We start from the raw sequence: 144,179 nt of genomic DNA, 5'->3' as shown, positions 1-144,179 counted from the left end.
GAGGTTTAGATATTCTGCCAATGTACATTTTAGATTTAGAGACAGATAACAATCAAGTCTAGTTTGTAATTTAATTTTGTTTGTTTGGGAGAAATGGTTACTCAGAAATTATTTGTATTTAATGGAGCTCTGGTATGCTTTATTTAAATGCTGCCAGAATTGAAATGCTCTATTCTGCACTTGAATGTGTAGAGGGAAAAGTCCCAGTTCTGCCCTGCAGGCGTTGTTCAGAGTATTTCGGTGGACACTGAAAATACTTTAGATAAATTCGAACAAAAATGTCTCAATGAAGCCTTTTTCCATTTGCTGAAGTTAGGATCAAAGACGGGTCCCCATATTTCGCTACCATACAGTAGTATTGGGGTCTGAATAAGGTAGAATTTTCTTTTTCTTTAAACATATCGGGATATTTTGATTGCTGAATTTGGATTTGATAGCATAAAATGCTCTTCTGTTTTTTTTCTCACTCAGTGCCCTTGTAGCCAGGCTGAAACTCTCTGATGAGCTCATCTCCAGGCCCAGGTAATTACAGCTGGTACTGTGCTTTAGTGTCGGTAAGCTGGTAGTGGTTTCCCTAGGATGTGGCTTTCTTTTTTTTTTTCGAAGTTTACTGTTAGTGCCCATATTTGGCAGTACTGCTCTTCAAGGGATAGGCTCTGTTGTAATCCTGGTTCTGTGGGTGACAACAATACTCAGTCGGCAGCGTACAACAGGCACTTAATCTGTGTGTTATGTAGGGTGAGGCCTGGGGCTGCAGATTGCTCCAACATTGTTGCTAATTCATTTATATAAATATTAAAACAGTGTTGGACTCAGGCTGCATACCTGCCTAACTCCACGTCCTTGGGTAAAAAAAGTCTGTAATTTTGCTTTGATTTATTATTCATATATAATGATTTCAAAATGTAATACTTTTTCCCCCCTATACCAATTTGGAGGAGTTTGTATAATAGTCCTATTATAATCAACAAAAATATCTGCAAAATATATTTTCCCAGATTATTGCACACACAGATAGATGCCTCTGTCGTTATTGGGGTTGGATTTGTCTCCTTTTTTGTAGTTGGGCATTATTAGACCTTCATTCCAGATTCCAGGGAAACATCCAGTTTCCAGTATTAAGGTACATTTTTTAAGCAATGCATCCACCAGTTTAGGGCAGCTCACTTTCAGCATTTCATTACTGATGTTGTCTGGTCCGCATGACTACTTTAATGAAGCCCGATATCACATGTATGTAACATTGTCTTTAAACACATGCTAAAGTGTCTGTACACAATCAATACTTAAAAGGAAGGCACTATCTTACATTTACATTTTTGCCATTTAGCACCAACCTTTGTAATTACACTATTGGAGATAGGTGTTGAAAATCTAAAATCAAAATAAAATAGAACGTAAATTCTGCTCCCCTGAATGGTCTCGTACGTTGTCAAAAAGGTAAGTTTCTAAAATGCCTAAGTATTTTTGTTGTTGTTGATGTATTCAATTTTGGCGAAGTATAGTCACTTAAAAGTTTGTTACGTATTTGTAACATTGGGCATTAAGTGATGCATACCAAACATTTGCATAGATTTTTTGTATACCAACATTTTTGTATATCTTTTTTTCTTCAGAAATATGTTATTTGGGGTCTCCTTGAGCAATCCCATCAATCCATATTTTTTTATGCAAGGAAAATTGTGTCTGGGTTTCTAATGGTTCATTTTAATGTTTTGATTTGATCATTTGTGATGGGGAAGTCTAGAGGATTCTGGTTGGGCTTAATTGTTCTTTCTAAGTCCTCTAGTTTCTGTTTGTGTTAATCTGGGAGTATCAGGAATCAAAGACCCAGATGTAGACTGTCAAAGTGATACTGTTTATTGTAGCAACAGGGGCAGGCAAAGACAGGTCAAGGCAGGCAGGGGTCAACAATCCAGGGTAAGGCAAAGGTACAGGACGGCAGGCGGACTCAGGGTCAGGGACAGGCAGGGTTCAGTAATCCAGAGGTGGAGCAAAGGTACAGGACGGCAGGCAGGCTCAGGGTCAGGCAGAGAGGTCAGGCCGGCAGGTACAGGGTCAGGACAGGCAAAGGTCAAAACCGGGAGGACTAGCAAAGAGAGGCTGGGAAACGATAGGAGCTGACAGGAAAAACGCTGGTAAGCTTGAACAAACAAGACGAACTGGCAACAAACAGACAGAGAACAGAGGTATAAATACACAGGGGATAATTGGGAAGATGGGCGACACCTGGAGGGGAGTGGAGACAAACACAAGGACAGGTGAAACAGATCAGGGCGTGACAGGGAGGGGTTTAGATCTTTGATTTGAAATGTATTGTAAAGGTTTTCAAAGTAAGTTTTCAAGATTGTTCCATTTTGAATAGCTAATTCTGTTTCATTGTTATCAATGTTTTTGTATAATTCCTAGAATGAGTTTTGATCAATAGCCTCTTCAATTTGATTTAGTTTTATTTGAATTTGCTTTCAAATGTATGTGAATAGTTTAGACGCAACTCCTCGTTGGTTGGCTCTGTGTTTTTTGTTGGAGAGCATTGGTAAAACATTTCTGGAGGAGATACATTCTTTATCAAACCACACTTATTTTTATTTTTTTGTTTGTTTGTTCTGTTATTGTTTATCCTAAGATTTGAAATTGAGCCCAATATTTCAAATACATTATTGATGCATTTGGTTGCTGAATTCTAGGTTAGGTTTTGCAGTGGTTTTGCAAGTGGTTTGGAAACTGTTCAACATGGAAAATGTTTTAAGATTATCCATGTTCAGTTTGAATTCCTCCATTTCATGTTTGGTTTTAGTGAATATAGTTTTTCTACATTTACGGGGTTTGCTGATGGTTTCTCAGACCCTCTGTCTCTATCTCTCCTCTTTTTTTTCAGACACCAGTCTTTCACTGCTCTTGTCCTAGTTTTCACTTTTGTGTGTCACCTCTTCCTCCCAATTACAGGGGTGGCCTCCTTTCTCTCTGTTCTCAAACTTGTTTTCTTGTTCAAGAAAGTGAACTATAAAAGCGAGGACTGTTTCACTGCACTGTTTTGCTTTATTTAGAAAAAAAATAACAACACAACAACAAAACTAAAACTAAAAGACAAAACGAATAATACAGACAGAATATATATTATGCCGAATCAAAATCATGTCCTTCACTACGGATGAGATCAAAAAAGTTTGGCATTTGGTCATGAGCGGACAGACTCCTCTCCTTTTTTCGGATGTTCTAAATGTGATAGCTGAGAACCAGGTGGGTATTATAATGGCCTTAGCTCTGTGGATTTTAGCAGTGAACCTATCCAGGTTTAAGTTGTCAAGATAGCAGTAGATCCACAGATTTTTCAGGTGAGCCTCCTGATCAAACCATGCTCTCAGAATGTCTATTTTTGCTGTTGTGAGGGCAGCCATAAGTAGATAAGTAGATAAGTTTAAACTGATACCTAAAGTTTCTCTAAATAGGAGGAATCCAGGACAGAAACGTATGGGCAAGACAAAGTTCCATAGATCTCATACAGTTGGGCCCTCCCAGAGCATGTGCATATATGTACCAGTCAGATCACACCACTTGCAAGCTTTGTCCTCTGAGAGTTTTATTTGGAATTGTACAGTCAGTGGTGTTAATTACTTATGTAAAAATACTTGAAAGTACTACTTATGTATTTTTGGGGATTATCTGTACTTTACTATTTATATTTTTGATTACTTTTACTTTTACTTCACTATGTTCCTAAAGAAAATAATGTACTTTTTACTTCATACATTTTCGCTGACACCCAAAAGTACTCATTACATTTTGAATGCATAGCAGGACAAGAAAATTGTCCTTTTACTCAAGTAGTATTTTACTGGGTAACTTATACTTTTACTTGAGTAATTTTCTATAAAGGTAACTTTACTTTTACTCAAGTATGACAATTGCATACTTTTTCCACCACCGAGTACAGTAGTATTTATGTAAACTAAAGCAAATAGATTACTGCATAGAAATTAAAATATAAACTACAATGGAGATAGTTAAAGCATATTTTTAGCAGAGGAAGCATGGAGCTGCTTGCCACTGTCACTGTTTTGCTTTATAAAAGGACATTGTGACATTGTGCACATCAGCCTGTCATGCTTAATGAACCTTTTACTGCAGTGGCCTAAATCAGGGCCACACAGAGTGATTCTTGGTGGTGTTAAACACATCTACTTTGAAACAAAAGTATACACCTCACACACATTGTTATGGGCTTAAAAAAGAAGAAACCTGTACCATGTCAGATATAGTTTGCATCCCAATATTACACTTCATATACATCATAGAAGACTGAAATATAACAAAACTGTTTGACATAGAAACACCCGGATTTTCATCAAAAAAATACATTTTAAAAATCGTAAATAATTATGAAATTATGAAAAAGATTAATAACATTCCACTCATGAGGCCAAAGAGGGAGCTTGTGGTCACTGACTCTAGAGCTTGGCAAAAAATGAAAACATGAAATGTCATCTCCCTAACCTTTATGGTCTCTCTCTATTTTGTATTGCTGCCGTCGGTGTAACTATCCTTGCCCTATATGTTGCTTTCAATACCCCAGTGTTATTGGTGCTTTCAAGACAACTGGGAACTCGGGGAAAAATGAGGTCAAATCTCGACGTCAGTGATCTTCAGTGATTAGTGAAAAGAGATCCTATTAAATTACTAGAGGGGCTGTGTCATAAACCCTCAAACTTCCAGAAATGGGGGGAAAAGGCTAAATCAAATCAAATGTATTTGTCACATACACATGGTTAGCAGATGTTAATGCGAGTGTAGCGAAATGCTTGTGCTTCTAGTTCCGACCATGCAGTTATATCTAACAAGTAATATAACCTAACAATTTCACAACAACTACCTTATACACACACAAGTGTAAAGGAATGCATACGAATATGTACATAAAAATATATGAATGAGTGATGCCCGAACGTCATAGGCAAGATGCAGTAGATGGTATAGAGTACAGTATATACATATGAGATGAGTAATGTAGGGTATGAAAACATTATATAAAGTGGCATTGTTTAAAGTGGCTAGTGACACATTACATCAAGATGCAGTAGATGGTATAGAGTACAGCCATATTGGTCAGGGAGAAATCCAAACCAATCTAACTGAAACAAGTGGCAGTACAGTCATGATCCTGAAATACCTGATTTTACAGAAATTGTTGAATATAATTATTGTCTGGGAAGAAAGTAAGCCGGTACGGTCTTGTACGGCGTCCCGGCAAAATAAATAGTGGGGGTATGCCGTACCAGTAAATCGGGAGCCTAACACATTTAACACACAATGCCAAGAAAACTGTTGGCTATTACACCGTTATTTTACATTACCACATGTCAGCAGCATGGCAAAATGAGCGAATTGACTTGAAACCGCTCCAAATTGCGTTGTGGTTTGAAGAGAGCACTTACATTTTGCCAAGGCAGAGATGAGTGGCCGAGATCGAGGACCACTTACATATGGACAAGGCGGAGATGAGTGGCCTACATGCAGACAGCAGTGGACGCATCAATTCAGGCTACAAGTGTAAGCCTAATGACAATCGCAGAATGTCATTACAATACAAGTACAGTAGGTTTTTTGTAACAGATGTCTCTTTCTATTCATATAATGGCGGCGGAGGAGATGGCTGCCGTTTTACTATCCCCTAATCCAGTGGTTCCCAAACTTTTTATAGTCCCGTACCCCTTCAAGCATTCAACCTCCAGCTGCGTACCCCGTCTAGCACCAGGGTCAGCGCACTCTCAAATGTTGTTTTTTGCCGTCATTGTAAGCCTGCCACATTCACGCTATACATTACATTTATTAAACATAAGAATGAGTGTGAGTTTGTCACAACCTGGCTCGTGGGAAGTGACAAAGAGCTTTTATAGGACCAGAGCACAAATAATAAAATAATAATAATCAATAATTTTGCTCTTTATTTAACTATCTTATTTAAACCTTATTTGTTCATTGTGTAAAACTCACCACAGGTTAATGAGAAGGGTGTGCTTGAAAGGATGCACATAACTCGGCAATGTTGGGTTGTTTTGGAGAGTCTGTCTTCTTTCATTTTCCACACACAGTCTGTCTCTTTATTTAGTTTTCATGCTAGCGAGGGCCGAGAATCCACTCTCACATAGGTACATGGTTGCAAAGGGCATCAGTGTCTTAACAGCGCGATTTGACAAGGCAGGATACTCTGAGCGCAGCGCAATCCAGAAATCTGGCAGTGCCTTCTGATTAAATTACATTTTCACAGAACTGCTTGTTGCAATTTCGATGAGGCTCTCTTGTTCAGATATCGGTAAGTGGACTGGAGGCAGGGCATGAAAGGGATAACGAATCCAGTTGTTTGTGTCATCCGTTTTGGGAAAGTATCTGCGTAATTGCGCTAAACTCACTCAGGTGCTTCGCTATATCACATTTGACATTGTCCGTAAGATTGAGTTCATTTGCACACAAAAAATAATACATTGATGAAAAGACCTGTGTGTTGTTCTTGTTAATGCAGACAGAGAAGAGCTCCAACTTCTTAATCATAGCCTCAATTTTGTCCCTCACATTGAATATAGTTGTGGAGAGTCCCTGTAATTCTAGATTCAGATCATTCAGGCGAGAAAAAACATCACCCAGATAAGCCAGTCGTATGAGAAACTCGTGCAAAGCGGTCAGACAAGTGAAAATTATGGTCAGTAAAGAACTTTTTAAGCTCGTCTCTCAATTTTAAAAAATTTGTCAATACTTTGCGCCTTGATAACCAGCGCACTTCTGTATGTTGTAAAAGTGTTACATGGTCGCTGCCCATATCATTGCATAATGCAGAACATACACAAGAGTTCAAGGGCCTTGCTTTAACAAAGTTAACCATTTTCACTGTAGTGTCCAGAACGTCTTTCAAGCTGTCAGGCATTCCCGTGGCAGCAAGAGCCTCTCGGTGGATACTGCAGTGTACCCAAGTGGTGTCGGGAGCAACTGCTTGCACGTGCATTGGTACTCCACTATGTCTCCCTGTCATGGCTTTTGCACCATCAGTACAGATACCAACATGAGCAGAAGCTACATTTGGCGACATACGGACCCTTAGTGGAATTCCCGCGAGAGAGTAACGGTTAATGTGATTGAATTTTCATTATTTGACTTGGCTACCTGTATTTTACATTGTGTTGTTATTTCGCTGAACACTAGATGGTTTAATTGTATTTGGCAGTGAAACAAGACTACTCAGGTGAGAAAAAAACCTCACCCAAATTTATAGCCCAGTTGGAAAATATAAATGTTTGAAAGTGTGAAGAAAAACAAAAGCTACAAAATAAATGTCAAAAATATATATATATACTGTATATTTTTAATGTGAATCACATTTTTGTTTGGCGTACACCCGACGGCATTGTGCTTACCCCAATTTGGGAACACCTGCCCTAATTAGTTGTGCTATTTTGTGTGTTTTTTTTGCGTTATTTGTAACTTATTTTGTAAATAATGTTTCTGCCACCGTCTCTTATGACCGAAAAGATCTTCTAGATATCAGGACAGCGATTACTCACCCTGTACTGGAGGAATACTTTTTCTTTAACGAGTCAGACAGGAAGGATTTACTTCAGACACCCGACATGTCCATCCCTCATCTCCGTCATTCGCAAGAGAAAAAGACAGAGATATCGGGGACAAAGGTCTGGGTCCCTTGTAAGGATCCGACAGCGAGTGGGTACTCTCCCTTTACCATTAGTCCTATTAGCCAACGTACAATCAATGGATAATAAAATAGACGAACTCCGATCACGTATATCCTACCAACGGGACAAAAATATTTTGTTTCACCGAGTCATGGCTGAACGACGACATGAATAACATTCAGCTGGCGGGTTTAACGCTTTTTCCGCAGGAGAAGACAGCGGCCTCTGGTAAGACATTTCTATCCTCCTGATTCCTGCTTACAAGCAAAAACTAAAGCAGGAAGAACCAGTGACTCGGTCAATAAAAAAATGGTCAGATGAAGCAGATGCCATATGTTCCGGGATTCTTCCGATGGCATTGAGGAGTACCCCACATCAGTCACTGGCTTCATCAATAAGTGCATCGATGACATTGTCCCCACAGTGACCGTACTTACATACCCCAACCAGAAGCCATGGATTACAGGCAACATTCGCAGTGAGCTAAAGGGTAAAGCTGCCGCTTTCAAGGAGCGGCACTCTAACCCGGAAGATTATAAGAAATCCCGCTATGCCCTCCAACGAACCATCAAACAGGAAAAGCGTCAATACAAAGCTAAGATTGAATCGTACTACACTGGCTCCTACACTCGTTGTATGTGGCAGGGCTTGCAAACTATTACAGACTACAAAGGGAAGCACAGCCGCAAGCTGCCCAGTGACATGAGCCTACCAGCAGAGCTAAATAACTTCAAGGCAAGTAACTGAAACATGCATGAGAGCAACAGCTGTTCCAGACAACTGTGGGATGACGCTCTCTGCAGCCAATGTGAGTAAGACCTTTAAACAGATCAACATTCACAAAGCCGCAGGGCCAGACGGATTAACAGGACGTGTACTCTGAGCATGCGCTGGCCAACTGGCAAGTGTCTTCACTGACATTTTCAACCTGTTCCTGACTGAGTCTGTAATACCAACATGTTTCAAGCAGACCACCATAGTCCCTGTGCCAAAGAACACTAAGGTACCCTGCCTAACTGACTACCGACCCGTAGCACTCACGTCTGTAGCCATGAAGTGCTTTGAAAGACTGGTCATGGCTCACATCAACACCATTATCCCAGAAACCCTAGACCCACTCCAATTTGCATACCGATGCTTTTCATTGACTACAGCTCAGCGTTCAACACCATAGTGCCCTCAAAGCTCATCACTAAGCTAAGGACCCTGGGACTAAACACCTCGCTCTGCAACTGGATCCTGGACTTCCTGACGGGCTGCCCCTGGGTGGTAAGGGTAGGTAACAGCACATCCGCCACGCTGATCCTCAACACGGGGGCCCCTCAGGGGAGCGTGCTCAGTTCCATCCTGTACTCTCTGTTCAGTCATGACTGCATGGCCAGGCACCACTCCAACACCATCATCAAGTTTGCCGATGACACAACAGTGGTAGGCCTGATCACCAACAATGATGAGACAGCCTATAGGGAGGAGATCAGAGACTTGGCCATGTTGTGCCAGGACAACAACCGCTCCCTCAACATGATCATGACAAAGTATATGATTGTGCACTACAGGAAAAGGAGGACCGAGCACGCCCCCTTTCTCATCGATGGTGCTGTGGTGGAGCAGGTTTTGAGCTTCAAGTTCCTTGGTGTCCACATCACCAACAAACAAACATGGTCCAAGCAAACCAAGACAGTCGTGAAGAGGGCACGACAAACCTATTCCCCCCCAGGAGACTGAAAAGATTTGGCATGGGTCCTCAGATCCTCAAAAGGTTCAACAGTTGCACCATCGAGAGCATCCTGACTGGTTGCATCACTGCCTGGTATGGCAACTGCTCGGCCTCCGACCGCAAGGCACTCCAGAGGGTAGTTTGTACAGCCCAATACATCACTGGGGCCAAGCTTCCTGCAATCCAGGACCTCTATACCAGGCGGTGTCAGAGGAAGGCGCTAAAAATTGTCAAAGACTCCAGCCACCCTAGTCATAGACTGTTCTCTCTGCTACCGCACGGCAAGCGATACTGAGGCGACAAGTCTTGTTCCAAAAGTCTTCTTAAACAGCCTCTACTCCCAAGCCATCAGACACCTGAACAGCTAATCAAAGGGTTACCCAGACCCCTCTTTACTCTGCTGCTATTCTCTGTTTATTATCTATGCATACTCACTTTAACTCTACCTACATGTACATATTACATAAATTACCTCGATTAACCGGTGCACCCGCACATTGACTCTGTACCAGTACCCCCTGTAGATAGCCTTGCTATTGTTATTTTACTGCTGCTGTTAATTATTTGTTACTTAATTTTTTTTTGTACTTATCTATTTTTTTCTTAACACTTCTTTTTCATGAAACTGAATTGTTGCTTAAGGGCTGGTAAGTAAGTATTTCACTGTAAGGTTTAACCTGTTTTATTCGGCGCATGTGATACATAAAATTTGATTTGAAGTGCACTTTTTGAATGGTGGAATTATTTTGTGAGGGGACGAACTTGCGCGGGTAGGATACAGGAGCTACAGGAGTGCCTTTTTGAAGTGATTGTTTGACAATCAGAAGAAAACATCATGACTGGTTGTGACCAATACAATTTGATTTGATTTATGCCACATTAAAAGGGAATGCATGTTAGAAGTGATATCACAAATCTTTACTAGGGGCCCACAGAGATCATACAGTGCATTCGGAAAGTATTCAGACCCATTGACTTTTTCCACATTTTGTTACATTGCAGCCTATTTTAAAATTGATTAAATAGTTGTTTTTCCTGTTCAATCTACACACAATACCCCATAATGACAAAACAAAAACAGGTTTTTAGAAATGTTTGCAATTTTATTACAATTCAAAAACTGAAATACCACATTAACATAAATATTCAGACCCTTTACTCAGTACTTTGTTGAAGGTCTTTTGGCAATAATTACAGCCATGGGTCTTCTTAGGTATGACGCTACAATGTTGGCACACCTGTATTTGGGGAGTTTCTCCCATTCTCTGCAGATCCTCTCAAGCTCTGTCAGGTTGGATGGGGAGCGTTGCTGCACAGCTATTTTCAGGTCTCTCCACAGATGTTTGATCGGGTTCAAGTCCGGGCTCTGGCTGGGCCACTCAAGAACATTCAGAGACTTGTCCCGAAGCCACTCCTGAATTGTCATGGCAGAGAAGAGGCGACTCCGGGATGCTGGCCTTCTAGGCAGAGATGCAAAGAAAAAGCCATCTACTTTGTGCATGACTAATTGGAATTTTTCCAACAAAGTCATTTTTCCAACAATTGTTTACAGACAGATTATTTCACTTGTGATTCACAATTCCAGTGGGTCAGAAGTTTACATACACTAAGTTGACTGTGCCTTTTAACAGCTTGGAAAATTCCAGAAAACGATGTCATGGCTTTAGAAGCTTCTGATAGGCTAATTGACATCCTTTGAGTCAATTGGAGGTGTACCTGTGGATGTATTTCAAGTTCTACCTTCAAACTCAGTGCCTCTTTGCTTGACATCATGGGAAAATCAAAAGAAATCAGCCAAGACCTCCACAAATTGTAGACCTCCACAAGTCTGGTTCATCCTTGGGAGCAATTTCCAAATGGGGGTGCTTTGCTGCAGGAGGGACTGGTGCACTTCACAAAATAGATGGCATCATGAGGGAGGAAAATGATGTGGATATATTGAAGCAACATCTCAAGACATCAGTCAGGAAGTTAAAGCTTGGTCGCAAATGGGTCTTCCAAATGGACAATGACTCCAAGCATACTTCCAAAGTTGTGGCAAAATGGCTTAAGGACAACAAAGTCAAAGTATTGGAGATGCCATCACAAAGCCCTGACCTCAATCCCATAGAAAATTTGCGGGCAGAACTGAAAAAGCTTGTGGAAGGCTACCTGAAAAACTTCTGACCCACTGGGAATGTGATGAAAGACAAAAAAGCTGAAATAAATCATTCTCTCTACTATTATTCTGACATTTCACATTCTTAAAATAAAGTGGTGATCCTAACTGACCTAAGACAGGGAATGTTTACTGGGATTAAATACACATGGTCTGCGGTTGTGAGGCCAGTTGTTTGCTGATGTCAACGTTGTGAACAGAGTGCCCCATTGTGGCTTTGGGGTTGTCGTATGGGCAGGCATAAGCTATGGACAACGAACACAATTGCATTTTAATCGATTGGCAATTTGAACGCACAAATATACAGTGACGAGATCCTGAGGTTCATTGTGAGGCCCAATTTTTTTAAAGGTATCTGTGACCAACAGATGCATATCTGTATTCCCAGTTATGTGAAATCCATAGATTAGGGCCTAATGAGTTTATTTAAATTGACTGATTTCCTCATATGAACTGTAACTCAGTTAAAACTTTGAAATTGTTGCATGTTGCGTTTATATTTCTGTTCAGTATATACACTGCTCAAAAAAATAAAGGGAACACTTAAACAACACAATGTAACTCCAAGTCAATCACACTTCTGTGAAATCAAACTGTCCACTTAGGAAGCAACACTGATTGACAATAAATTTCACATGCTGTTGTGCAAATGGAATAGACAAAAGGTGGAAATTATAGGCAATTAGCAAGACACCCCCAATAAAGGAGTGGTTCTGCAGGTGGTGACCACAGACCACTTCTCAGTTCCTATGCTTCCTGGCTGATGTTTTGGTCACTTTTGAATGCTGGCGGTGCTTAGCATGAGACGGAGTCTACAACCCACACAAGTGGCTCAGGTAGTGCAGTTCATCCAGGATAGCACATCAATGCGAGCTGTGGCAAAAAGGTTTGCTGTGTCTGTCAGCGTAGTGTCCAGAGCATGGAGGCGCTACCAGGAGACAGGCCAGTACATCAGGAGACGTGGAGGAGGCCGTAGGAGGGCAACAACCCAGCAGCAGGACCGCTACCTCCGCCTTTGTGCAAGGAGGAGCACTACCAGAGCCCTGCAAAATGACCTCCAGCAGGCCACAAATGTGCATGTGTCTGCTCAAACGGTCAGAAACAGACTCCATGAGGGTGGTATGAGGGCCCGACATCCACAGGTGGGGGTTGTGCTTACAGCCCAACACCGTGCAGGACGTTTGGCATTTGCCAGAGAACACCAAGTTTGGCAAATTCGCCACTGGCGCCCTGTGCTCTTCACAGATGAAAGCAGGTTCACACTGAGCACATGAGCACATGTGACAGACGTGACAGAGTCTGGAGACGCCATGGAGAATGTTCTGCTGCCTGCAACATCCTCCAGCATGACCGGTTTGGCGGTGGGTCAGTCATGGTGTGGCGTGGCATTTCTTTGTGGGGCCGCACAGCCCTCCATGTGCTCGCCAGAGGTAGCCTGACTGCCATTAGGTACCGAGATGAGATCCTCAGACCCCTTGTGAAACCATATGCTGACACATGCACATTTGTGGCCTGCTGGAGTTCAAGTGTTCGACAGGGATGTTGGCCCATGTTGACTCCAATGTTTCCCTCAGTTGTGTCACGTTGGCTGGATGGGCCATTCTTGATACACACGGGAAACTGTTGAGTGTGAAAAACCCAGCAATGTTGCTGTTCTTGACACACTCAAACCGGTGTGCCTGGCACCTACTACCATACCCCGTTCAAAGGCACTTAAATATTTTGTCTTGCCCATTCGCCGTCTGAATGGCACACATACACAATCCATGTCTCAATTGTCTCAAGGCTTAAAAATCCTTCTTTAACCTGTCTCTCCCCTTTATCTATACTAATTGAAGTGGTTTTAATAAGTGACATCAATGAGGGATCATATCTTTCACCTGGATTCACCTGGTCAGTTTATGTAATTGTCACGTTCCTGACCTATTTCTGTTAGTTTATGTGTGTTAGTTGGTCAGGACGTGAGGTTGGGTGGGCATTCTATGTTTTCTGTTTCTGTGTTGGTTTTGGGTTGCCTGGTATGGCTCTTAATTAGAGGCAGGTGTTTGGCGTTCCTCTAATTAAGAGTCATATTTAGGTAGGCGTTGTCACAGTGTTCGTTGTGGGTGATTGTCTTCCGTGTCTGTGTAATTGTTTGCACCATACGGGACTGTGTACGGTTTGTTCGGTTTGTGTAGTCTTATGTCCTATTCGTGCGTTCTTCTTGTTTTATGTAAGTTCGTCGTATAGGTCTGTCTACACCGTTTGTTGTTTTGTTAGTTTAGTTAAGTTCGTGTTTTCGTTTAATAAATATGTGTTCAAACTCCACTGCGCCTTGGTTCGATCAATACTCCTCCTTTTCGGTAGAAGAGGAGGAGGACCGCCGTTACAGAATCACCCACCATTCCAGAGCCAAGCAGCGGAGTAAACGGAGTAAGGGACAGGAAAAGAAGGAGGAATGGACTTGGGACGATATATTGGACGGAAAAGGTTGCTACACATGGGAGGAGATCCTGGCTGGTAGGGATCGCCTCCCATGGGAACAGCTGGAGGCACTGAGGAGAGCAGAGGCTACCGGAGAGAGGAACCGGAGTTATGAGGGAACGCGTCTGGCACGGAAGCCCAAAAAGCCCGTGAGTAACACCCAAAAATTTCTTGGGGGGGGGGCTAAGAGGTAGTGGGCCAAGAGGTAGTGGGCCAAGGGCAGGTAGGAGACCTGCGCCCACTTCCCAGGCTTACCGTGGAGAGCGGGAGTACGGGCAGGCGCCGTGTTACGCAGTAGAGCGCACGGTGTCTCCTGTACGAGTGCATAGCCCAGTGCGGGTTATTCCACCTCCCCGCACTGGTAGGGCTAGATTGGGTATTGAGCCAGGTGTCATGAGGCCGGCTCAACGCGTCTGGTCTCCAGTGCGTCTCCTCGGGCCGGCATACATGGCACCTGCCTTACGTATGGTTTCCCCGGTTCGCCTACATAGCCCGGTGCGGGTTATTCCACCTCCCCGCACTGGTCGGGCAACCGGGAGCATTCAACCAGGTAAGGTTGGGCAGGCTCAATGCTCAAGAGAGCCAGTACGCCTGCACGGTCCGGTATTTCCGGCGCCACCTCCCCGCCCCAGCCTAGTACCTACAGTGCCTACATTACGCACTAGGCTACCAGTGCGTCTCCTGAGCCCTGTTCCTCCTCTACGCACTCTCCCTGTAGTGCGTGTATCCAGTTCGGTGCCTCCAGTTCCGGCACCACGCACTAAGCCTCCTGTGCGTCTCCAGAGCCCTGTACACACTGTTTCTTCTCCCCCTACTAATCCTGATGTGCTTGTCCTCAGCCCGGTGTCACCAGTGCCGGTACCACGCACCAGGTATAGAGTGGGCTTTGAGAGTACAGTGTGCCCTGTCCCTGCTCCCCGCACTAGTATGAAGGTGCGTGTCCTTAGCCCGGTGCCTCCAGTTCCGGCACCACGCACCAGGTCTACAGTGCGCATTATCCGGCCAGAGCCATCCGTCTCCCCAGCGCCATCTGAGCCATCCGTCTCACCAGCGCCATCTGAGCCATCCGTCTCACCAGCGCCATCTGAGCCATCCGTCTCCCCAGCGCCGTCTGAGCCATCCGTCTGCAATGAGCCTGCAAAGCCGCCCGTCTGCCATGAGCCTGCAAAGCCGCCCGTCTGCCATGAGCCTACAGAGCCGCCCGCCAGACAGGAGCCGCTAGAGCCGCCCGCCAGACAGGAGCCGCTAGAGCCGTCCGTCAGACAGGATCTGCCAGAGCCGCCAACCAGACAGGATCTGCCAGAGCCGCCAACCAGACAGGATCTGCCAGAGCCGCCAACCAGACAGGATCTGCCAGAGCCGCCAACCAGACAGGATCTGCCAGAGCCGCCAGCCAGACAGGATCTGCCAGAGCCGCCAGCCTGCCATGAGCGTCGAGAGCCGTCAGCCTGCCATGAGCGTCGAGAGCCGTCAGCCTGCCATGAGCGTCGAGAGCCGTCAGCCTGCCATGAGCGTCGAGAGCCGTCAGCCTGCCATGAGCGTCGAGAGCCGTCAGCCTGCCATGAGCGTCGAGAGCCGTCAGCCAGCCATGAGCGTCGAGAGCCGTCAGCCAGCCATGAGCGTCGAGAGCCGTCAGCCAGCCATGAGCGTCGAGAGCCGTCAGCCAGCCATGAGCGTCGAGAGCCGTCAGCCAGCCATGAGCGTCGAGAGCCGTCAGCCAGCCATGAGCGTCAAGAGCCGTCATTGAGCCATGAGCGTCCAGAGCCTTCAGCCAGCCATGAGCGTCGAGAGCCGTCAGCCAGCCATGAGCGTCGAGAGCCGTCAGCCTGCCATGAGCGTCCAGAGCCGTCAGTCAGCCATGAGCTGCCCTTCAGCCAGAAACGGCTATATACCCAGAACTGCCCCTCAGTCCAGAGCTGTCTCTCTGTCCGGAGCTGCCCTTCAGTCCGGAGTTGCCCCTCTATCCTGATCTCCCTCTCTATCCTGAGCTACCTCTATATTCTGATCTATCCCTCTGTCTTGTGCTATCCCTCTGTCTTTATCTATCTCTCTGTCCCGGTGTTGTCCCTGTCAGTGATGTTACCAAGAGGATTTTGTGGGGGTAGAATGAGGGTGGACATTTTTAGGGGGAGATGGAGGCTAGGATTGACTATGGTGGGGTGGGGACCTCGCCCGGAGCCTGAGCCACCACCGTGGTCAGATGCCCACCCAGACCCTCCCCTAGACTTTGTGCTGGTGCGCCCGGTGTTCGCACCTTATGGGGGGGGTTATGTCACGTTCCTGACCTATTTCTGTTAGTTTATGTGTGTTAGTTGGTCAGGACGTGAGGTTGGGTGGGCATTCTATGTTTTCTGTTTCTGTGTTGGTTTTGGGTTGCCTGGTATGGCTCTTAATTAGAGGCAGGTGTTTGGCGTTCCTCTAATTAAGAGTCATATTTAGGTAGGCGTTGTCACAGTGTTCGTTGTGGGTGATTGTCTTCCGTGTCTGTGTAATTGTTTGCACCATACGGGACTGTGTACGGTTTGTTCGGTTTGTGTAGTCTTATGTCCTATTCGTGCGTTCTTCTTGTTTTATGTGAGTTCGTCGTATAGGTTTGTCTACACCGTTTGTTATTTTTGTTAGTTTACTCAAGTTCGTGTTTTCGTTTAATAAATATGTGTTCAAACTCCACTGCGCCTTGGTTCGATCAATACTCCTCCTTTTCGGTAGAAGAGGAGGAGGACCGCCGTTACAGTAATGGAAAGAGCAGGTGTCCTTAATGTTTATTACACTCAGTGTATATGTTTGTCATACTTGGGACAAATAGGATGTTATGCAGAAAAATATGTTGGTAAGACAAGGCTATGTATGTTTGTGCACATGGAAGTCAGTGATTTATGTTTACTATACTGTAGGTTAATGAGGCAATACAAATGTGATGTGACCAGAATATGACTAAAATAAAAGAGCATTTAGTTGACTAAAATTGCCCGCTGTTTTGGTCATTTTGACAGTAACTCGAGTAAGTCATTATTCAATTGACAAAAATGTGACTTAATGATATTTTAGTCAAAAATGACTAAGACTAGACTATTATTATCAAAAAAAGATTGCCAAAAATTAACACTGCTCTGCTTGTGTTTTAAAGTGTAAGCTGCCACCACCACCTGGTGGTGAGCTATCAAACTCAGAGGGAAACACATATTGACCACTTATGTAATGAAGAAAACATAGATCAAAGAAAACATTGTTTAACCCCCGCAGGGCTTCTGCAGGCTCTGACTGTCTCCCCCCAAAATATGTTACTTACTAACCATGTCTTGCGCTCTTGGTATTTGATTGATGTTCTCCCCCAGCATCAATATCTGCTACATTGTTGCACTATTACAAAGCATCACCTCACTCAACTTACTGTTTCCCCAAATTCAAATATAATGGGCCCTTTATCAGGAGACAGAAAACTGTTGATACAACTGTCCAGGCTGGCATGCATTAATAGATACTGTAGGCATACACACAGCCTAAGTGCTTTGGGTGGAATAGCCCTGAACTATGAGGGATCCATTTCACAGGGCTCTTCCAGTCAATAAAATCTCTAAATACAGAATGAGAGAAAGTTATCCACCATCCTAATGTACTCTAATGCATCACCACTAATGCATCGATCCCGGAAACTCATTGCATTCACCAACTAAATCTGGTGTCAGTTTACCAGCAGAAACACTCCCTGGGGTCATCCCTTTCTAAAAATCTGAGGGTCACAAGAGATGAGCTAATCGATCAATAGATTTCAACTTCCTTCTGATTTGGAAAAAGGGGTTAATGTTTTTGAAAAGTGGGAGGGAATACCAGGAACACTTTACGTCTGGTTATGAAGGACACACTGTTATACTGCACTCCCTAAACATGCATAGATACATATATACTGAACAAAATAGTAAACACAACACGTAAAGTGTTGGTCCCATGTTTCATGAGCTAAAATAAAAGATCCCAGAAATGTTCCATACACACCAAAAGCTTATTTATCTCAAATGATGTGCACAAATTAGTTTACATCCCAGTTAGTGAGCATTTCTCCCTTGTGGCATATAAAGAAGCTGATTAAACAGCATGATCATTACACAGGTGCACCTTGTACTGGGGACAATAAAGGCCATTATAAAAATGTGCAGTTTCGTCACACACAATGCCACTGATGTCTCAAGTTGAGGGAGCATGCAATTGGCATGCTGACTGCAGAAATGTCCAACAGAGCTGTTGCCAGAGAATTGAATATACATTTTTCTACCATACATTTTCTCCAACATTGTTTTAGAGAATTTGTCAGTAAGTCCAACCGGCCTCGCAATCGCAGACCACGTGTAACCACGCCAGTCCAGGACCTCCACATCCGGCTTTTCACCTGCGGGATCATTTGAGACCCGCCACAATCAGAACTCGTCTCAGGGAAGGTCATCTGCGTGCTTAGCGTCCTCACCAGGGTCTTGACCTGACTGCAGTTCGGCATCGTAACCGACTTCAATGAGCAAATTCTCACCTTCGATGGCCACTAGCACGCTGGAGAAGTGTGCTCTTCATGGGTGAACTGTACCAGGCAGATGGCAGACAGCATATATGCCTTCGTGTGGGCGAGCGGTTTTCTGATGTCAACGTTGTGAACAGAGTGCCCCATGGTGGCGGTGGGGTTATGGTATGGGCAGGCATAAACTACGGAAAACGAACACAATGGCATTTTATTGATGGCAATTTAATTGCACAGAGATACCGTGACAAGATCCTGAGGCCCATTGTCGTGCCATTCATCCGCCGCCATCACCTCATGTTTAAGCATGATAATGCATGTCCCCATGTTGCAATTCCTGGAAGCTGAAAATGTCCCAGTTTAAGCATGTCACCCATTGAGCATGTTTGGGATGCTCTGGATCGATGTGTACTACAGTGTGTTCCAGTTCCCGCCAATATCCAGCAACTTCACACAGCCATTGAAGAGGAGTGGGACAACAATCAACAGCCTGATCAACTCTATGTGAAGAAGCTGTGTCGCGCTGCATGAGGCAAATGGTGGTCACACCAGATAGTGACTGGTTTTCTGGTCCACGCCCCTACCTTTTGTTAAGGTACCTGTGACCAACAGATACATATCTCTATTCCCAGTCATGTGAAATCCATAGATTAGGGCCTAATAATTTTTTTCAATTGACTGATTTCCTTACATGAACTTAAACTCCGTAAAATCTTTGAAATTGTTGCATTTCTATTTTTGTTCAGTGTAAGAAAAAAAAATGCTTTGTATTCATGGGTGTGCACCCAGAATATGGTGTTACTGAAACACTATTGACAATGAGAACAATGATTTTCTTGTTTGTGTATCTTATCTGAAGGTCCTGTAGTCTCCCCAGAGACCGACGGCTTTCCTCCCACAATGTAACAATGTTCCTGCTCTTTCCTAGGTCTGGGGTCCCGAGACTAAAGGTCCTGATTACATGTATTCATTCTGGCCTTGCGGTAGAACTTAGAAACATGTCTATCATGTCTGTGTGAGCCTTGAGGCATTTGTAGTTTAAGCATGTTGAAAAAAAGAACACTAGATATTCTCTCCCTTCGTTGCTATGAATAAGCAAGGAACACATGTTCTATCCCCTGCATGGATGGAAAACTATTGTACAGCATGAGTGTGACATTTGAACAGTCCCTTCTCTCACTACATTTCCCCAAATGCACTTGTTGTCCTTTCACAAAAAATAGCTTTGACGTCAGGTTTGAATTAAGAAATGGTAGTCTATGGTGCTTAATTTATCTATTTTGGCCTTTTAAAAACGCATTTCATGCAATTCTACATCATTTACAAGACAGAAGACATTAGCTGAATCTCTTTTAAGACCTCACAAATGACCGAAATGACTGGCTACTCTGAAACTGACAAACTGAGATCAATCTGGTCTTGAATTCAAACAAACAATAGCCCAGGCCAATGAAGCGACACACAGATCATACAATATTAGGGGGCAGTATATACAGTGCCATCGAAAAGAATTCAGACCCTTTGACTTTTTCCACATTGTTACGTTACAGCCTTATTCTAAAATTGATTCAATTAAAAACATCTTCAGCAATCTACACACAATACCCCATAATGACAAAGCAAAAACAGGTTTGTAGAAATGTTTGCAAATGTATTCAACGTACAAAAAATTATTATAATAATTTACATAAGTATTCAGACCCTTTGCTATGAGATTCCAAACTGTACGTTTTTCCCGCAATTGTATTAGGAAATTTGCAAAAGGCAAATAGACCACCGCAACCAATCATAGAAATATAATCCATAGATGGCAGTTCCCATTCAAGTCAGGACTGGCAGCCATTGCTAGTGTACACATGAGTTTAACACTCAAATTGCCAGGGTAAGAGGTTACAAGACCATTCTATGGATTATATGTCTATGCCCACAAGCTGTATATTTGGCACGCATGCTGCCCAAATTGCAGCCTTCCCGACTGTAGGCGATCTGTAACTGCCAAAATAAAGGAAACACTCGAGTAAATTAAGGATACAACGTTTATGTTATGGTGTGCATTTTCCTGTCATGATTTAGGTCCACTTGTAGAATTCATGCCAAGGCACATTGAAGCTGTTCTGGCAGCTCGTGGTGGCCCAATACAATTTTAAGAAACTTTATTTTGGTGTTACCTTTATTTTGGCAGTTACCTGTGTACGCTTAATATTAATATTTAAACAGCTTGGAAAATTCCAGAAAATGTCATGGCTTTAGAAGCTTCTGTTAGGCTAATTGACATAATTTGAGTCAATTGGAGGTGTACCTGTGGATGTATTTCAAGGCCTACCTTCAAACGCAGTGCCTCTTTGCTTGACATCATGGGAAAATCAAAAGAAATCAGCCAAGACCTCATAAAAAAATGTTGAGACCTCCACAAGCCTGGTTCATCCTTGGGAGCAATTTCCAAACGCCTGAAGGTACCACGTTCAGCTGTACAAACAATAGTACGCAAATATAAACAGCATGGGACCATGCAGACGCCATACCGCTCAGGAAGGAGATGCGTTCTGTCTCCTACAGATGAACGTACTCTGGTGCAAAAAGTGCAACTCAATCCCAGAACAACAGCAAAGGACCTTGTGAAGATGCTGGAGGAAACAGGTACAAAAGTATCTATATCCACAGTAAAACGAGTCCTATATCGACATAACCTGAATAGCCGCTCAGCAAGGAAGAAGCCACTGCTCCAAAACCGCCACAAAAAAAGCCAGACTACGGTTTGCAACTACACATGGGGACTTAGATCGTACTTTTTTCAGAAATGTCCTTTGGTCTTATGAAACAAAAATATAACTGTTTGGCCATAATGACCATTGTTATGTTTGGAGGAAAAAAGGTTGAGGCTTGCAAGCCGAAGAACACCATCCCAACCGTGAAGCACGGGGGTGGCAGCATCATGTTGTGGGGGTGCTTTTCTGCAGGAGGGACTGGTGCACTTTACAAAATAGATGGCATCATGAGACAAATGGGTCTTCCAAATGGACAATGACCCCAAGCATACTTCCAAAGTTGTGGCAAAATGGCTAAAGGACAACAAAGTCAAGGTACTGGAGTGGCCGTCACAAAGCCCTGACCTCATTCCTATAAAAAATTTGTGGGCAGAACTGAAAAAGTGTGTGCGAACAGGGAGGCCTACTAACCTGACTCAGTTACACCAGCTCTGTAAGGAGGAATGGGCCAAAATTCACCGAACTTATTGTGGGAAGCTTGTGGAAGGCTACCCGAAACGTTTGACCCAAGTTAAACAATTTAAAGGCAATGCTACCAAATACTAATTGAGTGTATGTACTCAACTTCTGACCCACTGGGAATGTGATGAAAGAAATAAAATATGAAATAAACAATTCTCTCTACTATTATTCTGACATTCCACATTCTTAAAATAAAGTGGTGATCCTAACTAACCTAAGACAGTACATTTTACTAGGATTCAATGTCAGGAATTATGAAAAACTGAGTTTAAATGAATTTGGTTAAGGTGTATGTAAATATCGAATTGAGGACGCTATTCCCGTGGTTCACTATCATGCCAGCCAGGTAGGCTATACTCCTGTTGTAAAGATAAGCAATGTGCTTAATATTAGGAAAGTTGAGAGATAAATATTGTAGGCCTAGCCGATGGGACGCTCCTCTTTTTAATAAAGTCCATCACTCTGTTTTCTCTCGCAATTGAATAGCCTATAGAAATGTTTCAACACGAGCTCAGGGGCTATCATGAAGTATTTGATTAGATTTTCGATTACATTATCATTGATGTCAGAGTGATTAAAGGGACAATCGAGTGCTGAATACCAGACAGTTAGCAAGTTTGGTAGGCCATCAGCAGCATCAGAGCTTGGAGAAGCCTAATTTACGTGACTAAACGGTCACGTGAAATTTGACTGCCTTCATGACACATGACCGCCGGTATGGTGGTAATATGGTCACCGCAAGCAACAGCCCTAGTGACAGGTCAATTGTGTGAGTCAGGGGCTGAGCCAAGAGGCAAAAAAACTATTACAGTGTCACGAATCCCGCTTCCTGAGTCTGTTTTTGCCTGTGTTCTGTCCTGGAGTGTTTTTCCCGGTGTCCTGGAACGCACCCTGTCTGGTTGCCGGGCGACGTAGCTAGTTGGAGGATCTTTGAGTACCCGCACCTGTATCCCATCAGCTATCTGCACACCTGGTCCTGATCATCACCCGTCCACTTCATAAGCGCTGACCTGACATCCATTCCATTCCCTGCCGGATCGTTAGCCATGAACAGTATGTTGTGCCAGCGTATCAGCCTCCAGTTTGATAGAGTTTGTTTTGTTGTTTTGTACGTCTTGCTTGCTTTGAACTTACCTCCGTTTTTTCTGTCTACAGTCATTCACCCGGAACACTCATCCCATCCCTACCTGGTTGTCGGTGACTTCAGTTACTTCCTTGGATCTGCTTACTCAATTCCATCAACTCACCTCCGCTGCCCGCTCCGCTACTTGGATTTTTCTATCACTACATTTAAACTTGTAAATAAATACTCACCTTCGTCTTACTCTCCTTGTCCTGGTCTGCTTCTGGGTTCTACTTTAGAGAACCGTGACATACAGAGTATTTTAAAGTTTTTTTGTCCAACCACTGGAGCCTGCTCTCATTGTTCAAAATACACCAGAGAGCATAATTTTGCCACAGAGGATCAATACGTTCAACCAAAATAAATAACTGTATTAAAGGCACAGTCAACTTAGTGTATGTAAACTTCTGACCCACTTGAATTGTGATACAGTGAATTCTAAGTGAAATAATCTGTCTGTAAACAATTGTTGGAAAACTTACTTGTGTCATGCACAAAGTAGATGTCCTAACCAACTTGCCAAAACTATAGTTTGTTTACAAGAAAATTTGTTTTAATGACTCCAACCTAAGTCTATTTAATCTTCCGACTTCAACTGCAAGTGCATAGATGACATGTATTTTTCCCCTGGCCATGTTTTGAGACAGGTGCATGATAATCATTACAAATTTCACATACAGTACAAGTCAAAAGTTTGGACACACATACTCATTTCAAGGGTTTTTCTTTATTTTGACTATTTCCTACATTGTAGAATAATAGTGAAGACATCAAAACTATGAAATAACACATATGAATCATGCAGTAACCAAAAAAGTGTTTGCCTTGATGACTGCTTTGCACACTCTTGGCACTGTCTCAACCAGTTTCACCTGGAATGCTTTTCCTACAATTTTGAAGGAGTTCCCACATATGCTGAACACTTGTTGGCTGCTTTTCTTTCACACTGCGGTCCGACTCATCCCAAACCATCTCAATTCGGTTGAGGTCGGGGGATTGTGGAGGCCAGGTCATCTGATGCAGCACTCCATCACTCTGCTTGGTAAAATAGCCCTTACACCGCCTGGAGGTGTGTTGGGTCATTGTCCTGTTGAAAAACAAATGATAGTCCCACTAAGGCCAAACCAGATGGGATGGCGTATCATTGCAGAATGCTGTGGTAGCCATGCTGGTTAAGTGTGCCTTGAATTCTAAATAAATCACAGAGAGTGTCACCAGCAAAGCACCCCCACACCATAACAACTCCTCCTCCATGCTTTCCGGTGGGATATACACATCTAATGTGCTTCTTTGTGTCTATCGTCAGGTACTTAATCTATTGTATTTTGTACTATTTTTGCCATTGTTATGTTTATTACAAAATACCCAGTCTGATATTGACATACAAGCGACGAATCCCGAATCTACAGCCATCAACATACTGTTGTCCTGCACATCTAATGTGCTTACTTGTGTCTATCGTCAGAATAAACACCAATCAACTGGGCTCGCTGGCTGGACAGTCCTTTCTTTAAAAGCACAATGCAAGAGAGTTACGAAGTATGATTACACTTGACAAACAAACATTGGGCCCTCTGAATATTGCCAGTACTGTACATCATTTTTTAACAATGTCTTTCCACAGAGACCAAGTGGCATTCATAACTGGAGGGAGATCTGGAATTGGACTATGCATCACTGAAGTGCTCATGAGGTACTGTACTTGTAGTGTCCAACGTACTCCCCCATGCTCCATGAGACTGTATGGTTGTGTTATCCCGGCCTGTGTCTGCTTATCTTCTCTCACCTCTGACCTAAGACATTGAATGGGGCCTGTCTCCTTTGACCTCTTGGTATATCACATGTGTAGGATAGGAGAGGAAGTGGAGATGTAGGTCTTTGTGAAGGAGGACGTTGTGAAGTTGTTTGGTGAATACTGTCAAGATGCTGAGTATGTCCCTGCACCTCTCACCCATCATTTATCACTTTCCCATCACATTGTACCCTGCATACACCTGGGACTTCTCACCTTATGCCACTGTGTTCCACCTATAGCCTCTTGTCATCCACAAATCACAATTAAAGGCAACTCAAACATGTCATCACACACAGAACATGTTGCCCTTCACCCCTAACCTGTCATCAATCAATCAAATGTATTTATAAAGCCCTTTTTACATCAGCTGATGTCACAAAGTGCTATACAGAAACCCAGTCTAAAACTCCAAACAGCAAGCAATGCAGATGTAGAAGCACGTTGGCTAGGAAAAACTCCCTAGAAAGGCAGGAACCTAGGAAGAAACCTAGAGAGGAACCAGGCTCTGAGGGGTGGTCAGTCCTCTCTGGCTGTGCCAGGTGGAGATTATAAGAGTACTTGGCCATAAAGGCCAGATTGTTCTTCAAGATGTTCAAACGTTCATAGATGACTAGCCGGGTCAAATAATAATCACAGTGGTTATAGAGTGTGCAACAGGTCAGTACCTCAGTAGTAAATGTCAGTTGGTTTTTCATAGCCGAGAATTCAGAGGTCGAGACAGCAGGTGCGGTAAAGAGAGAGAGAGTCGAAAACAGCAGGTCAGGGAAAAGGTAGCACGTCCGTTGAACAGGTGAAGGTTCTACAGCCGCAGGCAGAACAGTTGAAACTGGAGGAGCAGCACGACCAGGTGGACTGGGAAAACCAGGAGTCATCAGGCCAGGTAGTCCTGAGGCATGAACCTAGGGCTCACGTCCTCCGGGAGAGGAGGGAGAGAGAGAGAATTAGAGGGAGCATACTTAAATTCACACAAGATATCAGATAAGACAGGAGAATTACACCAAATAAAACAGACTGAACCTAGCCCCACGTCACATAGACGAGGCTGATACAGGGGTTTGTCGGGGGACACTGTGGCCCCGTCTGACGATAACCCCGGACAGGGCCAACCAGGCAGGATATAACCCCACCCACTTTGCCAAAGTACAGCCCCCACACCACCAGAGGGATATCAACAGACCACCAACTTGCTACCTTGAGCTCTCCTCCACCACACGAGGGCAGCTCAAAACCGGACAGGAAGTACACTTCTGTGAATCAACTAACTCAAATGACGCACCCCTCCTAGGGACGACATGGAAGAGCACTAGTAAGCCAGTGACTAAGCCCCCGTAAAAGGGTCAGAGGCAGAGAATCCTAGTTGAGAGAGGGGAGGGGAGACTGCCAGGCAGAGACAGCAAGAGCGGTTCGCCACTCCAATGCCTTGCCGTTCACCTTTGCACCTCTGGGCCAGACTACACTCAATCATAGGACATACTGAAGAGATGAGTCTTCAGTAAAGACTTAAAGGTTGAGACTGAGTCTGGGTCTCTGACATGGATAGGCAGACCATTTAATAAAAATGGAGCTCTATAGGAGAAAGCCCTGCCTCCAGCTGTTTGCTTAGAAATTCTAGGGACAATAAGGAGGCCTGTGTCTTGTGACCATAGCGTACATGTAGGTATGTACTGCAGGACAAAATCGGAGAGATGGGTAGGAGCAAGCCCATGTAATGCTTTGTAGGTTAGCAGTAAAACCGTGAAATCAGCCCTAGCCTTAACAGGAAGCCAGTGTAGAGAGGCTAGCACTGGAGTAATATGATCAACATTTTTGGTTCTAGTCAGAATTCTAGCAGCCGTGTTTAGCACTAACTGAAGTGTATTTGGTGCTTTGTCCAGGTAGCCAGAGAGTAGAGCATTGCAGTAGTCTAATTTAGAAGTGACAAAAGTATGGATGAACTTTTCAACATCATTTTTGGACAAAAGGTTTCTGATTTTTGCAATGTTTCGAAGATGGAAAAAAGCTGTCCTTGAAATATTATTGATATGTTCGTCAAAAGAGAGATCAGGGCCAGAGTAACACCGAGGTCCTTCACAGTTTTATTTGAGACGACTGTACAACCATCAAGATAAATTGTCAGATCTCTTTGTTTCTTGGGACCTAGAACTAGCATCTCTGTTTTGTCCGAGTTTAAAAGTAAAACATTTGTCGCCATCCACTTCCTTATGTCTGAAACACAGGCTCCCAGGGTAGGCAATTTTGGGGCTTCACCATGTTTCATCGAAATGTACAGCTGTGCAGTGAGTTGACATTGTGTTTCCGAAGAGGTATAATATATAGTGAAAACAATAGTGTTCCTAAAATGGAACCTTGAGGAACTCCAAAACTTACAATTGATTTGTCAGAGGACAAACCATCCACAGAGACGAACTGATATCTTTCCGATAGATAAGATCTAAACCAGGCAAGAACTTGTCCGTGTAGACCAATTAGGCTTTCTAATCTCTCCAAAAGAATGTGGTGATCGATGGTGTCAAATGCAGCACTAAGGTCTAGGAGCACGTGGACAGATGCAGAGCATTGGTCTGACGCCATTGATATATAATTTACCACCTTCACAACAGCTTTTTCAAAAACAATTGAGAAGAATGGGAGATTCGATATAGGCCAATTGTTTTTAAAATATTTTCTGGGTCATGGTTTGTTTTTTTCAAGAGTGGTTATTACTGCCACTTTGAGTGAGTTTGGAACACATCCGGTGGATAGGGAGCCATTTATTATGTTCAACATAGGAGGGCCAAGCACAGGAAGTAGCTCTTTCAGAAGTTAAGTTGGAATAGGGTCCAGTATGCAGTTTGAGGGTTTAGAGGCCATGACTATTTTCATGAATGTGTCAAGAGATATAGTATTAAAAAACTTCAGTGTCTCCATTGATCCTAGGTCCTGGCAGTTCTGTGTAGACTCAGGACGACTGAGCTTTGGAGAAATACTGTCACGCCCTGACCGTAGAGATACTTTTTATGTCTCTATTTTGGTTGGTCAGGGCGTGAGTTTGGGTGGGCATTCTATGTCTGGTGTTCTATGTTGTCCTTGTTTTTGTATTTCTATGTGTTTGGCCTGGTATGGTTCCCAATCAGAGGCAGCTGTCTATCGTTGTCTGATTGAGAACCATACTTAGGTAGCCTGTTCCCACCTGTGTTTGTGGGTGGTTAATTTCTGTTTAGTATGTTTTGCACCTGACGGAGCTGTTTCGGTTGTTCTTTCGTTGCTTGTTGTATTAGTGTTCAGCTTTACCATTAAAATGACGAACACGTACAACGCTGCACCTTGGTCCTCACTTTCTTCCACCAACAGTCGTTACAGAACCACCCACCAAAGGACCAAGCAGCGTGTAATGGACTCCTGGACATGGGAGGAAATATTGGACGGCAAGGGACCCTGGGCACAGCCGGGAGAGTATCGCCGTCCGAAAGAGGAGCTGGAGGCAGCTAGAGCGGAGCGGCGACACTACGAGGAATTGGCTCGAGGTAACGTGCACGAGAGGCAGCCCCAGAATTCTTCTGGGGGGCGGCACACGGGGAGATTGGCGGAGTCAGGTAGGAGACCTGAGCCAACTCCCCGTGCTTACCGTGGCAAGAGAGTGACCGGGCAGGCACCGTGTTATGCGGTGAAGTGCACGGTGTCCCCAGTGCGCACGCATAGCCCGGTGCGCTACATCGCAGCTCCTCGAATCGGCCGGGCTAGAGTGGGCATCGAGCCAGGAGGGATGATGCCGGCTCAGCGCATCTGGTCTCCAGTGTGTCTCCTCGGCCCACGTTATACGGCACCAGCCCTACGCACGGTGTCCCCAGTTCGCCAGCACAGCCCAGTGCGGCCTGTTCCAACTCTCCGCACTTGCCGGGCTACAGGGGGTATCCAGCCAGGACAGGTTGTGCAGGCTCGTTGCTCGAGACCTCCAGTGCGCCTCCACGGCCCAGTGCATCCGGTGCCTCGGCCAAGGACAAGGCCTCCTGCATGTCTCCCAAGCCTGGTGAGTTCTGTGCCTGTGCTAAGCCCTAACCCTCCTGCATGTCTCCCCAGCCTGGTGAGTCCTGTGCCTTCTCCCAGAGCCAGGCCTCCTGTGTGTCTCTCCACTTCAGTGATGATCCATGGCACGAAGCCTCCAGTGATGATCCATGGCACGAAGCCTCCAGTGATGATCCATGGCAAGAAGCCTCCTGTGATGATCCATGGCACGAAGCCTCCAGTGATGATCCATGGCACGAAGCCTCCTGTGATGATCCATGGCACGAAGCCTCCAGTGATGATCCATGGCACGAAGCCTCCAGTGATGATCCATGGCACGAAGCCTCCAGTGAGGAGTTATGGCACGAGGCCCCCTACGAAGGCCGTCAGTCCGGAGCCTCCTGTCCAGTCCGGAGCCTCCTGTCCAGAGCTGCCAGAGTCTCCCTCCTGTCCGGAGCTGCCAGAGTCTCCCTCCTGTCCGGAGATGCCAGAGTCTCCCTCCTGTCCGGAGATGCCAGAGTCTCCCTCCTGTCCGGAGATGCCAGAGTCTCCCTCCTGTCCGGAGCAGCCAGAGTCTCCCTCCTGTCTGGAGCAGCCAGAGTCTCCCTCCTGTCCGGAGCAGCCAGAGTCTCCCTCCTGTCCGGAGCAGCCAGAGTCGACCTCCTGTCCGGAGCAGCCAGAGTCGCCCTCCTGTCCGGAGCAGCCAGAGTCGCCCTCCTGTCCGGAGCAGCCAGAGTCGCCCTCCTGTCCGGAGCAGCCAGAGTCGCCCTCCTGTCCGGAGCAGCCAGAGTCGCCCTCCTGTCCGGGGCCTGCTGCGAGGGTTCCCCGGTCCGGGGTCGGCGGTAAGGGTCCCCGCACCAGAGGCGCCACCTAAGTGGGCCAAGACTAAGGTGGAGCGGGGTCCACGTCCCGCACCAGAGCCGCCACCGTGGTGAAATGCCCACCCAGACCCTCCCCTATAGGTTCAGGTTTTGCGGCCGGAGTCCGCACCTTTGGGGGGGGGGGGGGGGGGTTACTGTCACGCCCTGACCGTAGAGATCCTTTTTATGTCTCTATTTTGGTTGGTCAGGGCGTGAGTTTGGGTGGGAATTCTATGTCTGTTGTTCTATGTTGTCCTTGTTTTTGTATGTGTTTGGCCTGGTATGGTTCCCAATCAGAGGCAGCTGTCTATCGTTGTCTCTGATTGAGAACCCATACTTAGGTAGCCTGTTCCCAAAATGACGTACACGTACCACGCTGCACCTTGGTCCTCACCTTCTTCCACCAACAGCCGTTACAAATAAACAGGTTCATAGAGGAGTCCGTCATCTTTTTCTAATGATCATGATCTTTTCATCAAAGTTGTTCATGAATTCATCACTGCTGAAGTGAAAGCCATCCTCTCGTTGAATGCTGCTTTTTAGTTAGCTTTGCGACAGTATAAAAAAATAATTTTGTATTGTTATTCTTATTCTCCTCAATTCGGTTGTAAAAAATAGGATGTTCGAGCAGCATTGAGGGCTCTTCGATATTGCACGGTACTGTCTTTCCAAGCTAGAAGACTTCCAGTTTGGTGGAGTGCCATTCCCATTCCAATTTTCTGGAAGCTTGCTTCAGGACTTAGGTATTTTCTGTATACCAGGGAGCAAATTTCTTGTGACAAATGTTTTTTGTTTTTAGGGGTGCGACTGCATCTAAGGTATTACGCAAGCTTAAATTTAGATCCTCAGTTAGGTGGATAACCAATTTTTTTATTCCGACGTCCTTCGGTAGGTAGTGGGAGTCTGGAAGGGCATCTAGGAATCTTTGGGTTGTCCGAGAATTTATAGCACGGCTATAAATCCAGGGTGCGACTGTGGCAATGAGTAGGTCCGGAGAGATGTTGGACAAAACCCACTGAGTCGATGATGGCTCTGAAAGCCACCAAAAATGTGAATATTATCTGCCATGACTACAAAGTCCGGGAATTCCGGGAACTCAATGAGGAACGCTGTCTACAGCCCAGGAGGTCTGTAAATAGTAGCTATAAAAAGTGATTGAGTAGGCTGCATAGATTTCATGATTAGAAGCTCAAAAGATGAAAACACAGTCATAATTTATTTTGTAAATTGAAATTTGCTATCGTAAATGTTAGCAACACCTCCACCTTTGCGGGATGCGCAGGAGCTATGGTCACTAGTGTAACCAGGAGGTGAGGCCTCATTTAACACAGTAAATTCATCAGGCTTAAGCCATGTTTCAGTCAGGCCAATCACATCAAGATTATGATCAGTGATTAGTTCATTGACTATAACTGCCTTTGAAGTGAGGGATCTAACATTAAGTAGCCCTATTTTGAGATGTGAGGTATCACGATCTCTTTCAATGATGGTAGTTATGGAGGAGGTCTTTATTCTAGTGAGATTGCTAAGACGAACACCGCCATGTTTAGTTTTGCCCAACCTAGGTCGAGGCACAGACACGGTCTCAATGGGGATGATTCGATGTTAATGGGGAGAAGCCGCTTGCTTGTTTAAGGCTAAATTGACTTCGGAATTGGGACCAGATTTTAAGGGAGTTCTTAACAATGGGGTTCAACACATGGGTGCCAAGGTACATGGGCATTGGGGAGCACAGGAGTGAGTCCGGAGAAGTTGGAAGGCTTGACAGTAACTATGATGGCCCAAGTTGGGCCATCCTTGTTTTCAAATGTAGAAACCTCAATAAACACATTTAGATATATATTTGCTGACCAGTAGTAGTGTAAAAAATTGGGAAGGTGTCTCTATAGATATACCTTTCTCATTCGTGGATTTGACTTATTCCAAATGAAGTTGGAAATGTAGCTGTCCAGTTGTTTGAACATCAACTTTGGCAGACAAATGGGAATCATTTGGAATAAGTACAAAAACCTAGGTAGTACAGTCATCTTAACAGAATTAATGTGACCTGTTAATGAAATGGGAAGAGACAACCACCTTATGAAATCCTGCTTAGTGCGCTCCAGGAGTGTTTTGAAGTTGTTTAAACAGAGCCTTAAATGAGCGTGCGACCTTTATCTCCAAATAAGTAAAGACCTGATGCTCCACCTTAAATGGGAAATTGGCAAACCCAATTCCTAACTAACTAATTAATGGGGAGGAGCACACTTTTGGTTAGGTTTAACGTATAACCAGAGAATGTCCCAAAACCTTGTAGCATGTCCAAGAGATAGGGTATAGACTCCACAGGGTTAGAGTATAAAAGAAAAGTGTCTGCATACAAGGACACCTTGTGAGTTATGTTGCCCCTTAATCCTCTCCTCAGCCCACAGGGCGATAGTAAGAGGCTCAATAGCCATATCAAATAGGAAAGGGGATAAACAGCAACCCTGCCTGGCCCCCCTGTGGAGAGGGAAGTAGCTGGAGGTAACATTGTTGGTGCGAACAGAAGCCACTAGGGACGAGTACACCATCTTAATCCAGGAAAGGAATGACGGGCCAAACCCAAAGCTCTCTAGTACTGTAAATAGATATTCCCACTCAACCCGGTCAAAAGCCTTTTCAGCATCAAGAGACATGACAACCTCTGGCTGTAGAGTGGAGTGAGCAGAATAAAGAACAAAAGTATCACTAAAAGCATTGATGTTCATCAGTCCACGGTAAGACAAATTGTCTATAAATGGAGAAAGTTCAGCACTGTTGCTACTCTCCCTATGAGTGGCCGTCCTGCAAAGATGACTGCAAGAGCACAGCGCTGAATGCTCAATGAGGTTAAGAAGAATCCTACTGTCAGCTAAAGACTTACAGAAATCTCTGGAACATGCTAACATCTCTGTTGACGAGTCTACAATACGTAAAACACTAAACAAGAATGGTGTTCATGGGAGGACACCACGGAAGAAGCCACTGCTGTCCAAAAAACCCCATTGCTGCACGTCTGAAGTTTGCAAAAGTGCACCTGGATGTTCCACAGCGCTACTGGCAAAATATTCTTTAGACAGATGAAACTACAGTTGAGTTGTTTTGGAAGGAAACACAACACTATGTGTGGAGAACAAAAAGGCACAGCACACCAACATTAAAGCCTCATCCCAACTGTAAAGTATGGTAGAGGGAGCATCATGGTTTGGGGCTGCTTTGCTGCCTCAGGGTCTGGACAGCTTGCTATCATTGACAGGAAAATGAATTCCCAAGTTTATCAAAACATTTTGCAGGAGAATGTTAGACTATCTGTCCGCCAATTGAAGCTCAACAGAAGTTCAATGATGCACCCGGACAACGACCCAAAACACAGAAGTAAATCAACAACAGAATGGCTTCAACAGAAGCCCATTCAGAGTCCTGACCTCAACCCAATTGAGATGCTGTGGCATGACCTCAAGAGAGCAGTTCACAGCAGACATCCCAAGAATATTACTGAACTGAAACAGTGTTGCAAATAGGAATGGTCCAAAACTCCTCCTGACCGTTGTGCAGGTCTGATCTGCAACTACAGAAAACGTTTGGTTGAGGTTATTTCTGCCAAAGGAGGGTCAACCAGTTATCAAATCCAAGGGTTCACATACTTTTCCCACCTTGCACTGTGAATGTTTACACGGTGTGTTCAATAAAGACATGAAAATGTAGAATTGTTTGTGTTATTAGTTTAAGCATACTGTGTTTGTCTATTCTTGTGACCGAGATGAAGATCAGATCACATTTTATGACCAATTTATGCAGAAATCAAGGTATTTCCAAAGGGTTCCCATAGTCTTTTAGTTTCACCACTTTTTCTCAGACATAACCTAGGAAGCCCACAGATAACTTTCCCTCTCTTTCTTCACCCCACTCCCCTTTTCCAGTCCACATCTCTCTCTCCCAGATGCCATGATCAAGCACCTGGCCGTTGAGTGGGGACCAAGTGGGGTAAGGGTTAACACACTGGCACCAGGTCCTATTTCGGGCACAGAGGGCTTCCGTAGGCTGTGGCTGCCTAGCTGGGATTTGATACACACGTTTGATTTATTAAGCCATATGCCAAAATCACACATGGCCACACATACTTTTTAGTGATTAATCTTGCCACTCTTTAACTTTTAGTTAAGTAGGTTTTAGTATACACTTGATTAAGGAGAGGTAAACTAAATGAAGTCCTCAGTCTCATTTCTCTTTGCCCCAAATTCTGTTTCTCACCCTCCTCTCTCTTGTCCTCAGGTGGCAACAGAGCAGAGAGCATGGATGCCTTCTCATCCATCCCACCGCAGCGGGTCGGCAACAAGATGGAGCTGGCCCACGGTGAGCTGTTCCTGAACAGCCTCGCCTCCTCCTGTTGACGGGCCACATCATGGTGGAGGACGGTGGGAGTTGGCTCACTTCGGCCAATGACGTATCCATGCTGCTCGGTACAGCTTCCTCTCAATTTGCTAAACTCTTGACACGGCCCCTCCCCCCATCACAGGTGTGTAGGACAGAAGAGGAGGTGGAGATGTAGATCTAGGAGGAGGACGTCGTGAAGTTGTTATGTGGATACTGTCAAGACGCTAAGTATAGTGCATTTAAATTTAATCTAGAAATGCGCTTTTTCTGGCGCAGTGGCATAGTTATAGAGGTGGTGTTTTGCCCTGTGTTTGACATAACTGATTTCCTAATTTGTTCAATTTTCCTTGGATACTTTAGATAGAGAAGCATTGACTGTTATTTTTTGATATGCAGATACTATTAAATCAAATTGTGTTTCTTTTTATTTTATTTAACTAGGCAAGTCAGTTAAGAACAAATTCTTATTTACAAAGACTGCCTACCCCAGCCAAACCTTCCCCTAACCCGGATGACGCTGGGCAAATTGTGCGCCAGGATCAAACCAGGGTCTGTAGTGACACCTCTAGCACTACCTTAGACCGCTGCACCACTCGGGAGCTTCTTAACTGAAGAGACAAGTAGATGATGAAGATAAAGTGGCAGATTATGAATAATATGCAACATATAAATCAATGGATTTGCCATGTACAATCTTTGGGACTGGAAAGCTGCCATAGCTGATAGTGGTTAAGAGGAAAATAGGACGTATACACTCAAATATTAGCAAAAAAATATTGACCTAAGGCTTCACATCCACATGTTGAAACTGGATATAAGGTCCAAATCATGTTCTAAGTGTTGGGTTATTTTGAGTTAATCCACACCAGTTTTAGATTCTAATTATTCAACTACTTTGGATTAAGAATCAATATGTTGATGAACTCTGTAGTTTTTCCATCATGTAGTCTAGTTGTTAAAATTTTATTGTAAAGCACTTACAATTTACACATACTTTCCTAATAAACCTTTTAATAATGACACTTAAAAACTGTGCCTGCATATTGAATATCACCTTTTCTTTCGTTAAATATGCATTCACGCAGATCCACCAGAGGGGGTCGCCAATGTGTAATGGAGCTGAAATTGGCGCCTTTGGTTTGGCTGCGACGTGTGCAGATCAGTGGTTCCCAACACTTTTTGGGTACTGTACACCTGTCTGAAGTACCCCGTCATGCGTGTGCGACCAGCGTGATTCCTAAATTAGGTGTACACTTTATTAAAAAATTGTTTACGCACCCAGTCGAGTTGGGCAGACTTCAATGTCAGGGAATAAGGAGTTGAGCTCACTGTTGAGTTTGGCTAAATGTGAGCTTACTATTTGCACCATAGGAGCCCTGTCAACGTCACCTGTAAAAATGTAGGTGTCAAGTTGCTGGAAACAACTTCACATTTCCTCTCCCAAAGTTAGATCTTCATGAAAACACGTAAATATATATTTTTGGGGGGGTCATATTTTTCCCAATATTTGTTTTCTTCAAAAAAGAAGAAAACACTGGTGTAGATAATTTACTAATTTGGTAGACACTAAAGTAAGACATCACATTTTGTGTTGCTCAGATGTTGAACTTCATTCTCAATATACCATTTACATTAATCGTTCACCATTATGATAAAAAGCCCAAGAAAACCAAGAACATTTAATTTATTGTTTACATTAGGAAGACTAGGTACCACTCACAGTCACTGTTGGTGTTATTTGACGTTTTCTGGATAATGAGCATGGCCCCATAGATGTACAAATATCAGATAAACAATGGTTAGACAATGCTTTTAAAAGCCTATACAGAGGTACAATGTGAATGTATATACAAAAGTATGTGGACACAAATGAGTGAATTTGGCTGTTTTAGCCACACCTGTCAGTGTATAAAATCGAACACACAGCCATGCAATCTCCATTGACAAACATTGGCAGTAGAATGGCCTTACTAAAGAGCTCAGTGACTTTCAACATGGCGCTGTCATATGATGTCACCTTTCCAACAAGTCAGTTTATCAAATTTCTGCCCTGCTAGATCTGCCCTGGTCAACTGTAAGTGATGTTATTGTGAAGTGGAAACGTCTAGGAGCAACAACGGCTCAGCACCAAAGTGGTAGGCCACACAAGTTCGCAGAGCGGGACTGCCAAGTGCTGAAGCGCGTAGTGCGTAAAAATCGTCTGTCCTCGGATGCGACAATCACTACCTAGTTCCATACTGCATCCGGAAGTAACATCAGCTCCAGAACTGTTCGTCAGGAGCTTCATGAAATGGGTTTCCATGGCCAAGCAGCCGAACACAAGCCTAAGATCACCATGCGCAATGCCAAGCGTCAGCTGGAGTGATGTAAAGCTCGACAGACGAATCTAGGTTTGGCGGATGCCCGGAGAATGCTACCTGCCCAAATGCATAATGCCAACTGTAAAGTTTGGTGGAGGAGGAATAATGGTCTGGGCTGCTTTTCATGGCTTGGGCTAGGCCCCATAGTTCCAGTGAAGGGAAATCTTAAGTTACAACATACAATGACATTCTAGACAATTCTGTGCTTCCAACTTTGTTGCAACAGTTTGGGAAAGGCCCTTTCCTGTTTCAGTACTACAATGCCCCAATGCACAAAGCGAGGTAAATACAGAAATGGTTTGTTGAGATCTGTGTGGAAGAACTTGACTGGCCTGCACAGAGCCATGAGCTCAACCCCATCGAACACCTTTGGGATGAATTGGAACGCTGACTGCGTCCCCACAGCAGTGTTCCAACATCTAGTGGAAAGCCTTCCCAGAAGAGTGGAAGCTGTTATAGCAACAAAAGGGAACCAACTCAATATTAATTGCCCATGATTTTGGAATGAGATGTTCGACAAGCAGGTGTCCACATACTTTTGGTCATGTACTGTATTTTTGCGTCCTATTTTGGAAACTGCGGTTCGTTCTATGCGCGTGCGTGAAACGTCACTGCTGTATGCGGCTGAGGGGGGTGGCAGGGGCATTTGCTGCTGATGAAATTGTGAACGGCCTGTTCTAGCTAAATATTGGCAACATATTTTGTATGTTTGACACATCTCGGAGCATCTTCTGACGGGCATCATGTCTTTGGAGTGCGTTGGGATGGTAAATACATTTCGAGAGGCTGGGAATAGCTGAAGAAATTTTAAACAAGCAGACTGAATTAGTTCCTGACACAGGTGGATGATTCTTGGAATAACGTTAAATTAGCTATCTTGGATTCGAAACGTATGGAGAAAAACACCAAACGCGGATGTAAATTAGAATTATTGACAAAACGAACAAACTAACTTTACTGGGAAGATTATATTTGTTAAATGTCCTCATAGCCAGTCCAATTTAGTTTCAGAATCAGAGATTGATCATTTGGCTTGTTAGCTAGTTAACGTTTGCTAGCTAATTAAAGCGTCCTTCAAGATATGAGAGTGGGGAGGTTTGGAAGCGTTAAGTCAATGTTATTAAATTATTAAACATGTCAGTCAGTAAGCAAGCCTAACTATTTCAATTGGACATGCCTTATGTAAAAAGGATCAAGCGTTGCTAACTAGCCAAGTTAGCTAGAAAGCTATTTATTTACTCACTCCAAGGTTGGCGTATTTTCATCCACTGGCACTGTCAAGCACAACGTATATCGCATTGGCTAAAAGCTAGCTGGCTAGCCTGTTACAAATGGTCACACTTTGCAACCAAATTGTGGATAACATTTTGGACCTTGATTAGCACATGTTAACTATTTAAAATAACTTTAACGCGTTCGTGGTATTTATTGCATCCAATTTATATCATGAATCCCATGTTATGCTAAATATTTTCTAACTGATGTGTTCGGCAGTCAGTTGTGTAAGCAAGAAGGTCCCCTCGCGTTAGTCCCAATGCTGGAGATGGGGACAATGAATGAGTGTTTTAGATAACACGCTAAATTGATCAAGTCACTTACTATTACAGGAACTTGTCTTCTTGTGTGTGATATCGCTTCATGTTTTTTGTGAATCATAGAGACCTTTTATGACGTTAGCCTGTTGTTGCCTCAGTAATATGTTGGTTCTTAGAACATTTCTATTTAGTTTTAGCACTATTTTGATAAGTTCCATGTCACCAATGTATTTGTTGGATTCCAAAGTAGAAATCAAAGTTCATAATTCTATGGAATTAATTATAAATTAATCTGAAAATGCAAATTTGTCTTGTTGACAACATTTAAAAAGTGCATGCTTAGACGGGGTAAATGCATGAGTCGTGGATTATTTAGGCAACAACTATGGCAAGTAGACAAATCAATAAATATGGGAAGTACACTGGTTTTAAGCACTAAGGTGTTTACACAGTGCTAAAATGTCATAAATTCAGAACGAGACAGTGAAGGCAGGTGTTTTATTTACCATCATGCAAAATCTGCCCATAGATCTTGTCAAGGACGTTGACTACCATGTGTAGAATAACAATATTGAAATTGAGGAAGAATTGGATGTTGGCTTTGAAATAAATTATACTTTTCTAGTTTACTCAGGAATTAGCTATCTACTCAAATGGAACATACTCTGATGTCTAGCCCTCTTGGGTATTCAGAGTGGGATCCAGAACGCATACCCTCCCATCGATTCCTCCTCATGGATTCAGACAAAGGAGCCATGCTGCCTCAGAGAGAAAATGGTCAGACAGGATTGGATTTCCAGAGAGTAAACCAGGATGTATCTCTAAGCCTGGAAGAGCTTTTTCAGGAGAACGCCTTAAATTTAGATAGCCTTTTCAGGACCTCCAGTTACTCTGGTGGAGACCAGATCTTGCCCTGGGAGGGATGTCAATCTAATCATTCCCAAGATGTTCCCCTGGGTAAACCAGCAGAGGTATCGCCTCTCAAAGACAAAATTGAGGAACAAAACAATGTCAGTGACAGTCCACTACCTGGGCTGTTATTCTCCAAAATTGCTAATTTGTTCAGGGACATCTCAGCCTGCGACGAACAAAATCCACCTGTGGGTGACAGAGACCCTGTTACCTGTCACAGGGAGCTGATAACCCTCAGTGAACCTCCTTCCACTGTGAAGGTTTCAGATAGGACTCCAGATACTAACACTGAGGTGTCCTCTTTGTTGGTAGTTCACCTCTTATCTGAACACTCCCCTTTTCCCTCCGGTCCTGCTCTTTCAGGTGAGGTAAACCCACAGGGTATCAGTGAGAAGCTTTTATTTTCATCTCTGGATCAGGACAGAGGCCAACCTCCTCCCTTGCAAGGTGGGGAGACTGTGCCACCTGAAAATGGGGACAAAGGTTTATTCCTAGGACCTGTGACTGATCTGCCCACAGTCAGTAACATTACCTCAGAAGGTTTACCTGAGAGCAGCCTCTCACACAACACCATCCCTTTTGACCGCCCTAGCCTATCTCCAGAGGTTCAGGTGGGATCTGTGCCTTTGCTGGATCTGGAGGTTCCCGACTGTGGCCCCAGCCTCTGTCCTACTCATCTCGACTCACCTACCTGCACAGGTGCTCCATCAGATTCAACTGCAGAGGATTCAGAGCATGAACACACGTTGGCTACTGCAATCCTGACTCTCTCAGACCACAGAGGTGAGGGGGACTCGTCCCTCCTTCTGAACTCCTCACCATTGATTGAACCCCTGTTGCCAAAGGTACTTTCTGACAGAGATGCTTCGATCCTGGATCACCTGCCCAGTGGCTGTAGCTCAGAGAAAAATGGCTCCCAGGATTTGATGGAAGACAAAATTATCTTTGATGTTACTAAACATGAGGGAGAGGAGGAAATGGCTCTGGATCAGTGCATTACCTCAGACGTGCTACGTGATGAGGAAAGTTTGGACTTGAAACCACCCGAGGCTATACAGGGTGACGGTATTCCTGCTTTACAAACTGAACAGAGCGATGGGGAAAGGTTTGCAGACTTGGACCTATGTGCCAGAACCACAGATTGTCACAAACGGGATAGTTTTGATTGCCTGGTTCTGGACTTGAATGGTTCGTCTTCTGAGTCTGGATGGACAAGTGAACAAGCAGTGGAGAATCTCTCACTCTCTAAGATGGTGGGGTCTGACTCCATGCCTGTGGTTCCCATAGTGAATCAGAGAGAGGAAGACCCGTCACCTCTGAAGGCCGTGTTTGATGCTCTGGACCAGGATGGGGATGGATTTCTACGCATTGAGGAGTTTATGGAGTTTGCTGCTGCCTATGGGGCTGACCAGGTGAGACACACCTCCTTTTAGATTTTTGTCTGTTGTTTTTGTTATTCTGGTCCCAGTCAGTGGACAATTGAGTATAAGGTTATGGTTAATTGGCAATATGAAAGGGTTCTGTATGCTTGTTTACCTAGAGATCATGAGGCTCATTCTAAATGATTTACTATTGATTCTCCACTTTACTTTAGAGCGCTTCCTTTAAAAGCTTAGTTAATTACATAAACTGAAATCCATCCCTCTCAGTGTTTCCTCAAAGGGTAAAAGGGTTTTATTTGTAAGCTATTTTGTACGAAAGGCTAGGCAGCCAAGCTAACTGGTAGGCCTTTGCTAATGCTCATTATCACAACCAGTTTCAGAGTAAGAGGAGCCTATATTATACACGTCAGGCAACATATTCTCACATAGAATAGGCATACACTCTTATTTGTTCAAATGCTTTTCTTTTCCATGATGAGGGAGCTCACTGGGGGTTTACGTTACCCCAAAATGCGATAGAATCATAAACCTGAGCACTAGGGCTTTGCTGAGCAACACAGGCTATTATATAATTCAAACCCTAAAGGCAAACCTCCAGCTTTACATTTATTTTATCAGCAATAAAAGTAAACTAGGCTACAAAGGGTTTGTAATACACTATTGAAACATGACCAGACAAGGCTTGAGAATATTTTCATGCTCTATAGCTTGGTTTTGACGTGAATTATGTGAGGATGGTCAGTGTTCAAGAGCTGGGATTCGGCATGAACGTAGTGATAAATCTGAATGAAAACATGGGCTGAAATGAATTCTGACAGGGCTGGCCAAGTACCTTCAGCCTTATTCAACAAAGCGAGCCAGGAAGATGGCCAAATGAGTCATTAGGCAACATACCTCATCCCATTGTACTGGATAATATCGAGAAATGTTTGCTCTGTCCTGCCCCACCTGTGACCTTCACCCATTCTCCAATCTGTCCCAGGCATCTTGTGTTACACCCAGGCCTATCACTTCAATTATGTGGTTTTACTTAGGAAATGTTGCCATGTCAAGAAAACCATACAAAAGCCCTCCACTGCTGTTGGGCAGTGAAAGGTGTCAAATAATTTGATTGGCATCCCTTTTGTGAAAATAATTGTTTTTGGGGTGATGTGGGTAGAGAGTTTCATCTTAGTTTTTTTTAATAGTCCTTTAGTTTTACTCAGAACACATCCTGATGTATTCCTCGGCAAGGCTATGGAGGCCATTTTTATTATTTGGCTAAGAGGACAGGCTGGGCTAAGGTGTTGATGTCTTATTATCTGTACACAAAAAGCTAATTTTAGTACATAAACAACGAAGTTAAAAAGGTGTAAGGTTCTTCTGTTCAACATTCTTGTCTTTGTGCCAGTCTCAGGTCTGTTTTATAACAAGTAGACCTAGGCCTACTTCCAGTAAGCACCCGACCTTTCAGTTGCCAATAACAGGCGCAAGGTTGGATGCAAATACCAGTGTAACTGTCCGTAAGCTAAACTTCCCCTAAAGTAAATTGAATTTAATTGCCAAAATTATAAACTAATTAGCTTACTACTGTCTATACATAAATAAAATCATTCAAAATAGGCTTCCACAACAGAAAGCATGATTTGGCCACAGAGGATCATAAAAAAATTGAATGTTTTAATGCTACAGCATACAATGACATTCTAGACGATTCTGTGCTTCCTTTGTGGCAACAGTTTGGGAAAGTCTGTTTCCTGTTTCAGCATGACAATGCCCCCGTGCACAAAGCGAGGTACATACAGTGGTTCATCAATTGAACGTTTTGAGATTATGCCGCTGGATTTAGAGGTAATTTGTGGTTTAGTACATTACCCTGCATCACTGCTTCATTGCTCCAGACCACCACAAGGGGGAGTTAGAGCACTGATTATGCTTTTGGGTCTCAAGGCCTAATGTGTCTCTACCAGACAATGAATGGGCGATATTAACCAAGTAGAAATTGATAATTGTGCACGACTTCAACATTGAATTTCAATTAACTGAATGATGAAGAAGGTGTTTGAATTTAGAACAATAGTGTAAGAATTGATATTTTTCTGTCCTGCACGCACACCCGAAAAAATACTTATTTTTTTTTGTTACAGAAGCTGTAACTGGACTGTAGCATATTACTTACTAAAACTGTTGTTACACTTATTAAAACTGTTGTTACACTAAGGTTTTTATTCAAAGAGAACCAAAAATTTTAATGTATATTCTAAAGATATGTGTTGACTGAATTTATATATACACTGCTCAAAAAAATAAAGGGAACACTTAAACAACACAATGTAACTCCAAGTCAATCACACTTCTGTGAAATCAAACTGTCCACTTAGGAAGCAACACTGATTGACAATAAATTTCACATGCTGTTGTGCAAATGGAATAGACAACAGGTGGAAAATATAGGCAATTAGCAAGACACCCCCAATAAAGGAGTGGTTCTGCAGGTGGTGACCACAGACCACTTCTCAGTTCCTATGCTTCCTAGCTGATGTTTTGGTCACTTCTGAATGCTGGCGGTGCTTTCACTCTAGTGGTAGCATGAGACGGAGTCTACAACCCACACAAGTGGCTCAGGTAGTGCAGCTCTTCCAGGATGGCACATCAATGCGAGCTGTGGCAAGAAGGTTTGCTGTGTCTGTCAGCGTAGTCCAGAGCATGGAGGCGCTACCAGGAGACAGGCCAGTACATCAGGAGACGTGGAGGAGGCCGTAGGAGGGCAACAACCCAGCAGCAGGACCGCTACCTCCGCCTTTGTGCAAGGAGGAGCAGGAGGAGCACTGCCAGAGCCCTGCAAAATGACCTCCAGCAGGCCACAAATGTGCAAGTGTCTGCTCAAACGGTCAGAAACAGACTCCATGAGGGCCCGACGTCCACAGGTGGGGGTTGTGCTTACAGCCCAACACCGTGCAGGACGTTTGGCATTTGCCAGAGAACACCAAGATTGGCAAATTCGCCACTGGCGCCCTGTGCTCTTCACAGATGAAAGCAGGTTCACACTGAACACGTGACAGACGTGACAGAGTCTGGAGACGCCGTGGAGAACGTTCTGCTGCCTGCAACATCCTCCAGCATGACCGGTTTGGCGGTGGGTCAGTCATGGTATTGTGTGTAGATTGATTAGGATTTTTTATTTAATCAATTTTAGAAAAAGGCTGTAACGTAACAGTGTGGAAAAAGTCGAGGGGTCTGAATTCTTTCCGAATGCACTCTATATGAGTGTATGTAAATTGAGTGTGTCAGTATAAATATATGTGCATTTTACATGTGTGTGAGCAAATGGAGTGAGTGTTTCTTTGTGTGTCGGGGTACTTGAGTGTGCATAGAGATGGAGCACAGTTAAAATTGTCCATGTAGTCATTTTGTTAGCTACAGTGCCATCAGAAAGTATTCACGCACCTTGACTTTTTCCACATTTTGTTGTGTTACATCCTGAATTTGAATTTAGATTTTTTTTTGTCACTGGCCTACACACAATAGCCTATACATTTTATAAAAAATGAAAAGCTGAAATGACTTGAGTCAATAAGTATTCAACCCCTTTGTTTTGGCAAGCCTAAAGAAGTTCAGGAGTGAACATTTGCTTAACAAGTCACATAATAAGTTGCATGGACTCACTCTGGGTGCAATAATAGTGTTTAACATGATTTTGACTATCATCTCTGTACCCTGCACATACAATTATCTGTAAGGTCCCTCAGTCGAGCAGTGCATTTCAAGCACAGATTCAACCACAAAGACCAGGGAGGTTTTTCAGTGCCTGGCAAAGGACACCTATTGGTAGTTGGGTAAAAATAAAATAATAAGCAGACATTGAATATCCCTTTCGAGCATGGTGAAGTTATTAATTTCGCTTTGGATGGTGTATAAATACACCCAGTCACTACACAGATACAGGCATCCTTGGAATGTTTGGGGCAAAGCCAATACAACACATTACTGAGTACCACTCTCCATATTTTCAAGCATAGTGGTGGCTGCATCTAGTTATGGGTATGCTTGTCTTTGTTAAGAACTGGGCAGTTTTTAGTTTCTTAGCACAGGCAAAGTCTTAGAGGAAAACCTGGTTCAGTCTGCTTCCCACCAGACTCTGGGAGATGCGTTCACCTTTCAGAAGAGAGTGAATGTTCCGGAGTGGCCAAGTTACAGTTTTGACTTAAATCTGCTTGATAATCTATGGCAAGACTTGAAAATGGTTCTAGCAATGATCAACAACCAATTTGACAGAACTTGAAGAATTTTAAAATGAATAATAGGCAAATATTGTACAATCCAGGCGTGCAAAGCTCTTAGAGACTTTCCCAGAAGACTGACAGCTGTAATCACTGCCAAAGGTGATTTTAACATGTATTGACTCAGGGGTGTGAATACTTTATGTAAATTAGATTTTTGTATTTCATTTTCAGTAAATTAGCAAAATGTCTGATCATGTTTTAGTTTAGAAATTATGGGGTATTGTGTGTAGGTGGGTGAGAATAAAATATATTTAATCCATTTTGAATGCAGGCTGTTAACACAACAAAATGTTGAATAAGTCCAGGGGTACGAATACTTTCTGAAGGCACTGTATTTTTTGTTGTTGCTATTTAGCAGTCTTATGGCTTGGGGATAGAAGATATTCAGGAGCATGTTGGACAGACTTGATGCACCGGCGCTGCTTGCTGTGCGGAAGCAGACAGAACAGTTTATGGCTTGGGTGGCTGGACTCTAGTGCTTTTCCGGCCCTTCCTTTCACACTGCCTGATATAGAGGTCCTGGATGGCAGGGAGCTCGGCCCCAGTGATATACTGGGCTGTCCGCACCACTCTCTTTAGCGCCATGCAATCGAGGGCGGTGCTATTGCCATACCAATGAATGATGCAGCCAGTTAAGATGCTCTCAATGGTACAGCTGTATATATTTTTTTCTTTTAGGATTTGAGGGCCCATGCCAAACCTTTTGAACATCCTGAAGGGGAAGATGCGCTGTCGTGCCTTCACGACTGTGCACGTGTCCGTGTGGAACATTTTAAGTCCTTAGTTATTTGGACACCGAGGAACTTGAAGCTCTCGACCCGCTCCACTGTAGCCCCGTTTCCTGTAGTCCATGATAAGCTCTTTGTTCTAGCTGACGTTGAGGGAGAGGTTGTTCCGGCACGACAGCCAGGTCACTGACCACCTCCCTGTATGCTGTCTGATCGTTGCCAGTGATCAAGCCTACCACTGTCGTGTTGTCAGCAATCTTGATGAATGTGTTGGAGTAGTGCTTGGCCACGCAGCCGTGGATGAACAGGGAGTATAGGAGAGGACTGAGCACACACCCCTGTGGGTCCCCCATGTTGTGGGTCAGCGTGGAGGTGGTAATGTTGCCTACCCTCACCACCTGGGGTTTGCCCATCGGGAAGTTCAGGCTCCAGTTGCAGAGGGAGGTGTTCAGTCCCTGGGTCCTAAACTTCGTGACGAGCTTGGTGGGAACAATGGTGTTGAATTCTGAGCTGTAGTCAATGAACAGAATTCTCATATAGGTATTCCTATTTTCTAGGTGGGTGAGGGCAGTGTGTAGTGCAATTGAGATTGCGTCGTCTCTGGATAAGTTTGGTTGGTACACAAATTGGAGTGTGTCTGGAAGGATGGAGTTGATGTGTGCTATAGCCAGCCTCTCAAAGCACTTCATGATTACAGATGTGAGTGCTACAGGGCGGTAGTCATTGTGGCATGTAGCCTTAGAGTTATTGGGAACAGGAATGATGGTGGCCATCTTAAAACGTTGGGAATACAGATTGGGACAAGGAGAGGTTGAAAATGATTGTGAATATACCTGCCAGCTGTTCTGCGCATGCTTTGAGAATGCCTTCAGCTGTATAGTTGCGGGTGTTGACCTGATTTAAAGACCTTACTCACTTCGGCCTCGGAGAACGAGATCACCCAATCCTCTGGGTCAATGGCGTCCCTCACACCCGGCACAATGTTGTTATTGTCAAAGCGTGCATTAAGTTTGTCTGGTAGAGAGGGGCAGATCACTGCTGGGTCTTACATTGTAATCCGTAATGGACTGTAGCTTCTGCCACATGCGGCTTGCGTCGTAGCCTGTGTAATTTAATTTCACCTTATTCCTATATAGTCCTTTTGCTCGTTTGATGACTGCGGTGGTCATAGCGGGACTTCTTGTTCCTTTCCTCAGCTGTAGCCTCAGGGTTGTCTGTGATAGCCCTGTGTGCGGTAATCCTGTCCTTTAGTTTAGCGCCAACCTCAGAGTTAATCCAGAGCTTTTGATTGGGGAAGCAGCGAACCTTCACCATGAGGACAACGTTGCCTTTCCTAATGAAGCCGGTGACTGAGGTGGTTAGCTCGTTGACGTTATCGGCGGAGTCTCGAAACGTATTCCAATCAGCGCTAGCAAAGCAGTTCTGTAGCATAATCTCTGATTCTAGTGACCATTTCTCAATGGAGTGAGTCATGTGTACTTCCTGTTTGAGCTTTTGTTTGTAAACAGGAAGCAGGAGTATGGAGTCATGATCCAATTTGACGAATGGCGGACGAGGGAGGACCTTGTATGCTTGCTTGTGGGTAGAATAACAGTGGTCTAGGACTTTGTTGATAGAAGTAGGACATCGCGTGTCTGAATGACACGGATTTAAAATCACCGGCAACCAGAAAAGCAGTACGTTTTCCTGATTGTTTATAGCCTCGCACAGTCCGTTAAGTGCCAGCTTGTTATTTTTTGGTGGAATTTATAGAACAGCACAATAACAGCTGAAAACTCCCTCGGGAGGTAGAAGGGTCTGCATTTGACCATGAGGTATTCCAAGACTGGTGAACAGTGGGTTGACACTTCCACCGCGCTCGCGTCAGCACACCAGCTCTTTTTGATGAAGAGGCAAACCCCTCCCCCTCTCAATTTCCCTAACTACACTGTCATGTATACAATACAGTAGAATTACATGATATTCATGTTCCTTATTATTTACTTTGAATTATCAAACTTCATCCAGATATTACACTATTGATGTGCATGGAGTAAAAAATGACTAGTTAGCTTGTATTCTCCGAACAAGAACACCAGTTTAAAATAGGTTATGGTCAAGAGAGAAGGAAGTGGTGGCATGTTAGAGCACAGACATGGTTCTAATTTCAGTTGTGCTCATGAGGACCCCCATAACGATTGAAATGTCCACGTGGCCCCCCTGAAACATATTGTAACATTGGGAAACCTCAGTAGTCAATGTGAGGTAGGACCCTGAGCGCAGGAGTAGACTATAATGAACATTGGGCTTTTGCTGTACTTTGTAAACATTATCAGAACAGGCATTGAATGACAACAGAACAAAATATGGACCCATTCTGTGATAATTATTATATATATTTTTTTAAATCCTCATCCTCACTTTGTCAATGTCAACATATTGCTGCTTGCTCAGCCTCTGCTTGCTAAGCTCTGTCTTTGGTCTTCATCACACAGCCCGGGAGTCCTCAGTCCTGTAAGACACATGAAATACATACTGTAGGTAGGTTGTTGAATTGTCATCGTCTGTCATGGAGCTGGTTCATACATTACCATTTAGCTGTTTTCAGTTTAGCCCACAGATCTGAGAATCAGCCAGGGATTAGCTCTCTCTGTATACAGTCAAGACAGTGCTGTCGGGTTCCTACCCACTGTATGCATCAACACCCAGGTCAATCCACCCATGATTGTTCCGCGTTTTTGTAGTCCTGACTTTACTTCACGTATTGTTGTAGGGATTTTAGCAGGTTTGGACAATCATGGACAGTGACCTGATTTGCATTTTTTGGGAGAGAGAGAATCCTATCTGTTTTCTGGGCGTGTGTGAGTTATTTACAGTGACATCGGCAACTTTCACAATAAGATACAGAAATAAATGTGTACACTGCATTTTTCTGGACAAACTTCAGTGAGGCTGAATTGTTGTTGAATGTTGACTCCTGAAACACAGACACAAAGGTGGAGTTTGTGAATAGACACATTTTCTGTCTTTCATGGATCAATGTATAGCCTACATTCTATGAACTTGACAATGACATACTCAAGGGTTATCCGTGGAGCGGAAGGTGTCTGTTTGGCCATGGTTTCACTCTTGTGGCCATGCAGAGCAGAGGAGGATGGGTTGGGTAGTGTAAGAGAAAATGGCATAGAGGCAACACTAATGTTAGTTCACACATTTGGTGCCTGTTGGATAGGACAGAATGTTACTACTCTGCTAAACACAGAAGTGAAACATTTAGGGATTAACGAGTTTTACTAGCTATATACGCCCAATCTCATCTTTGAAAGCGAGCTAGCTAGCAAATTAAACATAATTATGTTTTGCCCTTACAACTTTATCTGAACTGTAGTTAGCATGTTTTGATATGTGCAGAATTTTGTATCACATTTACCAGCAAGCACATATTCCCTTTGACAGCTAGGTTTATTACTATAGGCACCTTACAGTTTTGGAGACACCTTGGTGTTTGATAACATAAAAGCGGTGCAGTCACGTTAGTACTGGTAAAGCTGTGAGTGTGTGTGTGTGTGTGTGTGTGTGTGTGTGTGTGTGTGTGTGTATATATATATATATATATACAGTGGGGAGAACAAGTATTTGATACACTGCCGATTTTGCAGGTTTTCCTACTTACAAAGCATGTAGAGGTCTGTAATTTTTATCATAGGTACACTTCAACTGTGAGAGACGGAATTTAAAACAAAAATCCAGAAAATCACATTGTATGATTTTTAAGTAATTAATTCGCATTTTATTGCATGACATAAGTATTTGATCACCTACCAATCAGTAAGAATTCCGGCTCTCACAGACCTGTTAGTTTTTCTTTAAGAAGCCCTCCTGTTCTCCACTCATTACCTGTATTAACTGCACCTGTTTGAACTCGTTACCTGTATAAAAGACACCTGTCCACCCACTCAATCAAACAGACTCCAACCTCTCCACAATGGCCAAGACCAGAGAGCTGTGTAAGGACATCAGGGATAAAATTGTAGACCTGCACAGGCTGGGATGGGCTACAGGACAATAGGTAAGCCGCTTGGTGAGAAGGCAACAACTGTTGGTGCAATTATTAGAAAATGGAAGAAGTTCAAGATGACGGTCAATCACCCTCGGTCTAGGGCTCCATGCAAGATCTCACCTCGTGGGGCATCAATGATCATGAGGAAGGTGAGGGATCAGCCCAGAACTACACGGCAGGACCTGGTCAATGACCTGAAGAGAGCTGGGACCACAGTCTCAAAGAAAACCATTAGTAACACACTACGCCGTCATGGATTAAAATCCTGCAGCGCACGCAAGGTCCCCCTGCTCAAGCCAGCGCATGTCCAGGCCCGTCTGAAGTTTGCCAATGACCATCTGGATGATCCAGAGGAGGAATTGGAGAAGGTCATGTGGTCTGATGAGACAAAAATAGAGCTTTTTGGTCTAAACTCCACTCGCCGTGTTTGGAGGAAGAAGAAGGATTAGTACAACCCCAAGAACACCATCCTAACCGTGAAGCTTGGAGGTGGAAACATCATTCTTTGGGGATGCTTTTCTGCAAAGGGGACAGGACGACTGCACCGTATTGAGGGGAGGATGGATGGGGCCATGCATCGCGAGATCTTGGCCAACAACCTCCTTCCCTCAGTAAGAGCATTGAAGATAGGTCGTGGCTGGGTCTTCCAGCATGACAACGACCCGAAACACACAGCCAGGGCAACTAAGGAGTGGCTCCGTAAGAAGCATCTCAAGGTCCTGGAGTGGCCTAGCCAGTCTCCAGACCTGAACCCAATAGAAAATCTTTGGAGGGAGCTGAAAGTCCGTATTGCCCAGCGACAGCCCCGAAACCTGAAGGATCTGGAGAAGGTCTGTATGGAGGAGTGGGCCAAAATCCCTGCTGCAGTGTGTGCAAACCTGGTCAAGAACTACAGGAAACGTATGATCTCTGTAATTGCAGAAACAAAGGTTTCTGTACCAAATATTAAGTTCTGCTTTTCTGATGTATCAAATACTTATGTCATGCAATAAAATGCAAATGAATTACTTAAAAATCATACAATGTGATTTTCTGGATTTTTGTTTTAGATTCCGTCTCTCACAGTTGAAGTGTACCTGTGATAAAAATTACAGACCTCTACATGCTTTGTAAGTAGGAAAACCTGCAAAATCGGCAGTGTATCAAATAATTGTTCTCCCCACTGTATATATATATATATATATATATATATATATATATATATATATATATATATATATGAACTTAGCTACTTCATATGGATTTACTTCACCGCACTGTTACCTATACTATAGCTAGCTAAACTTGTTAATGACCCATAGGCCTTTGTAGCGCTTCCGTGCATAACATGTCTTCAGAAACGGGTCTGTATCCCAGCTGTGCTGACATTTCACCTATCCACGTCTTCACCCACTTTTGATGTCACACGCTAGCTATCCAGCTAATGTTATCAAGGTGAAGTTAACCATGAAGCTAGTCAACGTGTGCCTTGCCAGCCTGCATACTATAGCCAAGTGTACATCAGTAGCTCATCAGAATAATATTAGCTTTTTTCTTACTCACCGTTTCAGTCAGACCATACAACAGCTCCAGATTGAACTAAGTGCATTATAGACAGCAGTAAGATGTAGCACCAGGTTGTAAACAGGAAGTAGTCAGTCCACACAAGTACAGTTGTCGGAAGTTTACATACACCTTAGCCAAATACATTTTAACTCAGTTTTTCCACAATTCCTGACATTAAATCCAAGTAAAAAATCCCTGTCTTAGATCAGTTAGGATCACTACTTTATTTTAAGAATGTGAAATGTCAGAAAAATAGTAGAGAGAAAGATTTATTTCAGCTTTTATTTCTTTCATCACATTCCTAGTGGGTCAGAAGTTTACATACACTCAATTAGTATTTGGTAGCATTGCCTTTAAATTGTTTAACTTGGGTCAAACATTTTGGGTAGCCTTCCACAAGCTTCCCACAATAAGTTGGGTGAATTTTGGCCCATTCCTCCTGACAGAGCTGGTGTAACTGAGTCAGGTTTGTAGGCCTCCTTGCTCGCACACACTTTTTCAGTTCTGCTCACAGATTTTCTATAGGATTGAGGTCAGAGCTTTGTGATGGCCACTCCAACACCTTGACTTTGTTGTCCTTAAGCCATTTTGCCACTACTTTGGAAGTATGCTTGGGGTCATTGTCCATTTGGAAGACCCATTTGCGACCAAGCTCTAACTTCCTGACTGTCTTGAGATGTTGCTTCAATATATCCACATAATTTCCCCCCCTCATGATGCCATCTATTTTGTGAAGTGCACCAGTCCCTCCTGCAGCAAAGCTTTACATTTAAGTCATTTAGCAGACGCTCTTATCCAGAGCGACTTACAAATTGGAAAGTTCATACATATTCATCCTGGTCCCCCCGTGGGGAATGAACCCACAACCCTGGCGTTGCAAGCGCCATGCTCTACCAACTGAGCCACACGGGACCAAAGCACCCCCACAACATGATGCTGCCACCCCCGTGCTTCACTGTTGGGATGGTGGTGTTCTGCTTGCAAACCTCCCCCTTTTTCCTCCAAACATAACGATGTTCATTATGGCCAAACAGTTATATTTTTGTTTCATCAGACCAAAGGACATTTCTCCATAAAGTACGATCTTTGTCCCCATGTGCAGTTGCAAACCGTTGTCTGGCTTTTTTATGGAGGTTTTGGAGCAGTGGCTTCTTCCTTGCTGAGCGGCCTTTCGAGTTATGTTGATATAGGACTTGTTTTACTGTGGATATATATATACTTTTGTACCTGTTTCCTCCAGAATCTTCACAAGGTCCTTTGCTGCTGTTCTGGGATTGATTTGCACATTTCGCACCAAAATACGTTAATCTCTAGGACACAGAACGCGTCTCCTTCCTGAGCGGTATGACGGCTGCGTGGTCCTATGGTGTTTATACTTGCGTAATATTGTTTGTACAGATGAACGTGGTACCTTCAGGCGTTTGGAAATTGCTCCCAAGGTTGAACCAGACTTGTAAACAATTGTTGGAAAAATTACTTGTGTCATGCACAAAGTACATGTCCTATCCGACTTGCCAAAACTATAGTTTGTTAACAAGAAATTTGTGGAGTGGTTGAAAACGAGTTTTAATGACTCCAACCTAAGTGTATGTAAACTTCCGACTTCAACTGTACATGTTTCGTAGGTGGTTCCAAATGAACTAAAGCCAGCCCTCACAAGATGCGTATAGTCGGATCTAAATGTACGTAATTTGATCAGGAAGCACACAACATGGATTTCTCTGTTCAAGCTCAAATATATCATACTTTGACTAAAACGATGACTTATTGACTTTTTTTGCAAAATCATGGGTAGGCTCTGGGAATAGTCTTTCGGCTGCAAAAAGTGCATTTTTGTTGGTGTGGGAATTTTATGAACTTTTATGAACTTATGGTAACGGAATCAAACAGAGACTCAGATTTTTCTCTTTAAAATGTATACCAAACAAAAAAACATTGATTCCAAATGTTTATGAACCATATAACTCTATGCACAGGAGGCTGGTTCCAACAGGAATGGGATAGATTAGCAGGCTCTGTTGCTGGCTGACTAATCACCTATTTTAATCCCGTTCCCACATTTTAAAGAGCCCCTGTCACCCCTGTTCAGTACTGTACACCGCCGTAGGCATCTATGGCTCCCTAGGCGGAGTGGTTAGGGAGGATTAAGAGTAGAATGTATCCCCCTGAGTCAGAGGGGCTGTAATCGGTAGGGTACCGCCATCTGCCCATGACCCCGTTTTCTGAGAGGGAGGTGGCTGCTTCACTCTCGACCATCACCGTGAGGTACCATATTCTGTTTTTGTGGCACAAGATAAATTAACATGACATTTTATAAACCTTCCCAGTTCGCTGGTGTAGACTAACGCGGTGTTATTCCATGGTGTTTGGTTTCTGATGGACTCTTCCACGTGAAGCTCCGTAGTATCCTTGAGGTTTCCTTGCTTCTATGTTTCTCAAGGATTTGTTTTGGATCGCAAACCAGATTGTGTAGATTGATAACATCAGTGTCTCGCAATGAAATGCGGTATTTACATATCTGGTTTCCAAGAGCTGTGGGCAAGTTTGTGCCCTTCACAGCTAATTCAATTGCTACTCAGATGACCTATCGTGACTATAGAAAGAAAAATAGGCTCAGACTTGTTTGCTTTCATAATTTAGGAAAGTAATCAAGCAGTAGACTTACCTCCAGAATTTGGATAATGATATGTAATGACCTTTTGAGTGGATTTGGGGTTGTTGATTCAAGGACTGTATGCTATCTGGCCTAGTTAATACAAATGTTCCATCCTGTAGGCTAGACAGCCATATAGAGCCCATATAATTTAGCTACCAAGAGTTAGTGATATCAAAAATCCATCTTGGTTTTGTTAAAAGGACAATAGGACTAGGCCTAACCTATATACAGATTAATCTTGGTAATTCCCTCCTTGCTCAGCGGTAATACAAGCTTCTCAGTAATGAGGTTGCAGAAATGCAATGCTCTTTCTGGTTTCTGCACCATAATTCATGTGAATGAGTGAGATGCCATGCCATAAACAAAATATAGCCTAAAAAGGTCCATAAAGGCATTAAGCATAACAGTGTGGGCCTATAAAGCTTGTTTATAGCAACGTATCTTCTGAATGTGGTAAATGTTGTCGTTCCTTGTGGCTTTTTATTGTGCCTGTAAGTTTCACAAATAATTGTATTTTCCTTGTGGTGAAAGCTCTTGGCAAGTCTCGTGTGTGTAACCAAATATGTTTCACAAGTAGGTCTGAGCAGAGGAGAATTCATTTCTAGCCTAGCTAACTTCACACTGCTCGGCCTGTATAGGACATTCCCTGAATTGATCATTGTAGATGGGTGAAGAAATTGCATGTATGGTGTGATATCAGATATCTGATATTTGCATTGTTGTCGTGATTCTTTAATGGGGCCTCAGAGTTGAATGCAAATCCCATCCCGGAATTATTCCAGGAAGAGGAGCTAGTGATCTTGTGGTGTGACAATCAGGCAACAGTGTGGATGAGTGGGAGGAGAGAACAGTGAACAAGAAGAGGACAGATAATACAGTGTCTTCAGAAAGTATTCACACCCCTTGACTTTTTCAAAATGTTGTTGTGTTACAGCCTGAATTTAAAATGGATTAACTATAGCTTTTTTGTCACTGGTCTACACACAATACCCCATGATGCCAAAGTGGATTCATGTTTTATTTTAAATTATTACAAATTAATTAAACATGAAAAGGGGATGTCTTGAGTCTAAGTATTTAATCCCTTTTGTTATGGCAAGCCTAAATAAGTTGAGGAGTAACAATTTGCTTAACAAGTCACATAATAAGTTGCATGGACTCCCACTGTGTGCGATAATAGTTTTTAAAGCTGCAATATGTAAATGTTTGGGCGACCTCTCCAAACTCAAATAGAAATGTATGTCATAGATCTGTCAGTCTCATTGAAATCAAGTCTAAGAAGCGGTATATCTTTTCTGTGCGCTTCTTCTGTGTTTCCCTTTAGTTTTTTACTTTCAGTTTTGTACACTAGCTTCAAACGGCTGAAAATAAAATATTTTTGTTTATGGAAAAGATATTTCACTGCGATGGTAGAATGATTCTCTACACTATTATTGCTTATTTTGTCACATAAACTGAAATTAAGCGAATGATTAGAATTTTAGCATCCAGGAAATGGTGGCATGATTTCTGCATAGTGCATATTTAAGGTGTTTTAATGACTACCTCATCTCTGTACCCCTCACATACAATTATCTGTAAGGTCCCTCAATCGAGCAGTGAATTTCAAACACAGATGAAACCACAAAGACCAGGGAGGTTTTGCAATGCCTCGTAAAGAAGGGCACCTATTGGTAGATGGGTGCTGGTCTCACCCACTCTCTTACTCGAGGTGTGAAGAGAGGCGTTTCCTGTGTGTTATAGTGACCCTGCCCTCAGGTTGACTGGCCTGTTCTGAGGAGAATCAAGTAAAAAGCTCCATTGCGGGGGAACACCCACTCTCACCTCTGAAATGTCAACCTCCATCTCATTTACTGCTGTTAAAATATCTGCAACCACTTTAAACGACCCATCTATTCACTACCACCCACCCTCTGGTCAACCTAATTTATGGAAGATTTGCATAGCAGAGATGGGGAGCAGGAAGAGCTTGACTGTAAACATTTAACCTGAACTCTTCATCATTTTAGTGTTAAACCACAAAACAAGGCAAACCATTCCCATCTCACCTCTAAATCGTGAGCTGAGTTTAATCGACTAGCTGGAAACATATGTCGGTCTATCACCTTGAGGGTTGTACATCTCAGTCAATCCACAGTTTGCTAAGAGTTTCAGGTCTACAGTCGTGGCCAAAAGTTTTGAGAATGACACAAATATTAATTTTCACAGTCTGCTGCATCAGTTTGTATGATGGCAATTTGCATATACTCAAGAATGTTATGAAAAGTGATCAGAAGAATTGCAATTAATTGCAAAGTCCCTCTTTGCCATGCAAATAAACTGAATCCCCCCAAAACATGTCCACTGCATTTCAGCCCTGCCACAAAAGGACCAGCTGACATCATGTCAGTGATTCTCTCGTTAACACAGGTGTGTCAATCATGGTTAACTGCAAGGAAATGCGTGCCGTCATCATTGCTTTGCGCAAAAAGGGCTTCACAGGCAAGGATATTGCTGCCAGTAAGATTGCACCTAAATCAACCATTTATTGGATCATCAAGAACTTCAAGGAGAGCGATTCAAATGTTGTGAAGAAGGCTTCAGGGCGCCCAAGAAAGTCCAGCAAGCGCCAGGACCGTCTCCTAAAGTAGCACCAGTACAGAGCTTGCTCAGGAATGGCAGCAGGCAGGTGTGAGTGCATCTGCACGCACAGTGAGGCGAAGACTTTTGGAGGATGGCCTGGTGTCAAGAAGGGCAGCAAAGAAGCCACTTCTCTCCGGATTGCTGCGGATTGCAGAGTTCTTGAAAAAGAAGGCTCAACACTGCAAATATTGACTCTTTGCATCAACTTCATGTAATTGTCATTAAAAGCCTTTGACACTTATGAAATGCTTGTAGTTATACTTCAGTATTCCATAGTAACATCTGACAAAAATATCTAAAGACACTGAAGCAGCAAACTTTGTGGAAATTAATATTTGTGTCATTCTCAAAACTTTTGGCCACGACTGTAAGCTGTTAGAGATGGAGCTCATGTTTTCTAAGCAGATCGACTATTTGGGTGTATGTAACCGATACAGGAATGCCCATTCCAAAAAGTTAAAGCCCAGTCAGGGTTGTACTTTGGTTTTGTGTCATCTGTTCTCATGTTGAAGTTGAAGGTTTTCCCAAGGCCTCCACTTGTGTTTTGCACACAAACTTCCCTCCCAGCTTATTGTAAATGATACATGCAGGGAATGACACCGTAATGAGTATGGGACATGTTTAATCGCAACATACCGAATTTGTATCTCTCATTTCTAGGTTAAAGTCTGATCATATTCTGGGTTGCCAAGGGCGCCACGGTTAAAGCTCCAGGGAACGACTTTTAAACTTAACCCCCCAAAAATGTACGAATTTGGGTCACAACTAGAAGTGATTCTTCTTCTGAGCCTATTCTTAAGAAACCAAAACAATGAAGTGCATTCCAAACATTCCAAGACAATGTCTTTAAGGCTATAAGGTCTACAATGCTCTTGAGGTCTATGCCTAATACATCATTGGGGTGTAAAGCACACACACTTGTAGGCCTATCTACCTGGATACCACCTCACTTGTTGCCAGGTTACCCGGGGAATGGATGTGGGACATCAAGTAACTGATTGATTGTACAGTGTCTTGTCATTTGAGTGCCGGGTGCACACTGTGTCTTTGGTTATATAAATCTTTATTGCTGCAAGTTGTGCATTTCAAGTTGTGTAGCAAGGTTTTGTTTCTGTGTGTGTGTGTGTGTGTTTTGCTTTATGTAGGCCTAGAAGTGTTGGCCTTGTGTTGAGGGAGGCGAGACACTTGGAGCTCAACCCTGGTTACCTTGTCTGAGGACACTGCAACCCTGTAAAATTGAAGCACATATTTCTATGTACATTTTATAAAAGAGTTAAGAAATCAATGTCTACGTGTGCAGAAACAAATAACTTTTGTATTGGTTCCTATTGTCTCATCTTGGAAAGAAACATACCAGTTGAAGTAGCCTAACCACAGAAGCCTCAGTGAGACAGTTTTGTGATTTTAACGATTTTCAAGGATGTTTTTACAGCCCTAGACATATTTCCATGACGTGACTGAGCTCAATGAAATATCAGTCGTTTTAGGTAGTCCATTTTCAGATGTACTCTGAGATAGCAAAGCCACAACCTTTCAATTTGGATGCTGTCCCCTGTTTCTTAATTCAATTTGCTCAGTTTTACCCTGTGTGCTCATTGCCTGTTACATCACGTTCATTTGGACAGAATGCCATCTGATTTATTCATAAAGCATTCGGGCAACAAAGCTGATTTAATTATAGTGTGAAGTGAGCTTTATGATTGATGTGTTTTGAAAGGTCTCTCATGGTTGTCTCTATATTACAGGTGAAGGATCTGACCAAGTTCCTGGATCCTAGTGGGCTGGGGGTGATCAGCTTCGAGGACTTCTATCGAGGAATCACGGCCATCAGCAATGGAAGTGAGTCAGAGGATCTTCCTTTCGAAGCTGGGATGACGATGATTGCCATCATAGTTGTACTTTTATATGGAAAATTAGGCGGATGTGCTCTGACTGACATGGCCCATTTTGTCCTATTGTCAACATGCCACTGGTGCAGGCCTTTGGAACATCTACATTTTAAAAAGTAAAAAAGATATATGCTGTGTTCGAATACTCATACTACCCACACTAACTGTACTATTTGTGTCATGAATTGAGTATATGGTCATATGTATGGATATAGTTAGTATGCCAAAGGTTCCCGGATGTCGTACTAAATTTGCCAAAATATGAAGTATACACGCAAAGGACACGATTTCTGTACTTTAAGGGCCCATAATGCAATTCTTCAGGAAATGGTTGTGGCTTCACATCGTTTTCAGATTTGAAGAAAATGGCAGAAAATATGGAGCCTAAGTCCAATGATAGCGGATACAAATTCATTGCTTTAACTAATTATGACAAATGTTAACAAAATTTGTCGCTGTCCTTAAGAGCCACTTAGCATATCATTACAGCAGTATGTACCGGTATGTTAGCTAGCTATCTAACGTTAGTTGGCTACTTATACATCAAACTTGCCAGTATGTTAACTATAGGCTAACTAACTACCCAACGTTTATTGACTTGATTATTCACATCATTCTTAGCTAAATGGTATAGTTGTTGTGCGTTCTCAATGGACATTCGGGTGCTTTCGTAAATTCGCTCATCTTAAATAAGCATGCCCCATTCAAAAAATGTAGAACCAGGAACAGATATAGCCCTTGGTTCACTCCAGATCTGACTGCCCTTGACCAGCACAAAAACATCCTGTGGCGTACTGCATTAGCATCAAATAGCCCCCGTGATATGCACATATCAGGGAAGTTAGAAACCAATATACACAGGCAGTTAGGAAAGCTAAGGCTAGCTTTTTCAAACAGAAATTTGCATCCTTTAGCACAAACTCAAAAAAGTTCTGGGACACTGTAAAGTCCATGGAGAATAAGAGCACCTCCTTCCAGCTGCCCACTGCACTGAGGATAGGAAACACTGTCACCACCGATAAATCCACTATAATTGAGAATTTCAATGAGCATTTTTCTACGGGTGGCCATGCTTTCCACCTGGGTACCCTTACCCCGGTCAACTGCCCTTCACCCAAATCCAGACAGCTGATGTTCTGAAAGAGCTTCAAAATCTGGACCCCAACAAATAAGCCGGGCTAGACAATCTGGACCCTTTCTAAAATTATCTGCCGAAATTGTTGCAACCCCTATTATACCCCTATAAAATTGGAAAGCTGCCGCGATCATCCCCCTCTTCAAAGGGGGAGACACTATAGACCCAAACTGCTACAGACCTATATCTATCCTACCCTGCCTTTCTAAGGTCTTCGAAAGCCAAGTTAACTTCTCTAGGATATGTGGGATGCTAACGTCCCACTTGGCCAAAATCCAGAAAAATTGTAGCGTGCCAAATTCAAATATATTACTATAAAAATCTATCTTTTATGAAATCACACATGAAAGACACCAAATTAAAGCTACACATGTTGTGAATCCAGCCAAAATATCTGATTTCAAAAAGGGTTTACGGGGAAAGCACACCAAACAATTATGTTAGCTTAGTACATAGCCACAGAAAAACACAGCCATTTTCCCAGCAAAAGATAGTAGTAACAAAATCCAGAAATAGAGATAAAATTAATCACTATCCTTTGAACATCTTCATCAGATGACACTCATATGACATCATGTTACACAATACATTTTTGTTTTGTTCGATAATGTGCATATTTATATCCACAAATCTCGGTTTACATTGGCGCCATGTTCAGAAATGCCTCCAAAATATCCGGAGTGATTACAGAGAGCCACGTCAAATAACAGAAATACTCATCATAAACTTTGAAAGATACATGTTTTACATATAATTAAAGATACATTGGTTCTTAATGCAACCGCTGTGTCAGATTTTTAAAAAACTTTAGGAAAAAGCATACCATGCAATAATCTGAGACGGCGCTTAGGAATACACAACATTTCGCCGCCATGTTGGAGTCAACAGAAATACGAAATTACATCATAAATATTCCCTTACCTTTGATGATCTTTCATCAGAATGCAGTGCCAGGAATCCTAGTTCCACAATAAATCGTTGTTTTGTTCGATAATGTCCATTACTAGTGTCCAATTAGCTAATTTTGCTAGCACGTTTAGTTCACGTGTCCAAATGCTGGCGCCGGTCCAGGCGAACTCGGACGAAAACTTAAAAAAGTTATATTCCAGGTCGAATAAACTGTTCAAACTTAGTAGAGAATCAATCTTCAGGATGTTGTTATCATTTATATCCAATAAGGTTTCAACCGGAGAATTATTTTCAGTCTCTATAAGTAATGGAACGCAAGACGATATAATGAGGAAAGCGCGTGAGCAAGAACTCAAATCAGAGGGCCTGTTGTCCGGACCTCTGGCAGTCTCTATGGGTGTGCCACAGGGTTCCATTCTCGGGACAACTCTCTTCTCTGTATACATCAATGATGTCGCTCTTGCTGCTGGTGATTCTCTGATCCACCTCTACGCAGACGACACCATTCTGTATACTTCTGGCCCTTCTTTGGACACTGTGTTAACAAACCTCCAGACGAGCTTCAATGCCATACAACTCTCCTTCCGTGGCCTTCAACTGCTCTTTAATGCAAGTAAAACTAAATGCATGCTCTTCATCTGATCGCTGCCCGCCTGTACAGCATCACTACTCTGGACGGTTCTGACTTAGAACTACAAATACCTAGGTGTCTGGTTAGACTAAACTCCTTCCAGACTCACATTAGCATCTCCAATCCAAAATTAAATCTAGAATCGGCTTCCTATTTCGCAAAAAAAGCATCCTTCACTCATTTTGCCAAACATACCCTCGTAAAACTGACCATCCTACCGATCCTCGACTTTGGCGATGTCATTTACAAAATTGCCTCACAGATCACTGCACCTGTACATAGCCCATCTGTAAATAACCCATCCAGCTACCTCATCGCCTTACTGTATTTATTTATTTATCTTGCTCCTTTGCACCCCAGTATCTCTACTTGCACATTCATCTTCTGCACATCAATCACTCCAGTGTTTAATTGCTATATTGTATTTACTTCGCCACCATGGCCTATTTATTGCCTTATACCTCCCTTATCTTACCTCATTTGCACACACTTTATATAGACACTTTCTACTGTATTATTGACTGTATGTTTGTTTATCCCATGTGTAACTCTGTGTTGTTGTATGTGTCGAACTGCTTTGCTTTATCTTGGCCAGGTCACAGTTGTAAATGAGAACTTGTTCTCAACTAGCCTACCTGGTTAAATAAAGGTGAAATTAAAAAATAATGATCTACTCCGATTTCAGAGCACTCTCGTCTGAGTTTACCAGAGCAGAATAATGAATTCATGGGCACTCAACACCGGTTGAATATGGCCAGTGACAGTTAACATCGGCAAAAAAAGCGTAATTAAATTGTTGCCAGCAACACAGTTAGTCATAGTTAGTCATGGATAACATGAAAACTGCCTAACCAGCTCTTCTAGGGCGAGTAAAATGGTCAGAGTGGTCACTCTCATTTGTGTCTGGAAGTAGCTAGCAAGCTAGCCAACGTTAGCTTGGGTGCTTGATTGCAATTGTAAGGTCAGAACGCTCAAATCAACCCTACTTCTCGGCCCGAGCGTCCAGTGTGCGCTCCGAGAGCGATACGCTCTGAATTTACAAACGGACAATCTGACAACTCTGAATTTACGAGCTGCTGTAGGTGTCCTGGATGGCAGGTAGTTTGCCCCCGGGGATGCGTTGTGCCAACCGCACCACCCTCTGGAGAGCCCTGTGGTTGTGGGTGGTGCAGTTGCCATACCAGGCGGTGATACACCCCGACAGGATGCTCTCAATTGTGCATCTGTAAAAGTTTGTGAGTTTTAGGTGACAAGCCACATTTCTTCAGCCCCCAAAGGACATCCAGCCAACTTAACACCAGAGTATGTGAGTGAAGCGTAGTAGGCGCGTAGCAGAGCGTGCCTAATTTGACTAGAGCGCGGAGCAAGTTTCCAAACGTGTCAGCCTTTTCGCCTGTTCCAATTTTGCTCCAGTAGCGCTCATTCCACGAGCTGAGATGAGGACCAAGAGAGGGAGTGCGGTGATGTAAAATCCACAACTAAAGAATCATTGTGGAATCTGAACTAAAGACATGTATCCCGAAAGGATTATGGTGTACTACTTGCACATGCTAACAGAAAGGAATGAGGTGGGTAGCTAGCTAAGTGTTTCATTGTAACAAAGTATTTCTAAACTAAAAATCCGATCTCTTAAAGTTTTGTTCAATTTCGTTCTATTATCTATACAATAGGCTAACTAGCATTGATTCTGGCCCAATAGGCCTGAAGGAACATTCTGTTTTGATAGGCCTAGAGGTTTTATGCAAAATAATCCTATCTAAAGAAAAAGAAAAAACTCCATATCCCTGCCCAACCTTGCAAGAGTGGCTCTAAGGGTGTTTAGCTTCCCCAGTGGCTCTGCAAGCATGGAGAGGGTATTCTCCACTGCTGGACTGCTCTCCAGGCATCATCGCATGAGCCTGAATCAAATTAAATCAAATCAAAGTTTATTTGTCACGTGCTCTGAATACAACAGGTGTAGACCTTACAGTGAAATGCTTACTTACAAGCCTTACTTACTTACAAGCCCTAACCAACAGTGCAATTTTTAAAGAAAAAATAGGTATTAGGTAAACAATTGATAAGTAAAGAAAAAAAAAAAAAAAAGTCAAATTACAGTGAAAATAACAGTAGCGAGGCTATGTACAGGTGGTACCTGTACAGAGTCAATTTGTGGGGGCACTGGTTATTCGGGATTATTGAGGTAATATGTACATGTAGGTGTAGTTAAAGTGACTATGCATAGATGATAAACAGAGAGTAGCAGCAGTGTAAAAAAGGGGTTGGCGGGACACAATGCAAATAGCCATTTGATTGCCTGTTCAGGAGTCTTATGCCTTGGGGGTAAAAGCTGTTGAGAAGCCACAGACTTTGGCTGAATTCGTGTTTCTAAAAGTTAATTCAAAGGCACTGTAGACAGATCCTAATTAGGCATTTTTTTCTTCATTTGTATTTAATTCTAAGTAAGTCACAGCATATATGCGCAATTTATAGACTAATGATTTAATACAACAAATGTTTAAATGCTCCTGCCAGCCTAGTGTGTTGCACTCACATATATTGCCAGGTAAGTTGACTGAGAACACATTCTCATTTACAGCAATGACCTAGGGAATAGTTACGAGCAAATTGGGGATGATTAGGTGGCCATGATGGTGTGAAGGCCAGATTGGGAATTTAGCCAGGACACCGGGGTTAACACCCCTACAATAAGTGCCATGGGAGCTTTAGTGACCACAGAGAGTCAGGACACCTGTTTAAACATCCCATCCGAAAAAAATAGAACCCTACACAGGGCAATGTCCCCAAACACTGGAATGTTTTTTTTAGACCAGAGGAAAGGGTGCCTCCTACTGGCCCCCCAACACCACTTTCAGCAACATCTGGTCTCCCATTCAGGGACTGACCAGACCAAACCTGCTTAGCTTCAGAAGCAAGCCAGGGGTGAGATGCAGGGTGGTATGCTGCTGTCCCCATGCTTCACAATATATTTAGTTGTAGGCTATAGAATTTAAATAATAGGCTCCTTATTAGGCTACCTATCTAGCTCCTGACATATTTAGTGTTCATATGCTGTTTAACACATGTAGCCTATTTGAAATAATGATGTGCTTTTTACCGTCACCTTTTCATGTTTATTCAAATACTTTGTATTCCAATCATATGGTTTGTTTTCAATATTTCCAAACCAAATGGTTGGTCCAGGTAGTCACAAAAATAGGTGGGTGTTAAATGGGGATTTTAATGAATTAAGCAAATTTGGAGCGGCAGTTTTATTTCCTGTGAGCGAGGAGGGGTTTTTAGCGGCGCAGTTGGAAAGGATGTGGAGTGAGGAGCGGAATTTCCGACAGCTCAACTCTGCTCACATATACTCTGCTTGACAGAACTGTGGGAAGCATTGGAGTCAACATGGGCCAGCATCCCTGTGGAATGCTTTTGAGAGTCCATGCCCTGACGAATTGAGGCTGTTCTGAGGGGAAAAGGGTGGGATACTCAATATTAGGAAGGTGTTCCTAAAGGTGTTCCTAATGTTTCGTATACTTGTGTACAAGTTTGCACTTGTAATAAAAAAGTTGAAATCCTTTTTTTATTCACTTGACTTAAACACAATGCAGCCTATTCTTCATTCTTTCATTCTGTGATATTCAAAGTCGGGATTGCAACCCCGGGTGAACTGCAGTGGGGTTGCTAAAATTATTATACTTTTTTTTTTTAACCAAAAATTAAGAATACAGATTATTGTATGGGACAATATAAAAACGATTTGGGAAATATTATTTGAAAAATAAGATTCCCTAACCCTAGAAAATGTATATATTGGTTTCTTTTCATTTTGATAATTATTTTCATTGTGGTTATTTTTTGAAAATATAAGGTTGTGTCATTAGATTTGGAGTGTTGTCTCGAGACAAACAAGTTTGAATACCACTGCTCTAACTTAAATCTTTGTTGACTTTGAGTTGACCCTATTTACTCTGCTTACCTAATTACATCTGTTTAGTGGCAGTGTTCTATTGTTTTCGTGGCATATTGGCTCTGTCTTTACAATAGCATTGTGTTGACTTTGTTCTGTATGTGTTTGCAGGTACAGAGCCCCAGCTCTACGATGCGCACTTCAGCCCAGGGGACGGAGCAGTGGGCTGCCCAGAGGAGTACGATGAGGTAGGTGATGTCATTGGATATAGTCATCACAGTTATTGGTTACATTACAGTTACTGCTGACAATATGACCACGCAACACATACATTATAATAGCAGTGTGACTGCACAGAATATCAATGAACCCCCCGACATAAAGCAGCATGATATGGGCCAGGGTGGTCTAATGTGAATGAGCAGTCCTGTATAGTGGTATAGCATGGTATACCACTGTGACTGCCCATTTGTAATATATTATGACATTGTGTGGTCCAGTTGTGCTGTTACCATTGTCCCTTTGCATACAGAGTTCCCTGGCTGAACTCTGCGCTCTCACTCATTCCACAGTAATTCAGCGAGTGGCCAGCAAAGCTATCATTACCACTCCGTGACTATTCCGCATGCTGAACACTACGGTTTGGCACAGGGTCCGATGACATCTGGCAGAATTTTCACATTGTATTTTTCTTTCGACCAAGTATTGAATGGTTAGAGTCTCTGGTCATATATACACATGTATTCTATTATGTTTTTTCAGCTGCGGTGAGCATGTCTGAAATTTTTGGCTCATCTCGTGCGTGGACTTTGACTATTTATTAATCCTTTCTGCTGCCTCCACAAGATTAAACCTTTTCTTTCGACTGTTATTCCATCAGTTTGCTTCGAGCACTGTAGTACGAGTGCACTGTATGCTGCCTAATAGTACACGCAAAACACCCGTCTCAATGTCAACAGTGAAGAGGCGACTCCGGGATGCTGGCCTTCTAGGCAGAGTTGCAAAGAAAAAGCCATATCTCAGACTGGCCAATAAAAAGAAAAGATTAAGATGGGCAAAAGAACACAGACACTGGACAGAGGAACTCTGCCTAGAAGGCCAGCATCCCGGCGTCGCCACTTCACTGTTGACGTTGAGACTGGTGTTTTGCGGGTACTATTTAATGAGGCTGCCAGTTGAGGACTTATGAGGCGTCTGTTCCTCATACTAGACACTAATGTACTTGTCTTCTTGCTCAGATGTGCATCAGGGCTTCCCACTCCTCTTTCTATTCTGGTTAGATCCAGTTTGCTCTGTTCTGTGAAGGGAGTAGTACTCAGCATTTTACGAGATATTCAGTTTCTTGGCAATTTCTCGCATGGAATAGCCATCATTTCTCAGAACAAGAATAGACTGATGAGTTTCAGAAGAAAGTTCTTTGTTTCTGGCCATATTGAGCCTGTAATTGAACCCACAAATGCTGATGCTACAGATACTCAACTAGTCTAAAGAAGGCCAGTTTTATTTCTTCTTTAATTAGCACAACAGTTTTCAGCTGTGCTAACATAATTGCAAAAGGGTTTTCTAATGATCAGTTAGCCTTTTAAAATGATAAACTTGGATTAGCTAACACAACGTGCCATTGAAACACAGGAGTGATGGTTGCTGATAATGGGCCTCTGTACACCTATGTAGATATTCCATAAGTAATCTGCCGTTTCCAGGTACAATAGTCCTTTACAACATTAACAATGTCTACACTGTATTTCTGATCTATTTGATGTTATTTTAATGGACAAAAAAATGGCTTTTCTTTCAAAAACAAGGACATTTCTAAGTGACCCCAAACTTTTGGACTGTAGTATATGCATATATATATATATATATATATACAGTGGGGAGAACAAGTATTTGATACACTGCCGATTTTGCAGGTTTTCCTACTTACAAAGCATGTAGAGGTCTGTAATTTTTATCATAGGTACACTTCAACTGTGAGAGACGGAATCTAAAACAAAAATCCAGAAAATCACATTGTATGATTTCTAAATAATTAATTTGCATTTTATTGCATGACATAAGTATTTGATCACCTACCAACCAGTAAGAATTCCGGCTCTCACAGACCTGTTAGTTTTTCTTTAAGAAGCCCTCCTGTTCTCCACTCATTACCTGTATTAACTGCACCTGTTTGAACTCGTTACCTGTATAAAAGACACCTGTCCACACACTCAATCAAACAGATTCCAACCTCTCCACAATGGCCAAGACCAGAGAGCTGTGTAAGGACATCAGGGATAAAATTGTAGACCTGCACAAGGCTGGGATGGGCTACAGGACAATAGGCAAGCAGCTTGGTGAGAAGGAAACAACTGTTGGCGCAATTATTAGAAAATGGAAGAAGTTCAAGATGACGGTCAATCACCCTCGGTCTGGGGCTCCATGCAAGATTTCACCTCGTGGGGCATCAATGATCATGAGGAAGGTGAGGGATCAGCCCAGAACTACACGGCAGGACCTGGTCAATGACCTGAAGAGAGCTGGGACCACAGTCTCAAAGAAAACCATTAGTAACACACTACGCCGTCATGGATTAAAATCCTGCAGCGCACGCAAGGTCCTCCTGCTTAAGCCAGTGCATGTCCAGGCCTGTCTGAAGTTTGCCAATGACCATCTGGATGATCCAGAGGAGGAATGGGAGAAGGTCATGTGGTCTGATGAGACAAAAATAGAGCTTTTTGGTCTAACTCCACTCGCCGTGTTTGGAGGAAGAAGAAGTATGAGTACAACCCCAAGAACACCATCCCAACCGTGAAGCATGGAGGTGGAAACATCATTCTTTGGGGATGCTTTTCTGCAAAGGGGACAGGACGACTGCACCGTATTGAGGGGAGGATGGATGGGGCCATGTATCGCGAGATCTTGGCCAACAACCTCCTTCCCTCAGTAAGAGCATTGAAGATGGGTCGTGGCTGGGTCTTCCAGCATGACAACGACACAAAGCACACAGCCATGGCAACTAAGGAGTGGCTCCGTAAGAAGCATCTCAAGGTCCTGGAGTGGCCTAGCCAGTCTCCAGACCTGAACCCAATAGAAAATCTTTGGAGGGAGCTGAAAGTCCGTATTGCCCAGCGACAGCCCCGAAACCTGAAGGATCTGGAGAAGATCTGTAGGGAGGAGTGGGCCAAAATCCCTGCTGCAGTGTGTGCAAACCTAGTCAAGAACTACAGGAAACGTATGATCTCTGTAATTGCAAACAAAGGTTTCCGTACCAAATATTAAGTTCTGCTTTTCTGATGTATCAAATACTTATGTCATGCAATAAAATGCAAATTAATTACTTAAAAATCATACAATGTGATTTTCTGGATTTTTGTTTTAGATTCCGTCTCTCATAGTTGAAGTGTACCTATGATAAAAATTACAGACCTCTACATGCTTTGTAAGTAGGAAAACCTGCAAAATCGGCAGTGTATCAAATACTTGTTCTCCCCACTGTATATATATAAATACATACACACACACACACACACACACATACACATACACACATACACACACACATACATACATACATACATACATACATAGTCCCAGTCAAAAGTTTGGACACCTACTCATTCCAGGTTTATATAATTGTTTTACTATTTTCTACAATGTAGAATAATAGTGAAGACATCAAAACTATGAAATAACACATATGAAATCATGTAGTAACCAACCAGCTTCTCCTGGAATGCTTCTCCAACAGTCTTGAAGGAGTTCCCACATATACTGAGCACTTGTTGGCTTCTTTTCCTACACTCTGCGGTCCAACTCATCAAAAACCATCTCAATTGGGTTGAGGTCGGGTGATTGTGGAGGCCAGTTAATCTGATGCAGCACTCCATCACTCTCCTTCTTGGTCAATTAGCCTTCACACAGCCTGGAGGTGTGTTGGATCATTGTCCTTTCGAAAAACAAATGTTAGTCCCACTAAGGGCAATCCAGATGGGATAGCGTATAGTTGCAGAAAACTGTGGTCGCCATGCTGGTTAAGTTTGCTTTGAATTCTAAATAAATCACTGGCAAGTGTCACCAGCAAAGCACCCCCACACCATCACACCTCCTCCTCCATGCTTCACGGTGGGAACAACACATTCGGAGATCATCCGTTCACCTAATCTACGTCTCACAAAGACACGGTTGGAACCAAAAATCTAAAATTTGGACTCGTCAGACCAAAGGACAGATTTCCACCGGTCTAATGTCAATTGCCTGTGTTTCTTGGCCCAATCAAGTCTCTTCTTCTTATTAGTGTCCTTTAGTAGTGGTTTCCTTGCAGCAATTTGACCATGAATGCCTGATTTACGCTGTCTCCTCTGAACAGTTGATGTTGAGATGTCTGTTACTTGAACTCTCTGGAGCATTTATTTGGGCTACAATCTGAGGTGCAGTTAACTCCATTGAACATTTTGCAGCAGAGGTAACTCTGGGTCTTCCTTTCCTGTGGCGGTCCTCATGAGAGCCAGTTCCATCATAGCGCTTGATGGTTTTTGCGACTGCGCTTGAAGACATTTTCAAAGTTCTTGAAATTTTCCGCATTGACTGACCTTCATGTCTTAAAGTTATGATGAGCTGTCATTTCTCTTTGCTCATTTGAGCTGTTCTTGCAATAATATGGAGTTGGTCTTTTACCAAATAGGGATATCTTCTGTATACCACCCCAACCTTGTCACGTCACAACACAACTGATTGGCTGAAACGCATTAAGGAAAGAAATTCCACAAATTAACTTTTAACAAGGCACACCTGTTTATTTTAAATACATTCCAGGTGACTACCTCATGAAACTGGTTGAGAGAATGCAGAGTGTGCAACGCTTTCATCAAGGCAAAGGGTGGCTACTTTGAAGAATCTCAAATATGAAATAGATTTAGATTTGTTTCACACTTTTTTGTTTACTACATGATTCCTTATGTGTTAGTTCATAGTTTTGATGTCTTCACTATTATTCTGCAATGTAGAAAATAGTAAAAATAAAGAAAAACCCTTGATTGAGTAGGTGTGTCCAAACTTTTGACTGGTGGCCAAAAGTTGAGAATGACACGAATATTAATATATTAATATTAACCGTCTCCTAAAGTTGATTCAGCTGCGGGATCGGGACACCACCGGTACAGAGCTTGCTCAGGAATGGCAGCAGGCAGGTGTGAGTGCATCTGCACGCACAGTGAGGCGAAGACTTTTGGAGGATGGCCTGTTGTTAAGGGCAGCAAAGAAGCCACTTCTCTCCAGGAAAAACATCAGGGACAGACTGATATTCTGCAAAAGGTACAGGGATTGGACTGCTGAGGACTGGGGTAAAGTCATTTTCTCTGGTGAATCCCCTTTCCGGTTGTTTGTGGCATCCGGAAAAAAGCTTGTCCGGAGAAGATAAGGTGAGCGCTATCATTAGTCCTGTGTCATGTCAACAGTAAAGAGTCCTGAGACCATTCATGTGTGGGGTTGCTTCTCAGCCAAGGGAGTGGGCTCACTCACAATTTTGCCTAAGAACACAGCCATGAATAAAGAATGGTACCAACACATCCTCCGAGAGCCAATTCTCCCAACCTTCTAGGAACAGTTTGGTGAGGAACAGTGCCTTTTCCAGCCTGATGGAGCACCTTGCCATAAGGCAAAAGTGATAACTAAGTGGCTCGGGGAACAAAACATCGATATTTTGGTTCCATGGCCAGGAAACTCCCCAGACCTTAATCCCATTGAGAACCTGTGGTCAAACCTCAAGAGGCGGGTGGACAAACAAAACCCCACAAATTCTGACAAACTCCAAGCATTGATTGTGCAAGAATGAGCTGCCATCAGTCAGGATGTGGCCCAGAAGTTAATTGACAGCATGCCAGGGTGGATTGCAGAGGTCTTAAAAATATAGGCTCAACACTGCAAATATTGACTCTCTGCAGCAACTTCATGTAATTGTCAATAAAAGCCTTTGACACTTATGAAATGCTTGTAGTTATACTTCAGTAACATCTGACAAATATCTAAAGACACTGAAGCAGCAAACTTTGGAAATTAATATTTGTGTCATCCTCAACTTTTGGCCACGACTGTATATATCTATATATATATATATATATATCACACACACAGTGCATTTGGGAAGTATTCATACCCCTTGCTTTTGCCACGTTTTGTTACTTTATAGCTTTATTATAAAATTATTGTTTCCCTGATCAATTGACACACAATACCCCATAATGACATAGCGAAAACAGATTCTTTATTTTTAGCAAATGTATTAAAAATAAAATCAGAAATACCTTATTTCCATAAGTATTCAGACCCATTGCTATGAGGCTCAAAATTGAGCTCAGGTGTATCCTGTTTACGTTGATCATCCTTGCGGTGGTTCTACATTTTGATTGGAGTCCATCTGTGGTAAATTCAATTGATTGTATAAGATATGGAAAGTCACACACCTGTCTATTTTACGGTCCCACAGTTGACAGTGCATGTCAGAGCAAAAACCAAGCCATTAGGTTGAATTGTCCATACAGCATCGAGACCGGATTGTATCGAGGCACAAATCTGGGGAAGGGTACCAAAAAATGTCTACAGCATTGAATGTCCCCAAGTACACAGTGGCCTCCATCATTCTTAAATGGAAGAAGTTTGTAACCATCTAGACTCTTCCTATAGCTGGTCCACATGGCCAACCTGAGCAATCGGGGGAGAAGGGCCTTGGTCAGGGAGGTGACCAAGAACCCGATGGTCACTCTGACAGAGCTCCAGAGTTATTCTGTGGATATGGGAGAACCTTCCAGAAGGACAACCATCACTGCAGCACTCCACCAATCAGGCCTTTATGGTAGAGTGGCCAGACAGAAGCCACTTCTCAGTAAAAGGCACATGACAGCCCACTTGGAGTTTGCCAAAGGGCACCTAAAGACTCTCAGACCATGACAAACAAGATTCTCTGGTCTGATGAAACCAAGATTGAATTCTTTGGCCTGAATGGCAAGCGTCACGTCTGGAGGAAACCTGGCACCATCCAGTGAAGCATTGTGGTGGCAGCATCATGCTGTGGGGATGTTTTTCAGCAGCAGGGACTGGGAAGACTAGTCACGATCGAGGGAAAGATGAACGGAGCAAAGTACAGAGAGATCCTTGATGAAAACCTGCTCCAGAGCCCTCAGGACCTCTGACTGGGGCGAAGATTCACCTTCCAACAGGACAACAACCCTAAGCACATAGCCAAGACAATGCAGGCGTGGCTTTGGGACAAGTCTTTGAATTGTCCTTGAGTGGCCTTGCCAGAGCCCTGACTTGAACCGATCAAACATCTCTGGAGAGACCTGGAAATAGTTGTGCGGAGACGCTCCCCATCCAACCTGACAGAGCTTGAGAGGATCTGCAGAGAAGAATGGGAGAAACTCCCCAACTACAGGTGTGCCAAGCTTGTAGCGTCATACCCAAGAAGACTTGAGGCTGTAATCGCTGTCAAATGTGCTTTAAGATAATACCGAGGAAAGGGTCAAAATACTTACGTAAATGTGACATTTCAGTTTTTTTACGATTTCACCTTAATGGGGTATTGTGTGTAGATTGATGAGGGAGATAAACTTTTTAATCCATTTTAGAATAAGGCTGTAACTTACATTTTTTGAGGGAGAAGTCAAGTGGTTTGAATTCTTTCCGCATGCACTTTATTGCGGTTCGATACTGTGATTTTTTTTTTTGACATTAGATGTATTTTGTATTTTATTAGGATCCCCATTAGCTGTTGCAAAAGTAGCATCTACTCTTTCTCGGGGTCCACACAACTTGAAACAGAATGAAATAATACAAAACATCAATAGACAAGAACAGCTCAAGGACAGAACTACATAAAAAAAATGTAAAAGGCACACGTAGCCTACATATCAATGCATACACAAACTATCTAGGTCAATCTTTGTGCATGACTGTCACGTTCTGACCTTAGTTCCTTTTTCATGTCTCTATTTTGGTTTTGTCAGGGCGTGAGTTGGCGTGAGCATTCTGTGTTTTGTTTCTATGTTTTGTATTTCTGTGTTTGGCCTGGTATGGTTCCCAATCAGAGGCAGCTGTCAATCGTTGTCTCTGATTGAGAACCATACTTAGGTAGCCTGTTGCCACCTGTGTTTATTGGTAGTTATTTTCTGTTTAGTGTATGTCGTCCCCTTACAGAACTGTTCGTTTGTTGTTTTGTTCAGTGTTCAGTTGTTTAATTAAAATATGAACACTTACCACGCTGCACCGTGGTCCTCTTCTCCTTCTCCCGACGACGTTCGTTACAATGACACAAGTAATTTTTCACAAAATTGTTTACAGACACTAAGTTGACTGTGCCTTTAAACAGCTTGGAAAATTCCAGAAAATTATGTCATGGCTTTAGAAGCTTCTGATAGGCTAATTGACATCATTTGAGTAAATTGGAGGTGTACCTGTGGATGTATTTCAAGGCCCTACCTTAAAACTCAGGGCTTCTTTCCTTAACATCATGGGAAAATAAAAAGAAATCAGCCAAGACCTCAGAAAAAATACTGTAGACCTCCACAAGTCTGGTTCATCCTTGGGAGCTATTTCTAAACGCCTGAAGGTACCACGTTCATCTGTACAAACTATAGTACACAAGTATAAACACCATGGCACTACGTAGCCGTCATGCCACTCAGGAAGGAGATGTGTTCTGTCTCCTAGAGATGAACGTACTTTGGTGCGAAAAGTGCAAGTCAATCCCAGAACAAAAGCAAAGGACCTTGTGAAGATGCTGGAGGAAACAGGTACAAAGGTATCTATATCCACAGTAAAACGAGTCCTATATCGACATAACCTGAAAGGCCGCTCAGCAAGGAAGAATCCACTGCTCCAAAACCGGCATAAAAAAGCCAGACTACGGTTTGCATCTGCACATGGGGACAAAGATTGTACTTTTTGGAGAAACGTCCTCTGGTCTTATGAAACAAAAATAGAACTGTTCAGCCATAATTATCATCGTTATGTTTGGAAGAAAAGGGGGAGGCTTGCAAGCCGAAGGACACCATCCCAACCGTGAAGCACGGGGTGGCAGCATCATGTTGTGGGGGTGCTTATCTGCAGGAGGGACTGGTGCACTTCACAAAATAGATGGCATCATGGAAGGAAGATTATGTGGATATATTGAAGCCACATCTCAAGACATCAGTCAGGAAGTTAGAGCTTGGTCGCAAATGGGTCTTCCAAATGGACAACGACCCCAAGCATACTTCCAAAGGTGTGGCAATATGGCTTAAGGACAACATAGTCAAGGTATTGGAGTTGCCATCACAAAGTGCTGACCTCAATCCTAGAGAACATTTGTAGGCAGAACTGAAAAAGTGTGTGCGAGCGAGGAAGCCTACAAACCTGACTCAGTTACACCAGCTCTGTCAGGAGGAATTGGCCAAAATTCACCCAACTTATTATGGGAAACTTGTGGAAGGCTACCCGACACATTTGACCCAAGTTAAACAATTTAAAGGCAATGCTACCAAATACTAATTGAATGTATGTAAACTTCTGACCCACTGGGAATGTGATGAAAGAAATAAAAGCTGAAATAAATAATTCTCTCTACTATAATTCTGACATTTCACATTCTTAAAATGAAGTGGTGATCATATCTGACCTAAGACAGGGAATTTTTACTAGGATTAAATGCCAGGACTTGTGAAAAACTGAGTTTTTAAATGTATTTGGCTAAGGTGTATGTAAACTTCCGACTTCAACTGTTAATGTTTTGACCATGACAGTTTACAATCTAAGGTAACGCCAAGTAATTTAGTCTTCTCAACTTGTTCAACATCCGCCATACCATTCATTACCAGATTCAGCTGAGGTCTAAAACTTAAGGAATGATTTGTACCAAATACAGTGCTCTTAGTTTTGGAGATGTTCAGGATCAGTTTATTGCTGGCCACCCATTCCAAAACAGACTGCAACTCTTTGTTAATGGTTTCAGTGACTTCATTAGGTGTGGTTGCTGATGCTTATATGGTTGAAACAGCATTATACATGGACACACATGCTGTGTTTAATGCCAATGGCAGTTCATTCGTAAAAATAGAAAAGTGTAGAGGGCCTACAGAGCTGCCCTGTGGTACACCACACTTTACATGTTTGACATTTGAGAAGCTTCCCTTAAATAAAATCCTTTGAGTTCTTTTAGATCGATAGCTCTGAATCCACGATATGGCAGAGTTTGAAAAGCCATAACATATACGTTTTTTCAACAACAGGTTAGGGTCAATAATATCAAAGGCTTCACGGAAATCTAACAGTACAGCTCCCACAATCTTATTTTTAATTTCTTTCAACCAATCATCAGTCATTCGTGTCAGTGCAGTGCATGTTGAGTGCCCTTCTCTATTAGCATGCTGAATTCTGTTGTTAATTTGTTTACAGAGAAATAACATTGTATTTGGTTAAACACCATTATTTGCTAAGAGCTGGTTGCAAGCTTATAGGTCTGCTGTTAGAATCATTTAAAGGCCACTTTACCACCCTTGGGTGGCGGAATTACTTTGGCTTCCCTCCAGAGGACATAGACTTTCCTCAAGGCTCAGATTTAAAATATGACAGATAGGAGTGGCTATAGAGTCAGCTACCATCTTCTGTAGCGTTCTATCTAAGTTGTCAATGCCAGGAGGTTTGTCATTATTGATCGATAGCAATAATTATTCCACCTCTCCCGCACTAACTTTTCAAAATTCTAACTTGCAACGCTTTTCTTTCATTATTCTTTTTTTTTATACATTAATACTATTGCTCACTGGTCGTTGTTGGCATTTCCTGCCTAAGTTTGCCCACTTTGCCAATGAAATAATCATTATAATAATTGGCAACATCAAATGGTTTTGTAATGAATAAGTCATCTGATTCGATGAAAGATGGAGTTGAATTTGTCTTTCTGCCCATAATTTCATTTAAAGTACTCCAATGTTTTTTTCTATCATTCTTTATATCATTGATCTTGGCTTCATAATACAGTTTCTTTTTTTTTGTTAAGTTTAGTCACATAATTTCTCAATTTGCAGTAAGTAAGCCAGTCAGACTTATTAGCCACTCCTTTTGCCCCATCTGTTTCAACCATACAGTTTTTCAATTCCTCATCAATCCATGGAGCCTTAACAGTTAGTTTCTTAACAGGTGCATGTTTATAAATAATTGGCAGAAGCAATTTCATAAATTCATCAAGTGCAGTGATTCATATTTTCCTTACATTTTCTGAAGAGGCAACGCAGGATTGCCCGTCTGTGTGTGCTGTTTGACTACCACTTTGTGTAGCTATTAGCGATGATGCTAATAATGACAACTGTCTTCTTGTGGATGGAAAGGCTTTCCCAAAAACCTCAATAAAATATCTACAAAGTATATTGACCTGGTATCATGATTATTTATGTTACTCCAGTGGCAATTTGTTTAGCAAACTCTGCAGATACACGTGTGCTACAGAAACACAGCTAACCAATCAAGTCTCTCTGATGCTGCAGTTGAATTAAAGGGTATCTACACCCAAAAATGCAAATGTATAAAAATATATTTATTTTTTTCACCAAAAGTGGTCTCCTGATGTGGTTTTAACCTCTCTAGGGTATGTGGGACGGTAGCGTCCCACCTCTTCAACAGCCAGTGAAACTGCACGGCGCCAAATTCAAATCAACAGAAAACCCATTATTAAAATTTCTCAAACATACATGTATTTTACACCATTTTAAAGATACACTTGTTATAAATCCAGCCACAGTGTCCGATTTCAAAAAGGCTTTACGACGAAAGCAAACCAAACTTTGCTTTCACGCTCTCAAACCAACACCCAGCCAGTGTGTGGTTTCCACCTGTCATTGTGAGAAAATATTTCTCTGTCAGTACATAGCCATTGTGGGCTAACCTCTTCTTGTGGCCTTTCTCTTTTCTCTAAGCCTAGAGGTGCATTAACACAGCCAATCCAGCCCCTCTCCTCAGCCTCCTCCCCAGGCACAAGGTTCATTCTCTAGGCTTACTTCATGCTGGTTTTGTCTCCTTAAGGTAAACGGTGAGTAAAATAAATAAGTAAACAGTGAGTCAGTTTATGGCTATGCACATACAGTATATGGCATTATTTGTCCAATCATATAAACCTATAAAGACTGGTAGAAGAGGGGGTGGCTTAATGATTCACCCTGTCAAATTCGTCCAGGAACTAGTCATTGAAACTGAAAAATTTAAAGGGGACATTGCTCCCTCTATTTCATGTGATATATCAAATTCAGTGAGAGGAGTAGATTGGCTGGTAGTTGAGGTGCCGTATGCTATACCGTTTCCTTCCCCTGCCCTTCGGACTCTTTTCAGTCTACAGACCCCACCCATTTTGAGAACCCACTGGAGCTGAAATAGGTGTTGGGCATTCTATGTTTTTTACTCTTGCATTCTGAGAGTGAAAGGGAGGAAGCGCTAGGGGGAAATTACGGGTGGTCGGTCTCATGACAGGCCAGTCTTCCTACCTGTGAGCCCCAGGCAGACATAATGGTTTTGGGAATGGTGGACAGCCCTCTGGGCCCGGTTACTCCTGGAGCTCCACACAGACCGGTAGGGGAGGCTCTTTGACTATTGTCCTTATGTCCTCGGTCACCTAAGTTAAAGTTAAGCCTAATTTTATGAGTAACCAGACAATGTTTATTGATTATAATGTGGATTTAGCAGTGTATTGATTGTTGATGAAATGCAAATGAGAGGAGACGTATGTGAGTTTGCGGTCGCACGCCGTCAATTGGTTTGTGCGTGTTAAACCTATTGTTGTGTGTTGCCCACTATATAACTTTATTCATATATTTATGATCAGGAAGTACAATTGTGATGTAATCATTTTTGACGATTAAATTGTGAGGGTTAAGCTTCAGTGTAGATGCTTACCTTGTTATCCTTGTTTATTGAAAAGGGTTTTGTTCATTTCCTGGTCTGAGAATTGATGGGGAAATGGGGTGCATTGAGCGCATACTTAATGAATGGTATGGGTAATGCGGTAGCTTATCCCGTGGGACGTATATGTTTATATCCCAGGTTGTATTTATACTTAAAAGCATGTGTGGCACCTTTATTGATAGGTGTGCTGGTAGTAATTAATGTGATTTTGTTTTTTTTATACTGAACAAATATTTTAATGCAACATGTAACAATTTCTACAATTTTACTGAGTTAAAGTTCATACAAGGAAATCAGTCAATTGAAATAAATAAATGTGGCCTTAATCTATGGATTTCACATGACTTGGAATACGGATATGCATCTGTTCGTCACAGATACTTAAAAAAAAAAAGTAGGGGAGTGGATCAGAAATCCAGTCCATCTCTGGTGTGACCAGCATTTGACTCATGAAGTGCAACACCTCTCCTTCGCATAGAGTTGATCAGGCTGTTGATTGTGGTTAAGGAATGTTGTCCCACTTTTCTTCAATGACTGTGCGAAGTTGATGGATATTGGCGGGAACTGGAACACGCTGTCGTATACGTTGATCCAGAGCATCACAAATATGCTCAATGGGTGACATGTCTGGTGAGTATGCAGGCCATGGAAGAACTGGGACTTTTTCAACTTCCAGGAATTGTGTACAGATCCTTGCGACATGGGGCCGTGCATTATCATGCTGAAACATGAGGTGATGACGGCGGATGAATGGCACGGCAATGGGCCTCAGGATCTCGTCACGATATCTCTGTGTATTCAAATTGCCATTGATAAAATGCAATTGTATTTTTTGTCTGTAGGTTATGCCTGCCCATGACATAATCCCGCTGCCACCCTGGGGAACTCTATTCACAACGTTGACATCAGCAAACCGCTTGCCCACACGATGCCATACACGTGGTCTGCGGTTGTGAGGCCGGTTGGACGTACTGCCAAATTCTTTAAAACGACATTGCTTATGGTAGAGAAATTTACATAACATTTTCTGGCAACAGATCTGGTGGACATTCCTGCATTCAGCATGCCTATTGCACTCTCCTTCAACTTGAGACATCTGTGACATTGTGTTCTGTGACTAAACTGCACATTTTAGTGGTCTTTTATTGTCCCCCAGCACAAGGTGCACCTGTGTAATGATCATGCTGTTTAATCAGCTTCTTTATATGCCACACATTTCAGGTGGATGGATTATCTTGGCAAAGGAGAAATGCTCTCTAACAGGAATGTAAACAAATTTGTGCACATCATTTGAGAGAAAAAGCTTTTGGTGCGTATGGGAAAACTTCTGGGTTCTTTTATTTCAGCTCATGAAACATGAGACCAACACTTTACATGTTGCGTTTATATTTTTGTTCAGAATATATATTGTAAGGTTTCGGCAGCTGTATCAATTCTTAAACTTCTAAATTAAAATCCTCACTTTGGCAAAAACAAATCCAGCGACTTTGTCAGCCTCCTCACTGTTAAAATCCAACCGCTGTTTGGACGTTGCTCTAATTGGCTTTTAAGCGCCATTGGCAACAGTTAAATTGTGAATATGGTCTCCTCTGAAAATAGGCTACTCTTTTGTTACTCATTAACTGTCTATGATTGACACTGCGACATGAAAAGGGTTGGCTTAAAGTAATCTCCAGATGTCACGTTCGTCGTAATGATGAGACCAAGGCGCAGCGTGTATAAAGTTCCACATACTTTTAATAAAGAGAAACTCTCTAAACAAAAACAATAAAGAACAACGGACGAAACGTGAAGCTATACGAATAGTGCAGACAGGCAACTAAACATAGAACAAGATCCCACAACACAAACGAGGAAAATGGCTACCTAAATATGATCCCCAATCAGAGACAACGATAAACAGCTGTCTCTGATTGGGAACCATATCAGGCCAACATAAACATACAAAACCCCTAGACATACAAAACCCTAGACATACAAAAACCCTCGACATACAAACTAGCGTACCCACCCTAGTCACACCCTGACCTAACCAACATATATAGAAAAACAGAGATATCTAAGGTCAGGGCGTGACACCAGATTTCTATCAAATATGACCTATAATGAATTACAATGGGTGCTGCCCGTCTGAGCACTATTCACATACACTGACTGTTCAATAGATCATCTTTGGCTGATGGAGAGATGTGATGGAGAGTGTTTTTGGTGGCAATCAGCTTTGAAATCAGAATATTTTGCGTTATGGTTTGCATATCATCACAAACAAAGTACTACAGGTAGTGAATTTGTTAGTTTCAGTTGTAAGCTAATTATCTTCAAGCATTGCAAAGTGTTGTAGCGTGCATGCACATTGTTTTGCAAACAGTAATTAAGTTTCAAATGTAGACATGCCTTGTCGCACTATTCAATTGTGTTAATTTCTGTGCAGCATGAGTAGGGAGCTAACATGATGTAGCTTAGACTCCCAGTGCAGGCAAGGAATTAGTAAGTAGAATAGGCACGGTGCACGCCTCGTGCTGTAGGGGGACAGCAGCTGCGTTGATGGACAGAGTTGATCTGTGAGATACATTTTCACAGAAGTACCGAAAGTAACCAAAATTCTAGTACGGAACCATTTTTCATGTTCTGGTATGGAACAATTGTTGGCACCCTTGAAAAACATGAGCAAAAACGACTATAAAATACAGTGCATTCGGAAAGTATTCAGACACCTTGACTTTTTCCACATTTTGTTATGTTACAGCCTTATTCTAAAATGTAGTACATCTTTTTTCCCCCTCATCAATCTACACATTACCCCATAATGACAAAGCAAAAACAGGTTTTTAAAAATGTTTGCAAAAAAAATACCAAAAATATTACATTTACATAGTTTGTCAAAAGTTTGTACACAACTCATTCAAGGGTTTTTCTTTATTTTTACATTGTAGAATAATAGTGAAGACATAGCATATATGGAATCATGTAGTAACCAAAAAAGTGTTAAACAAATTCTTCAAAGTAGCCACCCTTTGCCTTGATGACAGCTTTGCACAATCTTGGCACGCTTCATGTGGTAGTCACCTGGAATGCATTTCAATTAACAGGTGTGCCTTGTTGAAAGTTAATTTGTGGAATTTCTTTCCTCCTTAATGCGTTTGAGCCAATCGGTTGTATAAGGTAGGGGTGGTATACAGAAGATAGCCCTATTTGGTAAAAAAAACAAGTCCATAGTATGGAAGAAACAGCTGAAATAAGCAAAGAGAAACGACAGTCAGAAATTACTTTGAAAGTTTCTTCAAGTGCAGTCTCAAAAACCCTGCGCCATTTGGGCTCCCGAATGGCGCACCGGTCTAAGGCACTGGATATCAGTGCTATAGGCGGTACTACAGACCCTGGTTCGATTCCAGGCTGTATCACAACTGGCCGTGATTGGGAGTCCCATAAGTCGGAGCACAATTGGCACAGCGCCGTACAAGTTAGGGTTTGGCCAGGGTAGGCTGTCATTGTAAATAAGAAGTTGTTCTTAACTGACCTGCCTAGTTAAATAAAAAAGATAATCAAGGACAACAACCACCCGAGCCACTGCCTGTTCATCCCGCTACCATCCAGAAGGTGAGGTCAGTACCGGTGCATCAAAGCTGGGATCGAGAGACGGCTTCTATCTCAAGGCCATCAGACTGTTAAACAGCCATCACTAACACATAGAGGCTGCTGCTTACATACCGACTTGAAATCATTGGCCACTTTAATAAATGGGTCACTAGTCACTTTAATAATACCACTTTATAATGTTTACATATCTTGCATTACTCATCTCAAATGTATATACTGTATTTTATACCATTTTATTGCATCTTGCCTATGCTGCTCTGTCATTGCTCATCCATATTTTTATATGTATATATTCTTATTCCATTCCTTTACTTAGATTTTTGTGTATTAGTTAGTTGTTGTGGAATTGTTAGATTACATGTTAGATATTGCTGCACTGTCGGAACTAGAAGCACAAGCATTTCGCTACACTCGAAATAACATCTGCTAACCATGTGTATGTGACCAATAATAACCACACCACCCTCTGGAGAGCCCTGCGGTTGCGGGCGGTGCAGTTGCCGTACCAGGCGGTGATACAGCCCGACAGAATTCTCTCAATTGTGCATCTGTAAAAGTTTGAGGGTTTTAGGTTCCAAGCCAAATTTCTTCAGCCAAGGTTGAAGAGGTCCTGTTGTGCCTTCTTCACCACACTCTGTGTGGGTGGACCATTTCAGTTAGTCAGTGATGTGTACGCCAAGGAACTTGAAGCTTTCCACCTTCTCCACTGCGGTCCCATCGATGTGGATAGGGGCTTGCTCCCTCTGCTGTTTCCTGAAGTCCACGATCAGCTCCTTTGTTTTGTTGACGTTGGGTGAGAAGTTGTTTCCCTGGCACCACACTCCCAAGGTCCTTAAGGACATTCAGAGACTTCAGAGACGTCCCGAAGCCACTCCTGTGTTGTTTTGTGCTTAGGGTTGTTGTCCTGTTGTAAGGCGAACCTTCACCCCAGTCTGAGGTCCTGAGCGCTCTGGACCAGGTTTTCATCAAGTATCTCTTTGTACTTTGCTCAGTTCATCTTTCCCTCGATCCTGACTAGTCTCCCAGTCCATGCCTCTGAAAAACATTCTTGCAGCATGATGCTGCCACCACCGTGCTTCACCGTAGGGATGGTGCCAGGTTTCCTCCCGACGTGACACTTGGCATTCAAGGAAAAGAGTTCAATCTTGGTTTCATCAGACCAGAGAATCTTGTTTCTCATGGCCTGGGAGTCCTTTAAGTGGCTTTTGGCAAACTCCAAGCGGGCTGTCATGTGCCTTTTACTGAGGAGTGGCTTCTGTCTGGCCACTCTACCATAAAGGCTTGACTGGTGGAGTGCTGTAGAGATGATTGTCCTTCTGGAAGGTTCTCCCATCTCCACAGAGGAACTCTGGAGCTCTGTCAGAGTGACCATCAGGTTCTTGGGCACCTCCCATATCAGGATGCACCTGAGTTCAATTTTGAGTCTCGTAGCAAAGGATCTGAATACTTATGTAAATAAGGTATTTATTTGTATTTGGAAAAAAATTGCTAACATTTCTAAGAACCTCTTTTCCTTTTGTCATTATGGGGTATTGTGTGTGTATATAGAGGGATTTTGAAAATATTTTAAATCAATTTTAGAATAAGACTAACATAACAAAATGTGGAAAAGGGAAGGGGTCTGAATTCCTTATGAATGCACTATATGTAATTCAATTAATGACCTATATTGTATGCTTGTGACAATTCAAATGTTTAAGATACGACTGCATCGTTCCGCAGACCCCAAACCAATCCAAATGTATCATGCATTGGTCAGCAAATGTATTCAAACGTTACGAATCACAGATTCACTGAAATGTTTTGCTCATATGACTTTCTTCCTTCTGAAAACACCTAATCTTTTGTGACAACTGATCAATCAATCAATCAAATGTATTTATAAAAATACATCAGCCGATGTCACAAAGTGCTATACAGAAACCCAGCTTAAATCCCCAAACAGCAAGCCATGCAGATGTAGAACTGATGCGTCCTCTCCTTCAGTGTTGAACTAAGCATGTAATTGTGTTGACAGTCAATGACCTGCAAGTTATTTTTCATGCTGACCAACCCCAGGGAATATCAGTAGCCTTGTCAAACTGCTCACTGTGCCCAGCTTCACACGTTGACCAACGCGAGGTATGAGGCCTCTTCCTGATCTTGCACATCTGCGTGGCACCTTAAGCATTCAAATGCTAAAATGGCTTGCGTGATGTTTGACGAGCAGGTGTTCACATACTTTTGGTCATGTAGTGTATGTCACAACAGGTAAAAATGTGTCATGACAGTGTAATGACAAAGTTGTGTCAGCTGTTATGACATATTATGACATGGTTATGACCGTGTTATGATGTTGAGTGTCATGTAAAGTTTTTTACCTGTTTGTCAGCAAGTCTGTCAGCAAAGTTACAGTTAGGAAAAAAGTAGGGTGTAACATTCAAACTGGTATACAATACAGCCTACAGTATGTAGTCATCACCTCTCAACTGGGTGTGTTTACTGTTCGTTAGCCCTCATACTGCTATTTTTAGTCACCTGTTAATGATTTCTCAATTTAAACGATGTCCACTTAACTCTCTCTCTGTCCCAGATACTTTGGACCACTATTGTGAAGTTATAGGATTCCCAACTTGATCTAATAAGATTATTAAAATGTTCCTATTTCCCTCCTGTAGCAGAACGAGGTGACGGATAGTGCCTACCTGGGCTCGGAGAGCAACTACAGCGAGTGTGAGATGTTCACAGACGAAGACACGGGAGCCCTAGTCCAGCCAGAGATGCACGAGGATGTGGAGACGGACAGTGGCATCGACGCAACGCTGCACGACCCCGAGGACAGCAACAACAGGTCAGTTCTGACTTACTTAAGCCTCTTTACTCCATGTGGAGCATAGGGCTGCATGTCCTTTGCGTTTTTCTCTGCTTCTCCTCAGGACAGGCCCATGGTCCAATAGTCAGTCCTGACCGTGACCTCTAACCTTAACCCGACCCACATACCGTTGGCCAAAGTCAAACCCTAACCCCATACACGTTCCCCTCCTACTTAGAACTACCATAAACATTAACCTTGAGGTAATGTTTCAATGACATCTGTAGCTAAGTCGAGGTGAAGCAGTTGAGGCAGAAGTGGGTCAAAACTGTTAGTGATGTACGGGTTGACTCATGTCCCGTAGTTATATCCACGGGGAGGGCAGGTTTAGGGTCATGAAATATTGTGTGGATGAAGGGTGGGTGTGTGGCGGGCAGCTTGAATTGAATAGAGAAAACAATATATAAAAAATACAAATGTAAAATTCTTGTGCAATTTTATCTATAGGCTACATTGACATGTATCTTTAATTGTTTTCAGGCTATATGGCTTTAGTGCATAAGAGTATAAGCTTTAGTGCTTTTGGAAAAGGGCAGGAAAAAGTCCAAGTTGATCCACTGAAGCAAATGGAACAATGTCAGAGTTGAATTCAGTAAGAGAAAAGCTACGAAATGGAGAGTTGAAAATAATGAGGCAGGGCTGTAAAAGTAATGTTTACGAAAGATTTGGTGAAGTGGTAAAATAGTATGATAGCAGTGCTGGCTATGTTGTTTGTGTGTTATTATTGTGAGGTGCTATACAGATTCGACAGTCACAAGACAAGGCCTTCAAATAGGCCTATGGCACATCAAGGGAACTGTAGCCTACTATTCAGATGGGACACTGAAATCTAGACACTGACTTTAGGGCTGTAACTTTTCACATAGCCTGCAGAATTTAAGTATTTCTTGCAGTAACATTATATACCAAATGTGACCAGTTTCAAGAAGCTAGACGTATGTCGCACGTCACTACTTCACAGGAGAGGCATTTGAACGTCTTTTTATTTATTTTTATCAAAATGCGTTTTTTGGCAGAAATACTTTCTAGAACATGTGAACTTTCATGTGCCTTAATAACAAACTTGTATTCCATCTGTAAATACGAATACAATTATTAAATTACGAGCCTAGTTGGTTTAGCCACGGAAAAAGACAGGAATCTTCCCGCTCGCCATGATTGGCTGCGCTAATGGATGGGCTGGACATGCCGGGAGATGAGTTTGGATTGGTCTGCCATGTAGCTTGCTTCTGTCTAACGTGGCCTGCTCAGTGTGTGTTGATAATCCTTTCTACCGCAGATTACGGGCATCTATTGTATTTCATGAACATGTGTACATGTCTAGACAATATTGACCCATCCACTTAGCTAGATGTGGCTGGGGGGTGGCTATAGCATTTCTTTCACATGACCCATCAATTTAGACAAGTGTGTCTGGGTAAACGTCATCTAATAATTATCTGGACACTTTTTGTTTTTGATATTGCTACTATGCAAATATGCAAGTAACCATTTCACTGTACCATTTACACCTTCTGTATCTTGCGCATGTGACAAATAAACTTAGATTTGATTTGATTTAGTCTGTGTTTACCAGAGACAGTAATGTGAAGAACAACATGACCTGCACCAAAGTCAGGTTAGGATATAGGCCAAAAGTGTTTTTTTACCTGGAGTTTTTCCTTCCTGTAGGCTACTACTTTTACCACTTTTAGTCATGAAATATTTGGTTGTTACCTACACTACTCACTCTGTTTAACACATGGATTCACATGTGAATCCTTAAAGAGATGGGTGGCGCTAAAGCTTAAGAGGGTGTGAACGATGCTGAATGGGTGTAGACAAAGAAGGGCTCTCCAGTAGGTGTACCAAAACATTCAAGGGCCATTTTCTCAAAAGTGGGATAACAAGTTTATCAACTTTCAAAGCAGAATTACTTTCCCATTGTTCCTCAACTGCAGTGTACAATATACAATTTTCTAGCTCTGAGTCTCTACTTTTATCCAATGTAAAACATGTCATTTAAAATGTTGCTACATAGGACCAAATCCAGGTTGTGGGTCACAAATGTATATTTTGACTCGGGAACAGGAGTGGAGAAATATGATTTATTTCTTTCAGCGTTTGAGAGAATGTAAATGCACAGTTAGTACCTCTACAGACGTCCCTATCTCTATCAGCGCCATAAAAAGTGGTATTTCAACCACGTAAAATATGCATCCAACCCGAACTGAAATATTATCAGAAACATGTTGGATCATTTTCACAGCTTTCTATTTCCTTTCAACTGGTCAAACTGATGTCATTTAGACATTTTGCACAGAAAACCTTTTCCGTTCTTTTGCACGGTTATTGCATTTTCTCTGTGCTTAAACGTCTTTGCTCCGCGAAAGAAGCAGAGATGAGAGAGAACTTACCGATGTCAACTAGATTGAAGCATTCATTCTATAAATTTATGACATTCTGGTGAGCAAGGGTTTATTTAGTCTTCTAGGGCAACATACAGTGCCTTCAGAAAGTATTCAGGCCCCTTGACTTTTTACACATGTTACGTTACAGCCTTATTCTAAATGGATTTAAAAAAATTATAATCCTCAACAATCTAAACACAATACACCATAATGACAAAGTGAAAACAGTTTTTTTGAATTTTTTGTACATTTACATAAGTATTCAGACCCTTTGCTATGAGACTCGAAATTTGATTGGAGTCCACCTGTGAGTAAATCAATTGATTGGACACGATTTGGTAGGGCACAGACCTGTCTATATAAGGTCCCACGTTTAACAGTGCATGTCAGAGCAAAAACCAAGCAATGAGGTCGAAGAAATTGCCCGTAGAGCTCCCGAGACAGGATTGTGTCGGCACAGATCTGGAGAAGGGTACCAAAAAATGTCTGCAGCATTGAAGGTCCCCAAGTACAGTGGTCTCCATCATTCTTAAATGGAAGAAGTTTGGAACCACTAAGACTCTTCCTATAGCTGGCCCGCCAAACTGAGCATACTTATGTAAATGTGATATTTTTTATACATTTGCAAACATTTCAACAACAAAAAAATACTGTTTCTGCTTTGTCATTATGGGGTATTGATGAGGGAAAAAACTATTTTATAAATTTTAGAAAAGGGCTGTAACCTAACAAAATGTGGAAAAAGTCAAGGAGTCTGAATTCTGAAGGCACTGTATAATGACAGAAGAGAAGCTGCTTGTATCCAATTATAGACAGTTGACTAACAAATCGAGAGCTTGGAAAAGAGATGATTCTGATATAATTGGCTTTACAAACCCTCATTGGTTTGAATCGTGTCAGCAACTTATATCTTGTTTTCTTTTAAACTTATTAGCATGGATTGGGGTATTTAGTGTACTATGCAGTGCCTTAGACCACTGCGCCACTCGGGAGGCCTAATATATATTTTTTGACAAATTCAGAAAGAACCGTATAGTCCCAAGCTCTCGAAATAGCCTACAAAAAAATCTGAAATTATAAACAGAAACATATCAAAGTTACGCAAACATAATCCTGCACCACCTGTCAAAAAATTGTTCTGCTGTCTCTGACTGTAGGCTACAGTGCATTTTCGATATTAGAGGGTTATGGTTGTTTGCCAGCCTCAGATTTTCACTTTATCACATATAGTTGGCAGTTGCGGATGGGCTATTAGCAATTGCGGGCCGGTGCGGGTGAACAAACAGCTTACCCACGCACCACTAAAAGCTGTCCTGAAACCACGATATCACTGCTCATCACTCAGACCCTAGGGTTTGCACTGTAACAGATAAAGTAAATGTATGAGGCCTTTGACTAAATACTATCGGTGACCAACTTGGAAAAGTCAAAGTAATACTAGCCCCAGCCATCACAGCCTATCTATCTATTAACCAGGTAGGCCAGTTGAGAACAAGTTCTCATTTACAACTGCGACCTGGCCAAGATAAAGCAAAGCAGTGCGACAAAAACAACAGCACAGTTACACATAAACAAATGTACAGTCAATTACACAATAGAAAAATATATGTACAGTGTGTGCAAATGTAGAAGAGTGGGGAGGTAAGGCAATAAATAAGGCATGGAGGCGAAATAATTACAATTTAGCATTAACGCTGGAGTGATAGATGTGCAGATGATGATGTACAAGTAGAGATACTGGGGTGCAAAAGAGCAAGAGGATAAGTAACAACATGGGGACGAGGTAGTTGGGTGTGCTATTTACAGATTGGCTGTGTACAGGTACAGTGATCGGTAAGCTGCTCTGACAGGTGATGCTTAAAGTTAGAGAGGGAGATATAAGACTCCTGCTTTGGTTATTTTTGCAATTCATTCCGGTCATTGGTAGCAGAGATCTGGAAGGAAAGAAAGCCGGCCAAAGGAAGTGTTGGCTTTGGGGGTGACCAGTGAAATATACCTGCTGGAGTGCGTGCTACGGGTGGGTGTTGTTATGGTGACCAGTGAGCTGAGGTAAGGCGGGGCTTTACCTAGAATAGACTTATAGATGACCTGGAGCAAGTGGGTTTGGCGACAAATATGTAGTGAGGGCCATCCAACGAGAGCATACAGGTCGCAGTGGTGGGTAGTATATGGGTCTTTGGTGACAAAACGGATGGCATTGTGATAGACTTGGAGGCTATTTTGTAAAAAAAAAAAAAAAAAGACAACGCCGAAGTCAAGGATCGGTAGGATAGTCAGTTTTACGAGGGTATGTTTGGCAGCATGAGTGAAGGAGGCTGTATTGGGAAATAGGAAGCCGATTCTAGATTTAATTTTGGATTGGAGATGTTTGATGTGAGTCTGGAAGGAGAGTTTACAGTCTAACCAGACACCTAGGTATTTGGAGTTGTCCACATATTCTAAGTCAGAACCGTTCAGAGTAGTGATGCTAGTCAGGCGAGAGGGTGCACATTTGCACGTATGCACATTTTCGTGGAACAGTTTCATTTATAATATACCTTTTCTCTAAAAATCATTGTCTGTAGTTAATGATACAAATCTAAAAGTAACTTTTATTACCATTTCCAGCTATGTAGAATTAGCGTACATAATACAAAATATTCTGGGCCCACAGTTTCCTGCGTCAGTGAGCTCGGGACAGACACATCTGTGGGCTATTTGTGCAAGGGATTTGAAGTAATCAGGTATTTTATGACGTTTCCACTGGATCAGAGTATTACATTTTTCCCTTTCATGCCGAGTGGTTATTTAAAGGATGAAAGCTGTTCATATTTTTCAAGTACTTTGAGGAACTATTGTCATTCTCAATTGATTCTAAAACAGACTTTGTTTACTTACTGTTTGAGGTGAAGAAAACATTTATTTGATAAGTTCCACAGCTTGTTAGTAATGGTAAGTTAAGACAATCAGAAATACTGTCAGACATCCCCAAATGGCCACATTTATAGGCCTATATTTGCACGCAGGCCAGGTAGACCAGTCCTACTTCTATATGCGTAATCAGATGCGCATCCTTACTCAATATTGACAGGAGCGTTTAAAACAAAAGACAATTAATACATTTACAGAAATCGTAAATGGAATGTAATAAACAAACTTGTTTCTCACAAGTGTGGTATAGGTTGTGAGTTCTGCATACAACGTGTCCACTCTGACAATGAGAATCGTAAAGGACTGTAATAATAATATATTGAAATTACCGTAACCAAACATTGCAGATTAGAAATAATGGGAATTAACCATAGGCTACTACTGTTGATGTATGTAATGGGGAATTGATAGACACTGCAAACAATGCACACAATGAAGTTATGAAACAATGAATAGACATGAAATGGCGGGAGAGAGTGCATTGGAGAGAGACGTGCCTTGCAAATCAGACAGGTGTCTCGTCTCGTGTGCCATGGGTAAAAATCTATTTGCGACAGCTCAACTAAAAGAAATCTCGGTCAACCAACAGCCTATCGACGAGTAGACTTAATGGGTTCAGCCCTAGCCTAAACAAATGGTTAATGGTCCAGTCCGCAAGTACCCTAGTTTTAGAACAGCCCGCGATATGCTTTATGAATGTAAAATGCGGCCTGCCTATGCACGACAGAGGAAAAGGTGGAGACTTTGCTACGTTGGCTACCAAAACTGTATATGAAATGCAGTGGGAGAGTTGAGCAAGACTACAGATTTAGACTACTTTTCTATAGCCTACTCAAGGGAGAGAAAAACATTGCTAGACTGTTTTACTATTTAACTCGTAAAGCAGCTTGTGTTTCTTAACCAGGCAAAGGGTAGCTAACTAGAAAGCTGGTGGTGACTGGTTAGCTAAGATGAAGCAAATCAAATCACATTTTATTGGTCACATACACGTGTTTAGCAGATGTTATTGCGGGTGTAGCGAAATGCTTATGTTTCTAGCTCTGACAGTGCAATAATATCTAACAAGTAATATCTAACAATTTCACAACATTTACCCAATACACACAAATCTAAGTAAAGGAATGGAATGTCAGAGCGGAATAGACTAAGATACAGTAGAATAGTATAGAATACCATATGAGATGAGTAATGCAAGATATGTAAACATTATTAAAGTGACTAGTGTTCAATTTATTAAAGTGGCCAGTGATTTCAAGTCTATGTATATAGGCAGCAGCCTCTATGTGCTAGTGATGGCTATTTAACAGTCTGATGGCCTTGAGAGTGAAGCTGTTTTTCAGTCTCTCGGTCCCAGCTTTGATGCACCTGTACTGACCTCGCCTTTTGGATGATAGCGGGGTGAACAGGCAGTGGCCTGGGTGGTTGTTGTCCTTGATTATATTTTTGGTCTTCCTGTGACATCGGGTGCTGTAGGTGTCCTGGAGGGCAGTTAGTTTGCCCACGGTGATGCGTTGGGCAGACTGGGCCACCCTCTGGAGAGCCCTACAGTTGCGGGTGGTGCTGTTGCCATACCAGGCGTTGATACAGCCTGACAGGATGCTCTGTAAAAGTTTGAGGGTTTTAGGTGCCAAGCCAAATTTCTTCAGCCTCTTGAGGTTGGAGAGGCACTCACCTCTTCCCTGTTCCCTGTCTCGTCATTGTTGGTAATCAGGCCAACTACTTTTGTGTCATCTACAAACTGATTGAGTTGGAGGCGTGTATGGCCACACAGTCATGGGTGAACATGGAGTACAGGAGGGGTCTGAGCACGCATCCTTGTGGGGCCCCAGTGTTGAGGATCAACGAAGTGGAGGTGTTAGGTCTGCTGGAGGTCATTTTGCAGGGCTCTGGCAGTGCTCCTCCTTGCACAAAGGCGGAGGTAGCGGTCCTGCTGCTGGGTTGTTGCCCTCCTACGGCCTCCTCCACGTCTCCTGATGTACTGGCCTGTCTCCTGGTAGCGCCTCCATGCTCTGGACACTACGCTGACAGACACAGCAAACCTTCTTGCCACAGCTCGCATTGATGTGCCATCCTGGATGAGCTGCACTACATGAGCCACTTGTGTGGGTTGTAGACTCCGTCTCATGCTACCACTAGAGTGAAAGCACCGCCAGCATTCAAAAGTGACCAAAACATCAGCCAGGAAGCATAGGAACTGAGAAGTGGTCTGTGGTCACCACCTGCAGAACCACTCCTTTATTGGGGGTGTCTTGCTAATTGCCTATAATTTCCATCTGTTGTCTATTCCATTTGCACAACAGCATGTGAAATTTCTTGTCAATCAGTGTTGCTTCCTAAGTGGACAGTTTGATTTCACAGAAGTGTGATTGACTTGGAGTTACATTGTGTTGTTTAAGTGTTCCCTTTATTTTTTTTGAGCAGTGTACAATAGCTGTTGTTTGGGGTCTTTATTCTGAGTGTATTTATGAGTTGTTTTTGCATGTAGTGCTGGGGTCAGTCACGAGGGAGGAGGAAGTGTAGGGGCATATAAGGCCTTGTCTGCTGATTGCGTTTACCCATCTCTCCGGCTTGATGACGGATTGGGGGGGATGTGTTTGGACTTCCTGTTCACAGTTGAGCCTTGAATTCCAGGAAGTGTGGAGTTCGCTCTTTTTCACTTTTTTCCTTTTTCTTCTGGAGAGGGCCCCATCTTCCCTCCTCTGCTCCCTGACACCTCTTTCATTCATGCGGAAGGGGGCCAAAGCCAGGGCCGGCAGAGACTCTGACACTTCCACTTGATCCTGTTTCAGCAGTCCTGAACTGTTAGCGATCTGGCCGTAATTATGGAAGGTCTTCCCCTGGCTCTCCAGGGCTGAACTTCCCCTGGAATAAATCACTTTCTGTAAATGTTGACCTTTCTCTGTGCTGTCAGGCAACTTGTTGACAAATTTTGAATGGAAATATATTCCACTGCCAAACGGCAGTCTATCTGACATCCCTTTTCTACTCTGCTAACTATGTCAGATCATGCTCCTGTTACTCTTGCCATACAGGTGTTTTCTTATATAACTTTCTAACTTCAGCTTAGGGTGGTTATCTCAGGCCTTACCTATACAGTCTTCCCTGAGGCAGATTTGTCAGCGTTTCAACTCAGTTCCTTCTTTAAGTTCCACATTTCCTGTTTTATCCTGTCTGTCACTGATGGGTCAGAAGATCACTGCAGGTGAATTACAGAAACCAACCACAACCATTTTTAGTTGATGTCAGTGTAAAAAGGTTTACAATTGGCAGGGGTGGGATCAATAGTCACCTTTGACCATCAGAGGTAAAGGTAAACAAAACAAATTAAGCAAATCAGCACAATAACAACACACTACTGCCTCAGTCATGTGCTCTTGCATTAACAACTAGACTCATTTCCTATTCCCACACACGATGACTCAACACTGTTTCATTAACATTTAACAATAGGGCACTCCAGTGCCCTTTTCACTTAATTTAACTTCTCACGAGTCACCAACCCTGATCCGGTAGCACCCCCACCCCCCCCCCCCCCCCACTGAGTAGCATAGCTAGCATAGCGTCACAAGTAACTTGTAGCATCTAAATATCATTAAATCACAAGTCCAAGACACCAGATGAAAGATACAGGTCTTGTGAATAAAGCCACCGTTTCAGATTTTTAAAATGTTTTACAGGGAAGACACAATATGTAAATCTATTAGCTAACCACGTTAGCAAAGGACACGATTTTTTTACTCCCAATAGTTTTTTCCTGCGTCAGTAGCTATCACTAATTCGACTAAATAAAAATATATATAGCCACTAACCAAGAAACAACTTCATAAGATGACAGTCTGATAACATATTTATGGTATAGCATAGTTTTTATTTTGAAAAATGTGCATTTTTCAGGTATAAATCACAGTTCTACATTGCAGCTGCAATCTGAAATAGTGCTGACCCAGCCAGAACAATTACAGAGACCAACGTCATATAACGAATTACTCATCTTAAAACATTTCAGAAAAATACACAGCGTACAGATATTGAAAGCCCAACATCTGATGAATCCAAACAATATTTCAGATTTATTAAATGTTTTATAACGAAAACAAAATGTAGCGCTAAATTAGCATAGCTATACCAGGCAGATTCGGCTAGGCGCCCACGGCCAGTTCACATGCACAACAGATATGATATAACATCGTAAATTGGGTCTTACTATGGCTGATCTTTCATCAGAATGTTGATCAAAGTGTCCTTTGTCAAGATGAGTCGTTGGTTCCGTTCAGAATTGTTCCTTGCCCACTCCATTTAGCACAGGTACTGGTCGAGTGGCACGGATCTCTCAAACGTAAATAAAATCAGACAACGGAACACCACAAAACTCCCGAAAAAATTCAAATAATCTGATTAAACTATATTGAAAAAACATACATTACGATGATATGGTCACATGTATCAAACAAAATTCGACACGGAGATAGTTTTCATCCATAACGCCAGCAAAACAGTACACAATCGCAGCTCCAACTCGTGCGAATCAGAAAACCGGAAGTTGTCGGTCACGCCAAAGAAATAGGTCTTATTTCACGTCAGTACCAGATAAACAAAGAATTTCTCCTCTGACGTCCTCTTGACACCCAGAGGAAGGCGAATGAAGTGTGTTTCTGGTCATAGGGGTCATGACCATATATAGGCAGAGCGTTGAAGCGAGCATAGACTTCTTGCATTCTACTTCTTGGTCAGGGAAAGTGCTGTCAAATGACTTGTGTATCACTCAGAGACAAAATTGAAACGGTTTTAGAAACTAGAGATTGTTTTCTTTCCAATGGTATTATTTATATGCATATAGTATGAGCAATAATTGAATAAGAGGCAGTTTAATCTGTAGAGCAAATTATGCTAATGGGAAAATAGCACCCCCTGTATTCTCAAGAAGTTAACACCAGATCTACTGAACAAACGGCACATCTCAATAGGTGGTCCAGGTATGTCATGACATAGCAAATGTGGGGGATGGGCCTTTCCTATTTTGTTCTCTATTGCTCATCTAGCAAGGGGGATGGCTGATGACTTCACAACTTCCCATCAAACCTAGTCCTTGAATGCCTTGACTGGGGATGCCTTGGCTCTTGGTTGGGGATTAGGAGTTTAACAGGATTACCCACCCTACCCCATCCACCCGTCCTGTCCTACCCCAGCATCCCCCCACTAGGCTGGGCCCTGGCCAGTCACTGCGCCTGCCTGGTGCCCCTGTTTAGCCCTAAATTTGATTAACCCTCAGGCACTCACAGCCTGCCTCCCCATCTTGACTCAAGTCTATGAGGAAGAGCCCATGGTAACAGGGAATGACCGACTGGTCACTTGTGAGTACTGATCATTTGTGGGGACAGACTGTGATGAACACTTTCTAGTCGCCCACGTTGGTGGTAACCTATTAATTAACCTCTTAGGGATCCCTAAGCATGAATCCCGCTCGAATCCCGTTAGCGTGATTGATTTGACAACATCCAGTGAAATTGTAGCGCGCCAAATTCAAACTACAGGAATATCAATATTCAACCTTCATGAAAATATAAGTGTAATACATCAAAATAAAGCTTAATTTCTTGTTAATCCAGCTGCTATGTCAGATTTCAAAAAGGCTTTACGGCGAAAGCAAACCATGCGCTTATCTGAGGACAGTGCCCCGTATACAAACACATGAAAATAATTTTTCAACCAGGCAGGTGCGACACAAAAGTCAGAAATAGCCATATAATAAATGCCTTACCTATGAAGATCTTCTTTTTGCAATCTCAAATGTCTGTGATACAATGAATGGTCGTTTTGTTCGATAAATTCCTTCTTTATATCTCCAGAATTTCCATTTCTTTGGTGTGTTTGATTCAGAAATTGCGTTTGATTCAGTTCCAACATGACTACAAAGTGTCTAATAAGTTACCTGTAAACTTGGTCCAAACATTTCAAACAATGTTCCTAATCCAACCTCAGGTATCCTAAAATGTAAATAAATGATACAATTTAAGACGGAATAAACTGTTTCTAATACCGGATAAAAACAACGTGAAGCCGCTCCAGTTCACGCGCAACAAAAGACTAAAGCCCTTCAGAGTAACACCTACAAAGAACAGCCATACTTCTTCATTTCTCAAAAGAAAAACATTGAACAATTTCTAAAGACTGTTGACATCTAGTGGAAGCCATAGGAACTGCAATCTGGGCCCTAATAAATCAGGTCTCCCATAGAAACTCATTGGAAAACAGTGACAACAACAAAAAATTCCCTGGATGGATTGTGCTCGGGGTTTCGCCTGCCAAGTCAGTTCTGTTATACTCACAGACATTATTAACAGTTTTAGAAACTTCAGAGTGTTTTCTATCCAAATCTACTAATTATATGCATATCGTAGCTTCTGGTCCTGAGCAGCAGGCAGTTTACTTTGGGCACGCTTTTTATCCGGACGTGAAAATACTGTCCCCTATCCCAGAAAGGTTTTAAACATTCACTGTAAGGAAAGAAGAGTGCAATTTACATTACCATTTTCTGGGAACAGTAGACTGATCTCAAGTGGACAAGGTCTTTGGGATCGTCTCTTAACTGGAGAACTGGGCAGTACTACTCGGGTTGGTGTAGCCAATGAGTGTTCAGGATTCCACTCTGGTTGGCTGGAGGTTGTCTGTTTCCAGTTGCTCCGAGGTTGAGATGCGGGGGCAGCGGACAGCGTTTAAAGATGCGGTCTCTCTCATCACCCGCCCTCTATGTGCGGGACCTTACTAGGGACTTCAGTGTTGGGCTGAGTAGTGGGTGAGTTGCTACCTGCTTGTGCTAGTGATGGCTATTTAATAGTCTGATGGCCTTGAGAGAGAAGCTGTTTTTCAGTATCTCGGTCCCAGCTTTGATGCACCTGTACCGACCTCACCTTCTGGATGGAAGCGGGGTGAACAGGCAGTGGCTCGGGTGGTTGTTGTCCTTGATGATATTTATATACAGTGGGGAGAACAAGTATTTGATACACTGCTGATTTTGCAGATTTTCCTACTTACAAAGCATGTAGAGGTCTGTAATTTTTATCATAGGTACACTTCAACTGTGAGAGACGGAATCTAAAACAAAAATCCCGAAAATCACATTGTATGATTTTTAAGTAATTAATTAGCATTTTATTGCATGACATAAGTATTTGATACATCAGAAAAGCAGAACTTAATATTTGGTACAGAATCCTTTGTTTGCAATTACAGAGATCATACGTTTCCTGTAGTTCTTGACCAGGTTTGCACACACTGCAGCAGGGATTTTGGCCCACTCCTCCATACAGACCTTCTCCAGATCCTTCAGGTTTCGGGGCTGTCGCTGGGCAATACGGACTTTCAGCTCCCTCCAAAGATTTTCTATTGGGTTCAGGTCTGGAGACTGGCTAGGCCACTCCAGGACCTTGAGATACTTCTTACGGAGCCACTCCTTAGTTGCCCTGGCTGTGTGTTTCGGGTCGTTGTCATGCTGGAAGACCCAGCCACGACCCATCATCAATGCTCTTACTGAGGGAAGGAGGTTGTTGGCTAAGATCTCGCAATACATGGCCCCATCCATCCTCCCCTCAATACGGTGCAGTCATCCTGTCCCCTTTGCAGAAAAGCATCCCCAAAGAATGATGTTTCCACCTCCATGCTTCACGGTTGGGATGGTGTTCTTGGGGTTGTACTCATCCTTCTTCTTCCTCCAAACACGGCGAGTGGAGTTTAGACCAAAAAGCTCTATTTTTGAATCATCAGACCACATGACCTTCTCCCATTCCTCCTCTGGATCATCCAGATGGTCATTGGCAAACTTCAGACGGGCCTGGACATGCGCCTGCTTGAGCGGGGGGACCTTGTGTGCGCTGCAGGATTTTAATCCATGACGGCGTAGTGTGTTACTAATGGTTTTCTTTGAGACTGTGGTCCCAGCTCTCTTCAGGTCATTGACCAGGTCCTGCCGTGTAGTTCTGGGCTGATCCCTCACCTTCCTCATGATCATTGATGCCCCACGAGGTGAGATCTGGCATGGAGCCCCAGACAGAGGGTGATTGACCATCATCTTGAACTTCTTCTATTTTCTTCTATTTTCTAATAATTGCGCCAACAGTTGTTGCCTTCTCACCAAGCTGCTTGCCTATTGTCCTGTAGCCCATCCCAGCCTTGTGCAGGTCTACAATGTTATCCCTGATGTCCTTACACAGCTTTCTGGTCTTGGCCATTGTGGAGAGGTTGGAGTCTGTTTGATTGAGTGTGTGGACAGGTGTCTTTTATACAGGTAACGAGTTCAAACAGGTGCAGTTAATACAGGTAATGAGTGGAGAACAGGAGGGCTTCTTAAAGAAAAACTAACAGGTCTGTGAGAGCCGGAATTCTTACTGGTTGGTAGGTTTTCAAATACTTATGTCATGCAATAAAATGCAAATGAATTACTTAAAAATCATACAATGTGATTTTCTGGATTTTTTTTTCAGTGTATCAAATACTTGTTCTCCCCACTGTATATATATATAGACAATTACAACAATACTGAATTAACACTTTTATTTTAACTTAATATAATACATAAATAAAATCTATTTCGTTTCAAATAAATAATGAAACATGTTCAATTTGGTTTAAATAATGCAAAAACACAGTGTTGGAGAAGAAAGCTAAAAGTGCAATATGTGCCATGTAAAAAAAGCTAACGTTTAAGTTCCTTGCTCAGAACGTGAGAACATATGAAAGCTGGTGGTTCCTTTTAACATGAGTCTTCAATATTCCCAGTTAAGAAGTTTTAGGTTGTTGTTATTATAGGAATTATAGTACTATTTCTCTCTATACCATTTGTATTTCATATACCTTTGACTATTGGGTGTTCTTATAGGCACTATAGTAATGCCAGCCTAATCTCGGGAGTTGATAGGCTTGAAGTCATAAACAGTGCTGTGCTTCAAGCATTGCGAAGAGCTGCTGGCACACACAGGAAAGTGCTGTTTGAATGAATGCTTACGAGCCTGCTGCTGCCTACCACGGCTCAGACTGCTCTGTCAAATATCAAATCATAGACTTAATTATAATATAATAAACATACAGAAATACAAGCCTTAGGTCATTAATATGGTCAAATCCAGAAACTATCATTTCGGGGATTTTTTTTTTTATTCTTTCAGTGAAATACGGAACCATTCCGTATTATATCGAACGGGTGGCAACCCTAAGTAATTATTGCTGTTACATTGCACATCCTTCAGTGTTATGTCATAATTATGTAAAATTCTGGCAAATTAATTACGGTCTTTATTAGGAAGAAATGGTCTTCACACAGTTCGCAACGAGCCAGGCGGTCCAAAATGCTGCATATACCCTGACTCTGCTTACACTGAACGCAAGAGAAGTGACACAATTTCCCTAGTTAATATTACCTGCTAACATTAATTTATTTTAACTAAATATGCAGGTTTTAAAAAATATACTTGTGTATTGATTTTAAGGAAGGCATTGATGTTTATGGTTCGGTGCATTGGTGCAACGATTGTGCTTTTTTCGCAACTGCGTTTTTGTTAAATCATCACCCGTTTGGCGAAGTAGGCTGTGATTCGATGATAAATTAACAGGCACCGCATTGATTATATGCAACGCAGGACAAGCTAGTTAAACTAGTAATATCATCAACCATGTGTGGTTAACTAGTGATTTTGTGAAGATTGATTGTTTTATAAGATAAGTTTAATGCTAGCTAGCAACTTACCTTGGCTCCTTGCTGCACTTGCGTAACAGGTGGTCAGCCTGCCACCCAGTCTCCTCGTGGATTGCAATGTAATCGGCCATAATCGGCGTCCAAAAAGGACGATTACCGATTGTTATGAAAACTTGATATCGGCCCTAATTAATCGGCCAATGCCGATTAATCGGTTGACCTCTAGTTTTTATAGAAGCGGTGATAAACAGTAATAGATGCGAGTCAAGTGAAGAGAGACTCTAACTTAACCTTACTTTAGCTAAAGCCTCATAAGTGTGCATGAGATTTGTGGAACGGGCTGTTCACAATCACACATACATGTACAGTGCATTCGGAAAGTATTCAGACCCCTTGGCTCTTTCCGCATGTTACCTTACAGCCTTATTCTAAAATGGATCAAATAGTTTTTTTCCCTCATCAATCTTCACACAATACCCCATAATGAAAAGCAAAAATAGATTTTTAGAATTTTTTGCAAATCTATTAAAAATAAAAAACTTAAATATTACATTTACACAAGTATTCAGACCCTTTACTCAGTACTTTGTTGAAGCACATTTGGCAGCGATTACAGCCTTGAGTCTTATTGGGTATGACACTACAAGCTTGGCACAGCTGTATTTGGGGAGTTTATCCCATTCTCCTCTGCAGATTCTCTCAAGCTCTGTCAGGTCGGATGGGGAACATTGCTGCACAGCTATTTTCAGGTCTCTCCAGAGATGTTCGATCGGGTTCAAGTGCGGGCTCTGGCTGGGCCACTCAAGGACATTCAGAGACTTGTCCCGAAGCCACTCCTGCGTTGTCTTGGCTGTGTGCTTAGGGTCGTTGTCCTGTTGGAAGGTGAACCTTCATCCCTGCCTGAGGTCCTGAGCGCTCTGGAGCAGGTTTTCATCAAGGATCTCGCTGTACTTTGCTCTGTTCAACTTTGCCTCTATCCTCACTAGTCTCCCAGTCCCTGCTGTTGAAAAACATCCCCCACAGCATGATGCTGCCACCACCATGCTTCACCGCAGGGATGGTGCCAGGTTTCCTCCAGACGTAACTCTTGGCATTCAGGCCAAAGAGTTCAATCTTGGTTTCATCAAACCAGAGAATCTTGTCTCTTATGGTCTGCGTGCTTTAAGTGCCTTTTGGTGAACTCGAAGCGGGCTGTCATGTGCCTTTTACTGAGGAGTGGCTTCTGTCTGGCCATAAAAGCCTGATTGGTGGAGTGCTGCAGAGATGGTTGTCCTTCTGGAAGGTTCTCCATATTCACAGAGGAACTCTGAAGCTCTGTCAGAGTGACCATTGGGTTCTTGGTCACCTCCCTGACCAAGGTCCTTCTCCCCCGATTGCTCAGTTTGGCCGTGCGGCCAGCTCTAGGAAAAGTCTTGGTGGTTCCACTTCTTCCATTTAAGAATGATGGAGGCCATTGCGTTCTTGGGGACCTTCAATGCTGTATAATTTTTTGGAAACCCTTCCCCAGATCTGTGCCTCAACAAAATCCTTTCTCGGAGCTCTACGGACAATTTTTTCGACCTCATGGCTTAGTTTTTGCGCTGACATGCACTGTCAACTGTGTGACTGTATATATACAGATGTATGCCTTTCCAGATCATGTCCAATCAATTGAATTTCCCACAGGTGGACTCCAATCAAGGTGTAGAAACATCTTAAGGATGGTCAATGGAAACAGGATGCACCTGAGCTCAATTTCGAGTCTCATAGCAAAGGGTCTGAATACTTATGTAAATAAGGTATTTCTGTTTTTTTTTTGTTTAGAATCGCAAAATTTTCTAAAAACCTGTTTTCGCTTTGTGATTATGGGGTATTGTGTATTGATGGTTGACAAAAAAAATATTTTAATACATTTTTGAATAAGGCTGCAAAGTAACAGAATGTGGAAAAAGTCAAGGGGTCTGAATACTTTCTGAATGCATTGTAGATGCATAGAACCACAAACCATGAAGCCTGTAAATGATCAAACAAGGTTTACCAGCATTTACCTGCATTTCCACCCCTGACAACATTCACACAAAATCCAGTACCTCCAAAATTGGCTAAGTGCAGGAAAATACTTTTTCTTTAATAGGTTTGCTGTGTGTACCTGAAGGGCTATTCTTCTCCTATTTTTCTCTTTCTCTCTTTTATACACACTCATTGCTATCCTCCCTTTTCCCTCTCTCCCTCAGGTTCTCCTTGAGCTCAGAGCTGCACAGCCTCTCCCTGGTGACAGTGATCGGCAGGGAGGAGGAGCACTTTGAGGACTTCGGGGAGAGCAACACCTCGGAGCTGCTGCTGGACACCACTGAGGGGACAGATGGAGAGGGGGACTCGTCCCACCTCCAGACCCTGGACCAGAACAACTGCTCCTCCCTGCTACTCTCTCCCAGGTACGGACCACCCTTAAAGAACGGCCCCAGTCAATAGCCCACACCAACTAAGCACTCAAAGTATGACTGTGACGTATAGGAATGTGTAGGCTAGGCTTAGTACCACTAATCAGTTGAAAACAGACATGTCGGATGAAGGTCTCCCACAGTATCTGCCATATTGTTACCAACGATAATATTATTTAATCCTAGGATATCACCTCTAAAGTCAAATACAGTTGTTTGTAGTCTTCGTCATTGGCTCCTGTCTGGGAACAGGGAAATTGTTGTCCTGCTGGATAGAGTAGCAGGGTAGATTTAATTAGCTACATTTTAACAGTCACAACCTCCCCCGGTGCTGTTATAACCAGACTGACTGGCTATATGTTTGGAAAGACTGGAGGTCAAACATGACAAGGACTCTCTGGAGACGTCCTTCCCATTCCACCCCTACTGCCTCCTGTTCCTGAAGGGTGAGATAAAAGGGAACATGGGCAAAGTTCACTTACTCACACTCTCTCTCCCTGTTGCTGCTTACTCAGTGAAGCTGAGGACACTGGCTGGATTCCATTCCAAAACACTCGCTCCCTTCTCTCTGCCCTTCATTGCTCGCTCTGAGGTATCTGAAAGGACTAGGCAGGTGAAAGCAATATGGTGCAAACTCATTTATAAAAAAATTGGTTTGAAGGACAGGCAGAGCTCCTTCACACCATATACTTTCACACATCCAGTCCCCTTGAGTTTGCAAGGGCAAGTTATCAAGGGCAAACAGAGCCATGTTTCTGGAATGGAATTTAGACAAAATTGAAAGTTACAGGCTTTCCATATGCTGCCTAACAAAGCTGGGGGTTGAGCCGGCCAATATGGATACGTGTCTGTTTCACCTGACCACTCACTCCCCTCTCTCCTTCCTCTGACACGGTACTGCTCTGCCTGAACACCCCTGAGCACTTCCTCTCGTTTTTCTGCGGTCACTCCACCCCCCCCTTTGTTTACATCAGAGACGCTAAGCCGGATAATGCGTAATTCCCGTTTGCGTGATATTTTCCCAAGCTCTTAGCCAGCTAACTACCTAGATTTTCTCTCTCGGTCACAATATGGAAATAAGCTGGCCTAAATGGCTTGGCTTTATTGATTCCTTCTGAGTTACAAGTAATACTAAACCTTTCTCCCCCTCGGTAATTCAACGTTACAACCATAACTTCCTTCCAACTAGAATTAATGGGCACTAAGCCAGTTTGAATCAGTCCACTGTGATTTACAGTGTGTTGCAGGAGCATTGTGGTTAGTGCAGTGCTGTGTGCGGTGATGCCAAGAGACGACTGGTCAAAGAGACTGGTCAAAGCTGAAGTGTAAAATTGATCTGACCCCTTTCACACAGATGTGTGTAAACGACACCTCTGTACACACAGGATGTTAACCACTCTCCTCGTCTTACAAGACAAACACACACACCTAGAGACGGTACACTGCTGCTTCACTGCCACTCTGTCTACAAACACACGCTGTTGCGTCACTACCTACTGCAACACACACATACATAACCTACTGCCGCTGTTACTTCACATTAGTGTCCTTCACTATACCTTCCTAATATTGAGTTGCACACTCACCTTTTGCACTCAGAACAGCCTCAATTCGTCAGGGAATGGACTCTATTAGGTGTTGAACGCATTCCACAGGGATGCTGGCCCATGTTGACACCAATTCTTCCCACAGTTGTGTCAAGTTGGCTGGATGTTCTTTGGGTGGTGGACCATTCTTGATACACACAGGAAATTGTTGAGTGTGACAAACCCAGCAGCGTTGCAGTTCTTGACACAAACCAGTGCGCCTGGCACCTACTACCATACCCGGTTCAAAGGCACTTACATCTTTTGTCTTGCCCACTCACCCTCTGAATGGCACACATACACAATCCATGTCTCAATTGTCTCGAGGCTTAAAAATCATTCTTTTAACCGGTCTTCTCCCCTTCATCTACACTGATTTGAAGTGGATTTAACAAGTGACATCAATAAGGGATCATAACTTTCACCTGGTCAATCTATGTAATTGAAAGAGCAGGTGTTCTTAAATGTTTTACACACTCAGTGTATTAAAGTGAGCCCAATGACAGGACGAAACCTCGGATGCAACAACACTTAGATGGATTCCAACCTTTCAGTAAACCCCACAGCCCAATTTGTCTCACTTTTCACAAACTCTGATAATCCTGCGCTCTTGATCCCCAAAGCTTCCTCACTGTGCACCCCACTTTTCCGGCACTCACTCCCTCTCCTTTTCCCCTCCTCTCTTCCTCTCCCCAGCGCCCCAACTACTCTCCCTGCAAGCTTTCAGAGCTTCCTTAGGGAGGAGGCGCTGGACTTTTTCTGTAACCAATGTCACAAACAAATCTCTCGCCTGGAGGACCTCTCCACCCGCCTCAATTTCCTAGAGATGAATAGGTAACACTTCTCACCACCACTAAGCTTACCCGTGTGTGTGTGTGTGTGTGTGTGTGTGTGTGTGTGTGTGTGTGTGTGTGTGTGTGTGTGTGTGTGTGTGTGTGTGTGTGTGTGTGTGTGTTGCCGTGTTGACAAGGAAACACATTACTTTAGTTGTCTGTGCATGTGCTGCCCTGTTATGTTCAATTGGTAAGATACACACGCGTGCTGTGTTTAATGTCAAATAGACAGACACATGCACAGATTATGACGGTGTTTGTGTGTTTTTGAATAGGTTCGTCACACACATCTCACTCGCTCCACTCATCTTCACTCTTCAGTGCACGTTTGTGTGTGAGTTGTGGTGTGTTGACAGCATTGGTGTTTGGCTTGACTGAGCTTGTTTTGGAGAGAACCTCTCACTCAAACTCAAGCTTGCTCATCGTATCTGTACTGCATTGTTATAATAGGATTCATAAGGTTAAAGGGCATAGTTGTTTTTAAACTGAGTTTGGTGGACTGTCATGCTTTGCTCTAGCTGTTGGTGCTATGTTGCCAACAGAAGGTTTGCCCGGAGTTCCCATTGCTCATATCAGTGCATGCCTTATACGTTTCATATATACATACTGTATCTCACATCCTGTCAAGCTCATGGAAAGAATTCCATCTGTGCAGTGACAAATGTAAAAAATATAAAAAAATAATGCTAAATCTGAATTAACTTCACAGGTCAGTGATGTCAATTACAATGGTTTGAACCTTTGTTTTATCAGGGAGTCATACTGAGACCAAAGTCTCTTACAGATGAGCCCTAAATTACAGAAAATACACACATCAAAATATAAATACAAAATGCAAGCTGGAAGAAAAACACAGTCGTTAAAAACACACTTTCATCAGTAATAATGTTCTCAATCAGCCTTCTGAATTGCCCTACAGCCACCAGAACATCACCTTTAAGAAAGATTGTTCCACAAATAAGGTGCAGGAAAACTTAAAGCTGATTTACCTAACTCAGTAGAGACCAAAGGAATTTCCACAGTTAGCCATCCATGAGACCGGGCGTGGTAACTTGTGCATCTAAAGTTTAGTGGTGCTGTTAGGTATAGTGGGACTTTTTGTAAAAGGGCTTTATAAATGAACACGTAGCAATGTATCAAGTTAAGTGACATCAAAGAGGGCCAACCAACTTTCTGGTTGCAGTGAATGCAGTGATGAGAACAAAAATGTTTGCCCGTGTGATAAACTGCATCTAACGGCTGAATTGTCAGCTGTGTTCATATAGATGATGTCGCCATAGTCTCAGACCAATACGAACGTCAACTGAATGATCTGCTTTCTACTATTTAGCGAGAGGTAGGACCTATTTCTATAGAAAAATGCCATTTTTATTCTCAGCTTCTTAACTAACTCCGCAATATGCTTTTTAAACGACAGCTTTTCATCTATCCAGATGCCCAGTTATTTGTAAGCATGGACACGATCAATATGGACACCATCCAAAATACATATGCTTAAATCATCAGACTTATTTTTATGCGCTCTAGAGAACAGTATATACTTAGTTTTATCACCATTCAGTACACATTTCAGGTCAATAAAGTTTTTTTTCTAATACAATGAAGGCAGTCTGTAGTTCAGATAGAGCATGGTCAACCGTGGGGGCAATAGCATACACGACAGTATAATCGGCATACAAGTGCAGGTTACAATTTTTTACAGACAACTCGATATTGGTAATCTAAACAGTAAAAAGTACAGGACCATGAATCGACCTCTGCGCTACACCTTTCGTAATATCCAGAAAACCTGATTTAACACCATCAGTAGATATACATTTTTGGTATTTAATTAGGATCCCCATTAGCTGTTGCAAAAGCAGCAGCTAATGGGGATCTATCTGTTAAGTCATTTTTTAACCAGTTACAAGCAGCCTTGTCTAGGCCAATTTGAGGAAAGCCTCTGAATTACCAGTGAGTGATCAACAGTATCGAAAGCCTTTGACATTTGTATTTATTATGGATCCCCAGCATCAGCTACTCTTCCTGGGGTCCGACAAAATTAAGGCAGATATACAATTTTTAAAACATTACAATACATTCATTACAGAATTCACAACACACTAAATGTGTGCACTCAGGCCCATAATCCACTACCACATATCTACAACACAAAATCCATGTGTACCTGTGTGTATAGTGCTGCCCTCTTCATGTCAATGAAGAGTTAACCACATGTTAACCACATGTATAACAGTTAACCACATGTATAACTAGGAATGCAGCAGAAATAGTGCTATATGATCTGGTTTAAAACCCAACTGATGTACATTTAGAATATATTTCAAAGATAAGAAAGATCTCAGCTGAGATTGAATCAAGGATTCTAATATTTTAGCTAGGCAAGAAAGTTTAGAAATAGGCCAATAATTATTTAGGTCACAAGGGTCACCACCTTTGCGAAAGTGGAGTACATGGGCCTCCTTCCAAACCTTGGGGATAGTACCAGATATAATCGTCAGGTTAGAAATATGGGTTAATGAATCAACAATCATGGGGTCAGAGAGCTGCAGTAAAAATGGATCAAGCATATCAGATCCAGCTGTTTTTTTTTTTTTTTTACATCAATCTTAAGCAGGTATAAAGTACATCACAGATAGTACATTATTGAAATGAAAACAAAGATTCACTAGAAGTTGACGGGTTAACTGTCGAGCAGGGTCAACTTCACCACCGTTTCTCTCAAATAAAAAGCCTGCTGAGATAAAATTATGATTGGTGTATGGCTTATGTCATTGCTCTCATGTTCCATTTCAAGTATTCCATTGCAACCTTACAAATAGACTTAATCATCTTGTGCCTGTTCAATGAGTGCTGATAAAAAATAAAAAATAAATTGTGCCTGGGTTGTGTTCATTAGGCACATAACATAAGAAAATGTACTGTAACAGGGAGGGACTAGGCCTGCCTCACACTTGTCCAATAAGAAACACGCATGTTCGTTTCCTGTTGCAACACATTTTATAACATCTTCTGTTGCGTGCCCTAATGAACACGACCCTGGTTGTGTGTGTGAGTACTCAGATGTGCATATGAACATGTACCATACTTTAGGACCCTATCCTCTCAGTATAACAACCTCTTTATCCCTCTGCTTTTTGGAGCGAGGGATGAGGGGGTGGGGAGTAGGAAAGAGGGACACCAGGAGATGGACAGTGTCTCTTTCCTCTTATACTTTCTCTCTTCCTGACTGGTTTCCTGTCTGGTTTCCATTCAGCTCCAGCAAGAGGCTGTCCAGCAAGAAAGTAGCACGGTAGGTCAAAATGTATTCGTTGAATTCATTCTGTAGAATATTATTTGAAATTAAATGTGAAAATATGTTGTCTTTTTGGGATAATCATAACCAGCTATCTTGACTTATCTTGAAATTGTAGCTAAGTCTGGTGTGGAATAGCAAAAGCTTTCAGGGACAGAACAGGGCTTTCTTTATGAAAACCATTTATCATATTTCCTCCGGTGTTTCAGACACCTCCGGAACAGCTCCATGACGCTGGACAGCATGGGCGAACTGTCCCGGGACATACTGGATCTGGCCGACACCGACATCACTGAGAAGGTCAGAGTTCAACATCACAACACGGCATCATAACATTATACAGCATCATACAGAGTTTATCAAACAGTATCAAACAGCATTATACAGCACTGAATATTAATGTAAAGAAAAAGTTCAGCATCAAATAGCACCATATTATACAGCACTGAACATCAAAGAAAATATCATGTAGTTCTCAATAACATCACTTAAATGCCACAAAAAACCTGTCAGTTCCACACACTGTTGTACCACATAACAGATTAGCCCCCCCCCCCCCCCCCCCCGTTGTGGACTAAAAGAGATCCTATTAAACAAACAGCACTGCTCTGTTCTAACCCTCACCCCATCCCTCTCCCAGGTGCTCCTGCTGGAGCGTCGTGCAGCAGAGCTGGAGAAGGACTCGGAGGCCAGCGGGGAGCAGCACACACGGCTCCGCCAGGAGAACCTGCAGCTGGTGCACCGGGCCAATGCCCTAGAGGAGCAGCTCAAGGAGCAGGAGCTCCACGCTGAGGACCACCTCCACCAGGAGACCCGCCGCCACAAAGACGCCCTCTCCAAGCTGGAGCGGGAGAGGAGCATGGAGCTGGAGAACCTGCAAGCTAGGTCAGTGGTATGGGGTGAGTGGGCGGTTGGGGTGAATGTGTGTCGGTTGTGTGTGTGCATGTGTGAGAACTACAATAAGTTGACTTATAGAAGCTAATAGGGCAGGTCTGTTTGTATGTCTGTAAGTGTATGGGGGACCTGGCGCAGGTGTTTATATGTATATCTGCACTGTGTATGTGAGTATGGAGAGATGGGTTGAAGTGGATGGATGACCCATAGGCCAGGTGCATGGCAAGCAACTTTTCGATTTCTATATACAAACATAGTGAGGGTGGCCAGCAGTTGTGCCTGTTGCATAGGCCTTTAGAGACTGTGATTGTGAACACTGCAAATGACTGTGTATGTCAATTGCACTGTGAGACATCACTGCCTCCTACTGGTCTAGATTACCACTGACCCTTGTAAATCCTTCAAAGCAGTAATCCTTTAGTAGAGTAGACACAAAGGTGTCACAGCAGCTTAGTTTTGTTGTGCTGTGTCTGCTCAGCTGTGAATGTCAGTGTGTGGAACAGAATAGGAATTATTTTAATTTGTTGAATGAATAATTTTAATAGATTGACCCAAAAACATTCATATTAAATTGGATTTGTCACATGCACCGAATACAACAGGTGTAGACCTTACCGTGAATTGCTTACTTACGAGCCCTTAACCAACAATGCAGTTCAATAAATAGAGTTAAGAAAATATTTACTAAATAAACTAAAGTAAAAAATAAACTAAAGTAACAATAACAAGGCTATAATACGGGGGGTACCGGTACCGAGTCAATGTGCGGGGGTACAGGTTAGTCTAGGTAATTTGTACATGTAGGTAAGGGTAAAGTGACTATGCATAGATAATAAACAGCGAGTAGCAGCAGTGTAAAAACAAAAGGGGATCAATATAAATAGTCTGGGTGGCCAGTCTTATGGCTTGTGGGTAGAAGCTGTTAAGGAGCCTTTTGGACCTAGACTTGGCGCTCTGGTTCCGCTTTCCGTGCGGTAGCATAGAGAACAGTCTATGACTTGGGTGACTGGAGTCTTTGACAATTTTTTGGGCCTTCCTCTGACACTGCCTAGTATTTAGGTCCTGGATGGCAGGAAGCTTGGCCCCAGTGATGTACTGGTCCATACGCACTACCCTCTTTAGCGCCTTGCGGTTGGATGCCAAGCAGTAACCACATCAGGCGGTGATGCAACCAGTCAGGATGCTCTCGACGGTGCAGCTGTAGAATTTTTTTAGGATCTGGGGACCCATGCAAAATCTTTTCAGTCTCCTGAGGGGGAAAAAGTGTTGTCGTGCCCTCTTCATGACTGTCTTGGTGATTTTGGACCATGATAGTTTGTTGGTGATGTGGACATCAAGGAACTTGAAACTCTCGACCTGCTCCAATACAGCCCCGTCCATGTGAATGGGGGCGTGTTCAGCCCTCCTTTTCCTGTAGTCCACAATCAGCTCCTTTGTCTTGCTCATATTGAGGGAGAGGTTGTACAACACTGCCAGGTCTCTCACCTCCTCCCAATAGGCTGTCTCATCATTGTCGGTGATCAGGCCTATCACTGTTGTAATGCTTGGCCACGCAGCCCTGAGTGAACAGGGAGTACAGGAGGGGAATAAAAACGCATCCCTGAGGGGCCCCCGTGTCGATGATCAGTGTGGCAGGTGTGTTGTTGCCTACACTTTCCACCTGGGGGAGGCCTGTCAGGAAGTCCAGGATCCAGTTGCAGAGAAAGGTGTTTAGTTCTAGGGTCCTTAGCTTAGTGATGAGCTTTGAGGGCACTATGGTGTTGAATGCTGAGCTGTAGTCAATGAATAGCATTCTCACATAGGTGTTGCTTTTGTCCAGATGGGAAAGGGCAGTGTGGACTGCGATTGAGATTGTGTCATCTGCGGATCTGTTGGGGTGGTATGCGAATCCCTGAGGGGCCCCCGTGTCGATGATCAGTGTGGCAGGTGTGTTGTTGCCTACACTTTCCACCTGGGGGAGGCCTGTCAGGAAGTCCAGGATCCAGTTGCAGAGAAAGGTGTTTAGTTCTAGGGTCCTTAGCTTAGTGATGAGCTTTGAGGGCACTATGGTGTTGAATGCTGAGCTGTAGTCAATGAATAGCATTCTCACATAGGTGTTGCTTTTGTCCAGATGGGAAAGGGCAGTGTGGACTGCGATTGAGATTGTGTCATCTGCGGATCTGTTGGGGTGGTATGCGAATGGAAGTGGGTCTAGGGTTTCTGGAATGATGGTGTTGTGAGCCATGACCAGCCTTTTTAAGTACTTCATGGCTAACGACGTGAGTGCTACGGGGCAGAAGTCATTTAAGCAGGTTACCTTCACTTTCTTGGGCACAGGGACTATGGTGGTCTGCTTGAAACATGTAGGTATTACAGACTCAGTCAGGGAGAGGTTGAAAATGTCAGTGAAGACACTTGCCAGTTTGTCCGCGCATGCTCTGAGTACACGTCCTGGTAAACCGTCTAGCCCCGCTGCCTTGTGAAGGTTGACCTGTTTTAAAGGTCTTGCTCACATCGGCTACGAAGAGTGTGATCACACAGTCGCCCGGAACAGCTGGTGCTCTCATGCATACTTCAGTGTTGTTTGCATTAAAGCGATTATAAAAGGCATTTAGCTCGTCTGGTAGGCTCGCAACACTAGGCAGCTCGTGGCTGGGTTTCCCTTTGTAGTCCGTAATAGTTTGCAAGCCCGGCCACATCCGACGAGTGTCAGAGCCGGTGTAGTAGGACTCATTCTTAGTCCTGTATTGACACTTTGCCTGTTTGATGGTTTGTCGGAGGGCATAGCGGGATTTCCTGTAAGCGTCCGGATTAGTGTCCCACTCCTTGAAAGCGGCAGCTCTAGCCTTTATCTCGGTGCGGATGTTGCCTGTGATCCATGGCTTCTGGTTGGGATATGTACAGTACCAGTAAAAAGTTTGGACACAACTGCTCATTCAAGGGTTTTTCTTTATTTTTTACTATTTTCTACATTGTAGAATAGTAGTGAAGACATCAAAACTATGAAATTACACATATGGAATCATGTAGTAACCCAAAAAGTTTTAAACAAATCAAAATATATTTTAGATTCTTCAAAGTAGCCACCCTTTGCCTTGATGACAGCTTTGGCATTCTCTCAACCAGCTTCATAAGGAATGCTTTTCCAACAGTCTTGAAGGAGTTCCCACATATGAGGAGCACTTGTTGTCTGCTTTTCCTTCACTCTGCGGTCCAACTCATCCCAAACCATCTCAATTGGGTTGAGGTTGGGGGATTGTTGAGGCCAGGTCATCGGATGCTGCACTCCATCACTCTCCTTCTTGGTCAAATAGCCCTTACACAGCCTGAAGGTGTGTTGGGTCATTGTCCTGTTGAAAAACAAATGATATAGTCCCACTAAGCGCAAACCAGATGGGATGGCGTATCGCTGGAGAATGCTGTGGTAACCATGCTGGTTAAGTGTTTCTTGAATTCTAAATAAATCACTGACAGTGTCACCAGCAAAGCACCCCCACACCTCCTCCTCCATGCTTCACGGTGGGAACCACACATGCAGAGATCATCTGTTCGCCTACTCTGCATCTCACAAAGACACAGCCGTTGGAACCAAAAATCTCAAATTTGGACTCATCAGACCAAAGGACAGATTTTTACCGGTCTAATGTCCATTGCTCGTGTTTCTTGGCCCAAGCAAGTCTCTTCTTCTCGTTTGTGTCCTTTAGTAGTGGTTTCTTTGCAGCAATTCGACCATGAAGGCCTGATTTCACGCAGTCTCCACTAGACAGTTGATGTTGAGATGTGTCTTTTACTTGAACTCTGTGAAGCATTTATTTGGCCTGCAATTTCTGAGGCTGGCCACTCTAATGTGTCCCATAATGTTAAATAGAATTGTATAGGAAAGCCATCGATTCCTGGTGCTGTCCTTTACGTGAATGTTTTAACATTGTCTAATGTGTATTTGGTGGGGATTTCTATTTTTAGTGATTATTTTCTGTCTGTTGATAGTTGCTTCAGGGTTGTTAAGTCTAAGAAGGCTGTAGGATAAGTCCAACTGTTGCTAATTGAGAGCATCTTGACTGGCTGCATCACCGCTTGGTATGGCCACTCCTGGGCTACAATCACCTATCCGGACCCGTTTTACTGCCGATACGGAGCCCCACCGGGCCTTCACGACTGGACTACCAACGTTATCTGCCCGAGGGAGTTATCCAACTGGCCCCTCCGTCGCGACGGAACCTGAACGCCCATCTGCGGCCCGCTAATCGTTAGCTGTCTTATCGTCTGCTATCTGAATAGGTCTATCGGACAATTTTCTTGGGTCACTATAACTATATCTATTTTGCCAATTGGATTGGTCCCCTCTACCACAAGGAACCCCACTAATCTACCAACGGAAACGCACGAGGTGGCCTCCATCCTCTGCCAGCTTGCTACCCATGGCCCGGCTAGCTGTCTGAATCGCCGTGACCCCCAACCAACCTCACTACTCACTGGACACTTATGATCACTCGGCTAAGCATGCCTCTCCTTAATGTCAATATGCCTTGTCCATTGCTGTTCTGGTTAGTGTTTATTGGCTTATTTCACTGTAGAGCCTCTAGCCCTACTCATTATACCTTATCCAACCTTTCAGTTCCACCACCCACACATGCGATGACATCACCTGGTTTCAATGATGTTTCTAGAGACAATATCTCTCTCATCATCACTCAATGCCTAGGTTTACCTCCACTGTATTCACATCCTACCATACCTTTGTCTGTACATTATACCTTGAAGCTATTTTATCGCCCCCAGAAACCTGCTCCTTTTACTCTCTGTTCCAGACGTCCTAGACGACCAATTCTCATAGCTTTTAGCCGTACCCTTATCCTACTCCTCCTCTGTTCCTCTGGTGATGTAGAGGTGAATCCAGGCCCTGCAGTGCCTAGCTCCACTCCTATTTCTCAGGTGCTCTCTTTTGATGACTTCTGTAATCGTAATAGCCTTGGTTTCATGCATGTTAACATTAGAAGCCTCCTCCCTAAGTTTGTTTTATTCACTGCTTTAGCACACTCTGCCAACCCGGATGTCCTAGCCGTGTCTGAATCCTGGCTTAGGAAGACCACCAAAAACTCTGAAATCTCCATCCCTAACTACAAAATTTTCAGACGAGATAGAATGACCAAAGGGGGCGGTGTTGCAATCTACTGCAGAGATAGCCTGCAGAGTTCTTGTCTGTACCCAAACAATTTGAACTTCTACTTTTAAAAATCCACCTCTCTAAAAACAAGTCTCTCACCGTTGCCGCTGCTATAGACCACCCTCTGCCCCCAGCTGTGCTCTGGACATCATATGTGAACTGATTGCCCCCCATCTATCTTCAGAGCTCTTGCTGCTAGGTGACTTAAACTGGGACATGCTTAACACCCCAGCCATCCTACAATCTAAGCTTGATGCCCTCAATCTCACACTAATTATCAATGAACCTACCAGGTACCACCTCAAAGCCGTAAACACGGGCACCCTCATAGATATCATCCTAACCAACTTGCCCTCTAAATACACCTCTGCTGTTTTCAACCAAGATCTCAGCGATCACTGCCTCATTCCCTGCATCCGTAATGGGTCAGCGGTCAAACGACCTCCACTCATCACTGTCAAACGCTCCCTGAAACACTTTAGCGAGCAGGCCTTTCTAATCGACCTGGCCCGGGTATCCTGGAAGGATATTGACCTCATCCCGTCAGTAGAGGATGCCTGGTTATTTTTTTTAAATGCCTTCCTCACCATCTTAAATAAGCATTCCCCATTCAAGAAATGTAGAACCAGGAACAGATATAGCCCTTGGTTCTCTCCAGACCTGACTGGCCTTAACCAACACAAAAACATCCTATGGCTTTCTTCATTAGCATCGAACAGCCCCCGTGATATGCAACTTTTCAGGGAAGTTAGAAACCAATATACACAGGCAGTTAGAAAAGCCAAGGCTAGCTTTTTCAAGCAGAAATTTGCTTCCTGCAACACAAACTCAAAAAAGTTCTGGGACACTGTGCAGTCCATGGAGAATAAGAATACCTCCTCCCAGCTGCCCACTGCACTGAGGATAGGAAACTCTGTCACCACCGATAAATCTACTATAATTGAGAATTTCAATAAGCATTTGTCGACGGCTGGCCATGCTTTCCACCTGGCTACCCCTACTCCGGTCAACAGCATTGCACCCCACACAGCAACTCGCCCAAGCCTTCCCCATTTCTCCTTCTCCCAAATCCAGTCAGCTGATGTTCTGAAAGAGCTGCAAAATCTGGACACCTACAAATCAGCCGGGCTAGATAATCTGGACCCTTTCTTTCTAAAACTATCTGCCGAAATTGTTGCAACCCCTATTACTAGCCTGTTCAACCTCTCTTTCGTGTCGTCTGAGATTCCCAAAGATTGGAAAGCAGCTGCGGTTATCCCTCTCATCAAAGGACACTCTTGACCCAAACTGCTACAGACCTATATCTATCCTACCCTGCCTTTCTAAGGTCTTCGAAAGCCAAGTTAACAAACAGATTACCGACCATTTCGAATCCCACCGCACCTTCTCCGCTATGCAATCTGGTTTCAGAGCTGGTCATGGGTGCACCTCAGCCACGCTCAAGGTCCTAAACGATATCTTAACCGCCATCAATAAGAAACAATACTGTGCAGCCGTATTCATTGACCTGGCCAAGGCTTTCGACTCTGTCAATCACCACATCCTCATCGGCAGACTCGATAGCCTTGGATTCTCAAATGATTGCCTCGCCTGGTTCACCAACTACTTCTCTGATAGAGTTCAGTGTGTCAAATCGGAGGGCATGTTGTCCGGGCCTCTGGCAGTCTATGGGGGTGCCACAGGGTTCAATTCTTGGGCCGACTCTCTTCTCTGTATACATCAATGATGTCGCTCTTGCTGCTGGTGAGTCTCTGATCCACCTCTACACAGACGACACCATTCTGTATACTTCTGGCCCTTCTTTGGACACTGTTAACCCTCCAGACGAGCTTCAATGCCATACAACTCTCCTTCCGTGGCCTCCATCTGCTCTTAAATACAAGTAAAACTAAATCCATTCTATTCAACCGATCGCTGCCTGCACCTGCCCGCCCTTCCAGCATCACTACTCTGGACGGTTCTGACTTAGAATATGTGGACAACTACAAATACCTAGGTATCTGGTTAGACTGTAAACTCTCCTTCCAGACTCACATCAAACATCTCCAATCCAAAGTTAAATCTAGAATTGGCTTCCTATTTTGCAACAAAGCATCCTTCACTCATGCTGCCAAACATACCCTCGTAAAACTGACCATCCTACCGATCCTCGACTTCGGCGATGGTATTTACAAAATAGCCTCCAATACCCTACTCAATAAGTTGGATGCAGTCTATCACAGTGCCTTCCGTTTTGTCACCAAAGCCCCATATACTACCCACCACTGCGACCTGTACGCTCTCGTTGGCTGGCCCTTGCTTCATACTCGTCGCCAAACCCAATGGCTCCAGGTCATCTACAAGACCCTGCTAGGTACAGTCCCCCCTTATCTCAGCTCGCTGGTCACCATAGCAGCACCCACCCGCAGCACGCTCTCCAGCAGGTGTATTTCACTGGTCACCCCCAAAGCCAATTCCTCCTTCGGCCATCTTTCCTTCCAGTTCTCTGCTGCCAATGACTGGAACGAACTACAAAAAACACTGAAGCTAGAGACTCATATCTCCCTCATTAGCTTTAAGTACCAGCTGTCAGAGCAGCTCACAGATTACTGCACCTGTACATAGCCCATCTATAATTTAGCCCAAACAACTACCTCTTCTCCTACTGTATTTATTTATTTATTTATTTATTTGGTCCTTTGCACCCCATTATTTCTATTCTACTTTCCACATTCTTCCACTGCAAATCTACCATTCCAGTGTTTTACTTGCTATATTGTATTTACTTCGCCACCATGGCCTTTTTTTGCTCACATTATATATAGACTTATTTTCCTACTGTATTATTGACTGTATGTTTGTTTTACTCCATGTGTAACTCTGTGTTGTATGTGTCGAACTGCTTTTGCTTTATCTTGGCCAGGTCGCAATTGTAAATGAGAACTTGTTCTCAACTTGCCTACCTGGTTAAATAAAGGTATAAAAAAAAATGGCAACTGCTTTGCATCTGACCGCAAGGTGCTACAGAGCGTAGTGTTTACGGCCCAGTACATCACTGGGGCCGAGCTCCCTGCCATCCAGGACCTCTATACCAGGCGGTGTCAGAGGAAGACCCTACAAATTGTCAGTCACCCAAGTCATAGACTGTTCTCTCTGCTGCCACATGGCAAGTCTGATGCACCAAATCTGGAACCAACAGGACCCTGAACAGCTTCTACCCCCATGCCATAGTTAGTCCGAGTAGATATTTGGTTAATTATTTAACTATCTGCATTGACCCTTTTTGCACTAACTTTGACTCACCACATACGCTATTGTTAACTCAATTTTGCTTTATTCCTAGCTATATGTACTAGGGATGCACCGATATGACATTTTTGGCCGCTACCGATATCCGATATTTTCCTTGCCAAAAAACCCGATACCGATAACCGATATTTACATTTTTTGCGGCCTTTTAAGCTTTCTAGTACAGTTAAATAGTTGAAACACAAACACACACTGACCAAAAAGTTATTTTGTTGGCATTTACATATGTTCCCATTACCAGTAGAACATCATCCAAGTATATTTCTTTCAGTTCCTTGCTGTGCTGTTTTGTTGTTCATTTATTCAGTCGTTTCATTCTCAAACAGGATTTCATTATACATGTCAAGCAGTGAAGTTTCAGCTCTGTCTGTCCGTGGCCTCTTCTGTCGTGGGTCCTCTTCGTCGGTACGCACTGTGTCCGTTTCCATCTTGTCCAGCTATGTCTGTAACATTTCACGTAAACCCTGTGTTTTGTCTGCATCAAAGTAGCGGTCCTTGTACCTAGCATCGAGCATGGTGGCGACACAGTAAAGAGGCTCAGAGAGAATGCCACCGAATCGCTTGTTCACAGCCTCTAGTAGAGTACTTTTGCAAGTTTTAACCCCACGGTCTGTCGGCAGTTTTGTTGAGTAGGCGTTTCAATGCCATGACAGAGGGTATCACATCTGCTGCAGACGCAGTTGATAAGTTTATTTCTCGAGTCAGTTGTTCGAATGGAGCTAGGAGTGTGTTCATGTTTCCAAGTTTTAAACATGTTCTCAAATGTCATTGAAATGGCAGCGGAATAAAAAACCAGCACATTCTTGAGCATGCAATACGGCTTTCCTCAGTACAAAATCCTCGTCGACCCACTGTGCTGTCAGACTCAGCATGCTCATGGGGCTGACATCGCTGGTCCAAATGTCATTCGTGAAGCTAATAGCAGTGATGCCCATAGCAAGAAGCTCATGGATGTGCATTTCAACAATACTGTGTAACTCCGGTAGTTCAACTTCTGAAAAATAGTGCCTACTTGGTAGTGCGTACCGGGGCTTGAGGTGCTCGACCAGTCGGCGAAAGCCAACATCATCCACGACAGAGAACGGTTGATTGTCAAGGGCAATGGATTCCATTATATTGGCGTTAAAGGATTTCGCTTTGAGTTGTCTCGCTGAAATTTTCTTACTCTTTCAAATAACTACTCGCCTTGAACTTGTTTAGTTGTTGGAAGTGTGTGCTTCGTTTTCTTCTTCTTTTGTTCTAAGTAGTATGCACTTTCAAATTAATAATTAGGTTTGTGGTATTGAAAGATTTCACTTTCTCCCCTCTGGAAATAATAGCAGCACAAACGTTGCTGGCCTTCTAGGCAGAGTTCCTCTTTCCAGTGTCTGTGTTCTTTTGCCCATCTTAATATTTAATTGTTATTGGCCACTCTGAGATATGGCTTTTTCTTTGCAACTCTACCTAGAAGGCCAGCATCCCAGAGTCGCCTCTTCACTGTTGACGTTGAGACTGGTGTTTTGTGGGTACTATTTAATGAAGCTGCCCGTTGAGGACTTGTAGTTTCTCAAACTAGACACTCTAATGTACTTGTCCTCTTGCTCAGTATTTCTATTCTGGTTAGGGCCAGTTTGCGCTGTTCTGTGAAGGGAGTAGTACACAGCGTTGTGATCTTAAGTTTCTTGGAAATTTCTCGCATGGAATAGCCTTAATTTCTCAGAACAAGAATAGACTGACGAGTTTCAGAAGAAAGTTCTTTGTTTCTGGCCATTTTGAGCCTGTAATCGAGCCCACAAATGCTGATGCTCCAGATACTCAACTAGTCTAAAGAAGGCCAGTTGTATTGCTTCTTTAATCAGGACAACAGTTTTTAGCTGTGCTAACATAATTGCAAAAGGGTTTTCTAAAATTATAAACTTGGATTAGCTAACACAACGCACCATTGGAACACAGGAGTGATAGTTGCTGATAATGGGCCTCTGTACACCTATATAGAGATTCCATTTAAAATCTGCCGTTTCCAGCTGCAATAGTCATTTACAACATTAACAATGTCTACACTGTATTTCTGATCAATTTGATGTTATTTTAATGGACAAAAAATGTGCTTTTTTTTTTTTTTTTTAAACAAGGACATTTCTAAGTGACCCCAAGCTTTTGAACTGTGGTGTACGTTATATACATTTGAAGTCGGAAGGTTACATACACCCTAGCCAAATACATTTAAACTCAGTTTTTCATAATTCCTGACATATAATCATAGTAAAATCTCCCTGTCTTAGGTCAGTTTTGGATCACCACTTTATTTTAAGAATGTGAAATGTCAGAATAATAGTAGAGAGAAGGATTTATTTCAGCTTTTATTTTTCATCATATTCCCAGTGGGTCAGAAGTTTACGTACACTCAATTAGTATTTGGTAGCATTGCCTTTAAATTGTTTATCTTGGGTCAAACGTTTCGGGTAGCCTTCCACAAGCTTCCCACAATAAGTTGGGTGAATTTTGTCCCATTCCTCCTGACAGAGCTGGAGTAACTGAGCCAGGTTTGGAGGCCTCCTTGCTCGCACACGCTTTTTCAGTTCTACCCACAAATTTTCTATAGGATTGAGGTCAGGGCTTTGTGATGGCCACTCCAATACCTTGACTTTGTTGTCCTTAAGCCATTTTGCCACAACTTTGGAAGTATGCTTGGGGTCATTGTCCATTTGGAAGACCCATTTGCAACCAAGCTTTAACTTCCTGACTGATGTCTTGAGATGTTGCTTCAATATATCCACATAATGTTCCTCCCTCATGATGCCATCTATTTTGTGAAGTCCACCAGTCCCTCCTGCAGCAAAGCACCCCCATAACATGATGCTGCCACCCCCGTACTTCACGGGTGGGATGGTGTTCTTCGGCTTGCAAGCCTCCCCCTTTTTCCTCCAAACATAACTGTGGCCATTATGGCTTAACAGTTCTATTTTTGTTTCATCAGACCAGAGGACATTTCTCAAAAAAGTACGATCTTTGTCCCCATGTGCAGTTGCAAACTGTAGTTTGGCTTGTTTATGGCGGTTTTGGAGCAGTGGCTTCTTCCTTGCTGCGCGGCCTTTCAGGTTTTGTCAATATAGAACTCGTTTTACTGTGGATATAGATACTTTTGTACCTGTTTCCTCCAGCATCTTCACAAGGTCCTTTGCTGTTGTTCTGGGATTGATTTGCACTTTTTGCACCAAAATACGTTCATCTCTAGGGGACAGAACGTGTCTCCTTCCTGAGCAGTATGACGGCTGCGTGGTCCCATGCTGTTTATACTTGCGTACTATTGTTTGTACAGATGAACGTGGTACCTCCAGGCGTTTGGAAATTTCTCCCAAGGTTGAACCAGACCTGTGGAGTGCTATAATTATTTTTCTGAGGTCTTGGCTGATTTCTTTTGAATTTCACATGATTTCAAGCAAAGAGGCACAGCGTTTGAAGGTAGGCCTTGAAATACATCCACAGGTACACCTCCAATTGACTCAAATGATGTCAATTACTCTATCAGAAGCTTCTAAAGCCAAGACATCATTTTCTGGAATTTTCCAAGCTTTTTAAAGGCACAGTCAACTTAGTGTATGTGAACTTCTGACCCACTGGAATTGTGATACAGTGAATTATAAGTGAAATTATCTGTCTATAAACAAAAAATTACTTGTGTCATGCACAAAGTAGATGTCCTAACCGACTTGCCAAAACTGTAGTTTGTTAACAAGAAATGTGTGGAGTGGTTGAAAAATGAGTGTATGTAAACTAACACCTAGGTGTATGTAAACTTCTGACTTCAACTGTATGCACGTCAGCTTTGACATTGGTTTTGCACATCTGCGTTAAACTAGACGACATCGGGCCGATGCCGATGTTGGCATTTTTGAGCTATTATCGTCCGATTCTGATATGCTTACCGATATATCGTGCATCCTTAATGTGTACATATCTACCTCAATTACCATGTACCCCTGCACATAAACTCTGTACTCGTACCCCTTGTACATAGCCATGTTATCATTACTCATTGTGTATCTGTTATTACTTTTATTATTACATGTTTTACTTTTCTATTATTTCACTATTTTCTTTCTCTGCATTGTTGGGAAGTACCCATAAGTAAGCATTTCATTGTTAGTCCACACCTGTTGTTTACTAAGCATGTGACGAATACAATATGATTTGATTTTGAATAGGGGTTGTCAATGTGTACTGCACTGTGGCTATATCATTGGTGTATGTTATCAAACTGTGCTGTTTTCTATCGTAGGCTGCAGCAGCTGGATGAGGAGAACAGTGAGCTGATGTCCTGTGTACCCTGTTACCGTGCCAACATTGAGAGACTAGAGGAGGTAAGAGCACTGTCTTTTCTCCCGTCCCTCCCTTTCGTCTCCTTTCACCTCCATATCAAGCCAAATCTCCAGTTTTCTTATCTTCCCCCATCTCTTTTCCCGCCAATCCTTTGTCTAGTTAGCTCTTCGCTCCAATCGCTTGTCTACTTGCCTCTTCTCTCCTTTATGACCCCCATTTCTCCAGTTTCTATCTCTTCCCCTCATCTCTTTCTCTTCCCTCCCATACCTTGTGTATTTACAGCGAGCTCCAAAAGTATAGTATAGACACACTTATAGACACACTTATTTAGGGGGGGGGCGCTCTGTACTTCAGCACTTTGGATTTTAAATTATACAATGACTGAGGTTAAAGTGCAAACGGTCAGCTTTCCTTTCATATCAGATGAACCGTTTAGAAATTACAGCACTTTTTGTAAATAGTTCCGCCATTTTAAGGGACCAAAAGTAGGAATTTCAAATCCAAAAGTGCTGGAGTACAGAGCCAAAACAACCAACAAATTGTCACTGTCCCAATACTTTTGGAACTCACTGTATCTCTCCTCTCATCCCTCCTTCCTCTTGTTTGCCCATTAGGAGAAGAGGAAGCTAGAGGATGAGGTGGAGGATGTGACTGAGAGGCTGAACGAAGAGCTGGAAACCCGCAGGAAGACGTCCGACAAGCTGACCCACGAACGCCACCAAAACCAGAAGGAGAAGGGGCACACGCAGGAGGTGAGAGGTCATGTGGTCACACCTGTACATAGCAACCCACTTTACGTCCATCTGACTCTGAATACACGTCAAATGTTTTCCTGTCTGTCATTTAGTTTTGCTCCGTCAATGAGTGGGATTAGGATTCCTTTTGGCTTTCGTTATTTTTCATCTCCTGGGTAGAAATAATAATAATAAATATGGCTGTCAAAGTTTCTGCACGGACTCTATGAAGTGCAACACACAACACAGCGTTCACTCGGTGGCAGCAGCTTCTGTTATGTAGTGATGTCTGTCTGAATGTGGTGCTTAATTAAACATCCACTATATGCACAGCTTTAAGCAACAAGAAAAACTTACTGAAAGTTTAATGATAAACACATTCCCAGGTGTTTCTTTAGATAACCGCAAAAGCATCAAGTAGCTAGCGAGTCATGCTCAGTGCTTAATTTGTAAACCGGGAGGTGCAGGAACAAACAGTGAGCACGAGAGGGGGGTGTCCTGGGGAGTTCTGAGTTACCGGAATGCATGAAAAAAAAATCCTGTATATTAAAGCATTGCATTCATATCATTTGAGTAGTGGCATAGAGCAGTAGAGTAGAGGCACTTACAGAAGTTGCACACATGGGGGTACATTTTTAGTTGCATAAAATGTTGGCCTTTTATAAACGCATTTCATGCAATTCTACGAAATTTTTCATGACTGGAATCTTTGTTAATACCACACAAATGATCAAAATTGCAGGCTTCTTTGACACTGACAAACTGAGAATCAGAGATCAATAAAAACGACCTTGTCTTGAATCCATCAATAGCCTAGGCCTAGGTGTGTGGAGACACATATTGTAGGCTACAATATGAGGAGGAATTATAGTCCTAAAAATGCTTTCCAGTTTCACTGATTCACCCAATGATGGGCAGCTCCCTCACTGGTGATGGCCGATGCACTCGTGCCAAAAGCCTATCTCTCAATATTTGGAAGTTGATTAAATATTTTGGTGGCCTACAGCATAGTCTAAATAAATGATTAAGTGCAACACTTGAGAGATGAGTGTTCAGGCTCATGTCTATCGGAGCAGAGAGGGAGAGAGATCATAGAAAGATCATAGAAAGTGAATCTCATTCTAGTTATGTGAGATACTGGCGCACTTCTCACACAGCCACGGTCACGTTGGTCTCAAACATATACTATCCCCACATACTCTAGTCTTTTGTTAAGACATGTAGCTAGCTAGGTAAACAATTAACCGTAATCCCACCTAATGACGTTACTAGCCTGCATGAATCTGCAGGTAGCTAACCAATAAGGTTCAATGTTAGCTAGCTAACATTAGGTTATAACTAGCCAAGCAAATGTTTCTGAGATACGAATAATAAGATCATACACGTAACGTTAGCTAGCGAGCCAGAAAGCTGACGTTAGCTAGCTAACAGTACACTTTAACTTGAAATTAAACCACTTTCTGTCAAAATTAGAAACGTGTAATATCTGAAAATGTAGCTAGCTAGACCATCTTACCCATATACATCATGGATGGAAGCTTCTCCTGTCACGGATGCCATGGTTGCCCTTAGTTTGAAGATGTAATCCGGAGACAGGTGTTTTCTCCATTACCTTAGCTATCATACTCAATTACACTGATTTCAAAACTCGGTGCTCCAGGAAATGTAGAGCAACATATATGCAGTTTACTACGCGATAAAAACATTTTTAAAGCTGCGTTAAGCAGGATTACCTACACATACTGACCAGCTTAAATAGACAGAAGCGTGCTGTATGGCAAACCAATCCAAACTCATCTCTCGGCATATCCAGCCCACTCATTATCTCAACCAATCATGGCTAGCGGGAAGGTTGCTGACTTTTTCTGTGGCTAAACCAACTAGGCTTGTAATTTAACCATTTTATTTGTATTTACAGAGGGCATACACGTTTGTTAAGGCACATGAAAGTTCACATGTTCGAGAAGGCATTTCTGCCAAAGAATGCATTTTGATATTTTTAAAAAGTTGTTCAAACAGCTCTCCTGTGAAGTAGTGACCGGCGACATACGCCTAGTTTCCTGAAACAGGTCACAATTGTAACAGACCATTGGAGATGTTGTCTTACTGTGAGGTTATTTTTCATTTATATTTACCCTGACCTCTAATATGACCTTTGACCCTAGACGGCAGTTACCTTCTTGCCTGGTACACCCACTGGAATACGTTTCCATTACAATTTATTTAACACCAACTTGTGTTGATATATTTGTTTGTATGTAGCTGTCAGTGTCATATAGTTCGATACTTGTATCCGCGAAGAATAATAAATGATACCATGGTCAACCATAGACACTGCAGCCCAAAGCTCAGTGAAACCAAGGTAAAAGGCAGTAACTAACGTGTGTGTGTGATGGCAGTTACTGCCTTTTTCCTTGGTTTCACTGTAACTTTTTGCAGTTACTGCAAACATGACCCCCCCCATTTTCTCAGTCAGGATTTTTGTCCACGTGATAAAGCATGTATAAAAAATGTAAACACATTTTTTTGAACAAATGCACAGTTACTGCTCTTTTGCTTGGTAGGGCAGAATGTCCAGCATAATATTTAGGCGTCACTGCAGAACACCCGCCATATGCATATGCACACATACCCAGCTGTGGGGCTTGCAAGACTCGAATTTCATATACTTTTCAAGACATCAATGTAGCAGTAGAACAAACATATCACAATCATTTGATTTGATATCAGAATATACTTCAAATCAAATAAATAAATGTAAGCTACAGCAGAACATATATTATAATAAATAGGCCTCCTGCCTATGTGATAATATGAAGCACATATTCAGATTAACTTCACAGAACAAGTTCGTAAAGGAAAAAGATGTTCCTACCTTAGTTTTCCAAAACCTCCCACAACACAGCCATTTCCTTGTGCGTATTCTCCTCCCTATTTCTTGTTTTGCTCCTGGTGTCTGTGACACATTTGTGTCCTTTAGCAATCCATGACCTCATATAGGGGACTGGGTTGAATTTGGTCAGGGGTGGGCCAACAAGGTTCAGAAAGAGTAGCCCTGATATGGTGGAGGTATGCAGAGAGGCACTGGGTCTTCCACCATTCAGTTTGACGCATTGGACAGAGTTCTCCTGAATCCCTCTCTGGCTGAGTTGTGTGTGTCGTGTCAGGCTGGCTGCTCTGCCATTGCCCTGAACACCCTCGCTTCCCTGGTGACTGCCTTGTGTGCAGTAATAATTGTGCAGTCTCTCTTTTGGAGCTTGAGTGACAATTCTGATAGTTCTGGAAGTGCATCACATATAAGGCATAGATTGTTAACAAATGCATGCAAGGAAATGCGCATGGCCAGGTCACTACAGCTCTGATGGGTCACGCCGTCGTGGGAAGCATCCTCAGCTGCTGTGGTGAAATGCTTATGAAGAGCCGGGTAATTGTTCCACACAGACTCTCCAGTTCTAAAACTGGATGCCACCCATCTAGTGTCCAAGATCCTACCGATGTTGCACAGCTGAAAGTCTAAACACTCTGTGCACTCCCTCAGCTCCATTAATTTTTTGTTGGATATGCTATAAAGCGCAAATAGCTTGTCCTTTAGTATTTTTAAATGATTGATAGATCCCATCACTTTTACCACATCGCCTACTGCAAGCTCAAGCCTGTGTGCCGAACAGTGCCAAACAGTTAAATTAGGGAAGAGGGCCTGGAGCCGTGTTGCTACTCCACTCTTGCATGACAGACGCACCATCACACGTAATTTCAATGAGGGTTTTGGAGAGAAAGTCCTCAGTAAACTTTATACCCTCTAATGCAGATAACAGATTACAGACAATTCCCTCAGCAGATAAATCCTCCAGTTCCACAAGATCAACAAAAATGTTTGCCGGTATATCCATATCTGCCAGCTGAAGTCTGATATATACAATGAAGGCACTCTTTTATTCAAACTAGTAGCCTCATCGAGCATTAGGCTGATTTTGGGAGAGCGCTGTACTATTCTTTCAAATCGTTTTTGCTTCATTTCGGATGAAATATGTTGCTGTATGTTGGAGCAAGCAACATTGGAATGGAGAATTCTCCCCATCTCAAGTTAATTTAACTCCTGACAGTCAATTTCTTGCTCAAAACCGTGAGCGGGTCTGTGATGTTTAGCCTCCTTATAAGCTGTTCAAAAGACTAGCTGTAGTGTCTATGTTTTTATTTTGAGCTTTAACTACAACCTGTGTTAAGGTGTCCTCTTTAGACTTGTCTACAATGCGTGTTGCAGCTAAATGGGCCTTGGTTTGGGCATGTTCGGGGCTCTTTGTTGCTTTTTTACTTCGGAGGCAGAGGATGTTACTGTACATTTCACTCACTCTTTTGCTAGTTTCATCCCTCCAGTCTATTCCGGGCCCAAACTCCATACCTTTTTGCATGTTGGGCAGCCAAGCTTTGAATTTTACTTGACAAGCCAGGGCTTATAAGTTTGCTTGGTCTTGAACTGAGCCTCTGTCCAAATTGCACCTGTTCCGGGCACTACGTTGGTGGATGCACTACGTTGGTGGATGCACTGACTCATTAATAGACCTACTAGCTAGTGGAGGTGCCAGTGGTGATGCTGAACTGGCAGGATAAGCAGCGCTGCTATCTAAGGCATTGCCATCAGGAGCAGTTTGCTTCTCACTCCTCTCATCCGGCACTGACAGTTCTCTGGCTCGTTTCGGGTTTGATTCACCATATTTTTCATGACTTTTGGACTTGAAAAACTTAATCAAAGTTGATTGCCTTTTCTTATACATTTTTGATTTGGCTCTCCCTCAGTTTCAAATTCAGTAGGGAGACGACTAGCCTAGGCTACGTGACGTGATTACGTAGGGACCTCTTCACCAGCTGACCACCACTGCCAAGATCTGTTTCAAGATCAGTTACTTACCTCGCTGGGCCCGCCCCATAACCAATATGTACAAATAAGAGAGCAGGTTTGAAATCAATGTGGAAGGATTATGTAGCGGGGTGCGTAATTGGCGGCAGAGAAGTCAGGCGCAGGAGAGCAGAACTGGGTAATAACCGGAGATTTAATAAGCAAAACCAACGGCATCCAGAACAAAAAGATTAATGGGCACAAAAATAACCCGTCGTGCGCTCACGGGGAATGTGCATAAGCACTACAATAAACAATCCCACACAAAGACAATGGGGGGAACAGAGGGTTAAATACACAACAAGAAAATGAGGGAATTGAAACAAGGTGTGTGGAAAAACAAGACAAAACAAATGGAAAATGAAAAGTGGATCGACGATGGCTAGAAGACCGGCGACGCCGAGCGCCGCACGAACAAGGAGAGCACCCGACTTCGGCGGAAGTAGTGACAGTACCCCCCCCCCCTGATCGCACGCCAACGCCGGCCTCGGGGACGACCCGGAGGGCGAGGCGCAGGGCGTTCCGTACGGAGACGGTGAAACTCCCGCAGCATTGAAGGGTCCAACACTTCCTCTACCGGAACCCAGCACCGCTCCTCCGGACCGTACCCCTCCCACTCCACAAGGCACTGAAGGCCCCTCGCCCGATGCCTCGTATCCAGTATAGAGCAAACGGAGTACGCCTGGGCCCCCTCGATGTCCAGAGGGGGCGGAGGAACCTCCCGCACCTCAGACTCCTGGAGAGGGCCAACCAGCACCGGCCTAAGGAGAGAGAAACGGCTCTTGAACCGCAGACCGGCAACTAAAACGTCAAAGGCAAAAACGGCAGCCAACAACTTCCCAGACAGACCCTATTATGACTTGTGGGGAGGAGAGGCCAAAGAGACAGCAGATCCTTACTACCTTGAGCAAAAATAACCCGTTGTGCGCTCACGGGGAATGTGCACAAGCACTACAATAAACAATCCCACACAAAGACATGGGGGAAACAGAGGGTTAAATACACAACAAGAAAATGAGGGAATCGAAACCAGGTGTATGGAAAAACAAGACAAAACAAATGGAAAATGAAAAGTGGATCGACGATGGCTAGAAGACCGGTGACAGATTAGGATGATTCCACAGAAGGATCACCATGCTTTTACATTGTTTTTTCTGGGAGGCGGGAGAAATAACCAGGAGGCAACTTGATTTAACTCTGATCAGTTTTTTATGTTTACAGTGCAAACAATGAACAAATTGTATAAAAAATTATGCCGTGTGAGGTACCGAAGCCGGGCACATAGGCGCCGGAACACACAAGGGCAAGTCTGAGAGGTGCCGACAGGATGCGGCTCTAATTAAGACCTGGTTACGCTAACGTTAGCTAGCTACTGTAGCTAACCAAACAAATATTTAAAATGGCCATCGCTGAATGCCTCTTTATATAACTCGAACTTCCAACATTGATTTGAATCTGAACAGGACATCCATTCCATTTAGCTACTGTTTTGTTGTAGTTCTCCAGTCAAAGATTTAAAGCTGCAATATGTAACTTTTTGGGAGACCCGACCGAATTCATATAGAAATGTGAGTTATAGATCTGTCATTCTAATTAAAAACCATTCTAAGAAGTGATAGATCTGTTATGTCTGTTATTTGTATGCTTCCCGTTCTTAAGTTTCGGTTTTAGGTTTTGTACACCTGCTTCAAATAAAATGTTTTTGGTTATTGAAAATATATTTGACAGCAGTTTAGGTTGCACAATGGTACACTATATTTGCTTGTTTTGTCACATAAACTGAAATTAGGAAAACTATTCAAATTTTTGCAACAAAGAAAATGCCGGCGCGATTTCTGCATAGTGCATCTTTAAGCAAATTATCACAATTCTAGTAGAAGCAACTTGTAGCTAGTTCATGTTGAAGAACATGGATAAGTTGTTCCTAGGCTAGATCTAATAGCTGTATTACATTAACTCAGATGTTAGCCGTATACTACGTACGTGGTTTGAGTAGTTAGCGAGGCAACTTTGGTCAACCAGTTCAACATGGGATAACCGGTACCATGAAAGTGGCTCACCTTTTAGACAGGTTCATTTCAATGGCAACGAATCCTTCAGAACTAACCTGCTCCCGCGCAGGCTAACTCCATTTATTCTGAATGAAGTGTCTGAACTGCGAGTTGCGAACCTATTAAATCAGATTCCCTCGTCATCCCCTTCATTTGAGGAAGACGACTGATAAAATGTTTATTTGTGTGTTAAAAAATTGTCATGTTAAAATACCTATTGAATTTTACATTTAGTAATGTCAGAATACATTTTAAACTTCACGCACAGTAAAACTTGTGTATAACTTAATATAATTATTTTATCGATAGGAATGTGAAAAAAGGTGCTTGTGCATTGATAAGCACACCAAAGACGGCATTAACGATAAGTAATAAAATAAAGACGGCACTTCAACAAGCCTATTTCACACCATAGCCTGCTGAATTTGAAAGATAACTTTTCTTTCATTTTGATTTCGGAACAAATCCAAATGTGGCACAGACCCACCCATTGATTGATGTTTCAGCATTATCTCAATGCACGCAGTTACAAGCCTGCTAGAGTTAGCAGCAGGCGGACAAGCAATATCTACCGCCGTAGTACGGATGAAGCCTGAGCTTGAATGTGAAGCTAACTGAAGCTGGCTAGCTTTAGAAAACCCTGAGTAGATCTAGCTTCAGTCGTAGTATACTCCTCTGGCTGATCTGTTGTTATTGTCATCTGTGGAATTCATAATATTGTTGGACAGGTTGAAATGCTCTTTGTATCCAGTGAGCCAGTTCTATTTTTTTACTACAGTTAACCCTCCAATCAGTAATTGGGAGAACACTCATTTAGAATGCCTGAAGCTTTAACAGAATTTGTGCGCGTGCATGCAAAATGTTAAACATCAAAAACATTGATAACAGAGAATAGGCCTACTTAAACATTTGGAGCATTTTGTTTCTGATAGAGATTATTTTGTGTTTCCATCCCTTACAATCAAAGCATAGTATGCCTGTAACTCAATGCACTGCTTTTTAAATTGAAAAATATTTCTTTAGGGCCAAATTTGAGCAAATTCAAAACATTTGATTTATTGCAATTAACTATAAAAAATCATGTGATTAATCACATTTATTTAAATTGTTTGAGTGCCCTAGTAAAAAAGGATACCTACAATTATTGTTTTTTTTCTCATCCAACCCTTCCAACGGTTGGTGACTAGTTGCTCTTGCAGAATAGACTATTGCGGTATCTCTCTCTAACAGCAGTCTGTCTCTCTCCCCTTCCTCAACCAGCTGATTGAGGACCTGCGGAAGCAGCTGGAGCACCTACAGCTGTACAAGCTGGAGGCAGAGGCCAGGAGGGGGCTCTCGCCCAGTGCTGGGCTGCAAGAGTACCAGAGCCGCACCCGTGAGGCCGAGCTGGAGCAGGAGATCCGACGCCTCAAGCAAGACAACCGCAGTCTGAAGGAGCAGAACGACGAGCTAAACTGCCAGATCATCAACCTGAGCATCCAGGGAGCCAAGAACCTGATGACGGCCTCCTTCTCCGAGTCACTGGCGGCCGAGATCAACTCTGTGTCCCGGGGAGAGGTGAGTCACAATATAGATAGTAGACAGCAGATACACATATACAGTGCCTTCAAAAAGTATTCACACCCCTTGACTTTTTCAAAATTGTATTGTGTTATAGCCTGAATTTAAAATTGATAACATTTCTATATTTTTTTGTCACTGGCCTGCACACAATACCCCATAATGTGAACATGGAATTATGTTTTTCAAAAATGTTCTAAATGTATTGCAAGTGACAAGCTGAAATGTCTCGAGCCAATAAGTATTCAACTCCTTTGTTATGGCAAGCCTAAATTAGTTCAGGACAACATATGCTTAACAAGTCACATAATAAGTTGCATGGACTCACTCTGTAATAGTATACCCCACACATACAATTACCTGTTAGGTCCCTAAATCAAGCATTGAATTTTAAACGCAGATTCAACCACAAAGACCACGGAGGTTTTCCGTGGCTCACAAAGAAAAGCACCTTTTGGTAAATGGAAAAGAAAAAAAAACAGACATTGAGTATCCGTTTGTGCTTGGTGAAGTTATTAATTACGCTTTGGATGGTGTATCAATACACCCAGTCACTACAAAGATACAGGCATCCTTCCTAACTCAGTTGCTGGACAGGAAGGAAACACCACAAGGCCAGTGGTGACTTTAAAACAGTTACAGAGTTCAATGGCTGTGATAGGAGAACACTGAGGATGGATCAACAACATTGTAGTTACTCCACAATACTAACCTAATTGACAGAGTGGGAAGAAGGAAGCCTGTACAGAATACAAATATTCCAAAACATGCATCCGGTTTGCAACGAGGCACTGAAGTAATATTGCAAATAATGTGGCAAGCAATTCACTTTTATCCAGAATACAAAGTGTCCAACACAAGACATTACTGACTACCACTTTCCATATTTTCAAGCGTAGTGGTGGCTGCGTCATCTTATGGGTGTGCTTGTAATCATTACATATTACATTTAAGTCAATTAGCAGACGCTCTTATCCAGAGCGACTTACAAATTGGTGCATTCACCTTATGATATCCAGTGGAACAACCACTTTACAATAGTGCATCTAACTCTTTTAAGGGGGGGGGGGGGGGTTAGAAGGATTACTTTATCCTATCCTAGGTATTCCTTAAAGAGGTGGGGTTTCAGGTGTCTCCGGAAGGTGGTGATTGACTCCGCTGACCTGGCGTCGTGAGGGAGTTTGTTCCACCATTGGGGTGCCAGAGCAGCGAACAGTTTTGACTGGGCTGAGCGGGAACTGTACTTCCTCAGAGGTAGGGAGGCGAGCAGGCCAGAGGTGGATGAACGCAGTGCCCTTGTTTGGGTGTAGGGCCTGATCAGAGCCTGAAGGTACGGAGGTGCCGTTCCCCTCACAGCTCCGTAGGCAAGCACCATGGTCTTGTAGCGGATGCGAGCTTCAACTGGAAGCCAGTGGAGAGAGCGGAGGAGCGGGGTGACGTGAGAGAACTTGGGAAAGTTGAACACCAGACGGGCTGCGGCGTTCTGGATGAGTTGTAGGGGTTTAATGGCACAGGCAGGGAGCCCAGCCAACAGCGAGTTGCAGTAATCCAGACGGGAGATGACAAGTGCCTGGATTAGGACCTGCGCCGCTTCCTGCGTGAGGCAGGGTCGTACTCTGCGAATGTTGTAGAGCATGAACCTACAGGAACGGGTCACCGCCTTGATGTTAGTTGAGAACGACAGGGTGTTGTCCAGGATCACGCCAAGGTTCTTAGCACTCTGGGAGGAGGACACAATGGAGTTGTCAACCGTGATGGCGAGATCATGGAACGGGCAGTCCTTCCCCGGGAGGAAGAGCAGCTCCGTCTTGCCGAGGTTCAGCTTGAGGTGGTGATCCGTCATCCACACTGATATGTCTGCCAGACATGCAGAGATGCGATTCACCACCTGGTTATCAGAGGGGGGAAAGGAGAAGATTAATTGTGTGTCGTCTGCATAGCAATGATAGGAGAGACCATGTGAGGATATGACAGAGCCAAGTGATCGTTAAGGACTGGGGAGTTTTTCAGGATAAAAAAATTAACTTAATGGAGCTAAGCAGAGGCAAAATCCTAGAGGAAAACCTGTTTCTGTGCGCTTTACACCAGACATCTGAAGATTAATCCACCTTTCTGCAGGACAATAACCTAAAACACAAGGCTAAATGTACACTGGAGTTGCTTACCAATAAAGCCGTGAATGTTCCTGAGTGGCCGAGTTACTGTTTTGACTTAAATCTGCTAGCAATGATAAATAACCAAATTGACAGACATTGAAAAATGTTGAAAAGAATAACGGGTGTGGAAAGCTCTTAGAGACTTACCAAGAAAGACTCACAGTTGTATTGACTAAGGGTTGAATACCTATCTAATCAAGATGTATTAGTGTTTTATTTTTCTTACGTTTTTTACAAATGTTATCATTTTTCTTCCACTTTGACATTAGAGTATTTTGTGTAGATTGTTGACACCAAATGACAATTAAATCCATTTTATTCCTACTTTGTAACTAAACTAAATGTGGGAAAAGGCAAGCGGTGTGAATACTTTCTGAAGGCACTAGATATACAGAGAAGGCTTCGCATTTTTTTTTTTTTCAACCTTTTTTAACTAGGCAAGTCAGTTAAGAACAATTTCTTATTTTCAATGGCGGCCTAGGAACAGTGGGTTAACTACCTTGTTCAGGGGCAGAAAGACAGATTTTTACCTTGTCAGCTCGGAGATTTGATCTTGCAACCTTTTGGTTAATAGTCCAATGTTCTAACCACTAGGCTACCTGCCGCATTGATATACAGGCCATAAATATACTGTATTTCCATGTCCATTTTTATCTCAGTAAGACTAATTTGGATGAATAAAGGTGGAATAAAATACATTTCTTGCAACTTTGGTGCCCATGATGCATCCCCCATCAAAATTCTGAATCTTAAATGCAGATTGCTGAAATCTGTATTGCATATCTTGTTGTGTCCCTTTTTGTAACTTCTTAAATAATTGTTCAATGCAAATGAAAAGTTCATATAAGTTACTATCCTTCTAAACATTTCATCTGTTTTGTTGTTTGCAGTTGATGGAAGCCATCCGCAAGCAGGAGGACGTCAACTTCCGACTACAGGACTACATCGACCGCATCATTGTGGCCATCATGGAGTCCAACCCCTCCATGCTTGAGGTCAAGCACTAGAGACGGCCATTTTGGAACAGGGCAGCCTGGCGGTCTCTCCGCCTCACTGGACGGCCATACTGGGAGAGACTGGCTAAACACTTAAAGACTGACTGCTGGGACTGACCACAAATATACAGTACCAGTCAAAAGTTTGGACACACCTACTCATTCAAGGGTTTTTCAAAACTATGAAGTAACACAAATGGAATCATGTCGTATGTAATAAAGTGTTAAACAAATCAAAATATATTTTTGATTTTAGATTCTAAGTAGACACCTTTTGCCTTGATGAAAACTGTGCACACTCTTGGCATTCTCTCAACCACCTTCATGAGGAATGCTTTTCCAACAGTGTTGAAGGAGTACCCGCATATGCTGAGCACTTGTTGGCTGCTTTTCCTTCACTCTGCGGTCCAACTCATCCCAAGCCATCTCAATTGGTTTGAGGTTGTGTGATTGTTGATGCATCTGATGCAGCACTCCATCACTCTCCTTCTTTCTCAAATAGCCCTTACACAGCCTGGAGGTGTGTTGGGTTATTGTCCTGTTGAAAAACAAATGATAGTCCCACTAAGCGCAAACCAGATGGGATGGCGTATCGCTGGACAATGCTGTGGTAGCCATGCTGGTTAAGTGTGCCTTGAATTCTAAATAAATCACTGACTGTCTCCAGCGAAGCACCCCCACACCATCAAACCTCCTCCTCCATGCTTCACGGTGGGAACCACATATGTGGAGATCATCCGTTCACTTACTCTGCATCTCACAAAGACACAGCCGTTGGAACTAAAAATCTCCAATTTGGACTCATCAGACCAAATGACAGATTTCCACCGGTCTAATTTCCCGAGTGGCACAGCGGTCTAAGGCACTGCATCTCAGTGCTAGAGGCGTCACTACAGACCCTGGTTCGATCCCAGGGGTCCCATAGGGCGGTGTACAATTGGCCCAGCGTTGTCCGGTAAGGGGAGGGTTTGGCCGGGGTAGGCCTTCATTGTAAAATAAGAATTTGTTCTTAACTGACTTGCCTAGTTAAATAAAGGTTAAATAAAAAAAGCCAGTTACATCATAGCCCGTAAAGGTTTTTGCGACTGCACTTGAAGAAACTTTCAGAGTTCTTCAGATGTCCCGGATTGACTGACCTTCATGTCCTAAAGTAATGATGGACTGTCATTTTTCTTTGCTTATTTGAGCTGTTCTTGAGCTCTTCTTCTTGCCATAATATAGACTTGGTATTTTGCCAAATAGGGCTATCTTCTGTATGCTACCCCTACCTTGTCACAACACAACTGATTGGCTCAAACGCATTCAGAAGGAAATCAATTCCACAAATTAACTTTTAACATGGCACACCTGTTAATTGAAATGCATTCCAGGTGACTACCTCATGAAGCTGGTTGAGAGAATGCCAAGAGTATGCATAGCAAAGGCAAAGGGTGGCTACTTTGAAGAATCTCAAATCTATTTTGATTTCTTTAACACTTTTTTGGGGTTATTACATGATTCCATATGTGTTATTTCATTGTGTTCATGGCTGCACTATTTTTCCAGGAAGTAGAAAGTAGGAAAAATAAAGAAAAAAAACTGGAATGAGAAGGTGTGTCCAAACTTTTGACTTGTACTGTGTATATATATATATATATATATACACACAGTTGGAGTCGGAAGTTTACATACACCTTAGCCAATACATTTAAACTCAGTTTTTTTATCATTCCTGACATTTAATTCTAGTATAAATTCCCTATCTTAGGTCAGTTAGGATCACCACTTTGTTTCAGAATGTGAAATGTCAGAATAATAGTAGAAAGAATTATTTATTTCAGCTTTTATTTCTTTCATCACATTCCCAGTGGGTCAGAAGTTTACATACACTCAATTAGTATTTGATAGCATTGCATTTAAATTGTTTAACTTGGGTCAAACGTTTCGGGTAGCCTTCCACAAGCTTCCCACAATAAGTTGGGTACATTTTCTATATGATTGAGGTCAGGGCTTTGTGATGGCCACTCCAATACCTTGACTTTGTTTTCCTTAAGCCATTTTGCCACAACTTTGGAAGTATGCTTGGGGTCAATGTCCATTTGGAAGACCCATTTGAAAGCTTTAACTTCCTGACTGATGCCTTGAGATGTTGCTTCAATATATCCACATAATTTCCCCTCATGATGCCATCTATTTTGTGAAGTGCACCAGTCCCTCCTGCAGCAAAGCACCCCCATAACATGATGCTGCCACCCTGCCACAACCATGCTTCATGGTTGGGATGGTGTTCTTCGGCTTGCAAGCCTCCCCTTTTTTCCTCCAAACATAACTATGGTCATTATGGCCAAACAGTTATATTTTTGTTTCATCAGACTAGAGGACATTTCTCCAAAAAGTATGATCTTTGTCCCCATGTGCAGTTGCAATTGTGGTTTTGGAGCAGTGGCTTCTTCCTTGCTGAGCAGCATTTCAGGTTATGTCGATATAGGACTCATTTTACTGTGGATATAGATACTTTTGTACCTGTTTCCTCCAGCATCTTCACAAGGTCCTTTGATGTTGTTCTGGGATTGATTTGCACTTTTCGCACGAGTACGTTCATCTCTAGGAGACAGAACGCATCTCTTTCCTGAGCGGTGTGACGGCTGTGTGGTCCCATGATGTTTATACTTGCGTACTATTGTTTGTACAGATGAACGTGGTACCTTCAGGCATTTGGAAATTGCTCATAAAGATGAACCAGACTTGTGGAGGGCTACAATTTTTTTTCTGAGGTCTTGGCTGATTTCTTTTGATTTTCCCATGATGTCAAGCAAAGAGGCACTGAGTTTGAAGGTAGTCCTTGAAATACATGCACAGGTACACCTCCAATTTATTCAAATGATGTCAATTAGCCTATCAGAAGCTTCTAAAGCCATGGCATCATTTTCTGGAATTTTCCAAGCTGTTTAAAGGCACAGTCAACTTAGTGTATGTAAACTTCTGACCCACTGGAATTGTGATACAGTGAATTATAAGTGAAATTATCTGTCTGTAAACAATTGTTGGAACAATTACTTTACAATTACTAACCGACTTGCCAAAACTATAGTTTTTTAACAAGAAATTTGTGGAGTGGTTGAAAAATGAGTGTTTTAATGACTCCAACCTAAGTGTGTGTAAACTTCCGACTTCAACTGTATATATATGTACTGTATATGTATAGCTATTTTAGGTGGGAAAAAACACTCCGATTACCCTTAAAGAAGATTTTAATGAAAAAAAAATTTTGTCACTGTTTGTGGCTGTTATCTGAGAAAATAAGGTACGTGGTTTAACATCCCTGGTATTTGAGCTTTGCTTTGTGTGCTTGTCTGTTCCCCCTGAATACAGTAGGCTTTGGTTCTGAGGACCTGAGTTTCCCTTGTCTGTGCGAATGTGTTTTCTATGCGGGAACTCTTTCGATAGTTGGACTGCATGGAAGAGCTAGTTAACTTGTTGCTGTCCCCTTAAACATATTTTAGGCAATTAAATCTTATGAGCCTCAATGCTAACATGATTCTAAAACGTATTGTCCTTAAACTACATATCAGCCGATACCATCTTTCACCGTGAGATTAATGAACTCATGGGACGTTTGAGAGCGTTCTCCTGTATTAGACTGAACCGTGTTGAAACCACATTTAAACTGTATGAAGCACTGGTCAGGAGACGAGGTCAGATTAAGTCGACCCTGCCTGCTTTCTTGAATACAGTCTTGTGGTGCCGCCTACTACATTAACCGTGTTTATCCTGATTTGACTTGGATTTTCTTCTCAGTGTGAGTTAAGGCAACCCAGGTAAGGGAGGCCTTAACTCTGTTTTACAATGAAACAGAGTTCTAGGGGGTCAGGTGGGCTAAATACTCCAATAAGAGAACACTATCCCATCACATCACTCCCTCTAATGTAACTTTGGGGTAGTTAAAAACAGACAAATACTGATATAGATACTGTACTAAATGATGCTCATACTGACTTGAAAGAATCGGATGGTGTAACTTGGACACTAAATCAAATTGATAGAAAATGTTGCTCTGACTAGTTTATATTTTTGTATTTGAGCTGAGTGCACTGGGAAGTGTAGTTCTTTGGCATGTGACTGACCCAACTGATCCTTAGTGGAATCAAGCTGAGTGAAAGCAAAAAGGGAGCCATCTTATCAATTGGGAAGTACATGTCTGGTCTGCTTGTTACCCATAATGAGTGACTTACTTTCCATGAAATGTTGATAAAAAAGCTGAATATATTTGACATGTCTTATTGAAGGAATGGAATCGGTTGTACTTTTGCACTCATTTTTTGATTAAGACAAAAAGTATTGTTTGTTAAACAAAATGTAAAAAGTTTATTGTTAAGGAATGTAATCGGAATTTGAAGATATCTTTTGCTTTAAGACCACATGAATTACTTAAGAATGCTAAAATTATTTGAAAACGGACTTGTTGCTTGTGGCTAACGGAGAGTCAGAGGTTAGATCTTGTAACTCTCCCGCAGCTTTTTGATTTAAAGGAGCAGAAAATGTTTAACACTTCGATGAAGCAATAACGTTGTGAAGAACAGTGGGGAGCGATGGACAGACACCACAAACGGACGTCAACAAACGGACAAAACTCTCTTCTTTACTGTAAGAGCCTCGGTTGACTAAGCCCCAATCTGAATCTCTTGAACTTTTAACCACATTTCTGGAAATAAGCAAGAGGAAATGAAAATGGCAGACTATTGATACACATCATCACCGCTGCCTATTCACCAATGCACTCTCTGACACGGTTGAGATACTTGACATATTGAAGGATATTATTGTTGCTGTCTCTTAACTGCTCGAACTACAGACAACTTGTAGCATTCTGTATCAACCACGCAGCTATACTAAAGACAAATGCAGCCTCCTCCACCTTTCACCTATAAAACTCTTGCTCTGTCACCACGCTCTTCTCCTTCTTTTCAGCACTCCATGAAAAATGGCCTTGGATGTAAATAACTTGAACATGTAAAGTTTTTTTCTAACCTTGTAGATTCTAGGTATTTTTATGTTATTTTATTTTTTGTTCTTCTGCTAAGAAATAATATGATCCTCCCCCATGGGTAGGTCTTATGTATGCCACTCTAGCATGTAGCATGTACACATAATTTTCTCCCATCTGTGAATCACATTCATACATTTATTCCACATTTCACATTACTTCACACTCTTTGTTAATGATTCTTTTCCGTTGTTTCTCTCTAATACAAGTTGTTTTTTTAGGGAAAAGTTTGTAAATAGTTTTGGCATTTCTGGATTCACAAGGGATTCTGGTATTTAATGGATTTAATAGTTGAATACTACTCATGGGGAGAAATTGTTGAATTGAGAGAAATATTTAGATTGAAGTTGTTGTCTTGTAATCAAGGTAGCACACAGTACATTTCAAAAGTGTTGCACTGAGCACCCATTGAATTGGCAACACTGATGTGTTTCAATCTGGTCTGATCAATTCAAAATTGATTTTTATATGGTGTGGTCATTCCACTTCAGCCCAACTGAAGTGTGATCCACTGTAATACTGACGTTGCAGACAGTGACCTCTTAAAGGTCATTGTAGTTAACAGAGTTGGCATGTGTCACTGTTATCTCCCCAGCTGAGAACAGGCACTGTACAGAACTACAGATCTCTTCTGTATATCACTTTCTGAATCTTTTAAACTGATCTTTAGGTTTACCCATCCATATCATATGGAGGTCAGTGGAGTTGCACTACACCTGTTGCCTGGGGACAGGTAGTGAGGCCTCATAAAGCCCACACGTTATGTCAATCATAAACCAATGCAACTGTCTAATTGGTTCAAGTCATTCTGCCTTTGAGTGTAATTGATGGCTTTCCCCAGCAGATATGAGGCTCAGGAGGCTTCAGGCAATCATTTACTACTACAGTACCCAGCAGCCAGTGGTGCATTACTAGGAGGAAACCGTAAGACATATCTTCCCACATACTGTACCCTATGTTACCTGTATACAGCAGCAGGATTACCTTATTTTTTTGGTATTATTCTTTGTTTCCTTCTTTATTTCAGACTGTCTAGTTCAGACAGCTAGTTGTGAGACTTTGCATAATTGCTAGGTGACTGATTAGACGGAGTCCTGTCCAGGCATTCTGTTTTACGTGGTTAAACTTGATTCAATAGGATTCTCTTATGCACTTTAAACAAGTTCCAATTTTTTTTAACACTTAAATGTTCAAACTAACAAAAGAATTAGGTTTTACTTCTGACCATTTTAACTATCAGCTCACACACTCCTTCACTGTAATTTGAAAACATAAACAAAAAAAGTTATTAATTGTCATCGCTAAGCCCAATTGTCATTGTTAAGCCCTGAAGATCTGGCCTGATAGTCTTAACACTGTGCCTCTGTCATTCATACTTTTGCCTATTACTAACCTGATGATGAGCCCTGGAAAAGCACTGACCATATGTGACTGTCAGTTTGTTAAATTATAAAAATAGAATATTGTAGAAACAAAAATTGTACAACTGAAGTTTATTCTTACTCTGAAGGATAATGTGTAAATTATGATAACTATTGTTTACTGCTGTATATTTTTCATTGAATATCCCCTGAAAGATGCAATCCTTATTATCAGGGGCGCAACTTTCACTGTAGGGGGGCCGCCCTGTTTTAAAATTGAAATGTGATACAAAAAGAGACAAGTGTGCTTTAGGGCCATGATTCGGGTAGTCTGTGTGGAGTGTTTATCTGACTGGATAAAAAATATATATTATATATTATGTCCCACCCTCTTCTAAAATCAAAGTTGCGCCCCTGCTTATTGTTATTGGGGAATTATAATTTCAAGTAATTGTAAAAAGGTCAAAGAAAATAGTGAAGTAAGAAAATAAATCAAATAATAAAATGATATTTTGTTTGATGATCTTGATATTTAGTATAATATTGCTCATCACATTTCCATTTACTACAGTCGTGGCCAAAAGTTGAGAATGACACAAATATTAATTTTCACAAAGTCTGCTGCCTCAGTTTGTATGATGGCAATTTGCATATACTCCAGAAGGTTATGAATAGTGATCATATGAATTGCAATTAATTGCAAAGTCCCTCTTTGCCATGCAAATTAACTGAATCCCCCAAAAACATTTCCACTGCATTTCAGCCCTGCCACAAAAGGACCAGCTGACATCATGTCAGTGATTCTCTCGTTAACACAGGTGTGAGTGTTGACGAGGACAAGGCTGGAGATCACTCTGTCATGCTGATTGAATTTCGAATAACAGACTGGAAGCTTCAAAAGGAGGGAGGTACTTGGAATCATTGTGCTTCCTCTATCAATCATGGGTACCTGCAAGGAAACGTGCCATCATCAATGCTTTGCACAAAAAGAGCTTTACAGGCAAGGATATTGCTGCCATTAAGATTGCATCTAAATCAACCATTTATTGGATCATCAAGAACTTCAAGGAGAGCGGTTCAATTGTTGTGAAGAAGGCTTCAGGGCGCCCAAGAAAGTCCAACAAGCGCCAGAACCGTCTCCTAAAGTTGATTCAGCTGCGGGATCGGGGCACCACCAGTACAGAGCTTGCTCAGGAATGGCAGCAGGCAGGTGTGAGTGCATCTGCATGCACAGTTAGGTGAAGAATTTTGGAGGATGGCCTAGTGTCCAGAAGCCACTTCTCTCCAGGAAAAACATCAGTGACAGACTGATATTCTGCAAAGGGTACAGGGATTGGACTGCTGAGGACTGGGGTAATGTCATTGTCTCTGATGAATTCCCTTTCCAATTGTTTGGGCATCCGGAAAAAAAGCTTGTCTGGAGAAGAAAAGGTGAGCATACCATCAGTCATGTGGGATGCCAAGAGTAAAGCATCCTGAGACCATTCATGTGTGGGGTTGCTTCTTAACCAAAGGGAGTGGGCTCACTCACAGTTTTGCCTAAGAACACAGCCATGAATAAAGAATGGTACCAACATCCTCCGAGAGCAACTTCTCCCAACCATCCAGGAACAGTTTGGTGACGAACAATGCCTTTTCCAGCATGATGGAGCACCTTGCCATAAGGCAAAAGTGATAACTAAGTGGCTCGGGGAACAAAACATCGATATTTTGGGTCCATAGCCAGGAAACTCCCCAGACCGTAATCCCATTTAGAACGTGTGGTCAATCCTCAAGAGGCGGGTGGACAAACAAAAACCCACAAATTCTGACAAACTCCAAGCATTGATTATGCAAGAATGGGCTGCCATCAGTCAGGATGTGGCCCAGAAGTTAATTGACAGCATGCCAGGGCAGATTGCAGAGTTCTTGAAAAAGAAGGCTCAACACTGCAAATATTGACTCTTTGCATCAACTTCATGTAATTGTCAATAAAGGTATTTGACACTTATGAAATGCTTGTAATTATACTTCAGTATTCCATAGTAACATCTGACAAAAATATCTAAAGACACTGAAGCAGCAAACTTTGTGGAAATTAAAATTTGTGTCATTCTCAAAACGTTTGGCCATGACTGTAGATACAGCATATATGAAGGCATACGAGAGCACCTACTGACCAGAGCACCCACTGATGGGATCGACCATTTGTATTGTTGTTGTTTTAATCAAATTTTAAAAAATGAAGACCTACATAATGAAAAAGACAATGGTATCTCGTAACCATGGTAAGGATGTGGTTTCCATGGAGAAAGAATGCAGTATCCTTTGAAGTGTCTTGACCAATAGTTTTTGTGATATAGACCATTTTATTTCCTGGATTGCTGCTCATTGGAGGATTGTACCAATAATTCATTTTCTCACATAATTTTGCTGCAAATCCAGTGTTTTATTTTACCAAATTAATAAAAGAATGTCCCTCTATGTGACAAGGGAGAACTCAAATGGTAAGTTTCTTTGTAAATTGTGCAGGCATTCAAACATGTGCCCAGTATAATCTTCAGGTAATTAATATTATATGTCTATGTTTTGGATGAAAAACAACTGTCTAATACAATAGTTTGACATAGCTCTCTCTTGTGTCGCCCATTCTATGCAGAGGAAGCCTTTCCCCCTCTATCCCCAACTCCGCTGTCCCATGGAGACCTTGTCCATCCCCAGAACATCCCCAGCAAGGTCCCTGCCTTTTTCCACTCTCAACCTTATCAATACTGGAGCCCTTCATCTCCAACCCATCATACCCACCTGCTGGCTATGGACATGTACTACCAGAGCCCACCACCAGCCTCTGCCCCCTGGGAACAGCAAAGTCCTAGCTATACTGGCTATACACCATCCTCTCATACTGAGCAACAGTATGGAAACGTCTACAATTATCCCCTCTCCCACGGAGATCACTACCATACCATGCAGTATCAGGGGGCTCCATGGTTGCCACCACCGATAAAGGTACCACAAACCCCCACCTATGACAAGCGGGTGTTGGAACAAATAGGGCCTGTGTGTCCTCTGATGGTAGCCATGATGGTGTCAGGTATACCAGTGGTCCCTGTGGTTGGGATAGGCTTGGGCAGTGTGCGGTTAACAGCCCAACGGTTCATGGAAATGAACCCGAGGATGGATGTGCTTTGGAAGGAGGAGATGGAGGATATTCTGGCATCATTCAACAGTTCTGAGGAGGAGAGATACTGGAGTGACGGATCATTCCTAGCACAGCTGTACAGCAGTCATATTCCTCTTGGCCAATTTGACCACTTCATCTGATAGGGCTAGGAGAGGCTTGTACAATAAAACATATTTAGTACAATATTGAGTTTTATATGACCAGTACAATATTATAATTTCATTTTTATATTGTGGAAAGTAGCCGCCTACCTCGATGTCGAATATTGATTTTACTTACACTGGTATGTGTATGCATGTTTTCAATTCAGGTTCACTCAGAATAAAAGAAAAGTCGCAATAAAAAGTCTGACTTGTTACAAACATGTTGCCCTGTTGAATGTAACTCAAAAGTCCTCACACGGAACTTTTCTTGATACACATTGCGTAATTTTATTCAGTACGGACATATTTTGTTAGCGCACTCATTTAGCGCAGCAGGCGTTTTGTTATTTTGTATCGTGAAAAAGTAGCTAAGACTAGCTAGAAGAATATAGGTTGTTTTTAAAGCAGTTTGAACCTTAGTCTGTTTTGGGCTGCAGTACTTGTTCAATTAGATTAATTCACAGCGTGAAACCGTTTCAAATGTGTCGTTTATCACCCCGTGAGTAGACCAGAGGTGTGGGAATACAACCTGTTATTCTGGCTAATGGTGGCTACTGGCTAGTTAGCTAAACATTCAGGTGAGTGCCTAATAGTCTTTCATCAGTATCCCAACATAGGACTTCTTCTATTGACGTCTGTGTGAACGTCTGTAGTTAATTGGACCAATAATAGCAAATAAGGGATCGGGCTGTCAGTAGTTAGCTAGCTAAATAAAATCTTATGATGCTGTTAACAGACAGATGTATGCATTTATTATGTAACGTTAACGTTACCTAGGTAGGAAGCTAGCTAGCAGTGATTTGAAAGTATTGGTAGAACACGTGAACCATATAAACTAATCTTGTCCCCAACAGGTGTTGGAGAATGATGCAGTCCCTAACCCCAGATGTTGAAGTTCGACTCTCAGTGGGCCAATGCGTCCGAACTCTCACTACCTCCAACGAGAAGGAAGAGGTGACCAAAACTCTACACACACTAACCAGTTACCTGGACGATGGGCCTCAGAGTACAATTACATCAGCTCAGCGAGCAGAGTTCAGTCGAGCCCACTACACCCGGACTCTACAGTTTCTCATCAGTAACATCAATGCTGATTGGCTCCAGCTACTTACCGTTGCCCAGTGCACAGAATTGTGGGATGGTTTGTTCCTCCGAGGTCCTCCAGACCAGACTCTGTTAGTGCTGATGGATGGTATCAGCTCAATGAGGTGAGAAAAATGTTTGAAGATGTTAATAGTGGATACTTAGTCTTTTAGAATCCATGGGGCCATACCCATACTCATTCGAACCATGGACCACAGCGCGGCCAATGTATACAACAATCCCAACGCTATATGTCTAAATGTTAATAGTGCAAGTCGGTTTTGGAATCTTTGGAAGTTAACTTTAATATCATCTAGAAATAATTTTACAAATATAAAATATATACGTACTGTACACCTTCTAAACAGTTGCAGCTGACAGTATTTTTCAGTTACCCTTTTCTGTCTTTCTTCTTCCGTTACACAAAGGCATTCAGAGATGCTGGATAGCTAACATAATTGCAAAAGGGTATTCTAATGATCAATTATCCTTTTAAAATGATCAACTTGGATTAGCTAACACAATGTGCCATTGGAACACAGGTGTG

General features: G+C 42.7%; 2 protein-coding genes across 6 annotated transcripts in view; both read left to right on the top strand.

Annotated features, from left to right (window-relative positions):
- The first annotated feature begins 36,851 nt into the window (after nt 1-36,851).
- Nucleotides 36,852-137,782, top strand: LOC139541918 (rab11 family-interacting protein 3-like). Of its 2 annotated transcripts, XM_071346814.1 has the most exons (13): nt 36,852-40,100; nt 57,668-57,761; nt 64,550-64,626; nt 83,533-83,705; nt 100,925-101,125; nt 103,414-103,551; nt 106,807-106,842; nt 107,055-107,145; nt 107,486-107,730; nt 120,429-120,510; nt 121,084-121,221; nt 129,409-129,705; nt 132,755-137,782. In XM_071346814.1, exons 1-13 carry the CDS (start codon nt 38,430-38,432, stop codon nt 132,869-132,871), a joined length of 3,360 nt encoding a protein of 1,119 aa, XP_071202915.1. In that variant the 5' UTR covers nt 36,852-38,429; the 3' UTR covers nt 132,872-137,782. The 2 variants fall into 2 exon arrangements, with proteins under 2 accessions (XP_071202915.1, XP_071202916.1); XM_071346815.1 differs by lacking the exon at nt 103,414-103,551.
- A 5,069-nt stretch (nt 137,783-142,851) lies between these two features.
- LOC139541917 (telomere length regulation protein TEL2 homolog) overlaps nt 142,852-144,179 on the top strand; it is a 22,436-nt gene continuing 21,108 nt past the window's right edge. For 2 of the 4 annotated variants that reach the window (XM_071346810.1, XM_071346809.1), the window contains exons 1-2: nt 142,852-143,127; nt 143,404-143,757. In XM_071346810.1, coding sequence (XP_071202911.1) covers nt 143,414-143,757 — 344 coding nt within the window. In that variant the 5' untranslated portion in view covers nt 142,852-143,127; nt 143,404-143,413. The remainder of the gene's footprint in view (nt 143,128-143,403; nt 143,758-144,179) is intronic. The other 2 variants (XM_071346812.1, XM_071346811.1) reach the window with 1 other exon arrangement.

The sequence above is a fragment of the Salvelinus alpinus genome, chromosome 17 (genome assembly GCF_045679555.1).
Source record: "Salvelinus alpinus chromosome 17, SLU_Salpinus.1, whole genome shotgun sequence".
NCBI classification, from domain to species: domain Eukaryota; kingdom Metazoa; phylum Chordata; class Actinopteri; order Salmoniformes; family Salmonidae; genus Salvelinus; species Salvelinus alpinus.
Note: the sequence above shows the minus strand (reverse complement) of the source record. Positions and strands in the feature narration are given on the sequence as shown.

Coding starts and splice junctions, on each gene's coding strand:
- LOC139541918 (XM_071346814.1), top strand. CDS start 38,430: ATGGAACATACTCTGATGTCTAGCCCTCTTGGGTATTCAGAGTGGGAT. Junction 57,762..64,549: donor CACGGCCATCAGCAATGGAA/GTGAGTCAGAGG, acceptor ATGTGTTTGCAG/GTACAGAGCCCCAGCTCTAC. Junction 107,731..120,428: donor CTGGAGAACCTGCAAGCTAG/GTCAGTGGTATG, acceptor TTTCTATCGTAG/GCTGCAGCAGCTGGATGAGG.